At 38.5% G+C, this 144179-nt stretch overlaps 5 protein-coding genes across 8 annotated transcripts in view; 2 read left to right on the top strand and 3 right to left on the bottom strand.

The window, feature by feature from the left end:
* The window catches only part of fam151a (family with sequence similarity 151 member A), a 36022-nt gene extending 34591 nt beyond the window's left edge, over positions 1–1431 (bottom strand). Inside the window, exons 1-2 of the mRNA XM_038304864.1 lie at positions 1210–1431; positions 880–1043 (exon numbers count right to left, since the gene is read on the bottom strand). Coding sequence (XP_038160792.1) covers positions 880–1043; positions 1210–1262 — 217 coding nt within the window. The 5' untranslated portion in view covers positions 1263–1431. The remainder of the gene's footprint in view (positions 1–879; positions 1044–1209) is intronic.
* Positions 1432–12451: 11020 nt separating this feature from the next.
* LOC119796358 (acyl-coenzyme A thioesterase 11-like) lies at positions 12452–39963 on the bottom strand. 2 transcript variants are annotated; one of them, XM_038304865.1, is made up of 17 exons: positions 39814–39963; positions 36187–36371; positions 36001–36070; positions 35868–35928; positions 32902–33006; positions 29129–29264; positions 28496–28587; positions 27539–27600; positions 25994–26113; positions 25776–25914; positions 20246–20301; positions 19600–19666; positions 17133–17216; positions 16904–17037; positions 13366–13518; positions 13162–13288; positions 12452–13075 (listed from the first exon to the last, which is right to left on the bottom strand). In XM_038304865.1, exons 1-17 carry the CDS (start codon positions 39834–39836, stop codon positions 12857–12859), a joined length of 1833 nt encoding a protein of 610 aa, XP_038160793.1. In that variant the 5' UTR covers positions 39837–39963; the 3' UTR covers positions 12452–12856. The 2 variants fall into 2 exon arrangements, with proteins under 2 accessions (XP_038160793.1, XP_038160794.1); XM_038304866.1 differs by lacking the exon at positions 39814–39963 and adding an exon at positions 39515–39538.
* Positions 39964–46878: 6915 nt separating this feature from the next.
* mrpl37 (mitochondrial ribosomal protein L37) lies at positions 46879–58150 on the bottom strand. The gene is made up of 8 exons (XM_038304862.1): positions 57640–58150; positions 55234–55417; positions 53330–53445; positions 52968–53156; positions 50246–50400; positions 50024–50149; positions 49293–49367; positions 46879–47151 (listed from the first exon to the last, which is right to left on the bottom strand). Exons 1-8 carry the CDS (start codon positions 58019–58021, stop codon positions 47074–47076), a joined length of 1305 nt encoding a protein of 434 aa, XP_038160790.1. The 5' UTR covers positions 58022–58150; the 3' UTR covers positions 46879–47073.
* A 24814-nt stretch (positions 58151–82964) lies between these two features.
* Positions 82965–129230, top strand: LOC119796367 (casein kinase I-like). 3 transcript variants are annotated; one of them, XM_038304878.1, is made up of 12 exons: positions 82965–83113; positions 98146–99066; positions 101499–101559; positions 105544–105692; positions 105766–106000; positions 108197–108282; positions 108369–108453; positions 108557–108705; positions 112848–112928; positions 117469–117570; positions 124768–124874; positions 128305–129230. In XM_038304878.1, the coding sequence occupies exons 2-12, from the start codon at positions 98806–98808 to the stop codon at positions 128357–128359; spliced, it is 1371 nt and encodes a 456-aa protein (XP_038160806.1). In that variant the 5' UTR covers positions 82965–83113; positions 98146–98805; the 3' UTR covers positions 128360–129230. The 3 variants fall into 3 exon arrangements, with proteins under 3 accessions (XP_038160806.1, XP_038160805.1, XP_038160804.1); XM_038304877.1 differs by lacking the exons at positions 82965–83113; positions 98146–99066; positions 101499–101559; positions 117469–117570 and having other exon boundaries at positions 105518–105692; positions 108560–108705; XM_038304876.1 differs by lacking the exons at positions 82965–83113; positions 98146–99066; positions 101499–101559; positions 117469–117570 and having other exon boundaries at positions 105518–105692.
* A 6814-nt stretch (positions 129231–136044) lies between these two features.
* Positions 136045–143853, top strand: crsp7 (cofactor required for Sp1 transcriptional activation, subunit 7). Its single transcript, XM_038304870.1, has 3 exons — positions 136045–136368; positions 140525–140599; positions 140692–143853. The coding sequence occupies exons 1-3, from the start codon at positions 136297–136299 to the stop codon at positions 142279–142281; spliced, it is 1737 nt and encodes a 578-aa protein (XP_038160798.1). The 5' UTR covers positions 136045–136296; the 3' UTR covers positions 142282–143853.
* The last annotated feature ends 326 nt before the right edge of the window (positions 143854–144179 follow it).

Below are 144179 nucleotides of genomic sequence, written 5' to 3'. Positions count from 1 at the left end.
CTACAGTATCCTTCACATTTTTTCAAATCCTACAGGTATTTAAATTAAATTACTGTGGTTCTTCTTTAGGTATTAGAAGAGGTTTGTCGTGTTTCCGTCGGGTAAGGGAACAGTCTTGTAGCATAGTTTGCAAATGTTGTCTGCTCCGTGTTGGACTTCTTAAATCCAAAATGTAACCAAATCACAGATGTGCCCCCTCTTTTTGGTAAAGTGTCTTTATCTTGGGTTGCCTGCGTAGCTGTCTCTGTTTGTTGCGACCACAGGTTTAATACTTCAACCTCCTGCGTCTCCAACTCTCAGGAGTTAAGTAACGTAAAGCATGTCGCAAACCCGCGTGTGAGTCAAAAACCCGTAAAGAAGCGTCATGTTGCAAAAACCACAGGACGCCGCTTCTTTGTGGATAAAAAAAAAAATCTTGTTTATCACTTATAAGCTGTGTGTAGGCTACGTGGCTACACTAATACGATTGTCGTAGTCTACCATGGGAAATAATTGCATGAATACGAGATACAATTGTGTTAGAAACGATAGAAACGATAGAATAGAATTAGCACGATAGACACTTTTCTATCGTCCGTACGATATGTATCGTCTTATCGCCCAGCCCTAGTTGGTACTAAATGAAAGATGATGATGATGATGTCACATGTTGCTGGCTGCAGGCAATTAATTATTATTTTAGAATATAGTAGTGCTTAACTAGAAGCTATCTCAGATTTAGATTATTCCCACTTCTGCCGTTGTACTTCTTATCACACCTTTGCAGCGATTGTAATTGTCATGGAATTAGTTACCATTTGATTTAGCATTAATAGGTTCTTGGCAGTACAGATGATTGTCAGTCATTTGGAGTAAAAGTACAGAATCTGAGAGGTGTACCTGGTCTGGTGAGAATCACAGCAGGGACAATGACGATGATGAGGAGGATAACAAGTCCAACACCCACTGATAAGATTATCAGCTGTTTCTTGGTCAGACAGCCCAGATAAATGCTTGGTTCCTGCTTTTGATTTTGGCCCCCACCTCCACGATCAGCCTTGCTCCTGGAGGAAAAGCAGAAAGCTTTACAGAACATTTTGAATTAATTTGCATATATAATAAAACATTTAAGGCTGGTCAGCTTTACCTTTATAGATCACAGCTGTACATCCATCGTCCTAAATATTTCATATGGTTTTTTTTAATAATGTTAACAAATCTGACACCTACCTGCTCTGACTGCTCGCCTCCTCTCTTTCCTGGTTCCCCTCTATGTCTCCCATTTCACAGCGTTTTAGCTTCCTTTATGATTAAAGAGACTAACATGCAGCTTTTGAGAGAACGTAGGAATATGCCTCCTATTTATAAGCAGTTTATCTAAATAACAAAGTCCAGGGTCATTAAGTGGATAGGATCACAGGCTATCTCTGCTCTGCTCATATCTTGAGAGAAAGTGTGAGGCCCCTAGCTGCAATGCAGATACTCTCAGACTCTTAAATTGAAAATTAATTGGTGTTTTTTCTGTGTCCCAAGTTTATAAGAATGATTAAATTATGGATTTAAATGCAATGAAATAATGAACCTTTAAAAATTATTGATTTTGTGCCTCGACTCTCTTTTAGGTGTTAGTGAAGCAACTAACCAGATTAAAGCCAACCCCTACAGTGGGTGACATTTATCACTTTACAACCGTAAGCTGTATCTAATTTGCATTTATGGATAAGTGCAACATGGAGGCAAAAAAAAACAACCTTTTGGTTTTCTCATGGGCTTTATTACAAGATTTCTAATTGCTGGGAACAACTTCGGTTTAAAGTACAGTTCTTCTTTTATGTTTTATATCTTTTTTTGGCTTGGATGAAGGAAATTGCACAACAAAAAAAACTGAGATCTGCAGGTTTTGTGGCTGGAAGATAGACTGATAAAAGCATCATAACATTCAATTAAATTCAGTTTATTTCTATAGCGCCAATTCACATCACATGTCATCTCAAGGCACTTTACAGTTCAACCAGATCATCCAGTCAGATTGATTCAAATTATTTCTAATTAAGAAAAACCAGTTGATTGCATCGACTCATTGACTCAAATACAATCCCTCACACTAAGCATGCTTGTTGCGACAGTGGAGAGGAAAAACTCCCTTTTAACAGGAAGAAACCTCCAGCAGAACCAGGCTCAGTTTGAGCGGCCATCTGCTGAGGCCCACTGGGGTTCAAGGAGACAGAAGCAGCGATACAAAAAGCAGCTGTAAAAGGCGGCCATGTCCAGGAAACACACAGCCAGACAGACGAGCTCCAAGCCAGCTCCCATGTCAGAGGACGAAGAGAGCACATCCAGTTAGTCACAGTCAGAGAAACAGGACTACACTGGAAAAACAGGCCGATGTTGATGGCAGCAGCACAGCTGATATTTCTCTCCAGGATGGAGTTACTGTAACTGAGTACTTTTTATGAGTAATTTGTAATTTTCTGAGTAGTTTTTGAAATATGTAATTTTTACTTTTACTCGAGTAAATTTTAACCTAAGTAGTTTTACTTTGCTACATTTAAAACCCCCTCACGTTACCGAGTGGAAAAAAAAATACTGATGGTGAAAACATTAAATGTGGCCCTGCCTTGCATTTACCCTTTGTATTGTCTCATAATCCAGTGCTGCGCTTCGGAAGATGGCAGTTGCTAATCACAAATTAGGGAGTATGGATGAGGAAAGGCCTGAAGAGGAAACATATTCTGGAGACGAAAGCCAGTAAAACCCTCGGCCATATTTGGACGGATTATTTGTTTTCAAATGCACAAAAGGGAACAATGTGATAATGCAGAGCAACATGTGGCTGCCCAGAAAAACGGAGCTTTCGGCTTTTAAAACATCAACATCCAACTTATGAAAAAATGTGGCGGTAAGTTAGTTATCATGGTGTTGTCTGTTGGACAGTAGGATTGAAAATTGTTTGCACTTTAGGGTTCAGGTTGTGACTGACCTTGTGCTGTGAGGAAGTATGTTCTTTAGCCCAGCTGATCTTTTGCAAATGTGGATGTCACTGAAATACGCCTTGAAATCGATTAAAACACCTTGTGCTCAATTCGATTCATGACTCATCCTTTTTTTGCATTACATAACTCAAAGTAACTAAGTAACTTTTACTCAAATTACATTTTAAATGAAGCAATTTTATACTTTTACTTGAGTAAATTTTGAGATGGGTAATTTTACTTTTACTCTGAGTAGAATTTAGGCAAAGTAAAGATACTTTTACTCAATTACAATTTTTTAGTACTCTTTCCACCTCGCAAACAGGAACAGATGAGGCTGTTCCTGTTTGGCTATTTTTTTAAAATATTTCAAAAACAGAGAGCTGTACAATGTACATGTACAATTATGTAAGAATATTTCCTTTTTTTATTATGATTATTATTACTGACACATCCTGAAATAGTAGGAAAATTTGTCTTCTTGTAGGTGATGTTTCCAGTTCATGCTGGGCTGCTCTATAATGGTTGGCGGTTAGATGGTTGCTCAACCAGACAATGAATTAACAGTTAACATTAAACTTTACAGGGATGAATAAAAAGATATTATGCAATAACTTTAGATTCAGTGCCCACTCAGGGGCTGTCAAATGAAAGTTGTGCATTTAAACGCTGTTTAAATAATCAACCGTTTGTCATGGGTTTTATGTTTTAAAAACCAAAAGTTTATACTAATTAGTTTAAAATAAGGTCAAATGAGCTTTTAACTAATGAAGAGCAATTATAGTCAAAGCAATTTGAAATGCAAATCCAGGGTAAGTAAAACAGTACGTGGTAAAATAATATTTTATTAAACGATTCTCCTGAATCAGAAATTAAGAATTTTGATTATTTATTCTTTACCTTCTGTGATCAATCAAGACCACCTAGCTTCTTTAGATTTATGAAAAAAATGGGCTAAGGAGACAAAGGTGACTCAATTTAAAAGGACTCTTCAGTCATATTTTGGCAATCAACTCAGGGGCGGAGCTAGATGGGGGGCCATTTTTCTCCCTCTAATACAGACGGTGGCAGCAGTAATACTCTCAGGTGGAATATTCATTTACATTTTTCATATATTACAGTTTTTTTATAGATAAATAACTAAATCATAGATAAATACCTATTTTAATAAAAACGTCTTAAATAATGAAAATATCAATTTTCTGCAGAATGATAACTGATAAAAGTAGGTAAGTAATGCAACAGCGTAGGTTTTGATTTAAACTTTGGTAGGGACACTATGGGTCTGATGTCATCGGTCCTGTGCAAAATTATGCATGCTCTGTTTTTTATGCTTGACGTGAAAGTCGGGGTGTATTTTGTTTAAAGAGAAAAGCAGCATTTGTTTTATTTTATAAGCACTACCACACACTAGATGCTTTTTATCAATGTTTGAAGCATCATCGGCTCTGATGAATGAAGAATTATGACTTTTTTCCACTTTAAAAAAGGTTTGCATTTGAAATTACCAGCGACTAAAACAGAAGGTAAATCTGTGCCTGTTTAACCAAATATAGTCTAAATATGTCTGTTATATGTGGATTTATCCTGTTTTGTCTTTTGAAGATATACAATTGTGCAGAGGTAAAACCCACACTTATCTTTTAAATATTCTCTCTGTATCATGAAACAAAGCAAAATAATAGATTCAAGGGACAGCAACTACATTTATTGTATAGTTACTCTATTTAACCCATATCATGTATTTTATCTTGGGCTAAAACAAGTCATTGGAATAATCGATTATTGAAATGTCAACAAAATTAGTAATTAATTAACCGTTAAGTGGCATATAGAGACTCTAAAACATGTCTTTAGCTCACAGAGCGACCCACTCAGAGCAGGAATTATACCAATTCCATTACAATACCATTGTCAAACTACTTGGTAGGGACAAGTAGGTCGGTCCAAAATTTCTGTAGGGACATGTCCCTATGGACCCTATGCAAAACTACGCCCATGAAGTAATGACAATGGAAAAGTTGTTCGCTATAGAACTCACACCTGAAAAAATTGTATCCACTATACCTTTTATCTAGAAAGCACGGATCTTTATATATATGCATCTATTTGTTAGCAAAGGCTGTAGGAAAGTATAGTTAGTCTTATCTTTAGCTTGACCAGAGTTCATACAGAGGGGCAAAAAAGTATTTAGTCAGCCACCAATAGTGCAAGTTCTCCCACTCAAAAAGATGAGAGAGGCCGGTAATTTTCATCATAGATATACCTCAACTATGAGAGACAAAATCAGAAAAAAAAATCCAGAAAATCACATTGTCTGATTTTTAAAGAATTTATTTGCAAAATATGGTGGAAAATAAGTATTTGGTCAATAACAAAAGTTCATCTCAATACTTTGTTATATACCCTTTGTTGGCAATGACAGAGATCAAACGTTTTCTGTAAGTCTTCACAAGGTTTTCACACACCGTTGCTGGTATTTTGGGCCATTCCTCCATGCAGATCTCCTCTAGAGCAGTGATGTTCTGGGGCTGTCGCTGGGCAACACGGACTTTCAACTCCCTCCAAAGATTTTCTATGGGGTTGAGATCTGGAGACTGGCTAGGCCACTCCAGGACCTTGAAATGCTTCTTACGAAGCCACTCCTTCGTTACCCGGCGGTGTGTTTGGGATCATTGTCATGCTGAAAGACCCAGCCACGTTTCATCTTCAATGTCCTTGCTGATGGAAGGAGGTTTTCATTCAAAATTTGACGATACATGGCCCCATTCATTCTTTCAGTCGTCCTGGTCCCTTAGCAGAAAAACAGCCCCAAAGCATGATGTTTCCACTCCCATGCTTCACTGTAGGTATGGTGTTCTTTGGATGCAACTCAGCATTCTCTCTCCTCCAAACACGACGAGTAGAGTTTTTACCAAAAAGTTCTATTTTGGTTTCATCTGACCATATGAAATTCTCCCAGTCATCGTCTGGATCATCCAAATGCTCTCTAGCAAACTTGAGACGGGCCTTGACATGTACTGGCTTAAGCAGGGGGACACGTCTGGCACTGCAGGATTTGAGTCCCTGGCGGCGTAGTGTGTTACTGATGGTAGCCTTTGTTACTTTGGTCCCAGCTCTCTGCAGGTCATTCACTAGGTCCCCCCGTGTGGTTCTGGGATTTTTACTCACCGTTCTTGTGATCATTTTGACCCCACGGGGTGAGATCTTGCGTGGAGCCCCAGATCGAGGAAGATTATATCAGTGGTCTTGTAAGTTTTCAATTTTCTAATAATTGATCCCTCAGTTGATTTCTTCACACCAAGCTGTTTACCTATTGCAGATTCAGACTTCCCAGCCTGGTGCAGGTCTATAATTTTGTTTCGGGTGTCCTTTGACAGCTCTCTAGTTTTGGCCATGGTGGAGTTTAGAGTGTGACTGTTTGAGGTTGTGGACAGGTGTCTTTTATACTGATAACGGGTTCAAACAGGTGCCATTGATGAAGGTAACGAGTGGAGGACAGAGGAGCCTCTTACAGAAGAAGTTACAGGTCTGTGAGAGCCAGAAATCTTGCTTGTTTGTAAATGACCAAATACTTATTTTCCACCATATTTTGCAAATAAATTCTTTAAAAATCAGACAATGTGATTTTCTGGATTTTTTTTCCTCATTTTGTCTCTCATAGTTGAGGTATATGGTCTCTCATCTTTTTGAGTGGGAGAACTTGCACTATTGGTGGCTGACTAAATACTTTTTTGCCCCACTGTAGGTTATTGCCATCCTAAAAATCTTCTGGCTACGCGACTGAATCAACTGTTATTAACAGAAAACATATAAGCATTAATGTTATATTAATGTTTAAAACTCTTTTTGAAATAAACATTTTAAATTTATGCAGTTTAAAACATATCAGCATTATGTAACATGTATTGGCCATTAACTTCTTGTTAGCTTGATTAGCAGCTGTTGCAGCTGTCCAGAGGAACTCCATCTGAAGTTAAGTTATTTTCTCTGTGATATCTCTGTATCTAAGTAACTCTAACTGACTACTTTAAAACATAGCACCTTCTGCTGTACTTTTCTACTGAGCACTTGTCAGTTTCACACGGTTTTATTTCTGATAGCAAGGAGTAGCTAGCCTAGGCTAGCGCTAGCTTAGCATTGCTATGGCTTCTCTCTCTCCCTCCCTTGACTCTTTTCCAACTCTTCCTTCTTCCTCTCCTCTCTCCTGCTCTCTGTGTCAGATGTTCAGTTATTCCTCTGCCTCCTCTAGTGATAATGGGATGTGTAATAAGTGTAGTATTTTTGTAGCTTTGGAGGCGAGGGTGTCAGAGTTAGAATCCAGGCTTCAGGCTGTTGAACATCCAGGAGTTAAAGTAGGCCCCCCACGTAGCTGTCCTCCAAAAGTGCCTGAGCAGCCAGGCGATTGGGTAACTGTACGCAGAAAGCGTAGTCGTGGATCTCTGCCCACTGGTCACCACCAACCCGTTCACGTTTCTAACCGGTTTTCCCCACTCAGTGACACACCCACTGAGAAGCCCACTCTGGTGATTGGCAGCTCCATAGTCAGAAACGTGGCGTTAGAGACACCAGGGACCATAGTCAAATGTTTGCCGGGGGCCAGAACGGGCGACATCAAATCCTACCTGAAACTACTGGCTAAGGATAAGGTTAAATACAGTAAGATTGTTATTCACGCTGGTGGTAATGACACCCGGTTACGCCGATCGGAGGTCACTAAAATTAGTGTTGCTTTGGTGTGTAAGTTTGCCAAAAAAATGTCGTAATTTTCTCTGGTCCCCTCCCTGATCTGACCAGTGATGACATGTTTAGCCGCATGTCGTGATTCAACCGCTGGTTGTCTAGGTGGTGTCCTGAAAACAACCTGGGCTACATTAATAATTGGCAATCCTTTTGGGGAAAGCCTGGTCTGATTCGGAGAGACGGCATCCATCCCACTTTGGATGGTGCAGCTCTTCTTTCTAGGAATCTGGCCACATTTATTAGTCCTCCAAAACCCTGACCACCCAGGGTGCAGACCAGGAAGCAGAGTTGTAGTTTAACACACATCTCTGCAGCTTCTCTACTGTTACCCACTCTTTACTCCATCCAGACAGTGTCTTGTCCACGACCAAAATCTAATAAATTAGCAAAGATTCCCAAAGGAGTAAATCATGATAATCTAATTAAAATCAAAATAACTCCAATTGGGGAAAAAGTTAAAACAATTAAATGCGGTCTGTTTAACATAAGATCGCTTTCCTCTAAAAGTTTACTAGTTAATGACTTGATTTGTGATAATCACATTGACTTGTTTTGCCTTACAGAAACCTGGCTGCAGCAAGAGGATTATGTGAGCATAAATGAGGCAACTCCTTCAAGCTATTTAAATTTTCACATACCCAGAAGTTCTGGGCGAGGAGGAGGAGTAGCAACAATCTTCCAGTCTGACTTACTGATTACTCCCAAAACAATTAATACCTACAACTCTTTTGAACATTTAACCCTTAATTTCCCTGATCCAAATTTCAAGGCAAGAAAACCTCTTCTTTTTGTAACTTTGTATCGTCCTCCAGGTCCTTACTCTGAATTTTTAGATGAGTTTTCAGAGTTCCTTTCTGATTGGGTATTAAATACTGACAGGGTCATCATAGTGGGAGATTTTAACATCCATGCTGACATTGAAGGTGATAGCTTAAGAGCAGCCTTTAATGCTATCTTAGACACTATTGGCTTTGTTCAGAGTGTGAGTGGTCCCACGCATTCTCATTTTCATACTTTGGATCTTGTGCTGACATACGGCATAGAATGTGAAGAAATAACAGTATTTCCTCACAACCCTGTCCTCTCTGACCACTTTCTAATAACCTTTAGGATTACTTTAACAGAGTTCTCCTCCCCCAAAAGAAGGTTCAATTTTAGTAGATCTTTATCAGATAGTGCAGATATAAATTTTAAAGAATCTGCTTCACTTTCTCTCTCCTCTGTGTCGCTGAGCAGTGCTGCAGAGTGCAAAAGCATAGCTTATTCCCCTTCACAGGTTGATGATTTTGTTGATGGGGTTGCTAGTTCTCTGCATATTGCCTTAGACAACGCAGCTCCTTTGAAAATGAAAACCGTTAAAAATAGAAAGCTTGCTCCTTGGTCTAATGCAGAGCTGCGTACTTTGAAGCAAAATGCTAGGAAACTGGAGAGAAAATATCGCTCCACAGGCCTGCGGGAGTCCTTCCTAGTCTGGAAAAATGGTTTAATGCTGTATAAGAGGAGCCTTTGTAAAGCAAGAGCAGCATACTTCTCCTCATTAATAGAGGAGAATAAGAATAATCCTAGATTTCTTTTTAATACAGTTGCCAAACTCACCCAGAGCCATAGCTCTGTTGAACCGTCCATTCCACCTGCTCTTAGCAGCAATGATTTTATGGGATTCTTTATAAATAAGATTGATCTTATTAAAAATAAAATCATAAGCACTCCTCTATCCGCGATTGTACCTGAGGTAGTCATGGAATCTGAACCGGGTTTAGACTGCTTTGATCCAGTTGAACTCTCTGAATTAGCAAAATTATTGTCTTCATCTAAGCCTTCAACTTGTATGTTAGATCCAGTTCCAACCAGGTTATTTAAGGAGGTATTCCCTTTGATCTCCTCCTCCATTTTAGATGTGATTAATCTATCTCTGTTACAGGGATATGTACCTAAAGCTTTTAAGGCTGCTGTAATTAAACCTCTGCTTAAGAAACCGTCTCTTGACCCAGATGACTTGGTCAATTATAGACCTATATCCAATCTTCCTTTCTTATCCAAAATTCTTGAGAAAGTAGTTGCCAAACAAGTTTGCGATCACTTCCACCATAATGAACTTTTTGAAGAGTTTCAGTCTGGCTTTAGAGCTCATCATAGCACTGAAACAGCTCTGGTGAAAGTCACTAATGATATTCTCATGGCCTCAGATAATGGACTTGTATCTGTGCTCGTCCTGTTGGATCTTAGTGCTGCATTTGATACAGTTGACCATAATATTCTTTTAGAAAGACTTGAATATTTTGTTGGAATTAAAGGAACAGCACTAGACTGGTTTAAATCTTATCTATCTGATCGAATTCAGTTTGTTCATGTTAATGATAGATCTTCAACACGCTCAAAGGTTACCTGTGGAGTACCACAGGGATCAGTGCTAGGACCAATTCTCTTTACTTTATACATGCTCCCAATTGGTAGAATTATTAGACAGCATGGGATTAATTTCCACTGTTACGCTGATGATACCCAGCTATATCTGTCTATAAATCCAGATGAAGCTAACCCATTACATAGATTACAGGCTTGTCTTGAAGACATAAAAACCTGGATGACTCTTAACTTTCTGCTCCTGAATGCAGACAAAACAGAAGTTATAGTCTTTGGACCAGAGTCTCTGAAAAAGAAACTGATTAGCCAGTCACTTCATTTGGATGGGATTAAACTGATTTCAGATAATAAAGTAAAAAATCTTGGTGTTATTTTTGATCAGGACCTGTCATTTAAATCCCACATCAAAGAGGTTTCTAGAATTTCCTTCTTTCATCTGAGGAACATTACAAAAATTAGAAATCTCCTGTCCAGGGGTGATGCTGAGAAACTAGTCCATGCATTTGTTACTTCAAGGCTGGACTATTGTAATTCTTTACTATCAGGAAGTCCACAAACTGTAGTTAAAAGCCTTCAGCTGATCCAAAATGCTGCAGCCAGAGTTCTGATGAAAATTAAAAAGAGAGATCATATCTCGCCTATCCTGGCTTCTCTTCATTGACTTCCTGTTAAATCAAGAATAGAATTTAAAATCCTCCTTCTCACATATAAGGCCTTAAATGGCCAAGCTCCATCTGATATCAGAGATCTGATTGTTCCTTATGTTCCTAACAGAGCACTTCGCTCTCAATCTGCAGGTTTACTAGTGGTTCCTAGAATTTCTAAAAGTAGAATGGGAGGCAGGTCTTTTAGTTATCAGGCTCCTCTCCTTTGGAACCAACTACAAGTTTTAGTCCGTGAGGCAGACACCCTGTCTACTTTTAAGGCTAGGCTTAAAACTTTCCTTTTTGATAACGCTTATAGTTAGAGTGGCTCAGGTTATCCTGAGCTATCTCTATAGTTATGCTGCTATAGGCTTAGACTTTTGGAGGACATAGGGACCCCCATTTCATCATTCTGCTTCATTCTCTCTCTGTTCTCCTAACTGCAGAATCTGTTAGTTCAATCTCTAACCTTCTGCTCTCTCTGCTTTTCCTCAGAGTAGCTTTGCCTCGTCTGTTCCTGTTTGGCTGTGACGTCATCCTGGAAAGAAACATCAGCTGTGCTGCTTCCATCAACACCCTTGTTTATAGATGTTGGAGATCGGCCTGTTTTCCAGTGTGGTCCTGTTTCTCTGACCGTGACTGGCTGGATGTGCTCTCTTCGTCCTCTGGCATGGGAGCTGCCTTGGAGCTTGTCTGCCTGGCTGTGTGTTTCCTGGACAGGGCCGCCTTTTACAGTTGCTTTTTGTATCTCTGCTTCTGTCTCCTTGAACCCCAGTCGGCCTCGGCAGATGGCCGCTCACACTGAGCCTGGTTCTGCTGGAGGTTTCTTCCTGTTAAAAGGGAGTTTTTCCTCTCCACTGTCGCTACAAGCATGCTTAGTGTGAGGGATTGTATTTGAGTCGATGCAATTAACTGGTTTTCCTTAGATAGAAAACTTTGTATCAATTTGACTGTATGATCTGGTTGAACTGTAAAGTGCCTTGAGATGATATGTGTTGTGAATTTGGCGCTATATAAATAAACTGAATTGAATTGAATTGAATTGAAAATTTACACAAAGTAAACACACTGGAAAAGATTGAAATCTAGCAGAGTCATTTTATTCTTAAAATAACTGCATCATTTCCTGAATTGAGGGTGTAAATGAGACATTTTGCCAATAGAATAACACAATTTACATTTAAAATAAGAAAACACAATGACATTGTTTTATTTCAACTGCATATTATCTAATTATCTTATTTTAAGAGTAAAAATACTCATTCCATTGGCAAATAATCTGATTTACCTACTCAAATTAAGGCTAAATACACCTAATTTAAGACATTTTTACATATTTCTAGATGTTTTTTCCAGTGCATATGAAAAGATTATTTAGCTAATAATTTTCCTTAACTTTGCGAGACGTCTAATTCTGTTAATCTCCATTTTGGAAAGCTTTCTCTGTACGCATCCAGAGTGCTTTGTCTCGCCGTCCACAGCCCCTCTTCTTTATCTTTGAGTCTAAATAAAACCTATCAGCTGTGCAGAAGGTCTCCCATTGTTTCCTGGTGTTTGCATCGCCTGCAGGTGGAAGGCCTGCCGTGTTACGAAAACCCCACAGAGCAGAGACCGCACAAAGAAAAATCTTACATCACAACTAATCTTTTTGACCATCAAACCAAAATTACCAAAACATTCTTGTGAGAGATAAATATCCAGCCAAGGAAATAATAAAAAGAAGATTAAGAAGATTTCTAGTCAGCATTCTTTTCAGATTTTATTGATATATATTACACCAGAAAATACATTTCATTTTAAAGCGACAGAATATTTATAGTAAAATATCCTCTACCCTTAAAGCTTTAAAGTTATTTATCAGACATATTCTTAATACAAAAAAGTGTAAAAGAACAAAATCAATTTCCCACAAAGTCAAATGGCTCAGAATGTTATAAATACCTTGAAGCATTTTGTGTTAAAAGGCTGGAAGAGCTGATGTGACGGATCATCCTAAGTCCCGCCTTCATGTTTTAGTGATTTTATGCGAAATATTTTAAACTCTTCAGAGTAAATTTAGCTGCTAAGAGAAAAGACCTAAAGCAGCATTGATTGATTCTGTACCAGGTGTTTAGCAGCACAGGTATGAACTGGCCATGAAGGTCTGAGGGTTTCCTACAGCTGCGTGTTGCGCAGTGCCTCTGACAGCGGAGAGGTGGCGCCGTTGGTTTCCGTGGCTTCATATTCGCCTGTCAGCTCCTCGGGCTCCTGTCTGTTTCTGCTCAGGTACCGGCTGCAGGAGCAGAAGGTGTGGTAGAAAGACGAGGACAGACCGGCGATATCTGTGGAGATGTAGGGAAGCACCTCTGGAGATGCCTGGTTATAGTAACTGATCTGATTAAAAACAGCACAAAAAAAAGGGGTTGGAATCATTTCAGATTTTATATAAACCGATTTTGAAAGAGAAAGGATCTTCTTACCAATGACATGTTGTTACTGGTTTCCAGTATAGTAAATCCAGCACACAGAACCTCTCCTCTGTTATATCCTTCTAAGGGCGGATGGGAGACCAGGGACACCGAGCGCAGAGCGATGACATACGGATCTCTGGAGAGGGGGAAACAGCGGCTGTCAGTCCTGCAGGACTAAAGGTGGATTCACCGACCTCAGGAGGAACTACTGACCCATCGCCGCAGGGCTTCCTCTTAGAGGCCAGGAGGATGAAATCCTGCTGAACCGTTTCTCCTGGATTGGAGGAAGTCTGGGATCCGACCGATGGAGTCACCACACGGTAAATAAAGTCATCGTCGTCGACCCGGTGCATCAGCTCACATTTCCTGGTTTAGGAAGGACACTCTGATCAACTGACTCAAACAGTTAAAGCCAATGTTTTGTATGAATGCGTTTGTTGGAGGAGCTCCCAGTTTTAGAAACGATGAACTGATAAATATGGATTTTTAGATACGACTGTGAAGGTCACGCAGCTCCCCTAAGTTCATCCTTTCACCTACTGTGAAAGGATGAACGATGGAAACGCTTCCTTTCTGCATAACAGGATGAATAATCAGACATTCTACCTGCAAAAATAACAACGAAAATGAGCTGTCCAGTAAACCAACTAATTTCTAAGCAAGGAGCAACAGATCTATGGAGGACCAACTCTGCCATATTTAAAAATAAATACAGAATTGGATTTATCACTTTACTTGGATTATCATTTTACTTAGATTTAGTTTTATATATATATATATATATATATATATATATATATATATATATATATATATATATATATATATATATATATATATATATATATATATATATATATATATACAGAAGAGCTATATGTGTATAGATTTTATCTTTTTTATTTTTATCTTTGTTATCTTGTGTAGTTGGATGTGTATATATATACAGGGGTTGACGTTAAGGATTTTTACACCTTCGGGCAAGTGACTTTCACATTTCATTTGCCCAGAAACTATTTTTACTTGCCCAGTATAATGTTTGATAAATATAGTTCCTAATATTAATTTTTGTATAAATATCAATGAAACATGTTTATTTTTTATGTTTTTTTGTAATTCAGTAAGTTTCCAGGTTCCTGGTGTGTATCTGCATGCGTCAGATAATGAACTCAAGCCTACATTACCGTGTTAACAGGCTTTTCAATCCTTCCTGCACATTCTTTTCAAACTAAACTTTGCTTTAAACTGTTTTGTGTTTGGAAAAATATAAATTGTAATGTTAAAAATCTAAAAAAGCTTGACAGGTTAAAAACTTACACTACTACTACTCACCAATTTAACATGTTTAGCTCTGTAACATTTAAATGCACCACTCCAATGTCTAAGAGAAAAAATTTTTATGAACATTTTTTAATGTATGACCTGCATCACTGTACAGAAGACTGCCATATGATAGAAATATTTACACTGTGCGCATACAATTATTATTATTATTTTCCTAATCCCTGACTGATCATTTTTAATCTAGCGTGTTTTATAGTATAGATTAAATTCATCATCCAGCTGCTGCTGTGCAGAATTCTCTCCCCAAGAGCTGAATCACGCCATCTGGCGGAAAATCACGCAGCTTTTTCAAATCACGCGAGAATGTGTACAAAACAACAAAAATGGCGCCGGCAACAATTGTGGGTCGTTTTTTAGCGAATGTCGGTGATTTTAAGTAATTTTGAGTGATAAATAATTTTTTTGTACTCTCCCGACAATAAAAACTACTTGCCCCGGGTGATCGGGCGATGGTTAACATCGAGCCCTAATATATGAAACTGTAACTGGAGCGTGTAACAAAAGTAATTTCTCTCTGGGATTATTAAAGTATTTCTGATTCTGAAATGCTCACTAAATAAATACGCATACAATTAATTGCCACCAAAAATACAATGAACAAATAACGTAAGAAGAAATTAAATTATACAGTGAGACATAAATGTATATAACTCTTTTAATTAGCTCCTTTTTTATTTGCCTTTGTAATATTTACCGTATTTATTTTTTTTGTCCTTTATAATCTTCAACTTTATTTTTTAATTACTTATATTTTTAAGTATTTATTTATTTATGTGCATGTTATAACATTTTTGTCGGTTTTATTCTTCCTTTGTATTTTTTTACCCTAGTTATTTCTTTGCCGCTATTTATTTCTGCCTGCCCTTTTTACATTTCTGCCTCATTATGCAAATGAGGAGGGGGCGTTTCTTAGAGAGTCAACTTCTGCTAGTTACTACCATTTCTGTATTTATTTTTAAATATGGCAGAGTTGGTCCTCCATAAAGCTCATTATTTCAGATTGAAAAATATAAAGAGATTATGTGACATCACACCCTCTCTCTTGTCTGTTGTTTACAAGCCATGTGAAACGCTGCCACTCAGGGCTCTGCCCCTCCATGTTCATTAAGAGCGATCCACAATGTAACGCTGCATAGCAGCACAAAAAACAGAGAGCGCATCCAGGGCTCACAATGTTCACCTGAATACAATCATTTGCCGAAATGAAGTTCTCATGGTAAAACATTACAAAGTTGTATTTATCCTTTGCTAAAATGAGCATAGATGAGGCAATGGAAGAGAAGGGGAGGGTTAGAGCAGCTGGAGGGGAGGTAGAGAGTAGGGGTGTAAATAATAATCGTTTTGTATCGATGCATCGATCCAACAGCCGACGATCCGATGCATCGATACGTCCGCAAGAGAATCGATTCATGTTTTTTTTTTTCCTCCGGTCTATTTTTATCCATTTGCTCCTGGGCGTAATTCTCCTCACGTGCTGCGGTGGCGCTAAACCTATTTTACCCTCCTATCACGCTTCCTGGTTATACTCTTACAGCAGTGTGTTGCAGTGAGCTTGATGCAGACATTTTTAAATTATGCTCAATATTGAAGCGTGGTCTGTGCTACACGCTGTGGGTCTAGATACGGCCGAGGCGGCGAGGAAGTGGGGGCGAGTTTAGTCCGACGACGGAGGGACATGAGGGCCAAAAAGAGCGGAGATCCAGGTGGAAAAAGGGTCCCAGCGTTCTCGCGCACCTCACTCTTCTAGCGGGTCAAACTTCACGAGTTGTTTTCCGCAATTTCGGTCATAAAAACAAAACAAGCCGGCCTCCTGTCTGCGGCGCTGTCTGCGGTCAGCTACAATTTGGGAGAGGAGCAGCGGAGCGTCTGTGGAGGGGGCAGGACGTCTGGAGCCGAGGTATTGCATTGCACTCATTGCACTGATTTTGTGCAGTATTTTTTTATGCAACTTTTCTACTTCTGTTATTTGCTGTTGTTTCTAAAAAAAAAAAAAAAGCATAACGATATTACAGCTTTCATTGATTTATTTCAAACTTGAAACTTTGTTTAGCCTGTAAGGTCTAAAAAAAAAAATTTAATAAAAAAATTAACCGATTAATCGAATCGTGGTGTATTCTTGAGTATCGAAAATAATCGAATCGTTGGGTCGAATCGCCATGATGGATGTGATTTACACCCCTAGTAGAGAGCCGTCGTTTGTCACACATCTTGTTTTGGTCTACAGGCTGTGCTTAATGCCACCTGGTGGTGAGATTTTGCTCGCTGCTCCTTTAAGTTTCACGTCTTATTAAAAATAAAAACATCACAGTTGGAAAATTGTGTTTTTTTTCTCAACATTAGCAATGTTTTGGGCACATTTGTAATGGTAAAGCAGCTAGTCTCTCGGTAAAAGTGTGTGCTGTATTACTTATAATGCGTGTCCCAGCTGGTTCTGTTGCTCAGCTCAGCGAGCAAACAAAAGGCTCTGTTAGCAGGAACATCCACCTCTGCTTCCACCCTGATGCTCAACATGGACTTTTGCTCCAGGGTGTAGAGACGAACCTGTGAACAGAGATCGTAAATCAAACAGTTCCTGGTGTGAAACCGGACAGATGAGTTGATCTAAATTCAAAACGACAACAAAAATACTGCCAGACCTTATCTCTCTCTGTGCTGAGGCGCCAGTTCTTCCTAGCTGCCAGCATCTTCAGTGCGGATACATTGTTATAGCTGAGATACACCTGTTTTCAGAACATCCAGCACATCGATCACAGGATGATAAAGACATATTTGACCAAATTTCAGCCAAGAATTTAACCACAGTGACGGTTAATTAAAGTAAAATGGATTGAAAGAGTTAAGGTTTTGTGCAGTGATACTAAACAATGGGATCGCTGGACCTCCATGAAACCTGAGCCTCTGTTCTCCTTTGCAAAGACCCTTGATTCAGATTAGGTTAGCCTCAAACATGATGTCCACCAAGCAAAGCAAGTCCTTGATAGCAAAACTAAAAGTGAATCAGACCCACAGCTAGAATGAACACCTCCTTGCCCAGTATGTTGGATTTAATGCAAGATTTAGTGGGCAGCGCCCCCTCTTGGCAGCTTTATTGTGGTTCCACCTGCTTTGCAATTAAATTTAATTAATTTTATTGATGCTCCTGGAAAACAATGATTTGGATATTTTTATAAGACCTGACTTGTACTTCTTAACAACTTTGTCCCTGATTTGTTTGGTCTTCAGCTATATGTCAACCCCCCTCCCCACATCAGATGCTGCAGATGCCCCTCCCACACCGTCTTCCTGTTAAAGGGGAGTCCTGCTCCACACTATCAATATACACTCACCGGCCACTTTATTAGGTACACCTGTCCAACTGCTCGTTAACACTTAATTTCTAAGCAGCCAATCACATGGCGGCAACTCAGTGCATTTAGGCATGTAGACATGGTCAAGACAATCTCCTGCAGTTCAAACCGAGCATCAGTATGGGGAAGAAAGGTGATTTGAGTGACTTTGAACGTGGCATGATTGTTGGTGCCAGAAGGGCTGGTCTGAGTATTTCAGAAACTGCTGATCTACTGGGATTTTCACGCACAACCATCTCTAGGGTTTACAGAGAATGGTCCGAAAAAGAAAAAACATCCAGTGAGCGGCAGTTCTGTGGGCAGAAATGCCTTGTTGATGCCAGAGGTCAGAGGAGAATGGCCAGACTGGTTGGAGCTGATAGAAGGGCAACAGTGACTCAAATAACCACCCGTTACAACCAAGGTGGGCAGAAGAGCATCTCTGAACGCACAGTACGTCGAACTTTGAGGCAGATGGGCTACAGCAGCAGAAGACCACACCGGGTGCCACTCCTTTCAGCTAAGAACAGGAAACTGAGGCTACAATTTGCACAAGCTCATGGAAATTGGACAATAGAAGATTGGAAAAACGTTGCCTGGTCTGATGAGTCTCGATTTCTGCTGCGACATTCGGATGGTAGGGTCAGAATTTGGCATCTACAACATGAAAGCATGGATCCATCCTGCTTTGTATCAACGGTTCAGGCTGGTGGTGGTGGTGTCATGGTGTGGGGAATATTTTCTTGGCACTCTTTGGGCCCCTTGGTACCAATTGAGCATCGTTGCAACGCCACAGCCTACCTGAGTATTGTTGCTGACCATGTCCATCCCTTTATGACCACAATGTACCCAACTTCTGATGGCTACTTTCAGCAGGATAATGCGCCATGTCATAAAGCTGGAATCATCTCAGACTGGTTTCTTGAACATGACAATGAGTTCACTGTACTCAAATGGCCTCCACAGTCACCAGATCTCAATCCAATAGAGCATCTTTGGGATGTGGTGGAACGGGAGATTCGCATCATGGATGTGCAGCCGACAAATCTGCGGCAACTGTGTGATGCCATCATGTCAATATGGACCAAACTCCCTGAGGAATGCTTCCAGCACCTTGTTGAATCTATGCCACGAAGAATTGAGGCAGTTCTGAAGGCAAAAGGGGGTCCAACCCGTTACTAGCATGGGGTACCTAATAAAGTGGCCGGTGAGTGTATGCATGAGTATTGGGAGTTTTTCAAAGTATGCAAAGATATGAAGCTGACGATCCATTTATATTACTGTAGAGGACAGGACATCCGCTATTAGCCCCTCCAGCTGGTGAATGCTAACTTAGCATTTCTATGCATTGAGTCATGGCAATAAATCCATGATGTTCTAATGGAAAATGAGCATGGATCTGTCACAAAATCTAAGAATTATAAAAGGTGTTAAAATTAAAGCAAAGAACATTCCTGATGTGAAGATATATACAAATATGTGCTCTAACTAAACGCAAACACATAAGAACACTGGTGTTATTTCATTGAAAGGTTTAAAATATGCAATATGAAAGGTTGTTGTTTGATCTAACTGAAATTTTGCATGTGCAATTACTTATATCTCTATATATTAAGTGGAAAATTACAGCTCTGAACCCTCTAGTTGGTTTCTGTAAACAAAGTTTTGCAAAATATGTCAAAGTTCAGTCTTTATGCGTGACGTAACATGAACTATGTGTCATTATTGCCCTGTGAGAAAAAGCTTGCCTGTTTTTTTGTGTGCGACTAAAACTCACCTGGTTCCTGGGATCCCAGGGGACAGACAGAGGAACCTCATTTTGTTTACGAGAGACGATGTACTTCCTGAAACACAAAAAAAGGAAAACATTGAGGCCATTTTTCCAACATGATATAGTGATAAGAAAATGCTAACAATATGATTTTAGTCGACTGATGGATGTGTTTTAATTATCAAAGAGCTGAAAAGGATAAAAATCTATGGAGGGAATTTTTTCCCATTACTGTTGCAAGCAAATAACTTTTTGTAAAATTCAAAAACATGCAATTATAAAATACAATTTCAAACGTGTTAATAAATACAGGTGTTAAGAGTACCTTTGAAGGTTTCTCAGATTGTATTTTTTAAAACTGTTTACATTTCTCAATTTTTTTTATAACTATTGTTTTTCAAATGTAATAATTTTTTATTAAAATTTACAAAGAAACCCATAACTTCTGCTATCAGAAAATACAGAGGGATACTGGGTGATTTTGGTTACCAGTTGCTTTCAGAGATGCTAAACCCGGAAGTCCACAGATCTAGTGCACCTAGTGGCTAAAAGTTCCCCATCGTTGATTCAAGTTTAAAAAGAAAAACATAATCCAGCTGTTTATGAATAAATGTCACACATGCGGAGCTCCATGTAGAGATCAAACACTCACCTGTCCAGCCTGATTTTCTTCCTGGCTACAGCTTCTTGGTATCTTCTTTCACCTTCCTTTAAATGACGAACAAACAGGAGATTAAAGGAATAGTACACCCAAAACATGATTAGCCTTCATTTTCTACTCACCCCCATGCTGAACAACACTCTGGAGTACTTTTTTGATATCTCAAATGCATCTGGCGATCTGGGAGGCTTCTTGCTGTCTGCTGACATTCAAATAATGGAGGTCTATGGCGCCCGAGACAGAAAGGTCCATAAAAGTCCACAAAAAACGTGTCAATATTCTTCCATACTGCTCGTCCAATGTATTCCAAGTGTCCTGAGTGGGTAGCGTCCAGAATTTACTCGAAACAAAGTCATTTAGAATGGTTTTAGAGCATAAACAGTAGTGTATAGGATCTCCTAAAAGCGCGTTCACGAGTCTACGGAAACCGCGGCAGACCAAACCAGATGAAAGTGCGCATTCAGCGTCTGCTCTGCCGATAATGCAAGCATAGAAGAAGAAATGTGCTGTTTACCTGTGTAAAGAAAGAAACAACGAAGGAAAAATGTCTGAGGACTTCAGTGTTGAGGAAGAGCATGAGTTCTTTGCCGAGCTGAATGCGCACTTTCATCTGGTTTGGTCTGCCGCGGTTTCCGTAGACTCGTGAACTCGCTTTTAGGAAATCCTATACACTACTGTTTATGCTCTAAAAACATTCTAAATGACTTCGTTTCGAGTAAATTATGGACGCTACCCACTCAGGACACTTGGAATACATTGGACGAGCAGTATGGAGGAATATTGACACGTTTTTTGTGGACTTTTATGGACCTTTCTGTCTCGGGCGCCATAGACCTCCATTATTTGAATGTCAGCTGACAGCAAGAAGCCTCCCAGATCTCCAGATGCATTTGAGATATCAAAAAAGTACTCCAGGGTGTTGTTCAGCATGGGGGTGAGTAGAAAATGAAGGCTAATCATGTTTTGGGTGTACTATTCCTTTAATGCCCTGGAACAGACAGAACCGACTTGGCGGGCAGTATTTTAAATCCAATTCAGTTTATTTATTTACTACTAATTCACAACATATTTCTCCTCTGCGACTGCCATGAAGTTTTTAAAGCTTGGCTTGTCCATCATGCATGCATGCGCACGGGCGCGCAGGCATATATGTCACGTAGCGTTGCGTCAGTGACGTCAGTGCTACGTGACAGTTTGACAGCCCCTCTGCCGTTTTTTTTTTTTTTTACCTCTGCTGTGTGCGGGTAAGGCGAGCGGCGATCAGTCAAGTTAGTAAAACAAAAAAACACTTAAAAATAAAATATTGTTCACAAGTCACAAATCACGAGTCTCAATCGAGTCTGAAGTCCTTCAAATGCAAGTCTAAGTCGAGTCTAAAGTCATTAAATATGCGACATGAACGAATCAAACCCTTAATGCTTGTGCAGGACGCCATGGCTGGAAGCTAGCCACTGTTATGCTACGTTCACACCTAAAGCAGCAAGAGCAGCAAAAACGTGTGTGCTGCTTCTTTTTTGATGCTTGTACAAGTTTAGTTCTGATGCACGGCAGAAGCATCTTTGCCAGGGTGACCAGATTCAAATATTATTTTTGTCAGAGCTGCTCAGATCACCGTATACCGGCGGTGCGCAGTCACTAGGAATCCCATTCAACAGCAGCCTCTGGCGGCTGGAAGGCGTTTTTCATATATATAATCCAAACTGCAGGCACCAGGACAATAAAAGCGAACATGTTCTGTCGGCAGATTTTGGCTTTTTAACTAAACTTCAGAGTTAATAAACTGAGGAGGAGGAGTGATCATAGCGCTCTGCATCATAAGCGATGTTCCTGCTACTCTAGACGCGCTGCAGACAGCATGCGCCCATCATGTGTTTTGAAGGCGTGGTTTGGAGGGAGAGGCATGGTTGTGTATGTTCAAAAATATAGCTTGATGAAACCGTTTTTCCAAGATCTCCTGCAGCACCTTTAATAAACAACTTGTTTTAATCTATGGCTTCTTATATTGCTTCAACCATGAGGAAATTAGATATCTGCCTCAATGAGCTGGACCAGTTGGTTCTGGGATAATCAGAGGTGTGGTCATGCGGCCTGTTGCGCTTGTCCTGCTGATAATGCACCCGTCTTTAGTAACTCATAAATCACGTGTATTTTACAGCGACTGAGCAATGCAGGAACGCTACAGAGAGATAAGAGCTAAAGCGACCAAGAGAAATATCTGGACTTCAAGAGGTTTATGACAGGAGATATTTAACCCATCAAAATCGATTAAACTGTTCGGTTTATAGACCTGAGCTTTGTTTAGATAGATATATGAAAGCTCAGACAATGGTGATGAAAATATTCTAATACCAGGAACACAGATGTCAAAGTATTGGAAACTTCATCCATAACTCTCAAAATGAATAAATGGAGAACAGATTCAAATAAGTTTCCTTACTGGAGGTTTTAACATAAATAGTGAACAAAAGGAGAATCATGGTTTCAACTTTATCAGGGCACTTAACATCATACAAAAAGACAGCGCGGATATACCTCTGTTAAAGCAAACGACTCACTGTTGGAGTCACAATGGCCTGAAGCTTGATTTTTAATCAAATATCATCAATATTAATGATTGCCCATCAATCAGGGAGGACTCAGCCTTTAGGTCTCCATAACTCCCTAAAAAAATGGAGGAATGAATGTATTGATTTATAGGGTGGCATGTATAATATCAACACCAAGAGTCAGTGTTAACTAGTTGGTGGTTGAGCTTATATGGATCACAAATCAGTGTGAAAAAAACGGATGATGAGTAAATGATCAGTGATCAGCCAGGGCCGCTGGAAGTAGAGTCCTGCAACGGGTCACCCGCTAAAATGCTCTTTTGCGGGTGAAAAATACATAAATAAAAATAAACGGGTCGGGCGGATATTTTTTTAGTGCGGGCAGGTAGTTGGTGATATTTTTTCTTTATGCGTGTGTGTTGTTATGGACATCAGAAATGTTATATTAATCAGGCACTGGGGTCACCCTTGTTGCCCTGCCGGTGTAGGTACCAGATTGACTCGTGCTGCCAGATTGACTCGGGGGCCTGCGCCTTTTGATGAAGTCATAATATGGCAACTCCGCCCGTCACTATATGGCAACGCCACTCGTAACGATATGGCAACTCCACTCAAACAAACTACATTGCGCCCGCGGTCTCTATTTGTCACAAATCTATTTTATTTAGCCAATAAACGGTAATCGTTTGGAACTGTCCGTTAATTGACCAAATACCTATAATACATTAAAACATTAATTTTTCATAAATTTTTTTACAGATTACAGGAAATGGGTATATATTTTTTTCAGTTCAAACTTTATTCTCATGTAAACACAAACATTTAAACAAAAGAGCTGGTAAAAAATCCCACAGTGTCCTGGTGTTTTCTCCTCTGGAGTAGTTTGTTTGAGTGGCGTTGCCATAATGTGACGTCATCGGGAGGCGCAAGGCCCATGGCGAATTCGGTGACGTCATCGGAAGGCGCGGGGACCATGGAGAATTTCTTCGTAAAATTGTCCGTTTACAAACCGCAATCCCGCTTTCGAATAAAACCTACACCCCGCTATAATTACTTTAGTAAGCTGTCCAGACCAATCAAAATGTTTTGCGCAATTGTGCAAACGTTAAAACAATTATGTATTGTGACATCATCAAAAGGCGCAGGCCCCCCGAGTCAATCTGGCAGCCCGAGTCAATCTGGTACCTACACCGGCAGTTTGGGCTTCCCTCCAAAAAGGCCACAGTCAGTGCATACACGTCTGCTGCAGTGTTAACGGCGCTGTTCTGCAGCGCAGCGTACTATAGCCTATTACTTGATGTGTTAACGGGTCGGGTTGCGGGTTAAATATCAACGGGTCGGGTTCAGATTTGAATTGAAGATATCCGCGGGTGACGGGTCGGGTTCGGTAGTCATCCTAACGGGTTCGGGCGGGTGAGGGTTGGTAAAACTCGACCTGTGCAGGACTCTAGCTGGAAGTACTTTTGAACAGGGGGTGCTGTGAAAGATTTTTTTGGACAAAAAGGTCATATAGGCCTATTTAAAATACAACTAAACAAAAAAAAATCTAGATTGAAATTCACTACTTTATTGTCATATACGCTTTAATGCACGCAACCAGGGTCTGTAATACACAGACGTGAATATACGCGCTATTAATTAAACTTCACAATAAAAAAATCGTCAGTGGCTTTATGCCAATTTGAAAAGGCAGAATTCACAAAGTAGCTGTTTTTCCTAAATTAGTCTCTAGTTATGATTTCTTTTTTTTAAAGCTCTTTGACAAAACACACAATATGATCAGTCTCTTTCATATAATGCAACTACTGCCACCTAGGGGTGACAGTGGCATCAGGTGAAGGAGTTTGCCCTGAAATCAACGGTTTTATGGTTCAACCTCGACTCTGGCTTTCAGTGTCGTTGTGCCCTCTGGCAAGACACTTCACCTACGTTGTCTGCTAATGGTGGTCGGAGGGCCTGGTGGCAAACCAAGCCGGTGCCACAGAACGTAAGAATGTTTAATTACCTTAACTCTGTGCAGGGAATTTTAAACTGGATGTTACCTGGAAGGGCTTGTCTAATCCAATCACGCTAGCTTGGGTTGCGGGTGCTGGGACTGTGGAGCCGTTCACCAAATGAACGTCCAATCAGCGTTGGCTTTGAGGCGGGTTGAGGTGTGAAGCAACGAGAAGCGCGACAGTTCAGTCTAAAGAACATGGCGGCTTCAGCCGATGAAACTAGCGTTAGCGTGGCTATGGAGCAAGGAATTACAGAGTTTTTCTTAACTGAAAAAAGAGCAAAACACTGCTCTGGAGGCTTTTCTCAGAGGAAAAGATGTTTTTGCTCTTCTCCCGACTGGTTTCGGCAAGAGTAGCCTGGCTTGTGGTTGTGTTTTCGTTGTCGCTCTGTTAGTACGTCATATGCTTCGTTGATCTGATTGGTTTATTTGGCCCGTCTATCACCAACATAGGCCAATCAGCTAACCAGTAGTTTCGCCCCTTCCCAAAATTACTTCAACGGAAGGTTTCCAGATGGATATGCGGAGCAAATCCATCTGGCGGAGTCAGGTTAGCTGGGACTGGGCCTGCCGGTGCAACTGCTAAAAGAGGCGGGAGGACAGTCAACTCACTATGGCTGCTCTCCGTTGTCATGGTTGCGGTACTAGTGTTCTTCACTGGTGGTAGTTTTTCAAAAAAAAATCTGAAATGCGTTTCTGTTCCATATTCCCTCCCCGTCTCTGTCATTAGACTACGTAAATGTACTATTCTGCTGCTGCGAGCGGGATACCTCTTGACTCGGTGACCACTAGCTTGCTTGACGTTGCCTTGACAACGCCGCTTCTGTGAACTTGTGTAAATTAGGCTAATTGTGCAGAGTATTTTAAATACATTTTAAAAAATCTCAGTCTCGCCACTAGAGGGTGCTGCAGCACCCCCAGCACCCCAACTTCCCGCGGCCAGGTGATCGGCTGTTATTGTTCTGCATAGTTAACTCACCAGGGGTTCTGGTCGTATCCGTGGAAGAGCACACGGCTTCCCACTGCTGTCAAGAACCTCAAAGATCATGAAGGCAGAGTTGATGTGTCGGCTTAGACCTTCTTCCAAATAGGCTTCTGCACGGACCCCCACCTCCAGGCTGCAAGGAACCATCCGATCTATTGGCATCAAACTTTCTTTAAAGGTCTCGTCCAGTTCAGCATTTTAAGCCTTGGTACCTGTTTTTATAGGCATTGTTGACGATAGCCTTGAGCTGCAGCCGGTCTCCAACCTGAGAGGGTCCTCTGAAGTTGAACATGTCGATGGTCCGAAGAGTTGGATGAGCCTGACAGAAACGACTGCATCGAAAAAGGAAGAATAAACAGAAAGATTACAGCAAGAAGAGAACAAGCCCCTGCTGGACTTGAAAGGAAAAGTCCGCTCATATTCAAGATTCAAACTTCTGAAAGTACTTTAAATATGAAATTATTACATACTGTTCAACAACTGATAAGTGTTTTTAATTAAGAGTAATTTTCATGTGAATGTGCTTTACTGGAGGCATCCATGTTTGTCAAAGAACACTACTGCCACCTACTGGTTTGTGACGTCACGGTGCGGTATCAGCTGTTGCTCAAGTCCCAGTGCTGTATCTGGTGTTTGTCACAACGCGCTATTATCCAAGTCATCTTGAAAACATTCTTCTTCCAAATGTTGGCTACATATTACGTGTTTTTTCTCTGGTCAGAAGTTCGATGGCAAATCCTCCCTCTTCAAGTTGGCGATCCAACGACCAACCCGTCCGTGGAGGATCAGGAATCAGAAAGGTGGAATAACTCTTTTTTTTTCACTTTTACCCGATGTATTCCAACATCCAGCTGCCATGCACGTGGGCATTGTCAGTTTCACTATAGCTCTGGTGAATTTCTGCCTTTTTTTTTTTTTGTGGCTCGTTTGTTTTGGACAGTAGGCTGACAGGAAAGGGGGTATTAGACAGAGGGAGAGACATGCGGCAAATGGCCACAGGCCAGTTTTGTACCCGGGTCAGCTGCATCGAGGACTAAGGCCTCCATACGTGAGTCGTGTGCGCTAACCACTGCGCCACCAAAGCATGTCCAAGTTCTCATAAATTTCAATGGTGAAGTCCTCTGGAAATCTTCAATAATTGTTGTTGATTGCAGATGTGTCTAGTAGTTCCCATTGATTCTGCTTGTAAAGCGGGGAGAATGGCGCTAGGCTTACCGCACCGTGACGTCACTGCTGGAAGATGGCAGGAGGGAGGGGTTACTATACTTGGGCAAAAATGGCCGCTCCCGGACTCATCGCGACAAAACCTATTTTTATTTTATACCGATTAACGCTAAAATCATTAAATCACCGTAAACGTCCATTAATTATATGCTTATTACTTGCTGACTGGACTTTTCCTTTAAAGAAAGAAAAGCATCATTATATTCAGACTATTTTCTTAAAGACGTTACAAAACGTTACGCCGCTAGCTCACTCTGGTTGTATATAAAGGCCTTCTGATTTAATATTGGTTCATTATATATTATTTCTCTTTTACAATTTGCTTTTGCTTTAATTTTTAGAAATCTGAAGATTAGCTCTCAGATGCAATACAAACGTTGTTCACTGAAGCAATAATACTTTGCAAACAATATTTTAATGATGAAATGAAATCAGATGAAGTTTGTATTCTCTCTCTACACAAGCTGTCTCCATCCAGTTAATAACAGTTTGGCCATGTCTGTTAAACACTGAGAAGCATGTAGAAGAGTTACCTGGCAGCAATCGTTGCTACATTCACCATCCAGGCCATGATGTGTCCTCCAAAAGTGTTCATCTGAAAACAGTCGATTAAAACACTTAATGACATCACAAAGCTGTGTGCTGTCGTTTAAACTCAGCTTTCTTTTTAACTCTCTCGTTAATGGGTTCATGGTCACCTGGTGACATCGTACTGCAAACTGTGTCTTGACTGCATAGCTATGGTAACAAATGTTTGTTAAGATCTGAGTTAAAGTGAGCATGTAGACATTAAATATAAAGGTCTCTAAGATGGACCCTTGGGGAGCTCCACATGTAATTTCTATGTTCTCTGACGGACGTTTTCCAATGATGCAAAAAAAAAAACAAAGCTCTTTCCTTCACAGGGATTTAAAGGTATACTATGCAACCGGTGTTGATTTTCCAGCGAGGCTCCCCCCAGAGGGCGAAAGTGAAAGTGCACTGTCGTAAATATGCTCAGCTGTTCTCCTGGTTTCTCCGTCAAGCCAGGTGTGGTTGTTTTGAGCTTAGCAGACAGGCGAACGCAACGAATCACCATGTCTACTGCGGTAAGTGACTATTTTGTTCCAATTTTCGAGTTTGAAAATTTAGCATGTTTTCATACATTATTTGTTATGCATGTGTCTAAATAACAAAGATTGTAGTTAGCCAAGTTCTCGCCGTAAAGCAAGACCGACTCTCGCGATGCACGAGACTTCTGAGCCTGTGGGTGCGGGCCGAGGGGTCCTGCAATTGCAAGTACGGTATTTCCCCTACAGACCACCAGGGCGGCCGAGAAAACCTTTGTTCGACCTGAAATGACTCATTTAATCATCCAAAACGTTATGGAACACATTAATTAACTGAAAAATGTTGCATAGTATGCCTTTTAATCAGCCAAGCACAATGCCATTTGTCACCATTTTAAATCCTTTTCTTTACAGTCAGATATAGAAAAGCACATGGATGACCTGGTGGTTTGCATGTGGAGGTAGAACCAGTTCAACACTCTCCACCCTGGTCTTCTCCGCTGCCACGCCGCTGCTCACGGCAGAGCTGTCAGCTGATAAATAAATAAAAAACAGGCTTAAACAACACTTCTACACTTGCACTGCAAAAAATATAAATCTCAATAAGTTATTTTTTCTTAAAATAAGTGTGTTTTTTCTTGATTTGAGGAGGTAAGTAAGACACTTTGCCAATGGAACAAGACAATTTCCTTTTAAAATAAGAAAAAACTGTTTTATCGTCTTATTTCAAGTAAATATTATCTAACTATCTTATTTTAAGAGTGAAAATACTCATTCCATTGGCAAATCATCTTATTTACCTGCTCAAATTAAGGCTAAATATACTTAATTTAAGCCATTTTTTACTTATTTCTGGATTGTTTTTGCAGTGTGGAGACCAACATCAGGTGGTTAAAAACAACCTGCAGCGGCTGTGTTAGCTGTAATCATGAGTCAGATGTTTTCACACGGGTCTCCCCCATGATGCCACAAGCACAATAAGCTTTCAGCGTTCTAAACTTCTAAACAGAGTTCCGTGTCCAGCTGCTTTCCTTTACTTTAGGGTGGGGCTGTGGCACTCTGCATCGCGCCTACCTCGCTCTACGGACCCACTGGAGAGCAGTTCTTTGATGATGTCGTTGTGAATCATCCGGACTCGTCTTCGCTCAGCTGCCACGCTGTATTCCACATGCTCCTTCTGAGTCTGAGGTACGACGGTTCTCAGAGTGACCTGTGGAAAAAAAGCACCTGTATGTTCAGTCAACGTAGGCGGCTTCATCACGACTCGCACGAGGTGGACCTTAAAACAGAGGTCTTCAACAGGGGGTCCACGACCCCTAGGGGCTCCACGGAGGTACTGCATGGGGGTCGCGAAACATTTTGGTTGATTAGACTTTTTTTATATATTCCCCCCTGCATTTTTTCCCACTAATTAAAATGTCTTTAAATCCACATTAACATGAATTCAACTCACTGTAGTAAACAGATAAATGGAGGCAGAAGATGTCTTTCAGTCATCAATGCTCACATTCAGCGACACACAGGAGCTCTTTCAAGCTGGGCACCGTTTCATTCACAACACCTGTCCCATCAACCAGGAATCAGAAATACTTTAATAATCCCATGGAGGGATTACTTTAGTTACATTACTCCATCTGTAATAGAGTGACTATAGGACCAGTTTGATAGAACACAATTTCATACAATATATATAATTAGGGAGCCCCTGCTTCATCTAACTATCAGTTTAGGGGTCTTTTGCCTGGAAAACGTTGAAGACCCCTGCTTTAAAAGATCAGTCATCTGCCTATATTCACTGTAGACATTGTAGAAATATTTTAAAGAGCTTTTAATCAAATGATTTATGAAAGATTTGCAGCAAATGAAGCAGAGCTTTTATTCAATTCAATTCAGTTTATTTATATAGCGCCAAATTCACAACACATGTCATCTCAAGGCATTTTACAGTTCAACCAGATCATCCAGTCAATTTGATACAAAGTTTTCTATCTAAGGAAAACCAGTTGATTGCATTGACTCATTGACTCAAAGGCAATCCTTCATACTAAGCATGCTTGTAGTGACAGTGGAGAGGAAAAACTCCCTTTTAACAGGAAGAAACCTCCAGCAGAACCAGGCTCAGTGTGAGCGGCCATCTGCTGAGGTCGACTGGGGTTCAAGGAGACAGAAGCAGAGACACAAAAAGCAGCTGTTAAAGGCTTATTCTGGCCTTTAGCTCTGCATCCAATACTGACACCCTCCCCCACCCTAAAAGCTACCCAAAACAAAAACATCAATATAAACCTGCTTATTAGCTCTAACACTCTATCATTTGTTGCTGGTGCTTTGTTGACTTATTTCTCCTTTCTTATTTACTTCTAATATACATCGTAGAATGTCCTTGAGTGTTTTAAAAAGGCTTTTTTTAAATGAAATGCATTATTATCATTCTTTTAGTAATATTAAATTGAATAAGTAATGCCCACCAATGCAAACCAGCTTGTGTGCGATTATTTATATCTCTATAGATAAAGTGGAAAAATGAAAGCTCCGAACTAATTGTGGTTTCTGATTCACAGGTGTTTGAACTGAGTCAAGTCTGAAACGGAGCCTGATTAGTGTGTAGATGTGTTCCTCACACCACTGACGACTTTAATGAAATGAAAGTAGCTCATGGTGAGGATGCCCCATCACATGATGGGGCATAAGTTACTTTCATTTCATCAAAAGTCTCCAGTGGCGTGGGGAACACAAATACATGTTCCTGTATTTGCATTTTTGTATTTTCATTTTTTCTTTTATTTTCTGTAAAGTGACCTTGAGTGTCCAGAAAGGCCCCGGTAAATAAAATGTATTATTATTATTATTATTATTATTATTATTATCTACAAACTAAACAGGCTCTGTTTGGTCGCACCAGAGAAAACTGTAGTTGGATAACTGGTTAAAGATTATTGAAGGGAAGAAAAGGCCTGTTGCCTGTTGCCATGAGTAAAAAAACCCCAATTCCTGCTTTTTTTGTTGTTACCCTTTAACTTAAATTTTGTTTGTCTTAACTGAGTTAACTGCATGCAAATTAAAACGAACGAACAAGTCCGCCCCTTTGTAATGGGGGTCTCGAATGGCGGTTGCCCCTTTGGAACGACCCTCTTTCAGAGACAGACAGGTATGCGTTATTGCAGGCTAATAAAGAAGCCATCAACTCCCCATTCCAAAGGGTGGACCCCTTCGCCCGTTTCAATTAGCATGTTTTCTAATTCAAAACAAGGCTTTGTTGGGCTGCTGGATAAAGACTCAAACTCGACGACATTTCTGACATTTTGAATTGAAAAAAGCTTCCTGGATGGAAGCGAAACGTCTTCAAACTTGGATGTCACATGTAAAATACCAAGTTATGACTGTTGTGAAGGAAATCTCCAATTATGAGTTGAGCTGAGCCTTTAGAAAGTGTCAGGATTCTGTGCTCTGTTGATTCTCTTCTACAGGTGGCTGTTGTTGACAGGTGGGCGTGGCCCCGCAGCTGCAGCTCTGGCTGGGGCTTAAAAGGAGTTTCCAGTCAGATGAAGGATGCCAGAGTGTTGGACCGTTGTGGTACGCCTAGGCCTCTGTCCAGTCGACGGTTCTTCATTCCTGTTAAACCTTTTGGATTCCTAGGTCTTACCTGGTTCTCCTGTCTCTCTTAGTTCGTCTTGCTTTGGATTTCTCGTCCGTCGTGTCCCCATGCGCTGAGGACTGTTTCCTGAATGGCGTTCCCCTTAAAGGTATACTATGCAACCGGTGTAGATTTTCCAGCGAGGCTCCCCCCAGAGGGCGAAAGTAAAAGTGCGCTGTCGTAAATATGCTCAGCTGTTCTCCTGGTTTCTCCGTCAAGCCAGGCGCGGTTGTTTTGAGCTTAGCAGACAGGCGAACGCAACGAATCACCATGTCTATTGCGGTAAGTGACTATTTTGTTCCAATTTTCGAGTGTGAAAATTTAGCATGTTTTCACACATTATTTGTTATGCATGTGTCTAAATAACAAAGATTGTAGTTAGCCAAGTTGGAGTTTCCCATACATTTATCCGACTGTCGGATGACATGGGCTTTCGCTGTTTTCTCGCTGGTTCCGCCATGATAACTGCAAAAATACCGCCACTGCGCTAGCAACGAGCATGCCTTTCACTGGGGGCGCGTAGCAGTTCTCGCCGTAAAGCACGACCGACTCTCGCGATGCACGAGACTTCTGAGCCTGTGGGTGCGGGCCGAGGGCTCCTGCAATGGCAAGTACGGTTTTTCCTCTACAGACCACCAGGGCGGCCGAGAATACCTTTGTTCGACCTGAAATCATCCAAAACGTTATGGAACACATTAATTAACTGAAAAATGTTGCATAGTGTGCCTTTAAGCCCCATCGATGCTACCGAGCCGGACAAGAGACCCCCATTCCTGGATTCACTCTGGTCCCTTCAGCTGCTCCTCGAACCTGTCTCTGCTGTGGTGCTCCTTGGGCTCCCGCTTAAGTTCCATCCGCTAGCTCACCTGTCGCTCAGCCTTCTCCTCACATCGGAAAGCAGTGAGTCGCAGAATCCCTTCTTCCACTCACCCTCCCCGTATAGGTTATCCGTACCTGGCGCTAAGCGAAGCGGCATCAGCGCAGATCCCCCTAACTCTTCTAGTGTTAATCAGTTTCCTCTTTCCTCCCGCAGTGCTCCTACCGTTGACGTTCCGAACCTCGCCTGCCGCTCACATAGTGAGCTATTCATATCTGTGTATAGCCTTAATAAATGTCTTAAACTGCTCCTTGTTCTCCTTCTGTGTCTGCATGTGGGCCAAACACTTTCAAACTATGACAGAAAGTATTTTGCTATTGAACTACTCCGCACTCTTACTTTTTGTCCAGTGTTAGTTCTCTGCGTCACAAAGGTCGCGTAGGCATGGCACACCCTCCAGTGGCGATCGGAGAACAGGTCCTCACAGCTCACATGGATCCCCACCTGGGACAGCAGACATCAGACCTAATCAGGATCTTAAAATATAAACCATGAATCTAAATGGAGACGTGATTCCATATCATCCAGAATGTTAGAAAAATGTTCCTTTAATCGGGTAGTGCAGTAACCGGTGTGTGTTTTTTATATATATATATATATATATATATATATATATATATATATATATATATGGCTGTGCTTTGCAACATGCATACTCTTAGCCCCACTAAGAATATTTAAATACACTGCACCATTTGTTTTTCAGCAAAAAAAAAAAGGGGAAATTTGTTAAATATTCATTGAGTTCAAATTGATAAAAATTTATTCTGTCCCTGCTCAACACATTACACTGAGCGGAGCGGTCGACCGCTCCAAGATGGCGCCACCAAATCATGTCAGCTCCCATAGGCGAAATCGATCGATGCGGGGTCTATTCTTATGTTCAGAGGCGGTTTTAGGAAATTTGGGGCCCTCTGAATCAAAATGACAACACATAAAACAGATCCATTATATAGAAAGACACATTTTAATAGGATAGACATACAGTATCTGTTCTAGGTTTTGTCCCTCTCTTCTTGTCCCGTTTCTTCTTGTTTTCCTCTCTATGTTTTGTACTCAGCTGACTTTTCATGCTGTCTCTAAAGGAATGAAAGATTTTTTCCAAGCACTAAGCTCACTTAGCTGATTGCTCCTTCCTGTGTTTCCAAAAAGGCCAAAGTAAATAACCCAGTCCTTCTTTTCACTGTAGACAAGCCATGATCTGCTTCTCTGTTCTCCATTTTTCATTTGGATGAAATAATAGCTGCATGAATCATGACAGCAGACAAGATAGAGGAGAGCAGGAGGCGGGGTTACCAATCTACTCGCTCTGGAGAGCAGAGTTTGCTGCTTTTAGATGTTGTCTCCAAAGTCTCCAGTAGCAGAAAGAAGTTGCTAGATTTGGCACTAGGCGCTCTTTTAAAATGAAATCGCTAGAAAGGTTTAATTTTGTTTTTACAGTGTCCTGTCTGGCAATGTGGCAATAAGAATAATTGTCTTGATGCCAAAAAGAGCCCAACAGATTTTACTTTCACAAGTGGAGCAGTACGGCTATCGCAAGAGTGTTCAACTTGATTTATGCATATAAATCCCTTTATTATAATTATGCAGGGAGTTTTACAGATTATATGGACACTGCTATGTAAGTAGAGCTAGAAGGGTTTCTAATGGTTTGCTGCTGTCTGTTTGGACCTTTCTGAAAATGTGCAGCAAACTGATCCAATGTGGTGGACACTGAAGGGATGGGGGGGAATGGGGGCTTAGACACGCTTAATATTATAAGCGTTCTGATGGCATTTTAGCGAACTGATTTTTTTCCCCCCAAAAAAAATGAATGTGCACAAAAATTTTATAGTTGTATTAGCTATAAGTGTAAGCAGAGTTTTATGGGGCCACCAGGAACTTGAAGCCCTAGGCCCCAGCCTAGCTATGTCTAATGGTAAATCCCTCCCCCGCTTACATTATGTCAATTTAATTAAATTCAGTTTATTTCTATAGCGCCAATTCACATCATGTCATCTCAAAGCACTTTACAGTTCACCAGATTGAGTTCACCAGTCAGATTGAGTCAAATTTTTAAATCTAAGGAAAACCAGCTGATTGCATCGACTCTTTGACTCAAATGCAATCCCTCGAACTAAGCATGCTTGTAGCGACAGTGGAGAGAAAAAACTCCCTTTTAACAGGAAGAAACCTCCAGCAGAACCAGGCTAAGTCTAAGCAGCCGACTGGGGTTCAAGGAGACAGAATTCTATGTGTGGCCATTTTGAAAGGAAGCAAACGGCGTCTTCTCTTTTAAATGCATTTACAGTAGAGTCCTGCAACTGGTCTGGTACCCGCGGGTCCCCGACGGGTCACCCGCTAAAATGCTAATTTGCGGGTGAAAAATACATAAATAAAAATAAACGGGTCGGGGGTCGGGCGGATATTTTTTTAGTGCGGGCGGGTAGTTGGTGATTTTTTTTTTATGCATGTGTGTTGTTATGGACATCAGAAATGTTCTATTAATCAGGCACTGGGGTCACCCTTGTTGTAGCTTAAAGCCCTGCCGGCAGTGTGGGCTTCCCTCCAAAAAGGCCACAGTCAGTGCATATATGTCTGCTGCAGTGTTAATGGCGCTGTTCTGCAGCGTAGCGTACTATAGCCTATTACTTGATGTGTTAACGGGTCGGGTTGCGGGTTAAATATCAACGGGTCGGATCCGGTTCGGATTTGAATTGAAGATATCCGCGGGTGACGGGTCGGGTTCGTTAGACATCCTAACACCTGGTAGGATGTTGGTAAAACTCAACCCGTGCAGGACTCTAATTTACAGTGGTTATGTTGAGTACTGCCCCCCCGTGTTTTAAGAGAATACTGACACCTATAGTATTGCCTAGTATAACCATCTACTGCTGTCCTATGGGAATCGCTTCCAATTCACACAGAGTGGAGCAACAACCCAACACATGAGTATAACTCAGCCTTTAGTTTAGAGGACGATGCGTGGAGGAGCATGGAAGTTACAATGACGTCATTTGCTGAGTGGACCTGGAGGATAAATCTAGTTCATTCAGGACCAGGTTGCTTTGGATGACTTTCCTTCAACGAATGAATCACAATTTCAAAACTGCAGAGTGTGGTAACTGATCATCTTTGTTTCACAATAAAACAAACAAGAAATACCTTTAAAAGCTAATGTAGCTGTGATAATATGTTACGTAATAATCTGGTGACAGCTGTGGTCATAATAAATAATCGTAACATGTTATTATCAATATGCTGATTTTTATCAGCTGGTTTCGGGGTTCAGCCTTTTCCAAACCCACACCAGCAGCTTCACTCACCTCCATGCTGGAGTTAAAAGCTCTGTTGACCTTCGCCCTGATGTTCACCACTTGACCGACGCTGAGGACACAATGAGGACAGATGAGTGTTTTCTGTCTGGGTCGTCCGATCCTCACATGGCCTTCCTGTTACCTGATGGTGTGCTCAAAGTGGATGTCGTCCATAGAGGCCGTGACGCACAGACTTCCAGCATGTCTCTCAGCTGCTCACATGGAAAAATAAAAATAAAAAAGAGTCATTTCCTGTCTGGATTAGCTTTGCTGACCACATGCATCTACGAGGAACATTTCCAGTAAGCCTTCCAACAGAGCAACACACCTGAGAGGCAGGCGGTGGAGTCCATCCATTTTAGCAGCTGTCCCACACTCAGCTCCTGCCGATGGTTACAGTGGAAGGGCATGACTATCTGACTCATTTTCACCTCCGTAGGGTTAACGCAACGCTCTTCATCCTCCTCTTCCTCCTCCTCCTCTTCCATTCGATCTGACAACCTGGATATCATCCTCAAACATAAATGATTACAATAAGCACCTCTTAGATTATTATGGAGTAAAATTTGTTTCACTATTGTTGAAAACAAAGAACATATTTTGTAAATTGAAATTCGAGGGGAAAATGCTATCAAGAAATGAAACATTGAAAAAGTTAATCTAAAAAAAGGTTTTAAGAGTAATTTTGCATTTATTTTATTTTATCATCTTTATTTTTTTTCTTTTTTATAATTTTTTTTTTCTAACTTTTATTTATTTTTTTTTTTTCAAATAAAGTTTTACAAATTGTATTCTTTTCACATTGCATTTTACAGATCACATTCTCTTAACTTTGAAAAAAAAAATCATCAAATAAATAAATGTAATCTAACAACAACTTCCAACTGTTTTTAATATTCTTTTTTTGTTTCTGCATTTTTTATTTTATTTTATTTATAATTTTTTTTTCTACTTGCTTTGATTCTGTTTTATCTTCCTATATTTTAATCATGTAAAGCACTTTGCATTGTCTTTGTACTGAATTGTGCTATACAAATAAATTTGCCTTGCCTTGCCTTGCCTTAATAGTGAATAACTTGCTCTTGACCAATAAAAATGTTGCCAGCGTCCAGCAGACCAATAGAAATGCTCAGAGGAAAGCCGAACCCCAGAAGTGAAGATCAGGGGTAACAAAAAAAAAAAAAAAAAATCAACAACCAGTAAAGGTCTGAAGACATTATAATATTATAATATGTTACTTTATACAGAATTTAACACTGAAATAAAATGAGGTGTATCTATATTTACATTGAACTTTTAAATAAATAAAATAAATAGATTTTTTTTTACATTTTAAGATAAAAAAAATTTTAAGTGGAGAACAATCGTTCAGTTTGGTTTATAGACAATTTCCTAATTCACATATTTTCTCAAACCCCTGAACTGTTCGTTTGTTATTTTCTTTCTTTTTTCTGTCTTAATGTTGGCAGTGGGCTTTAGGCTGCCCTGCAAGGCTTTAAACCTGGGTTTAACCAGAGACTAAGCCATTCTCAAGCACATATCAAGGTGCTCATTTTGAGCCTGGATCCAGATTTATTGTTGATTCTGTTCATGGTGGAGAATCCTGCTTCACAGCAGCAGGTTGAGCCAAACATCCTCTAAATGTGCAGGGTCATCTTTGAGCACGCCATTTCACTTTTCTTTCACCAGTTCACCGCAGTTCTTCCAGCAGTCCACACTTTCTCTGCTCTCTTTTTCTCATCATCTTCTCCTTCTTTCCCATCGCGCGGCTTGCCACAGGTTTGCCTGCTGTGTCTAAAAGTAGCAGCAGCAGCAACCCAGACTGACAGCTCATTGGATAATCTGGATCACGTGCAGCCTGGAGCCGGACGCTCCCCAGGGCTTTACCGTATTAACAGGAGAAGAGGCGCAAGTGAAGTTAGACACTGTCGTCAGACAACATGCAGTGATTTTAAATGTTTTAAATCAGGTTGGGTCCGGATCCAGACCCCGGGTCACTAATCCGTGACCTCTGGTCTATTCGCATTGGTTGTGGCAATCAGCTTGTCATGTGGCTGGAGACAATTACGTACAACTAAATCTGATTTTTTTTATTTTTTATGTTTTAAATCACATCTTTGTATCTTGCCGTGTAATCTAGCATTTAGTTAAACCCAGGCAACAATTTTCTCTGACGCTCTGGAGGGCTTTACCGTATTAAAAGGAGCAGCGGCGCAAGTGAAGTTAGACACATTTATCGGACAACATGCGGTAATTTATTTACCCAGCAGGTGGGTCCAGATCCGGACCGTAGTCCGCTAATCCGTCACCTCTGGTATAGAGGACGATCTTTTATTTCTGGGTGGATCATCTAAATAAGTGGTCCTCCTAATTGTCAATCATTCTGGTGATATGTTTACGTAAGGCCATCCTACATGCTCACACCGTTAAATTTTCCTGCGCATGCGCATTTTCAGGCGTATATCTGTGGTGAGCTATGGTTTCAGAGTCATAGAGCTCACCTTTCTCACTCTCTGAAAATGGCAGAGGGTCATAAGAGAACATTTGTCTACGAAGTGTATAAAAAGAAAAGAGAGGCCTCAGAAGAGGGGGGATATATATCTTAGAATGCTATGCGCGGAGAACTCTTCTTGCAAAGCATTATGGGATTTGATGTCACAGTGGCCAAATGTCGCCATAGGCTGTCGCTACCTGATTCTAAAGTCCACTATATAGTCCCCGCTCTACCTAGTAATTGAGCGATTTAGGGCAGACGTTCAGACACAGTTAGCTTGTATGAGCTATGCGAAAAGCAAACAAGCAAAAATGGGCCCCTGCACGCAACCACACAAGTGAAGAGGGTGGGTCTTGTGAAAAATTCGCGAAAATCCTCCACAATACCTTTTATTTTCTTATAATTACATCTGGAAAAAAAAAAAAACAGAAATAAAAAATGTATTTGAAGAAATTGTATTTCGAAATATAAAATCTGCAACAACAAAATAAAAAATAAAGTAAAAAAAACGTGAAAATAGAAAGTGAAACACACAAACTAGCAAGACTAGATTGATTGATCATTTTATCTCCTCTTTCTTTCATCTTTTCTCCTTTTTTCCTGTTCTACTTACATTGCAGTGTCCATATAATCTGTAAACTGGAAAAAAAATCAAAATCTGGATAAGTCATTTTTCTTTAAAACAAGTGCATTTGATCTTGAATTGAGAAGGTAAAAGAGACATTTTGCCAATGGAACAGGATAATTTATATTTAAAATAAGAAAATGCAGTTGAACTGTCTTATTTTAAGTGCATTTTATCTAATTATCTTATTTTAAGAGTAAAAATACTCTTTCCATTGGCAAATAATCTCATTTATCTACTCAAAATACGGGTAAATACACTGAATATATGAAATTTTTACTTATTTCTAGATTGTTTTTCCAGTGATATATTCCCTGCATAATTATAATAAAGCAACTTTTATGCATAAATCAAGCAGAACACTATGACAATAGCCCTACTGCTGCACTTGTGAAAGTAAAATCTGTTGGGGTTTTTTTTTTTTTTTTTTTTGGTATCAACTCAATTATTCTTATTGCCTCATTGCCAGACAGGACACGGTTAAAAAATTAACATTTACGTGTTCTTTGCTTTCACTAATAATGGAACAGAATTCACTCCATAGATTTCCCCTCCTCTGGCTTCCCTGATAAAAAACTTCAACAGTTTGTAGGGAACATATTTCCGTCCAGCTTCCAGCTGACTAGACGGAGCTTCTAAACAGAACCTCCACAGACTTTCTGCAGAACAGAGACACGGAAAAAAGAAAAACCCAAAGCTGTAGATGAGCAGAAATGAAAGAAGATCTGAACCCTCCTGCCTGCTTCCTCACTGCTCAGTTTAAAAAGCTCCAAACAGACCGACTGCTTCATTGCAGATCTTAATCACAAAGTTTCAAAATGTTTGGATTTACTTACCTGACAGCGGCTGAAGTGATCATAAAAACAACAATCAAAATCACCCTACGTGGTTTCCTGTGAGTCCTTTCAAAATAAAAGCCCCTTTACCTGTTCATACTGAAGAATGACTCATGGGTTTATTCCACTATTGGTCCCCACAGCTTTATGAGACCTGAATCATTTTATCAGTGAAAATAAATAAATGATTAACACCTGATTTCAGTATAATGTGCAAATCTTAATTAGTTTCATGCAAATGTAGAGAAAAAAAATCTACTTAAAGAAAGAAAATCTCCCTGTTTGGATGTGAATGCAGCTCTTCTCTAGACTTTATTCCTTTAACCTTTCCCCAGAGAGGCCCCTGTGGGGGCCCTGCTGCTGTCAGTGACCGAGCTTCAACAGGAAAAACACTCACTGCAGGCCGTTTCACATCTTGCACAACACAGCTTCCCTTATTGGTTATTAAGCAAGGTGATCTAAACCTTAGAGAAGCCAAAAGATTATACAACAAACAAATCAGCCTTTGCAGTTTAAAGTGGCAGAGAGCAATACTGTATTGAGGCCCTAAGCAGAATTACCCTCTGTTAGTTTCTGCAAAATCCCACGATACCAGTATACATAGTTATCTCATATTTAGTTTAATTTTCTATAAACTGTATTTTATACATTTAAGAACAGCACAGTGGAGTGTACTTATCCTGAAAAGTATAAATATAAGAACAAGTGTAAGATTTGTATTCCAAAAAAGCTAAAAAAAAAAACAAAACAAAAAATACACTGGACTTTGTTTCCAATTTTGAAGACGTTTCGCTTCCCATCCAGGAAGCTTTTTCAATTCAAAATGTCAGAAATAGTTTAAAGCTTAACAGGGTGGACCAAACACAAAGCCTTGTTTTGGCTTAGAAAAATGCAAATATGTGTGCCTCTCCTCTGGATCCAGATGACACTTGGAAACGGTCAGCGGTGCTGGTATAAAACCGCTCATCAGAAGACTGTTCGTTATAAGAACCTCCTCCAACTCCAATAACCATGAAAAGGAGAAAAAAAAAAAAAAAGCAGAGGAAAAAATAATCCGTTCTCCTGTATTTGTAAACTTCTTAATTTAGAAAAACTCACCATCTGCATACAAAAAAACTCAAAAATAACACCATGTACCGCAACCTAAAAGAAGATCTGACAATGTTCATTTATAACTATTTCACTTTATCTAAATACGCAAATTCAGAAAAGCTCATATTAATCTTATTTTTAGAAAAAGGAGTTAATATTGTTACATTTTTTTTGCAAGCCAAAAATCACTAAATTACAATGAAACTTTGATACATGTTTTAATAAAAAGAAAAAAAAAAACAGGTTTAGAGGTTAACTTTGCTCTTTTCTCAGCTTTTATTTATTTATCCTTCAAATTTTACCTTTAAATTCAATTTTTTTTAGATCAGCTTCACAAATTGTTTTTTTTTTTAAGAATAAATTCTAAAACCCTTGATACATAAAGTAACCAATACTAGATTGCTGTCAGAATCCATATAGACCAATAAAAATACATCTTGACTCTTAAGTCCTGAGGTAAGCCCGCCCCCAGAAATGATAAAAATGTGATCTAGAGAACGCAATTTATAAAGAAGACAATTAATTATAGTCAATCTGAAAACGGAAATGAGGAAAAATAAACAATTGAACATTAAAAAAAACTCTAATTATAAATAAAACAATTTTAGTAAAAAAAATAATAATAATTTGAAAATATGTTTGATGTTAGATGAGCTGTACAAGATGAATTCAATAAGGAAGTACGAGCTTTAGTGGAATAGTTCTGGTGCAAAAATCCAAGCAAGACTCCAGGGGAATAATACAGGCATCTAAAACCTGATATTGTTGGATATGAAACACAGCGGAAAATGTAAAAAAAAAAAAAATAAAATTGTGATAAAGTTCTTTGAAAGTATGCAGTTGCAACCAAATTGAAAATATAATTTAGAACCTGACCAGTTGCTGCACCAGATTGAATGCAAAATCAGTGAAGTATAAATATTTTTGAGTCGTCCAGGTCATACTCATTCCAAAAAAAGAAAATTTAAATCCTTCCACTGGACTTAGTTTCCAGGTTTAAAGGTTTTTTTCACTTTCCATTCACCTTTTTGAATTGAAAAAGCTTTTTGGATGGGAAGCGAAACGTCTTCAAATTTGGAAACAAAGTCCAGTGGATTGTTTTTAATTTTCTTTTTTTGTGGAAGGATTTTTAAGGAGATTTAATAAAAAAAAAAAAAAAAAACAGTCTTCTGAATCAGCCATATTGGTACATTCTGGCACCATCTGTAATATTTTAGTATTTTTCTGACTCACTCTCACTTATATGTCAATATAATAATAATAATAATAATAATAATAATAATAATAATAATAATAATAATAAAACATTTAGTTTATACTGCACTCTCCATCAAAACATCTCCAAGTGCTACAGGTAAAAAGAGGGGAAAAAATGCATGAAAAAACATCTAAAGGGTACGGAAGAGGAATAGGGCCACTGAAAAAAAAAAAGTTTAATAATTTTAAAATTTTATTTCAATTTAGTATTGGAAAAAGGTAAGAATTCTGACTTTTTTCTCAGAATTCTGACTTTAATCTCAGAATTTTGGATTTTAATGTAGATGGGCACCATGAAGGAAGAGATGTGGAGCACTCAGCTCCACTGACAAAGATGTGAGTTGTTTGAGGTGGCCAGTTACACATTGGTGGAAAATGACGGAATTAGGCAACTTTTTACGTGTCCGAGGGGTCCCCTCATTAATGGAGGAGCAGAAGGTCATTAAAACAAGAGAGCTAGTCTCTAAAACAGACATGGCTATGGCTTGATGCTAACAAGTGTGTTAGCTGTCAGAGTTCTGAGATTAAAGTCAGAATTCTGACTTTTTTCCAATACTAAATTGAAATAATCCTCTTCCATAGAAGGGGACCAAGAGCTTTGCTAAAAAGAAATGTTTTAAGGCCTTTTTTTAAAACACTCAGTGGATTGATGTGCCCTTAAGGTGTCAGGGAGGACATTCCTCAGATGTTGGGCAGCAGCACTAGATGCCCTATCTCCCATTATCCTAAGTCTGTATATAGGCTGTGTGCTCAGCTACAGGCATTATAATCAGCTTGATAAAATTTCTGTGCATGAAGGCCTGTAGAGGTAGCCTCGTGGGACCATCCTGATCTCGCGAGCTTTCAAGGTTTCACTCGCAGATCAGTCTGGAGACTCTCCGTTAAAGAAAATTTGGAGCAGTTCACCAAACGAACGTCCAATCAGCGTTGGCTTTGAGGCGGGTTGAGGTGTGACGCAACGAGAAGCGCGACAGTTCAGTCTAAAGAACATGGCGGCTTCAGCCGATGAAACTAGCGTTAGCGTGGCTATCGAGCAAGTTTTATCGGAATTACAGAGTATTTCTTCACTGAAAGAAGAGCAAAACACTGCTCTGGAGGCTTTTCTCAGAGGAAAAGATGTTTTTGCTTTTCTCCCGAATGGTTTCGGCAAGAGTAGCCTGGCTTGTGGTTGTGTTTTCGTCGTCGCTCTGTTAGTACGTCATATGCTTCGTTGATGTGATTGGTTTATTTGGCCCGTCTATCACCAACATAGGCCAATCAGCTAACCAGTATTTTCGCCCCTTCCCAAAATTACTTCAACGGAAGGTTTCCAGATGGATATGCGGAGCAAATCCATCTGGCGGAGTCAGGTTATCGCTGTACATCCAGTAGACCTTGACTGCATCCAGTATTTTCCATTTCTTTCTATATACAGTAACAGCCATTCAAAATGGAGGTAGTCACCTCCTCCTTCTCCTGGACGTGCATATTATTTTACTCTGACTCCACCTTTCACTGAATTACAGGGTCTGACCAGGAGATGATGCTTCTCTTTAGATCTTAATGTCCACAAATAATATTTTAGTAGAAAGATTGATGTTTAAAAAAGGAATCTTAGGGGACCAGTTATGGATCCATCAAGTTTTAAATGGCTACTACCGCATTATGATCACACATTTAAAGGAGGAAATACGATGTGCTATAGTGGAGGATTGTGGCTTCATTTACCAAATAAACCTGTTCTAGTTCATTTATAGGCTTGTGAACTTTTTTAAATAGTGAACTATGACCGTGAACTAGTTCATTTTCATCTGTGTGAACTGAACTTTGAGCTCATTCTTTTTAACTATGAACAGGAACAACATTGCTCCTGTTTTTGTGCTGGGCTGTGAAACTGGCATCTCTGCTGATCTCACACATCCTGGACATAAACTGTTAGATTCTTAAGCTCATGGCGCTGCTACGCAGCCTTTTTCTGCTAAAACAGGAGCAGTTTCTATTCCCAGGTACTCTCACTGAGGAGCACAAACAGCGACTCTGCTGATATGTACAGGTGCTGGTCATAAAATTAGAATATCATGAAAAAGTAGATTGATTTCAGTAATTCCATTTAAAAAGTGAAACTTGTATATTATATTCATACATTACATACAAACTCATATATTTCAGATGTTTATTTTGTTTAATTTTGATGATTACAAATGACAACAAATGAAAATCTCAAATTCATCATATCAGAAAATTAGAATATTGTGAAAAGGTTCAAAATTGATGGCCCCTGGTGCCACACTCTAATCAGCTAATTAACTCAAACCACCTGCAAAAGCCTTTAAATGGTCTTTCAGTCTAGTTCTATAGGCTACACAATCATGGGGAAGACTGCTGACTTGACAGTTGTCCAAAAGACGACCATCGACACCTTGCACAAGGAGGGCAAGACACAAAAGGTCATCGCTAAAGAGGCTGGCTGTTCACAGAGCTCAGTGTCCAAGCACATTAATAGAGAGGCGAAGGGAAGGAAAAGATGTGGTCGAAAAAAGTGTACAAGCAAGAGAGATAACCGCACCCTGGAGAGGATTGTGAAACAAAACCCATTCAAAAATGTGGGGGAGATTCACAAAGAGTGGACTGCAGCTGGAGTGAGTGCTTCAAGAACCACCACACACAGACGTATGAAAGACATGGGTTTCTGCTGTCTCATTCCTTGTGTCAAGCCACTCTTGAACCACAGACAGCGTCAGAAGCGTCTTGCCTGGGCTAAAGAGAAACAGGACTGGACTGCTGGTGAGTGGTCCAAAGTCATGTTCTCTGATGAAAGTAAATTTTGCATTTCCTTTGGAAATCAAGGTCCCAGAGTCTGGAGGAAAAGAAGAGAGGCACTTCATCCACGTTGCTTGAAGTCCAGTGTAAAGTTTCCACAGTCAGTGATGGTTTGGGGTGCCATGTCATCTGCTGGTGTTGGTCCATTGTGTTTTCTGAGGTCCAGGGTCAACGCAGCCACATACCAGGAAGTTTTAGAGCACTTCATGCTTCCTGCAGCTGACCAACTTTTTGGAGATGCAGATTTCATTTTCCAACAGGACTTGGCACCTGCACACAGTGCCAAAGCTACCAGTACCTGGTTGAAGGACCATGGTATCCCTGTTCTTAATTGGCCAGCAAACTCTCCTGACCTTAACCCCATAGAAAATCTATGGGGTATTGTGAAGAAGAAGATGCAATACACCAGACCCAACAATTCAGAAGAGCTAAAAGCCACTATTAGAGCAACCTGGGCTATCATAACACCTGAGCAGTGCCACAGACTGATCGACTCCATGCCACGCCGCATTGCTGCAGTAATACAGGCCAAAGGAGGCCCAACTAAATACTGAGTGCTGTACATGCTCATACTTTTCATGTTCATACTTTTCAGTTGGCCAACATTTCTATAAATCCTTTGTTTTTATTGGTCTTCAGTAATATTCTAATTTTCTGATATGATGAATTTGAGATTTTCATTTGTTGTAATTTGTAATCATCAAAATTAAACAAAATAAACATCTGAAATATATGAGTTTGTATGTAATGTATGAATATAATATACAAGTTTCACTTTTTAAATGGAATTACTGAAATCAATCTACTTTTTCATGATATTCTAATTTTATGACCAGCACCTGTATAATACACAGGACACAGATATAGGGTTAAAAACACTACGTCATGTTTTACTGATATTGCAATGATGGAAAAAACCCACAATTAAATATCTCGTTTGTGTGGAGAAGCTGATCAACGCAGTTGAGTCAGAGTTTGTGTAATTTATATAAAGATGTGTTGATTTCGAATGAAAGGAAAAGTTTTAAGTGTTTGTTCCTTTAATGGATCCACCTTATTTTAAGGTGGATCCATGATATCTCAGCCTGACGACTGAGCCTCTTTTATTTTATGATTAATTTGTAAGTTGTTTTTTCATTCATGTATTTATTTTTATCAACTTATTTTCTAAGTTTTATCTTTTGTATTTTATTACATTTGTAATAGGTTCAAAAGAAAATGTTTACCTGGTATTTTTCACACATCCTTTTGATTTGTGATGCTACTTTTAATAAACGAAGTAAATAAAAAAATAAAGTTTTAATTCTGTATTTTTACCGCATTATCTTATGTATATTGTATGTATATGTATAGCCCTACACTGATCAGCTTTAGAGCTCAACTCAAACTACGGATGAAAACAAACCAGTCATGTGACCACTAAACTCTTAACTACGGAAGAGGATTAGGGCCACTGAAAAAAAAAAAAAAGTTAACGGATTTTTTAATTTTATTTCAATTTAATATGGGGAAAAAGTCAGAATTCTGACTTTTTTCCCCATACTAAACTGAAAAAAAAAGTAAAAATCAGTTAACTTTTTTTTTTTTTCCAGTGGCCCTAATCCTCTTCCGTACTTAACATTTCCTTGTGATGCTTATATCGTATATTATATGTTCTTTCTTATGTATTTTCCTGCCTAGGGACTACAGATGAAAATTAGCTTTGTAGCTATAATCCGGCATATTTACATTTTTTTATATACTGATGTTCATTAATGTGCATTGTCCCTATTTAAATAAATATATTTTCATCTGACTAAAGCCAGAATCTGAATCCGTTTCCTTTGATTATCAAAATAATGACTATAAAGGAGAAGTTTTAAAGAGTTTGGAAATGAGATGTTTGCTTTCATCCTCTAAGCAGCACAAGAACCGATATTTCATCAAATATTATTTATTGAATGCATGGATGGAGGCAGAAAATGGGAAGTTTATGTAAGTTCATTAAATTGACCACTCCGCCGCTAACAGAATAACTTTGGACCCAAACTTCCATCCAATATGAGCAGCGACTTGCTGCTAATAACGTGTCCATAAGCAAATATATTCAAATGAAGTGGGTCAGCAGCGGTACTAAACAGCTCCATGCAGGTACAGGGCCAGGAATTTGTTGAATGTTTCAGGTTTATAACCTGCCAGACCAGCTGGGACCTGAAAGGGAACAAACAACCATGTGTTAGCATCAGTGATGTGCAAGTTACTTCCAAACTGTAATACATTATAGATTACTTGTTACTGTTATTTAGAAATAATTATTTACATTACAATATTACTGTCTCAGAATTGTAATGCGTTACGTTACTCCTGTATTACTTTTGAGTTACTTTCACCAAAATAACTACAAGGTAGACCTTTCCATTTCTAAAATGACAAAATGTAAAAATAAATTACATGTACCGTAAGTAACATAGTTAATGTTAACAGAGCATTTTACATCCAGTAGAAGGCAATATGATGTTCCAAAATGACTGTGGGCTATCCAGGCTACTAACAATACAACATATAATTGGCAAATTGAAGTTTCAAGACAAAGAAAGGATGAGAGATAAAATCACAAATTATCTAAGTTTGTTAAAATTATGGTAGAGGTAAAGTGATTATCTGGTAATATCCATGAATAGCTTGGGTATATTAAAGGAATAGTACACCCAAAACATGATTAGCCTTCATTTTCTACTCACCCCCATGCTGAACAACACTCTGGAGTACTTTTTTGATATCTCAAATGCATCTGGAGATCTGGGAGGCTTCTTGCTGTCTGCTGACATTCAAATAATGGAGGTCTATGGCGCCCGAGGCAGAAAGGTCCATAAAAGTCCACAAAAAACGTGTCAATATTCCTCCATACTGCTCGTCCAATGTATTCCAAGTGTCCTGAGTGGGTAGCATCCAGAATTTACTCGAAACGAAGTCATTTAGAATGTTTTTAGAGCATAAACAGTAGTGTATAGGATTTCCTAAAAGCACGTTCACGAGTCTACGGAAACCGCGGTAGACCAAACCAGATGAAAGTGCGCATTCAGCGTCTGCTCTGCCGATAATTCAAGCGTAGAAGAAGAAATGTGCTGTTTACCTGTGCAAAGAAAGAAACAACGAAAGAAAAATGTCTGAGGACTTCAGTGTTGAGGAAGAGCATGAGTTCTTTGCTGAGCTGAATGCGCACTTTTATCTGGTTTGGTCTGCCGCGGTTTCCGTAGACTCGTGAACGCGCTTTCAGGAAATCCTATACACTACTGTTTATGCTCTAAAAACATTCTAAATGACTTCGTTTCGAGTAAATTATGGATGCTACCCACTCAGGACACTTGAAATACATTGGACGAGCAGTATGGAGGAATATTGACACGTTTTTTGTGGACTTTTATGGACCTTTCTGCCTCGGGCGCCATAGACCTCCATTATTTGAATGTCAGCAGACAGCAAGAAGCCTCCCAGATCTCCAGATGCATTTGAGATATCAAAAAAGTACTCCAGAGTGTTGTTCAGCATGGGGGTGAGTAGAAAATGAAGGCTAATCATGTTTTGGGTGTACTATTCCTTTAATATTAGACACAACAGAACTGTATGTAAACTCGGTAATGTCATGACAAGATTTGTTCTTTGTTTTTGTTTTTATTCAAGAGGTTTACAACACAAAACTGTCATGAACAAAGTGCGCATGATGAACAAATCTTATCCTTTTACAGCAACTATAAAGTGCACTTGGAGGACCGACAGTTCTTTCGGTTTTACACAAAGGTTGCATTTGACTATTACGTTCTTCAAACTCGAAGTAATGCGCATACGTCCATCTCACGAATGTACAGTCGTCTTCTGCCATCTTCGTTAGCTTTTCCACTGGGAAGCGCGAGAACTACGCAGAAATCACGTGTCGTGCGACACGCCACTCCTGTAAAACCCGCTCTAATCCTCCTTCATAAATGTCTCGCAGTTTTACTTTTTTTTTTTTTTTTTATAAATAAGTGTTGTAACGCAAGCTTTGCTGAACATGTACCGAGTAAAATATTGCAGAAAATTTATAGGTAATGCCTTACACTACGGCGTTACATCAAGAAGTAATACATTACTGTAATGCATTACTTTTGTAACGCGTTACTCCCAACACTGGTTAGCATTAGGAAGTGTTCCCCACTCTCCTAAAGGTACGATGCAAACAGAAAAAGGTTCCTCAAAGCCAAAGCCAAACAAATCGGCTGCTTTCTTCAACAGATGCTGAGAACAGAGACTAGTGCGACCAGGCAGCTGAAGATAATCTACATTTTTTTAATTTTCTTTTACAAAGGTATCCGTACCTTTACTTCTTTCCTTTTAATGAGGGGTCGCACCTTCGCAAAATCATACAGCTCAACATCTTCCTCCAACCAAACCTGCAGTGGAAAAAAGCACAAAGCAGAAATATTTACCTGAGTTTCAGGAATCAGATGCATTTCCTGTAACCTTTCATAAAATCAAACATCACTTTTATTTATTTTTTTACAGCATTCAGGGTATGAAAAAAAAGATAACATTTTTTTAAGTTTTTACAGAAAAATAACTTTAAAACAGCCATTTAATTTGACCCTTTACGACTGAAACATTGTTTGATGAGCAGGCCGACTCCTGTCTGCAGAGCGTCTGTGGAGGGGGCGGGACGTCTGGAGCTGAGGTATTGCATTGCACTCATTGCACTGATTTTCTGCAGTATTTTTTGATGCAAAGCCTTTCAGAATCTATAACGCAGGGGTATTATTGTGCAACTTTTCTACTTCTGTCATTTGCTGTTGTTTCTAAAAAAAAAAACACAAAACAATGTTACAGCTTTCAAATTTGAAACATTGTCTAGCCTGTAAGGTAAAAAAAAATAAAATAAAATATAAAAGAAAAGAACCAATTAATCAAATCAAATCGATCGGTTCAGGAAATCGATACTGAATCGAATCGCCACGATGGATGTGATTTACACCCCTAATTCCATCTTTCAGCGACAAACGATCATTTTCTCATTCCCACGCTTTAACGAAGCCCAGAGGAAAATTCAGCGGACCTGATTTTTGATGCCGTCATCTTCAGAGAGATCTGTGGTGTTGAGCTGGAATACCAGAAACTGAAAGATTCGGCCGTTGGTCCCCACTGCCTGTACCGTTATGGGATGTTCCAAGACACTCTGAGTCTGACGAGCATCGTGTAAAAGAGACAGAATGTTAAGGTTAATGTAAACACAGATGTTTTACTGGTGATAAATGAGCCTTTTTCTGCATGTTCTTACCCCGTACAGCTTGTGCGCTCGAGCCAAAGCATTTCCAAAGGTGAACATGATCATCTTGGCTCTGAACTGTTCTGGGCGGAGCTTAGAGTTAGAATCAGGCGTCTCCAGGAAGTAAAGTGTGTGGGCATGAGGGTAGGGATAACCCTCCCTAAAACCTGGGGGGGAGAGAGACTATTAAAATTAGACCGTACTAAACCAAAGCAGCAGAGCTGAATCGTTAGGAAGTGAAATTTGCTCCATTATTTTGTAAACAAAGAACACATTTTGTACATTTTGCAGATTTATCAGATTTAGTTTTTCAAAACACAAACAATTAAAGATTGATGTTTTATTGCTTTTAGCAATTGTTTTATGGATTTAGTTTTCATAAATGTTCAAATTGAGTTTTACGTATTACATTCTTCTTAAAATTGCATTTTTCAGATCACAATTTTCACTTCTGGGGCAGCCTTTTCTCTGGAGCGAGGAGCAAAGACGCATCTTAGATCAGATTAGATTAGATGAGCTTTATTGATATCAGAGCGGAGAAATTCACTGCTCATATATTGGCATAGTAATTAAAGAAGGTGCAAACAAAGAGGAAAAGGTGCATTAAGACCAAATAACACTATAAAAAATAGAAAGAAGGAAAAGTAGGAGCCGATGTGACCGGCTGCTGCCTGCGCAGCGCCATCTTGGATCCATCTCTATTAATCCGTAAATGCTAGCTGCGAAACTGAATCTTAATTTGTAGTCTACTGCTTCATCCGGGAACAGGTCGTAGGGCATCAGTCTCAGTGGAGACTCAGACTTCCTCTCTGCAGACGCCTCCTCTGGCTCTGCTGGGAGAAGGCTGAGGATCTCCCAAGCCAACAGAGAGACATAGTCCCTCCAGCATATCCTGGGTCATCCACTGGGCATCCTCCAGGTGGGAGGTCCCAGGAACACCTCAGAAGGGAGGTAATAAAGGGGCATCCCAATAAGATGCTTAAATTTCTCCACGAGGCAGAAATTCTCCGCCAACCCGAAGGCGACAGCACACATTTTTGCAGTCAACAACCATGGCCTTGGACCAGCTGATTCCCATCCTGGCCTCTTCACATTCTAATGTGAACCCCCCCAATGCATAGTGCAGGTCTTGGCAGGAGGGATCCAGCTAAACCATGTCGTCTGCAAAAAGAAGGGTTGAGATCCGCTGATCCCAGATCCAGACCCCTCCAGCCCTTGGCTACGCCTAGAAATCCTGTCCATACAGGTTATGGACTGTCCTCTACCTGAAGAGGTGTGTCAGCTGGATCGAGGAGATCCTCAAAGCATTCCTTCCACTGTCCAACGATATCCTCTTTCTGGGTCAGCAGCTTCCCTCTTCCACTAAAAACAGTGTTAGCAAAGCACAGCTTTTTCCCTCTGGAGCGGCGGACGGTTTACCAGAATCACATTGAGGCCAACCAACTGCCTTTCTTCATGGCCTCTCAAACCTCTTCCCAGGCCTGGGTTTTTGGCTCTACAACCACCCAATTAGCAGCACGCTTGGCCTCACAATACCTGCTTGTTGCCTCACAAGTCCAAACAAACCAACCTGGAATCTAGAAATAAGTAAAAATTTAAATTAAATGTATTTACCCTTAATTTGAGTAGGTAAATGAGATAGTTTGTCAATGGAAGAAGTATTTTACTCCTAAAATTAGATAATTAGATACAATGCACTTGAAATACGACAATGCAGCTGTGTTTTCTTATTTTAAGTGTGAATTGTCTCGTTGCATTGGATAAATGTCTCTTTTACCTCCTAACAATTCCCTTCTTTTAAGAAAAAATGGCTTATCTAGATTTTGATTTTTTCCAGTGCTCGATGGGACTCCTTCGGCCTAACAGCAACCGTTACTCCCGGCGTTCACCAATGAGTTCTGGGTATAATGCCACAACAGGCACCGCAGAATTTACAGCCACAGCTACGGGCGGCTGGATCGGCAATAGAGCCAGAGAACATGGCCCACTCAGACTCCATGTATCCAGCCTCATTGGTCTCCAGTCTGCTTTGGATACTAGAAGAAGTTCTCCTAGAACTTGGAGTTGAACACGTCCCTGAGCGTCACCAGACGTTCCCAGCAGAGACATAACCCAAGGTCAGAAGATACGACTACAACGAAACTAAACTCGTGTACAGAGAACTGGGGTCTTTCTTTTAAACAAATATTTAAAAAAAAAAATGAAATATTAAATCTGTATAAAAATAAAAAAATAAAAACATGAATGAAACGTTGTTACACCCCGGCTTGGTGGGTGCAAGAGGTCCCTGGTTTAAATCCCGGACAAGCCCCCAATATGTTACGCCCCGGTTTGGTGGGTGCAACATAGTGGATGACAACAAAACATTTAGTATATCAAACGTAGGATTTATTATAAAGCTAGGGGTTAAAACATACAAAAAAAAGACAAGGAAGTGGTAGTGAGCAGCAGCTGCTGCTGTTCTGGCTGCCAGGCTGGAGAGAGAGAGAGAGAGAGGGTGGAGCCAAGGCAGACCTTTAAAGACTACAGCTCAATGAGGGTTCAGGGCAGGCTGGAAAACCTGGAACTGGAAGACAGGCTTAGTACAGCTCCATACATAACAAACGTGTATTTGATTTTTTCTTTTTTTTTTTTTTAGAAAAAATATTTCCAATTTAAAACCGTATTTTTTGTTTATAACATTTATGGATCAGAATTCACTCCATACTACACATGGAAAATGGAGATAACCCACCTGAGCAGTTGATTTCCTCGTTGTAAACGTTCACTTGCTGCAGGTCGATGGTGGGGGAGACGGGATAGAAGCTTTCCAGGATCTGATCCGACGTCTCCAACACTTCTGTTTCCCCGCACACCCGTGGCAGAGGATCCATGCTGCAATGCAGCAAACCGTTCTGACCTCTGACCTGGAACAGGTCATCACCTGAAAATAAAATAAAAGACTGTTAGAGAGCGTAAAGGTTTTCATTCAACCCTGTTCGCTTTATTTAAACACCATTTTAGATAACAGTTTTAAAGATCGGATCATCTACAGATATCAAATCTGATTCGACATGTCCAAACTCCCCCCCGCCACCTCCAAGGCTGCGGATCTACCTCTTTTCCAGGTAGCTGCTAATGAATAGTTCTCGGCCAGGATCCTCCTTCCAATGGCTGGGTGAGTGGGCTGCAGGGTCGCGCAGAGATGGAGCAGATTGTGAAGCAGAGTGTTGCTACAAAAAAAGCACACAATGACAGATTGTTTTATGTATGTATGTATGTACACTACTGTTCAAAAGTTTGGGGTCACTTTGAAATGTCCTTATTTTTGAAGGAAAAGCACTGTACTTTTCAATGAAGATAACTTTAAACTAGTCTTAACTAGTACTGCGGGTACTATTTAATGAAGATGCCAGTTGGGGACCTGTGAGTCGCCTGTTTCTCAAACTAGAGACTCTAATGTACTTATCTTCTTGCTCAGTTGTGCAACGCGGCCTCCTACTTCTTTTTCTACTCTGGTCAGAGCCTGTTTGTGCTGTCCTCTGAAGGGAGTAGTACACACCGTTGTAGGAAATCTTCAATTTCTTAGCAATTTCTCACATGGAATAGCCTTCATTTCAAAGAACAAGAATAGACTGTCGAGTTTCAGATGAAAGTTCTCTTTTTCTGGCCATTTTGAGCGTTTAATTGACCCCACAAATGTGATGCTCCAGAAACTCAATCTGCTCAAAGGAAGGTCAGTTTTGTAGCTTCTGTAACGAGCTAAACTGTTGTCAGATGTGTGAACATGATTGCACAAGGGTTTTCTAATCATCAATTAGCCTTCTGAGCCAATGAGCAAACACATTGTACCATTAGAACACTGGACACTGCAAAAAAGGAAAATCTATTTCTATTTCGCTTAATTCTGTGACATTTCTGCTAAAATATTAATAAAAAAAACGTTTTGAAGTTTTTGTCAAGTGTATTTTTCCCATACATTCACTACACCTAAATAATGAAATTAATTCTAGCCAAAAAAAACAGACTAGTTTTAAGCCTTTAAATGAACTGGTATCAAGTACATTTGCCTTGTTTTTAAGCCTGCTGTATGCTTGTTTTGAGTTGGTTAGAGGTTATTTAATTCTAAGCAATAATGACTAATAAATGAGAATAAATTGCTTAAAATAAGAGAAAAAATCTTAACAAGTAAAAGAAGAAATTGATTTTTCTACTTGATTTAAGTTTTTTTGGATGCTTACTACTTGGATATTATTATGTTCTTGTTTTAAGAAATCTTACCAAGTCACATTTGCTTGCTGCACTGGCAGATTATTTTGCTCAAAATAAGCAATTATTCACTTAAAACACTATATTTTTTTCTTGTTTTAGTGATAGTTGCTGGAAATGGGCCTCTATACACCTATGTATATATTGCACCAAAAACCAGACATTTGCAGCTAGAATAGTCATTTACCACATTAGGAATGTATAGAGTGTATTTCTTTAAAGTTAAGACTAGTTTAAAGTTATCTTGATTAAAAAGTACGGTGCTTTTCCTTCAAAAATAAGGACATTTCAATGTGACCCCAAACTCAGTGTTCAAACAGCGGGGAAAAAGTAGCGAATTATAGTCCGGAATTTACGGTAATCAAATTGTCCAGTAATAAGAAGGGAAACACAGAAGCTGGCTGGTGTTCAGGAAGTGGGGAAGTTGAGCATGAAGCCCATTGACATTGTCTAGCTTTCTGTCAGTTCCACTGTACTGCCAGCAGATGGAGCCCTGTCCGTTTATGAAGGTAAAAAGAATTCTACCACTTGGTACTATTTTGAACATTTCTTGACCAATTTCTCTTAGTGGGAGGTTTGTTTTCTTCTATTTAATTATATATTTCTATAGAAATAAAGCCACTCTTATGTTATCAGTTACTCCGCACCACATCCATTTTTATTCTAACTAATCCTCTTCAGTCCTCTTCAGTGCTGCTTTAAATTTACACATAAATAATCAGAATGTGTCCCACTTTAATAAAAGACCCTACCTGTATTTCTCCTTTTTGGGCCGTGGTTCTGTTGTATCCCAGAACCGGGCGTGTTTGATGGCGTTCTGCGCGCGCTCATCCTGATTCAGCAGCTGGTTTTCAGGCACTGCAGCCGGTGAGGTGATGTGAGAAGGCAGGCCGGGGATCAAACTGGATTTGGTCAACCAGAGAGCCTGACGCACACCTGAAACACATTTTAAATTTAAAAACTTTCCTTATTGATAAAGCTTCTAGTTAGAGTGGCTCAGGTTATCCTGAGCTATCTCTATAGTTATGCTGCTATAGGCTTAGACTGCTGGAGGACATAGGGACCCCTTTTTCATCATTCTGCTTCATTCTATCTCTATTCTCCCACTCTGCAGAATCTGTTAGTTCAATCTCTAACATTCTGCTCGCTCTGCTTTTTCTCATAGTAGCTTCATCGGGTCTGTTCCTGTTTGGCTGTGACTCCATCCTGGAGAGAAACATCAGCTGTGCTGCTGCCATCAACACCTTTGTTTATAGATGTTAGAGATTGGCCTGTTTTCCAGTGTAGTCCTGTTTCTCTGGCCGTGAGTGGCTGGATGATCTCTCTTCATCCTCTGACATGGTAGCTGGCTCGGAGGAGCTCATCTGCCTGGCTGTGTGTTTCCTGGATGGAGCTGGCTTACAGTTGCCCTTGGTATCTCTGCTTCAGTCTCCTTGAACCCCAGTCGGTCTCAGCAGATGGCCGCTCACACTGAGCCTGGTTCTGCTGGAGGTTTCTTCCTGTTAAAAGGTTGTTATTCCTCTCCACTGTCACTACAAGCATGCTCAGTGGGAGGGATTGCCTTGGAGTCAATGGGTCGATTCAATCAACTGGTTTTCCTTAGAAAATTTTGAATCAATTTGACTTTATGATATGGGGAACTGTAAAGTGCCTTGAGATGACATGTGTTGTGAATAAATGCTATATAAATAAACTGAACTGAGTTAAATTAAAATTAAAATTATGTGTCTGCAAGTCATCTAGGAGTCTAAATAACTACTTTAATAACTTAAGAATCAATTTAATGTAGATATTAGTACATGTAAATATTAATTTTATGCAGAAACATTTTTGATAAAAGTAGGTAGGTTGGTAATGACAATGTAAAAGAAGTTCGCCCCAGAACTTTTGTCCGCTGTTAGAACAGTGGAGATTGACCCTGAGGTTCTGACGCTGATCCGCTTTCCGCCACCCCTCAGTGTACATACAGGTTTTATACAGGAATAGGTCACTCTAATTTAATGCTTTTTAATGCTCTTTTAATGCTCTTACAAATTATTTTAATGCCTTCAACAGGTACCCATGACTATGGCTGGGTATTTTCACCAAAGTCCTGAATCGATTCGATTTTGATTCATACAGTTCTAAATCGATTAATTTCGATTCGATCTGTTTTTATAATAATGAAAGTGGTTCAACTGGGTTTCAAAATACTCATGTATTTTATTTTTTTCTCATAAATCAGAAAGTTTAAACTTGAGATGTGAAAAAAACTGTCTTATAAGTGCAAACTTGTTTGTGAAAAGTGAAAAAATGAAGCGTCACTCGAGCAAGCAGACGTGACACAGCAGACATGCATGAGCTGCATTATCTTCTCTGCACAAACCATATGTGCAGCGTTGTCTGTAACAACCACCGGGTGTTTGCTGGTCAGCCCCCATTTGTTAATGTCTTCAGTCAACCTATTTGCTATATTTGCAGCTGTCTGGCTCTAAGTGATTTTGAGTGCATCTTTCCTGCACATTTGAATGTTAACGTCGCTCGCATCACTATAAAATGAATCGATCTCATTCCCTAGACATCGATTTTGCAAAAATGTAAAGGGATCGAATCAAAATCGATTTTTTGACCCAGCCCTACCCATGATTGTCATTTATATATATATATATATATATATATATATATATATATATATATACATATACATATATATATAAAACACAGCAAAATCGTTCGTTATCTTTAACGGTGACAGGCTGCAGCCATTACCCGAATTCTTCGTTTTCCAGCCACTTTTGTTGAAATATGCATTTTCCCGGAGAAATTTTTATTTTTTCTCCGCCTCAAGCTTCTTTTTCCGAACATACAGCTTTATGATCAACCAGAAGCAGTTCCGTGCAAACACGCGGAACCAGTTCTATCTGATATAATATATCTGAAGAAATGTATGTATTTTTTAAATAAAGCATTTTAAATGCCACTATAATCACATTTAATTTAATTTAATAATTAAAAATAATAATTTCATGATTCTGACATTGGTTATTGTCTGGCCACCCCTATTACATTTTCTGGCTACGCCTCTGGTGTGAGGGATTGCCTTACAGACATGTGTTCTGAAACTGAAATGAAAACAATAAATAAAGCAAATCAGCAGTTCATTTTTAACCCCATCCTACCTTCCAGCATGCTGGTCCGCTGGTTGAACACATAGCACGGCTTGTCTTTATACAGCGGCATCTCCTGAGCGGGCGGAGACTTGTAGTACCTCGGGTCCTTGTAGCTCCTCTCCCATGGAGGATAAACGGGCTTAGCCAGGCCCGGAACATAATGCATCCTATCCCCGTAGCTAACCGTCTCAAGCCCGGGGATTTCCACCTTCTCCCTGGGTATCTTCGGAGGGGCTACTTTAGCGGCGGAACAGCCGCTGACCCTCAGGTTTCTCCGGATCTGGAGACTGCTCGCTCCCCCATGTGTGTACGGCTGTGAAGTTTTCAGAAAAACCTTTGTGGATAACCGATGAACCGCCGCCTTTAAACACCGTGTCGTTTCTGGAAACATGTTTAAGCCGTGGTAAAACTTCTGAGCACGTCCGCTGGGTTTATTATGAAATTATTTACATGTAACCCTGGCCTTCACTGACAGAACAAACCGCAGCAGGACGCCGCCATATTGGCGTTTATTCTGGCCGTAGTTACAGAAGCAGTTAGCGCCCCCTACAGGATTGGAGTTTGAAACATAACCCGAGTACGGAAAACGTTAGATTAATACTGGCTATTAATCTAATCAAATCATAATATTTGGTACATTTCTTATTCATACATGTACATTTTCATCATCCTCAACCTTTGTTTAATGATTGAATAAAATGTATATTTATCCACTATTTACATAAGTACAAACTATAAATATAAAGATATAGAGAACCTTAAATCACCCAATTTAATTTATCATAAAGTATATATTTTTTTAAATATTTTGTCTGTACTCATTGTCTTTGCAATTAATCTAATCATAATATTTGGTAAATTTCTTATTCATACATGTAAATTCTCATCAGCCCCAAACTTTTTTTAATGATTAACTAAAATGAATATCTATCCATTATTTACAAAAGTAAAATTCAGATTAAATTCATTGACAAATACTCTGTGATCTTACAAAACTCCATCCATGTCGATTTGGTTAGTTATAAACAAAATAACTTCCTTGTAACATTACTTTTTATCACTGCTGCACTTTAAAAAATGGATATGTCTTTAGAGCTGCAATGAATAAAATTTCGTATTGTATACACCCTGTGTGTACAAAATGACAATTAGGTTTGTCTAAGTCTTAGTCTAGTACAGGGGTCTTCAATGTTGTCCAGGCGAAGGACCCCCAAACTGATGGTTAGATGGAGCGGGGACCCCCTAATTATATATATATAGTATGAAATAGTGTTATATCAAACTGGTCCTATAGTACTCTATTACAGATGGAGTAATGTAACTAAAGTAATTTCTCCCTGGGATTATTAAAGTATTTCTGAATCTGATTCCTGGTTGATGGGACGGGTGTTGTGAATGAAACGGTGCCCAGCTTGAAAGAGCTCCTGTGTGTCGCTGAATGTTTGCATTGATGACTGAAAGACATCTTCTGCCTCCATTTATCTGTTTACTACAGTCTGTTGAATTCATGTTAATGTGGATTTAAAGACATTTCAATTAGTAGAAAAAACTGCAGGGGGGGAATATTAAAAAAGAAATGGAATCCATGCCTATTGACTATGGGTATGCTAGTCTGATGAGGTATAATCATCCGACAAAACATCAGGCATTGATGATGCTGGAGAGTTTAGCCAAAAACGCCATTGGTGTTGTCCTCGTTGCTGGAGGGATTGCTTTTCTTGGTGGCAGGAGAAACCATTGGAGAATCGGGCAGAGAGAGAAGAGAGGGATAAATCCCCAGTGTCCAGCTTTAGTAGTAGCAGGTAAGCCAGCTTAGCAAGTCAAGATTGTCCCTATTAACTTTTGAAAACCTAAAATCTTTCCTCTGGTTTTCTGTTTTTGACATGTTCAGAGTCCGAATAATTTATCCTAATTGTGAATTTAACAAGAGTATGGCTTAAAAGCTGCGTGTCTAGCGGAGCTTGATGGCAGAAGTTGTGCCGAGTCGCCATCTTGCACGCCCCACCATAGAGACTCCGATCTCTGCTCTTAGCGCCCTACTCAACAATGACGATGACGTAGTTCAGACTTCAGGAAGGATCAAGCAGGTGTTTTTTTTTTTTTTGTCCCTCCAACAAAAAAATCTAACCGCCATTGGTCAATTTTCCCATTACTTTCCAAACCAAAACACATTCACTTGCATCCATTACAGATTCATGAAGTCGTGACGGGTCATAGTGATCATAAAGATAGACAATTTCAATTGGATAACACCCTGAAAGTTGACATAACCTTATAAAGCAGATGAGATAAAATATATTGAATGTATCACTAAGTTATTACATTAAATAATACATTTAATAGATTAATTAAATTGTAGTAAGAGATTTTTCCTCCTACTATGAAGGCATAGAGGGCCCTTACGGTTCCCCTCTGATATGTATAGACCAGGGGTGCTCAAGTCCAGTCCTTAAGAGCTACTTTTCTGCAGCTTTTTAATGAACCACCTTTTTTTTTTGTAATTCAAGTTTTTATTGAATTTTTCAATTTTTAAACATAAACAAAACAAAAAACATTACAATAAAAATAACAAAGAACAAAACAGTGAGGTTTAGTGCGAATCCTTGTTTTGCTGCCTTAAAGTCCAAATCGATTTGTAGACATATACACTCAACGGCCACTTTATTAGGTACACCTGTCCAACTGCTCGTTAACACTTAATTTCTAAGCAGCCAATCACATGGCGGCAACTCAGTGCATTTAGGCATGTAGACATGGTCAAGACAATCTCCTGCAGTTCAAACCGAGCATCAGTATGGGGAAGAAAGCTGATTTGAGTGACTTTGAACCTGGAAATAATGATCTACTGGGATTTTCACGCATAACCATCTCTAGGGTTTACAGAGAATGGTCCGAAAAAGAAAAAACATCCAGTGAGCGGCAATTCTGTGGGCGGAAATGCCTTGTTGATGCCAGAGGTCAGAGGAGAATGGCCAGACTGGTTCAAGCTGATAGAAGGGCAACAGTGACTCAAATAACCACCCGTTACAACCAAGGTGGGCAGAAGAGCATCTCTGAATGCACAGTACGTGGAACTTTGAGGCAGATGGGCTACAGCAGCAGAAGACCACACCGGGTGCCACTCCTTTCAGCTAAGAACAGGAAACTGAGGCTACAATTTGCACAAGCTCATGGAAATTGGACAATAGAAGATTGGAAAAACATTGCCTGGTCTGATGAGTCTCGATTTCTGCTGCGACATTCGGATGGTAGGGTCAGAATTTGGCGTCTACAACATGAAAGCATGGATCCATCCTGCCTTGTATCAACGGTTCAGGCTGGTGGTGGTGGTGTCATGGTGTGGGGAATATTTTCTTGGCACTCTTTGGGCCCCTTGGTACCGATTGAGCATCGTTGCAACGCCACAGCCTACCTGAGTATTGTTGCTGACCATGTCCATCCCTTTATGACCACAATGTACCCAACTTCTGATGGCTACTTTCAGCAGGATAATGTGCCATGTCATAAAGCTGGAATCATCTCAGGCTGGTTTCTTGAACATGACAATGAGTTCACTGTACTCAAATGGCCTCCACAGTCACCAGATCTCAATCCAAAAGAGCAACTTTGGGATGTGGTGGAACGGGAGATTCGCATCATGGATGTGCAGCCGACAAATCTGCGGCAACTGTGTGATGCCATCATGTCAATATGGACCAAACTCCCTGAGGAATGCTTCCAGCACCTTGTTGAATCTATGCCACGAAGAATTGAGGCAGTTCTGAAGGCAAAAGGGGGTCCAACCCATTACTAGCACCTAATAAAGTGGCCGGTGAGTGTATGTGCAAAAATTGTCCCATTGTTGCATGGCTGCTTCATTATTAGAATATATTCTTCCCAACATTTTTTCACAAGCAACATTTTCAGTCATTTTCTCGGTCCACATTCTAATTGTTGGGGTATGGGGGTCCTTCCATAACTTTAAAATAAGTAGGGCACATGTGACCAGTGCAGTGCTCAACACTCTAAAAGCATGTCTGTTTAACAGTGGTACCTCACTTTTATCTCTAAGTAAACACAGTCTGGGTGAATTTGGCAAATAACAAGGCAACCAACCCTGCATATAGCGATGGATGAACCCCATTTTTAACACATCTGAGTCAAATGAGTGGCTCGTTACCATGCCTCTGCTGGGCTAAATGAGAGGATTGAGCCTTTCAATTCAGGTGTGTTAGAGAAAAGATGCATCTAAAAGTTACAGGAAGGAAGCTCTTGAGTACTGGACTCAAGAGCTACTGAGTGACGACTAGATTGTAGACACAGATTGGGTAACATCCCAACCTTGCAACAATGTTTAAGACGGAAAACGTTAGCCTTTAAATGCAAAACCCCATCATGCACTGCTACATATTTTTGCAAAATATTCTAACATAAATTCGCCAAATATAAGAGGACCATCTTAGTTTGGTTTAAAGAAAGCATTTTAGTTCTATTATTATTTAATTTGTTGCATTTTACAGTTTGAAGAAACAAGGATGTGCATGACAAGGAAGGGTTATATATACTGCATGCATCATTTAGGTAGTTAACATTGGATTACTACTTTAGCTCCTTGAGTTACTTACTGTCACAGGTAGGAGCTTCGGCCGGGCAGTAAGTGTTGGGACCGCTATGATTTAAGGAGGGCCGGCCCTCCCACGCTGAAATTAGGACCGCCCACCGGGCAAATGCTCGGTATCACAGATTAACAGACCAAGCCTGGATGTATTTTTAGCAGTAAGATCGCAAAAACAGGTCCCACGCTGTACACTTGAACCCTTACATGCACCTTGGCCAAGAAAACACTTAATGGAGGGATGTAGGTTGTTGTGTGGGTGTTGGGACTGGGTGAGTCGTTATTGTTTGACTCAGATCGATTGAACCGGAAACTGTCAGGGCTCCTGTCTGTGTGCTTGTTTTGTGTTTGTCTCCCTTCCACCAACAGGAGGCGCCTGGTTCCGGTCCGCCTCCTCACACACCTGCTGACGGTTACCTCATTAACGGAGTGCTCTTAAGCTGCTGATTGCCACTACCTCGACGCAAGAGTGTTTGCCAGTTTTTGGTACTCTAGCCAAACTGAGTCTTCCTGAGTCAAATTTAGTTTTTTTTTACCTGAGTCTTAAATTTGTTGTGTTTTTGTCTTTGCCTCTCGGCAGGAAGTCATCCTGCAAACTGGATTTTTTGGACCTTCTCCCCCTGGAAGGATTGTCTGAGTGTCAAACTGAGATGAGGATTCACACAGGTGGTTTGGATCAACTTTTTCCCAAGGATTGTTTGGGCTTCACACTGAGCAAGGGGTTCATCTCCACAAGAAACCGTTCAAGTACCATAGGAAATCTAAGTGGCAGTCAGCTCCTCCGTTCCTCAAGAAAACTGAGTTTTCTCTGAGTAAGACTGAGTTCTTGTCTCCCTGAGTTTTAACTTTGTTTTTTGTCTTTGCCTCTCGGCAGGAAGTCATCCTGCAAACTGGACCTTTTCTGACCTTCTCTCCCTGGAAGGATCAACTGAGTCTTAAACTGAGCCGGGGATTCAAACAGGAGGTCTGGATCCAGTCTCCTTTTTGAGGACGTTGAAATTACTCTCTGAGCAAGGGAATCATCTTCACTACGACCCATTCAAGTACAGCAGGAAATCTGAGTGGCAATCAGCGTCTCCGTTCCCCTACACCGTCCGAGTTCTGGGTAAACCCTGTTCTGCCCTCCGCCCAAATCAGACATACACTGGAAAACCAACACACAGATTGGAGTGAAGGATCCTTCACTTCTCTGGAAACGTGAGTCAACAATCAGATCCTCTCCTTCAAGATCAACGAATCAAATTTCCCACTGAGCCTAAACTAACAGTCTGTCTTCCCCTTGCCTTCCAGTTCTGGCTGAGCAGAGTTCAGGGAGACTCTGCACCGAGCTTAACATCTTCAATAAAACCAGTCAGACTTTTCATCCGTGTCTCTCTGTTTGGTTTCACTGCATGTGGGTCCAAGCTTTGGATAGAATCATGACAGAAACACATCTAGAAGCTGCAGGACACCAGAACTCAAGACTGGAATTGAAGCTTTTTGTACAATATAATAAAATTACATCTTTTTCTTCTTCTTCTACTTTTTAATATATCATTATTTATTGTTTTACAAAAGATATTTCACATTTCACTTTAAGGATGCACACCTGGGGAAATTCAAACAGTGACAAAGATAAACAAGGCCTGAGATACAAATGATAGATTTGAGTAATGTGGATTCCTTAATATTTCTAAAATGATTACAATTCTTCATTGACATAAATTAAACAAAAACCTTAAAAAAAATGAGGCTGTAGATTGGTTGTGGGTTCTTATCCTCTCTTGTATTTTATTCCCAGGAAAACCATGCTGAAGAGGAGGAGAGAAACTTTTCCCATAAGCATCCAGTACCACATCTGACCCTGCAGACCTGCAAACATTAGATGGAAGCACTTGAGGGCTTTTTCTCAGGTTAGTACAAAAAAGGTACAAAAACATTCATATTCAAATAATGTATATGGCTTTAAAAAACTAACACATATTCAAGAAGGTTTAAAGACACAGAATGGCAGAGCTGCTTCGGGGGGGGGGGGGGGGGGGGGGGGCTTTGCTTGTGGAATACCAGTTCCCAAAATGGAATAAAACCTTCAAATATGCCGGTGTTTTACAGGTATGTGACTTTTATCTCCTGGCACGGTCCACTGTTCACAGTTTGTAATCTGGTCTGCAGAGAAGGTGATTAGCTGAAATCTTCCATCTCTCCAGGATCTGTACGCCTCCAGGACTCTGAGGCATGGCATGCAGGGAAGATTGTGGCTGATCCCTCACATGCCAGCCACAAATTATTCCAGACATTTCCCTCTGGCAGGAGGCTGCAGTCCATCAGGACCGAAACCTCATGCTAAAAAGATCAGTTTCTTCCCATCCGCTACCAGCCTTATCAACAGGGCCCATAGACCCCCGTGACGCGGAAACTGCCTCTCTCCGACAGCCATTCAGGACCTAGAAGATACACCAACGTAGCATCTCTAGACCTCCTGCGTTACATTAACGCACAGGCTACTGTGTATATAGTATATGGCTATATACTATATATTTTATGAAGTATATTGTAAGTTTTATATTGTATATAGCTATAAATTCTGTATATATATATATATACCACCAATTTATAACATAATTGTAAATACATTTAACTTTATTGATCTCACCTTGGAGAAATTTACCTCTGCATTTAACCCGTCCCCTTTGGGCGCAGTGGGCTGCCATCGTGGGGCGCCAAGGGAGCATTGTCTTGCTCCGAGAGCCAGAAGGTCAGACTGTGGGAGTGAGTTTCGAACTCACAATTTCATGATTCAAAGCTCTTTACCCTAACCGCTAGGCCGCCACTCCCCCCAACACAAATTCAAATTCCTTGTAGGTGCAAAGCTACTTGGAAATAAATCTGATTCTGAATCGATGGCAGTAAGCATCTGTTTTTTAAAGCTAAAGAAGAAGAAGAAGCAGAGCTCTGCATTGGATTTGTGTGGCTACGTCCTCCGAAGGACTCAGCCTACCTGTACGTGATCCTTCAAAGGCTGTGAAATGAGGAGGCCAGAGGAGCATTCACTGTATCCATCCCTCATTTACCATAAGCTTTGTTGCCTGAGAGTTTACATACAAATATATACTGTGATGCCAAACTTGCAGTTGCTTAGGGGCCCCCAACCTCTTAGGGGCCCTGTAACTGACACCTGGTCGGCCCCCTACGCAATGGTGGACTAGGACGTCTCTTTGCAGATGTAATGGTGCGAAAAATTCCTGTCAAACCCAACTGAAACTATGTTGAGTGACCGCCAGTGTTTGGCACGTTACTTTGAAAAAGTAATCAGTTATACTTACTAGTTACTTCTCCCAAAAAGTAACTGAGTTACTAACCGAGTTACTCCACAATAAAAGTAACTAGTTACTAGTAAAAGTAACTATTGCGTTACTTTTGCGTTTCTCGCTTCTCATTACTGTTCTGTTTGCTAATTACATTGTTTTAAGTCAGTGGTTCCCAAAGTGTGGGGGGCGCAATGCCATTGCAGGGGGGGCGCGGGAAGCTGTATGGATGAATGAAGAAAAAAAAAAAAAAAAAAACAGCGCTTGCTTGACTGAGCATAATGGACAGTTGTGACACTGCAACCCAGATTTGAGAAGATCTACAGCAAAAAGCAGGCTCACTACAGCCACTGAAAAGATGGGAGGATTAAAGTACAAAGAAAAAACTCTCAGGGAGCTGTTAAATGTTTTCACTCTATTTTGCACAGAGGCTTTTGGGGGGGCGCGGAAATTTTATTGTAATCCAAAGGGGGGCCCAGAAGAAAATCTTTGGGAACCACTGGTTTTAAGTTATACATGGAAGTTTTAATGTTTAAACCAGCAAACATTAAACATATCAAACAAAATGGTGTCAAATCTTTTAAAAAACACATACAAGCATATTTGATGGATTTTAGTGAACCGACTGACATGTAAAACGCTAATGACACTAATGTAGTCCGATTAAAAGAAGATGGGGGGGCTGGAAGCTTTCAATTTTATCTTCAAAATAATGCAAACCAAACACGGTTGCAGTAAAAACGTACCACCATTTTTGCTTGATATGGGTAATGTGCAGAGATGGCAAAAGTACTCACTTTCCGTACTTGAGTAAAAGTACTGATACTTGTGTTAAAAAATACTCTGGTAAAAGTGGAAGTACTGATTAAACTTCTTTACTCAAGTAAAAGTAACAAAGTACTGGCTTGTAAATTTACTTAAAGTATAAAAGTAAAAGTAGAAACCACTTTTTTCATGCGGTTGCCTACATTTTAAATGGATGTCTGCCAATAGGACTAGATCTCCGTTGTGTTCATTTTCAATCATGTCGTCGTCCATGCTACTATGCTAACGCCACCGCCACCAAGCTGCAATGATTTGCCGCCAATGAATACCGCCGAATCTGTCGATTCATCTTGTAGTGGTGCGTCAAATGCAACGTAGATTCCCTTCCAATTAGATTGAATTTGGTATTGATGACGTGAAAAATAATAACGGTAACTCCATTGAAATGATTCAAAACTAAAGTAACGAGACAATTTTTTAAAATGTAAGGAGTAGAAAGTACAGATATTTGTGTAAAAATGTAAGGAGTAGAAGTAAAAAGTCGCCATAAAAATAAGTTGTAAAGTAAAGTAAAAATATCAGAAAAATCTACTTGAGTACAGTAACGAAGTATTTGTACTTCGTTACTTCCCATCTCTGGTAATGTGTGTGAGGGAGATGTGAATGACCTTTTGCCTTTCTTTAGATCAGGGGTTTTCAAAGTGGGTACCGTGAGGTCACTACAGGGGTGCCGCAGAATTTTTTCATAGATTGATGAGAGTTCTATATTGAATGTACATTTTTACATTTTAAGAATTTTGTAAATTTATTGTGATGTAAGCAAATATATTCTAAGACGAGGGGCTTCATTTTATGTTTTCTTTACTACTTTGAAAAAATGACAGAAAAAGTAATTATTATCAAATAATGTCAAGTAATCATTATCAGTTTAGGGGTATCCTGAGCCAAAAAAGTTTGGGAACCACTGCTTTAGATGTTGAAGGCACCACATATGTCCCACAATAAACAAGATAATTATTTATTATACTTTAGGAAAGTGGGGTCCAAAGTCAGTCCATAAGAGCAAGAGTCCTACTCGATGTTTTCTCATTTGAAACAAACTGTTCATCAGCAGACCTGTGGATGACAGGCTGAGAAGGTAATTCAGTCACTTGATTAGAATTATGGTAAGACTTCTAAAAATGGCAGGATGTCGGCCCCTGTGGACTGAGTTAGGACCAGAAAGTAACATGAGAAGCAACAAAATTAATCAGAAAGTTCTGAGTCATCACCTGCTTCACAGCTCTGCTGATCCCTGCCGGTAACTTTCAGGGAGCTTAGTTTGGTCACGGCAGGAAGCGTTGACAGGATGCCTGAAGCAAAATAATTTTTTTTTTAACCATCAATGGACTTAATGCAGAACTCCACTACTTCCTGAACTTAAGGCAGCACTTTTGTCTCATATCCTATCATTACTGAATTAACCGATTAATCCAGGTGTGTCTGGTTATGGTTACTGAGGCAGGCACACCTGGATTAATCGGTTCATCCAGCAGAAAAAGACAGGAAACAAAAGAGCTGCCTTAACTTTAGGAGTTCAGGTTCATAGATCCCATTAAAAATGAGGAGAAACTTTATATAAACCATTGCTGAGTTCGAATTCAGGGGCTGCGTCCTTCGAAGACCAGATTTGTAGACCGATTACGTCATAGTGCAGACGGTGAAAGCCATGGAAGGCTGGACTTGTTTGAATTCCCAACCAAAACTCTTCTGGTCTCCTTATTTTCACAGACCTCAAAGGATCCAGTCCAGATAGACCGGATCCTTGGAGGATGCAGCCTCTGAAATCCAACACAGCCCATGTCCAACAGAGAAAAATAGAAACAGAAATGTGTATATATAATAATTTCCTATGGCAGCTGAAGTCACATTTGGTGAAAGTGGTGACAAGATAGTAAATTAATAGATGTGGTTGAAATGTTTCTGAAAAAGACTCAATACTTTCATAATAAAATCTAAAAGAAAAACACAAACTGTTAAAATAAACATTTCCTTAAGTGAAGATAACACTTATTCTCTTAATAACATTTGTGTTCTAGAGTGTGGATGAGCAGGAGGTTTGTGGAGAGGACTTTGTTCCATTATTTCAAGAAAAGAAAATGTTTTGTAAATAAATAAAAAAAATCCACTTCAGTAAAATGCAAAAACATAGAATTCGGGAAATGAAACTTCTAAAAAGAATTGTCGTCAAAAATGGTTGTGAGAATATCTTTGCTGTTTTCAAAAAATGTCATAATAATTTTCAATGTATTTCTGTATTCTATTTAAAAAATCGCATTGTTTCTATCAAATTTTATTTTTTTAAATATTTTATTTGATCTATTCAGTTAAATTTCCCCCTTTTAGACAGATTTATAAAAAAAAAAACTAATTTCTTTTCAATTTCATTCTTTTTATAAATCACTTTGTCTTCACATTCTGGGGTGGGCTTTCCTCTGGGGTGTGGAATCGTTTTAAAGATTAAATGTTTTATTTTATCCTTTCTAAATTTATGTTTTACAGATTGAGTTGTACGAATTGCATCATTTTTAAATTGGGTTTCACGGATCACATACTCTTCACTTCAAGCCGAACACAATGGCGCACTTTGACTGATACAATATTGTTACTTCACATTCTATTCACCCAGAAGGGAATACATTGATACATTGAGATCTATAACGCACAATTTAAAAAAAATTCCCAAACTCAATTTGAAAAAAAAAAAAAAAAAAAAAAATATATATATATATATATATATATATATATATATATATATATATATATATATATATATATATATATATATATATATATATATATATATATATATATATATATATATATATATATATATATATATATATATATATATAATACATGAAAACAGAAATAAAAATTGTAAAAAGTAGAACATGAAAAAATAAATGTGAAAAGTGTTAGGAACCCAGTTTTGCGTTTTTGTTTGTTTCCCCTCCACCACCAGGTGGCGCCTGGTTCTCGTTGGCCTTCTCACACACCTGCGGATGGTTGCCTCATTACCGGAGGACTCTTAAGCTGCTGACTGCCACTACCTCGACGCCAGAGTGTTTGCCAGTTATCGGTATTCTAGCCAAGCTGAGTATTGCTGAGTGAAAATGTGTTTTTTGTCACCTGAGTCTTAACCTTGTTGTTTTTTTGTCTTTGCCTCTCGGCAGGAAGTCATCCTGCAAACTGGATTTTTTTGGACCTTCTCCCCCTGGAAGGATTGTCTGAGCGTCAAACTGAGATGAGGATTCACACAGGTGGTTTAGATCAACTTTTCCCCAAGGATTGTTTGGGCTTCCCACTGAGCAGGGGGTTCATCTCCACAAGAAACTGTTCAAGTACTATTGGAAATCTAAGTGGCAGTCAGCTCCTCCGTTCCTCAAGGAAACACTTCAACCTGGGTAAACCCTGTCCGCCCTCCAACGAGCAAATCTATTACTGGAACAACCCACACCGACTGGATTCAAAAAAAGACACCTTCTCTGGAAACCTTAGTCCTGTGGCCTTTATTCCCTTTTACAATCGAAACACAAATTTCCCTCTGAGCCTGACCTAACCGCAGGATCTTTCCCTTCACTTTTCAGTCCCTGTCGCCAGTGTTCAGAGCAGCACTGGACCCTTCTCTACCAGTTCATAATAAACCTGTTAAACCTTCCCCTGGTCTCTCTGTTTTGGTTTTCTGCATGTTTGGATAAAATCATGACAAAAAGAAATGAAAAGAAATCTAAGAAAACAGCATTTTACTCTCAAAACCATTTCTTTTTATTGAAACCTTTTCCGAAGTTATATTTCTAGGTTGCATTTTCCATTAAAATTTTCAGAATGTGTTTTTCCAAATTTCCATTTACAAAAATGATATTTGCAACAATAATGGAACAAAATTAACGCCCTATAGAGGTTTAGGGTTTGTTATGGTGATTTGCTTTTTTTTGAGGATTTGGTGAAAGGTTTTATTGAACTGTCTTGTGTTAATGGTAAAACTTATAATACATGTTCCAGAGGTTTGCTAGAGTGATCAGATTTAGGTCTTGATATTGCTCTGCCAACAAGATTCCAATGAAATTTTCTACCTGTTGACTTCTCTTGAACAAATGCTGTCTCTTGTCCACTGACTGTTGCGACAGGCTCTGGATGTTTCAGGGACCCTAAATGAGGCAAAACGGACACAGAAAGCTCATCTAAAATAAATATATACATACACTACTCAAAAAAATTAAAGAAACACTTTGTAATCACAGTATAGCATCAAGTTAATTAATCTTCTGGGATATTGATTTGGTCAGGTAAGTAGCAGAGGGGGGTGTTAATCAGTTTCAGCTGCTTTGGTGTTAATGAAATTAGCAACAGGTGAACTAGAGGGGCAACAACGAGACGACCATCAAAACAGGAATGGTTTTACAGGTGGAGGCCACCGACATTTTTCTCCCTCATCATCTTTTCTGTTTTTCGCCAGTTTTGCATTTGGCTAGGGTCACTGTCACTACTGTTAGCATGAGGCGCTACCTGGACCCAACAGAGGTTGCACAGGCAGTCCAACTCCTCCAGGATGGCACATCAATACGTGCCATTGCCAGAAGGTTTGCTGTGTCTTCCAGCACAATCTCAAGAGCATGGAGGAGATTCCAGGCGACAGGCAGTGACTCCAGGAGAGCTGGACAGGGCCGTAGATGGTCTACAACCCATCAGCAGGACCGCTATCTGCTCCTTTGAGCAAGGAGGAGCACTGCCAGAGCCCTACAAAATGACCTCCAGCAGGCCACTGGTGTGAATGTCTCTGACCAAACAATCAGACACAGACTCCACGAGGGTGGCCTGAGGGCCCCACGTCCTCTAGTGGGCCCTGTGCTCACTGCCCGGCACCATGGAGCTCCATTGGCATTTGCCACAGAACACCGGAATTGGCAAGTCGGCCACTGGCGCCCTGTGCTTTTCACAGATGAGAGCAGGTTCACCCTGAGCACATGTGACAGACGTGAAAGGGTCTGTAGAAGCCGTGGAGAACGTTATGCTGCCTGTAACATCGTTCAGCATGACCGGTTTGGTGGTGGGTCAGTGATGGTCTGGGGAGGCATATCCACTGAGGGACGCAAAGACCTATACAGGCTAGACAACGGCACCCTGACTGCCATTAGGTATCGGGATGAATTCCTTGCACCCATTGTCAGACCCTATGCTGGTGCAGTGGGTCCTGGGTTCCTCCTGGTGCATGACAATGCCTGGCCTCATGTGGCGAGAGAATGCAGGCAGTTCCTGGAGGATGAAGGAATTGATACCAGTGATTGGCCCCCACACTCGCCTGACCTAAATCCAATAGAACACCTCTGGGACATTATGTTTCCATCCATCCGACGCTGCCAGGTTGCACCTCAGACTGTCCAGGAGCTCAGAGATGCCCTGGTCCAGATCTGGGAGGAGATACCCCAGGACGCCATTAGGAGCATGCCCCCACCTTGTCAGGCATGTGGGGGCCATTCAAACGACTGAATACCATTTTGAGTAGCTGCAATGAAATTTCAGCAAAATGGACTAGCCTGTTGCATCAGTTTTTCACTGGTATTTTAAGGGTGTCCTTGAATTCAGCCCTCTGTAGGTTGGTGATTTTCATTTCCATTCAATGATGTGGCATCCTTTTTTTCCTAACACATCACCCAGTCCATATCAGTAGAAATAAACAGCATTATTTTTCCCCCATTGAGGTCTGATATGTTTAAAAGTGTTCTTTTATAATTTTTTTAGCAGTATATATATATATATATATATATATTTATATACTTTTTTTTCTTTTTTTTCCTTATCTTTCCACAGAAAGAGAATGTAGGCACCAGTTAAGTTTATGAAGTAAGATAATTGTAGGTAAAAACGTATACATAAGTGCCTGAAGTTACATTTAGCATTTGCATCTGTACCTTGTTGTCAATTCATACATTTATATGACATTAGGTGGTTCATCTGTGAGAATAAAAGATTAGACATTTTGAATGCAAGTTATTTGCAATAATGCAACAATAAAAATTAAAAATGTACAAAGCAGGCTTCCCTCTCGGAGGAGGGGGAGGGGGCAAAGATGCATTTCTATCGAACTGCACGGATGTTAGCAACATTTGTATTGGGCTCGAGGTGTAAAGAACGTGATCTGTAAAACATAATTTAAAGAGAACACAATTGGGAAAACTCATTCTGAAAAGGAGAAATTAGAAAAATACACATTTTCCCCTCTCAAAGTTTTTTTTTTATTATTTTAACCTACAAAATGTAAAATTTACTCCATATATTTGTAGCTTTTCAAAGTTTGTAAATCTTTAGGTTGTATTCAAAACTTGTAGTGTCACAGACGAAACATCTGATGTCACGTGTGTATTAGTTAAAAACAATGAGCAAATATAAATCTTAAATTCCCGTTTATTGGTTTACATGAAAAGTTGCAACCATCTTACCCGTCACCTTAATGTTGACTAGAGGACTAAGCGTCTCCTTTGGATCAGTTCCACAGCTGTATCTTCCAGTGTCTGCTGTTGTTGCAGAGTTGATGTTTAAGGTAACAGTTACATTAGGCCCAGTAGAAGTTAACTTGATAAGGGTCTCTTTATTCTGAAAGAAAAAATGATCCAATCACACATGTATTGATCTGACTACTGCAGAGAGGGGTAAAGCAAATTTAAAATTAAAAGTAGGTATAAAGGGGCACATCTGATCTGTAAATGGGGATAGTTCACCATGCTGGTAAAGATTATCAGTCATCCAGGTCATAGTCATTCCGAAAAAGTTAAAAAATAAAGCACTGGGTGTGCCTTGGTGCCACAGTGGTTAGCGCACACAACCCATGTATGGAGGCATTAGTCCAGGAAGTGGACGACCTGTGGTCCTCGACCGCATTTCTCGCCTGTCTCTCAATCTCAATGTCAGCCTACTGACCCAAAAAAAACCCCCAGATAAAATGGAATTTGTTGCCAAGATTCAAGGTGTTTCGCTTCCCGTCCAGGAAACTTTTTCAATTCTTAGACCAATGACGATTACTTTGAAATCAATTTGACCGATCTCTCAAATATGCTGTGTTTCTTTGGGGAGGGGGCCTGATTGTTTAGGCCAACATCCCTTTTATCTTCCTCTGTTAACATTATAAAACTTGCACAATGACAACAAACATTACAAAAAAGAAGCAGTAGCTGAAGGGGCGTCAGCTGACCCAATACTATACAGGGGCACAATAGGGCAAACATTTTTGGGGCAATTATTTATTTTTAAAAAGCATGGGCACAGATAATTAATGCACGCACGCGAGCAAATATTTTAATAACACTTATTTATTATTATAAAGCGTCGTAAAATAATTGTACAATCGGATTGTTATTTTCTGCATCATTAAATATCTACCTGAACCAAACTGAATTGAATTGGCCCACTTGTGAACTTAACTATATAACTCTAATCCACTACTGATGAACGCCCAATTTATCTTTATTAAATATCTGTCAGCAAACAGGAACTTGAAAACTGAAAAATTGAAATGTGCAACTGTAAAACATCTATGATGGTGTGATGGAGATGATCCTATGATGGTGTGATGAAGATGATCCTATGATGGTGTGATGGTGATGATCCTATGATGGTGTGATGGTGATGATCCTATGATGGTGTGATGGTGATGATCCTATGATGGTGTGATGGTGATGATCCTATGATGGTGTGATGAAGATGATCCTATGATGGTGTGATGGTGATGATCCTATGATGGTGTGATGGTGATGATCCTATGATGGAGATGATCCTATGATGGTGTGATGCTATGATGGTGTGATGGAGATGATCCTATGATGGTGTGATGAAGATGATCCTATGATGGTGTGATGGTGATGATCCTATGATGGTGTGATGGTGATGATCCTATGATGGTGTGATGGTGATGATCCTATGATGGTGTGATGGTGATGATCCTATGATGGTGTGATGAAGATGATCCTATGATGGTGTGATGGTGATGATCCTATGATGGTGTGATGGTGATGATCCTATGATGGAGATGATCCTATGATGGTGTGATGCTATGATGGTGTGATGGAGATGATCCTATGATGGTGTGATGGAGATGATCCTATGATGGTGTGATGGTGATGATCCTATGATGGTGTGATGGAGATGATCCTATGATGGTGTGATGGTGATGATCCTATGATGGTGTGATCCTATGATGGTGTGATGGAGATGATCCTATGATGGTGTGATGGAGATGATCCTATGATGGTGTGATGGTGATGATCCTATGATGGTGTGATGGAGATGATCCTATGATGGTGTGATGGTGATGATCCTATGATGGTGTGATGGAGATGATCCTATGATGGTGTGATGGTGATGATCCTATGATGGTGTGATCCTATGATGGTGTGATGGAGATGATCCTATGATGGTGTGATGGAGATGATCCTATGATGGTGTGATGGTGATGATCCTATGATGGTGTGATGGAGATTATCCTATGATGGTGTGATGGTGATGATCCTATGATGGTGTGATGGTGATGATCCTATGATGGTGTGATCCTATGATGGTGTGATGGAGATGATGATCCTATGATGGTGTGATAGTGATGATACTATGATGGTGTGATGGAGATGATCCTATGATGGTGTGATGGTGATTATCCTATGATGGTGTGATGGAGATGATCCTATGATGGTGTGATGGTGATGATCCTATGATGGTTTGATGGTGATGATCCTGTGATGGTGGGATGGTGATGATTCTATGATGGTGGGATGGAGATGATGATCCTATGATGGTGTGATGGTGATGATTCTATGATGGTGGGATGGAGATGATCCTATGATGGTGTGATGGAGATGATCCTATGATGGTGTGATGGAGATGATGATTCTATGATGGTGTAATGGTGATGATCCTATGATGGTGTGATAGTGATGATCCTATGATGGTGTGATGGTGATGATCCTATGATGGTGTGATGGAGATGATGATCCTATGATGGTGTGATGGTGATGATTCTATGATGGTGGGATGGAGATGATCCTATGATGGTGTAATGGTGATGATCCTATGATGGTGTGATGGTGATGATCCTATGATGGTGTGATGGAGATGATCCTATGATGGTGGGATGGAGATGATCCTATGATGGTGGGATGGTGATGATTCTATGATGGTGGGATGGAGATGATCCTATGATGGTGTGATGGTGATGATCCTATGATGGTGTGATGGTGATGATCCTATGATGGTGTGATGGTGATGATCCTGTGATGGTGTGATGATCCTATGATGGTGTGATGCTAAGATGGTGTGATGGAGATGATCCTATGATGGTGTGATGGTGATGATCCCGTGATGGTGTGATGATCCTATGATGGTGTGATGGAGATGATCCTATGATGGTGTGATGGAGATGATGATCCTATGATGGTGTGATGGAGATGATCCCGTGATGGTGTGATGATCCTATGATGGTGTGATGCTATGATGGTGATGATCCTATGATGGTGTGATGGTGATGATCCTATGATTGTGTGATGCTATGATGGTGTAATGGTGATGATTCTATGATGGTGTGATGGTGATGATCCTATGATGGTGTGATGGCGATGATCCTATGATGGTGTGATGCTATGATGGTGTAATGGTGATGATCCTATGATGGTGTGATGGTGATGATCCTATTATGGTGTGATTGTGATGATCCTGTGATTGTGTGATGGTGATGATCCTATGATGGTGTGATGGAGATGATGATCCTATGATGGTGTGATGGAGATGATCCCGTGATGGTGTGATGATTCTATGATGGTGTGATGCTATGATGGTGATGATCCTATGATGGTGTGATGGTGATGATCCTATGATTGTGTGATGCTATGATGGTGTAATGGTGATGATTCTATGATGGTGTGATGGTGATGATCCTATGATGGTGTGATGGTGATGATCCTATGATGGTGTGATGGTGATGATCCTATTATGGTGTAATGGTGATGATCCTATGATGGTGTGATGGTGATGATCCTATTATGGTGTGATTGTGATGATCCTGTGATTGTGTGATGGTGATGATCCTATGATAGTGTGATGGTGATGATCCTATTATGGTGTGATTGTGATGATCCTGTGATTGTGTGATTGTGATGATCCTATGATGGTGTGATGGGGATGATCCTATGATGGTGTGATGGTGATGATCCTGTGATGGTGTGATGATCCTATGATGGTGTGATGCTATGATGGTGATGATCCTATGATGGTTTGATGGTGATGATCCTATGATGGTGTGATGCTATGATGGTGTAATGGTGATGATACTATGATGGTGTGATGGTGATGATCCTATGATGGTGTGATGGTGATGATCCTATGATGGTGATGATCCTATGATGGTGTGATGGTGATGATCCTATGATGGTTTGATGGTGATGATCCTATGAGGTGTGGTTATCATGGCCAGAAAGATGGGAGCTGTATGTTCTTTTTTTTTTAACAGTAAACGGTAGTGGTACAATGTGTTTGCTCATTGGCTCAGAAGGCTAATAGATCATTAGAAAACCCTTGTGCAATTATGTTCACACATCTGAAAACTGTTTAGCTCGTTACAGAAGCTACAAAACAGACCTTCTTTTGAGCAGATTGAGTTTCTGGAGAATCAAATTTGTGGGGTCAATTAAACGCTCAAAATGGCCAGAAAAAGAGAACTTTCATCTGAAACTCGACAGTCTATTCTTATTCTTTGAAATGAAGGCTATTCCATGTGAGAAATTGCTAAGAAAATTAACATTTCCTACAACGGTGTGTACTACTCTCTTCAGAGGACAGCACAAACAGGCTCTAACCAGAGTAGAAAAAGAAGTGGGAGGCCGCGTTGCACAACTGAGCAAGAAGATAAGTACATTAGAGTCTCTAGTTTGAGAAACAGATGCCTCGCAGGTCCCCAACTGGCATCTTCATTAAATAGTACCTGCAAAACACCAGTGTCAACATCTACAGTAAAGAGCCGGCTGCAGGATTCTGGGCTTCAGGGCAGAGTGGCAAAGAAAAAGCCATATCTGAGACTGGCCAATAAAAGAAAAAGATTAAGATGGGCAAAAGAACACAGACATTAGACAGAGGAAGACTGGTAAAAAGTGTTGTGGACGGATTAATCCAAGTTTGAGGTGTTTGGATCACAAAGAAGAAGGTTTGTGAGACGCAGAACAAATGAAAAGATGCTGGAAGAATGCATGACGCAATCTGTTAAGCATGGTGGAGGTAATGTGATGGTCTGGGCTTGCTTTGGTGCTGGTAAGGTGGGAGATTTGTACAGGTTAAAAGGGATTCTGAATAAGGAAGGCTATCACTCCATTTTGCAACGCCATGCCATACCCAGTGGACAGCGCTTGATTGGAGCCAATTTCATCCTACAACAGGACAATGACCCTAAACACACCTCCAAATTGTTCAAGAACTATTTAGAGCAGAAGCAGGCAGCTGGTATTCTATCGGTAATGGAGTGGCCAGCGCAGTCACCAGATCTGAACCCCATTGAGCTGTTGTGGGAGCACCTTGACCGTATGGTACGCAAGAAGTGCCCATCCAACCAATCCAACTTGTAGGAGCTGCTTCTGGAAGCGTGGGGTGCAATTTCTCCAGATTACTTCAACAAATTAACAGCTAGAATGCCAAAGGTCTGCAATGCTGGAATTGCTGAAAATGGAGGATTATTTGACGAAAGCAAAGTTTGATGTAAAAAAAATCTTATTTCAAATACAAATCATTATTTCTAACCTTGTCAATGTCGACTCTATTCTCTATTCATTTCACAACGTATGGTGGTGAATAAGTGTGACTGTTCAGGAAAACAAAATATTGTTTGGGTGACCCCAAACTTTTGAACGGTAGTGTAAAAAGAATGCTTCTTGATAAAAAGATGTGAAGTATTTTTGACCTACCTTATCCTCACCTCTCCACATCAGTGCTGAATAGTTAGAGGGTAAAAATGTGAATGTACAACTCAGGTTAAAACGGGCTCCAATCGGATAACTCAAGTGCGCTAGAGGAAATATGTACACCTCGAGTTCAGAAGACTGTCCTATAGAAGGAAAAATACAACAACTTAGTTTATATATATATATATATATATATATATATATATATGTGTGTGTGTGTGTGTCCCAATTCAATCATAGATTAAATACAGTGCAGATAAATCCATTAAAAAAACATTAAAAAAAACACCTGATAATAGTATATTCTGCTGATAGCATTAAATCTCATAGACAAAGTTGGAAAATATTTTTCTAAGTACTTCTGATGAATCTATATTTTATGACCATTCAGACTCTTGTAAAATAAATACCATTTTACAAATGAGTGAATTTAGCAGAAATCAGTGCTTCAAATATCCTTTTCTCTTTTTAAATGCATTATTGATGAAAAAATAAAAATTCTCACCATCATTTGGAATCAAGAAGATCACACTTATCGCCAGCACCAACATGTCTGTACTTCTGTGTTTTAGTTGCTTCCTCTTGCTTTGAGCTTCTCAGAGTTTCTGATTCCCAGCAGTGTGCATAGACTTATAGGGCCTACACCAAAAGAAAAACTTACCTACCTAAGCTGTTGATAACCCGACAGGATGTGCATTTGCACATTTTCAGATGATGAAAGTTGTGATTAAGCAACAGCAGGAAAGGCTAAAGCTGATAAAGCCGATCAAAACACTGCCGGTGTTTTCAACCTGCAGACATTACATTACAACTTTAAGTAAACAAAACTGCACTTATCAAATTTGAAAAGATAAAAAAGCTCTAAAACTACAGCTGTAAATGTGTGGGGTAAATGTTCCATTATTGTTTTAAACAAAAAAAAAGGTATTCTGAATGGAAATGTGAAAAACAACATTATTAAAATTAGGGGGAAAAAATGCAATTCAGAAACAAAATATTGAAAAAACGCTTTATTTAAAGAGATTTAAAAGAAACTTTTTCCCTTTTTTTTTCAAATGTAATTTTCAAATTTTACCTTTAGCATTTTTTTTTTTTTTTTTTTACAGATTTTATATTTTTACATTTTTACCTTAAATTTCTGTTTTTCAATTTGGGTTTTTTCAAATGAATTTTGTTTTTCAAATTGCCGTTGACAGATCCCATTCGCTTTCCTTCAGGCCCAAAGCAAACATTTACACTTGCCAAATAAAAATTTTGTTACTAATGTCCATAGCATCTTCACTCCTCACTAAAGGAAAGTGTGTCCCAGAAGTGAAGAGAATGTGATCTGTACAATGCAAATTATAAAAATAATTGAATACTACAAAGTTTATCTCAAATAAAAATCAAAGAGTTTAATTTCTGGATCACATTTATTTTTTAGTTTTAAGTTACCAAAAAATGTGTTCCTTGCTTGCAAAAACAATTAAACAAAAATTAACTTCATATGAATACAACATTTTGTATAGATTTAGTTAATGAGCTTGTTTAAAACGTTGCCAGATATTCTCATCTACTTAAAAGAAAAACCTTCATAACCCTGTTTTTATCAAATTAAAGTCGTGGGAAAGTCATATTTAAATTTCCAATCACTCTGGCTTAAACATGTATATAATGCACTGTATATCAGACCATATTTTCCCAAAAGTTGGAAAATAATTTTAAAAAATCCTGTCTTAAAATCTGTGTTGTTTTTTCTCATTATCTTCTGCAGGCCAGTTAGTTCTACGTCAGCCTGAACACCTAAATTCGGCCAATCATATATCAATGGTCATCTGTCATCAAATTTTTTCGGACACAGCATCTTGATTCATATGTCGCAGCTCATATACGCAACGGTTGAAATCAGAATCTTTTCCTTTCCCATTGAGTTGCGTCCCAGTGTTCACGGGGATGGACGTCTGTGTCTTCAGCAGGCGTAGAGCTAACAGAACTGGCAGCGTTGCGAGGCAAGGGCTCAAACATGGACGGCTGGAAGCCTTCTACACCAAACCAAGCTTCTGCCGCCCTGGCGTCCTCTTCCACAACATCTTCGTTCCCGCTTTCCTCCTCTAAATAAAAAATGGATGACGGAGGAGACTCATCCACGACCTCCGACACTAAACTCTCCTCCTCTTGCATGTTTCCGCTGTTCATAGCGTTCCTTGACAGTGTCGTTTCTAAGTCACCAATTTAGTGCTACTTGGTCTCAATGGAATTTCCCTTTGGGAACTTAGTGCTAGTAGGTTGAAAAAATGAGCCACTGGTATAAACTCAAAAAAAAAAGAAGAAATCGTACTTCGGGTACTGGAGTTTCCCTCTGTCTTGGTTGTTTTTGGGCTATCTGACAGCTTGCTCACAACTCTGTTGTGCTTCTGATGATTAGAGAGTGTAGATACACCTGTCTCTCTTCTAATCACCCTCATCCCCACCCACCTTTTATTTTCCCCATTTAAACCTTCCTCTTACAGTCAGTCTCTGCCAAATTGTCTCTTTGCCTACACGAGCTTCCTTCCCAGTTTTTGTTCCCACCACTTAACCCTGTGTTCCTGTGCTCATCCTGCCCTTACTGGCTGGTTACTTCCTGAACTACCTCTCAGACTACCACCAGCCCCAAACCCCAAACAATTAGTAAAACATTGTAAAATTAGTCTATTATTTACAATTCCGAGATTTGTAGTCTACAAAATGTCTTATTCTAAATAAAACTGCAACATTTTTGCTATATTTGATTCCATTTAACTAATCTCTTGTTTCAGAGATAAGTTAAATGAAATCAAGATGGATTAAATCTATCATCCAATTTAAGACCAAGACATTTATTTTCAAAATCAACATCTTCAATAGTTATTTTCAGTTCATTGTTTTCATATTTATTGTATTTTCCAAATATCATCTATTTTGTTTTAGATAACTTAAGTGATCTTTTATTTTTTCCAAACTATAATTGTATTTTTCCACATTTTATCGGGGCCACTTCTAAAAGTTGTTGAAAGTTTTTTTCCTGTACAATAGATTTATTAATTTCATTGTTTTATTTTGTGGTATCTGTGTATGTGCCCTTTTCAGAGAGCACAAAGATACAGTTTATTTAATAATTGTGTTTTACAAACAGTAAAAATTCTAAGAATAATACGCCCACTGAGTCAAAAACAAAACAAAGCAAAAGTTGATTAGTTCCGAGTCTCCTTTCAGTTGATAGTTCCAGTGTCTTTTTTTAAAGATCTCTTTCTATCCTCAAAAACAGAACTGAACATTTTCATGACATAAATAATATAATTCTAGGATCACATATTTACAGAAGAGGATTAGGGCCACTGGAGAAAAAAAAAAGTTAAACTGATTTTTACATTTCATTTCAGTATAATACGAGAAAAAAAGTTAGAATTCTGACTTTAATCTAAGAATTCCGACTTTTTTCTCTCCCAATTCTGACTTTAATCTCAGAATTCTGACTTTTTTTCTCAGAATTCGGACTTTAATCTCAGAATTCTGACTTTTTTTCTCAGAATTCGGACTTTAATCTCAGAATTCAGACTTTTTCTCAGAATTCTGACTTTAATCTCAGAATTCCGACTGAATTCTGACAGGCTGACAAACATGTTAGCATTAAGCCATAGTCATGCCTGTTTAAGAGACTAAACTGAAACTCTTGTTTTAATCACCTTCTGCTCTTCCATTAATGAAATAGCATCACCGGTGACCCTTCGGACACCTAAAAAGTAGCCTAATTCTGTCATTTTCCACCAATGTGTTACAATGTGCTGCCAAATCTCTTCCTTCATGGTGCCCATTAAGATCCATAATTCTGAGATTAAAGTCAGAATTGTGAGATTAAAGTCAGAATTCTGAGAAAAAAAATCTGAATTTTGAGATTAAAGTCAGAATTCTGAGAAACAAAAAACTTTTCCGACATGGTTCTGACGTTTTCCTACGGAAGAGGATTAGGGCCACTGGAAAAAAAAAAAAAGTTAACTGATTTTTTAAATTTTATTTCAGTATAGTATGGGAAAAAAGTCAGAATTCTGACTTTAATGTCAGAATTCTGAGAAAAAAGTCAGAATTCTGACTTTAATCTCAGAATTCTGACAATAAAAAAAGTCAGAATTCTGAGATTAAAGTCAGAATTCTGAGAAAAAAGTCAGAATTCTGAGAAAAAAAGTCAGAATTCTGAGATTAAAGTCAGAATTCTGAGAAAAAAGTCAGAATTCTGACATTAAAGTCACAATTCTGACTTTTTTTCCCATACTATACTGAAATAAAATTAAAAAAATCAGTTAACTTTTTTTTTTTTTCCAGTGGCCCTAATCCTCTTCCGTATTTTCCCCATTTTAAACTGAAATAATATTTTAAAAAATCAGTTCTTTCTTAATTTCTTCTGTGGCCCTAATCCTCTCCCGTACATATCATAACTACTTATATTAATTATTAATCTAAAATTATATTTATTTTTTACTATTTTATTTTATTTTTTACATATTATATTTTTACATCTAAACAACGAGCCAATGCCTCCAATATAAAAAAAAAATCCCCAGGAAATGTGCGTAACTGGGAAATAAGTTTTTCACTAACCCAACAGAATGCCCTACACGTCTACATGGGTACGCAAATACTCAATCTGTAGTTGCTCTGTTCAAGTTTTCTTCAAGTAGGTTTACGTTCTTTTTTTCCCAGGGCTACCGCTTTCAAACGCATTTACGCAAACTGCGTAAGGCTATTGGCGGAGCTTTGTAGTTGGTTAGCCAAAAAAAAAAAAAAATGCACAGTTAAAGAGATGATCAGGAAAACGAGACGAAGAAAACCATCAGAGTTTAATTCAAGCTGGGAGCACAAGGACCCGCACAGTCAGTTTTGTAAGACCTGATTTTAACTTTGGCTCAGTGTGTTTTGTAGGAAGGAGTTAACTGCGGTTCTGAAGGATGAGGCAGATATGCAGAAATTCAGCGGTAGCTAGTTAGCTAGCTGGCTAGCATGTTAGCCTTTGCTAGCTTCTGTCAAGCTACGTTTCTCTGCTACATTTGTAGTTGATAACCTAATTTCCCGCTCAGCTGTTTCCAGCCATCTCTTCATACGGTTCATATCTTCTATTGCGATAACCGCGAGTCCTTTTAGCTGATGCATAAAGGTATATTTTAGACTTTGACTTGAAATTTGTTTCAATGAACCAAACATCTTCAGGCCAAGCACAAAAACTGCTGTGGCCTAAAAACCTAACTTCCTGTGCCATTCGGTTTCTGAGTAGCTTGGCTTAAACCAACGACATAAAAATATGTTTTTGCAGAATAAACAAGTTGTTTATGTCCGGTGTTAACAGCAGGCCTTTATAGTAGCCACACTGAGCTTTAATGTTATGGTGTTAAGCTAACAGAAGCTATTTGACCAAACTTGTCTTCTGGAAGCAAAAAAACAATAATCGCCGGGTTGATTTTTGAATTTAACAAATGTTGCAGTTTTAAATTGACTTTGACGCTTTCGTGTTTTTGTTTATGTAATAAGTTTCATTATGAGTAAGTAGGACGTCATAAAGGCCAGTGCATTGGAGTGTGAGTGGTAAACCAAGGCCATGTTGATGTGCACTATCTTCCCATAGTTCCTCTTAAAAGCCAATATAATGACAGATAAAAATGAATGCAAAGTGAGTTAATACAGGTTATTTTTCCCATCACCCCTCTTTCGCCTGCTGTAACTTTTCAATCTGCTGTTGCAGTGTGGCTCAGCGATTTGGGTCAGACTCTGAGCTTGTAGCAGGTTGTGGAGAGAAGACTTTGAGGTTTTGTGCAGGAAAGTAGGCGTAAGATAAACCAAATGTGAGAAACACATCAAACTGTCACTGCTTTAGTTTGATGGTGTCTGTTCAGTGGAGGCCATGATGTTAAAGACTAGATAAAAGCCAGGTAACCTAACCTATAGATACTGTCAGCAACAGACACTCATTATTACCATGTTTTATTAGAGTTAGCTGTGTTTTTACGCAACATTCAATCCATTTTGTTTGCTTTTTTTTAGTTGTAATCCTTATAGACCTAATAGTCGTTTCACAAAGCAAATTTACTGAAAGTTAGTAGATTGTGAAGGTTCACAACCCTTTTAAAGGGTGTAAAAAAACAGCAGATATTCAATTTTGTTAAATTTATTTGATATTTTATTGGATAATTGGCTTTGTTACTCTCATCTTATAGGAGTTTTCGTTTGCAGAAAGTGTTGTGATTACTTGAGAGCTTTAGATTCTGTTAAATGTTCAATATGCAGGATGCACAATCGTCGTCATATTTGATTTTTAGGTTCAACGTTTTGTTTCCTGAGGTTACAGTGTGTGGGAGTGAACGTGTCTAACCCATCCTCACTACCAGCTGTAGAGCACCATTGATTATTTGTTTTTCTGTGAGTTGCTCAATCTGACAGAGGCCACAGTGGGAGGGAGGAAAAAAAGGTAGGAAAAAAAGTCTGATTTGCTTTCAAGGGTATCTTCAACGACTAATATCTAACTAAGCTAAGCAGTTGTTTTTGTTTTTTTATTTAGATTCTGAAATTTGATTTTAGACTTTCTGCTAAGAAGGGAATTTTGTTCCATTTATCTTTTTGTGAATATCTGAAAAAAAGGAATTGCCATAGTTTTTTAATAAAAAAAAATGCTATTCAGAATGGAAACTCTTAAAAAATTAAAGTTTTAATAAATAAAAAAAACATTTTTAAAGGAAGTTTGCTGTTTTCATAGATTTTGTTATGTTTAATGCCTGTTTTTTTTTTTTTTGTCCAAATTTGCTTTTTTAAAGCAACCGAAACTTCCTTTACAGAATGTGAAGCCAGGTGAATCACACACTGGCTTTTGAAGTGTATTTGAAGTACAAGTGCCTAGTCATGTTATTTGACATTTTTTATTTCTTTTAAGCTAGTAACTTACTCTGGTTAAGCCAGGCATACACGCGATGTTTTCATTTGTTGCACGCAGCTACAGCTCAAACTAAACAATGAAACCGCAGGGTTTAAAAGTTCACAGCTCACGATTTTTGTTCTCACACTGTGCGACCTGACGCTCTGATGCGACCTACCTGCTCACTAGGGGTGTTAATAATAATAATTTTGTATCGATGCATCGAACCAACAGCCGACGGTCCGATGCATCGACACGTCTGCAAAAGTATCGATTCATGTTTTGTTTTTTTCTCCTGTCTATTTTTATCCTCTTGCTCCTGGTTGTAGTTCTGACTCCCATGCTGTGGTGGCGCTAAACCTATTTTGCCCTCCTACCTGGCTTCCTTTAGCCACTACTAGGGTTGTCACGATACTAAACTTTTTACCTCAATACCAATACTAAGGAAAATATTCAATACTCGATACCATTTTCGATACCACAAGGATAAAAACAAAGACTCCAAAATTCAACAGAAATTTTCATTATTAATAAAAATAAATAAATACAATAAACAATAAGAACAATATTTTGAGGTTGTATGCTGTGCACAATTTTATGAAATTGTGCACAGCATATCAAGCTTGTTAAAAATAATTTAAAGTAATAGTACACCCAAAACATGATTAGTCTTCATTTTCTACTCACCCCCCTGCTGAACAACACTCTGGAGTACTTTTTTGATATCTCAAATGCATCTGGAGATCTGGGAGGCTTGTTGCTGTCTGCTGACATTCAAATAATGGAGGTCTATGGCGTCCGAGGCAGAAAGGTCCATAAAAGTCCACAAAAAACGTGTCAATATTCCTCCATACTGCTCGTCCAATGTATTCCAAGTGTCCTGAGTGGGTAGCATCCAGAATTTACTCGAAACGAAGTCATTTAGAATGTTTTTAGAGCATAAACAGTAGTGTATAGGATTTCCTAAAAGCGCGCGCCTGCGCGTTCACGACGCTACGGAAGCCGGCAGACCAAACCAGATGAAAGTGCGCATTCAGCGTCTGCTCTGCCGATAATGCAAGCGTAGAAGAAGAAATGTGCTGTTTACCTGTGCAAAAAAAGAAACAACGAAATAAAAATGTCTGAGGACTTCAGTGTTGAGGAAGAGCATGAGTTCTTTGCCGAGCTGAATGCGCACTTTCATCTGGTTTGGTCTGCCGCGGTTTCCGTAGACTCGTGAACTCGCAGGCGCGCGCTTTCAGGAAATCCTATACACTACTGTTTATGCTCTAAAAACATTCTAAATGACTTCGTTTCGAGTAAATTCTGGATGCTACCCACTCAGGACACTTGGAATACATTGGACGAGCAGTATGGAGGAATATTGACACGTTTTTTGTGGACTTTTATGGACCTTTCTGCCTCGGGCGCCATAGACCTCCATTATTTGAATGTCAGCAGACAGCAAGAAGCCTCCCAGATCTCCAGATGCATTTGAGATATCAAAAAAGTACTCCAGAGTGTTGTTCAGCATGGGGGTGAGTAGAAAATGAAGGCTAATCATGTTTTGGGTGTACTATTCCTTTAAGCAAGCTTGATAAAAAACTTACAAAATTAAAATTAAGTTTTCCTTACTTAGCTATGCTTTGCACACATAGCAATGACACTAGCCAAACCAGTTAAGAAACAAAAGTAATTCTCAGCAGCTTCACCTGTTACAAAGAAAGTCTGAAACTGAAAAGAGCACAGAATTATTCAATCACACAGTGTTCAGAAAGTGCATTTTCCACTATTCTGCACTTTAGATGAATGACTGTTTAAGTGCCACTGGTGGTAGCACTGTATCGATACTTTTGAAAATGAGTATTGTATCCGGATACGTGTCAGTATTGATACTTTTTTGAGTATCGATACTTTTGACAACCCTAGCCACTACCCTCTTTCCGCATGGACACACACAGTCGCGTAAACAGTAGGCAAGACAGACATGGCGGCGATAGCCGAGGTGAAAGAAGAGGTGGACAAGACAGATGTGGCGGAGGAAAACGAAGTCGATGTATTCTTGAGTATTGAAAATAATCAAATCGTTTGGGTCAGGAAATCAATACTGAATTGAATCGCCATGATGGACTTGATTTACACCCCTACTGCTCGCAGTGTACATCCTAAAACCACACGTCAGACTCGGCGCCGAGAGAAGGCAGTGGTCGGACTCGTCATTCGGAAGAAGAATTCCCTTGTTTGCACATGCGCAATGCTCGAGGATCTGGTAAATCGGCTCGTAGCTCAGCTTCAACAGCAGGATTTATCCACGAAAACCTCACGACAGCCGACTGAATTTCCAACATCTTTGATTTTCTCCCGACCTTAAAATTCCTGATCGGGAGAGACTAATTGCCCCTCGTTACCCCCTGTGTACTACACGACACACAATGTATGATGAGGATGAAACTCGGCCCGATAGAAAAAATTCTCGCACGACTGTAGAATCGTACCGAAAAGGGCAAAAAAAAATCGTACAACGTATGCCCAGCTTTACATACAAAGTTCTTTCTGAAAGATTACCTAATCCTGCTGGCATATTATTTATTTTCTTGTTTTTTTTTTGCTTTATGTTTCCTGATTTATGTTAGTAAACAAAGCCCCACTTGTATATCTATAATTTAAAATAACAAAGCTTTGGTACAGAGTCTGTTTTAGTTATTTTGATTCCTCAAGTAGTTGAAAATTATTGAAATAATCGATTAAACTGATAAAGTTGGTTCATGTTACAAAGTGCCCTAAAACAGTGGTCTTTCGGACATTTTCCTGCATGTTTTCGACATGTCTAAACTAGGGCTGCAACAACGAATCGATAAAAATCGACTTTTAAAAGCGTTGGCAATGAATTTCATCATCGATTAGTTGTGTCGCGCGATTATTGCGTCATCCGCCGCGCCGTCATCACTGCCTCTTGACTGAAAGAGGAAGACAAAAAAATATGGCAGAGCGAGTCAGCGCCGCAGTTGCAGTGTTGCCAACTCAGCGACTTTTCAGACCCCTCCAGCGACTATTTTTCAAAAAGCGACTAGCGACAAATCTGGCGACTTTTTTCGGTGTCACTGGCGGCTTTTGGAGACTCTTACGTGAAAGCATGTATCGTTCCTACTCTGCCGTGGGGCGCCTCCCCCACCCCAACCACGTTTTCCCGCAGGAGTCCCTCTCAGCGCTGCAGTCAGACCCTCAGCGTCCAGACTGCAAATGAAGCGCGCATGCACCGGGATTGACGGCGCAAATTGATCACAATAATTAAAATAGCCTGCGCTTTGTAAAGCGAAAAAAGTGATAACATGCAACTTTTTTCAAAAGAAATTAACATGGCACGGAACCACCATGTTTGTTTGGTTTTAAAGTGGGGAAACGTAACCTTAGTTTCTCAGGTAGCTCATCTGATGCTTTCCTTACCGTGTTAGTAGGTTACAGACAGTGATAAGGTTGGCTACTTATTTTACTTTTAATTTCATTTGAATTAGCTTAAGCAGCGTTTACATTTACTTTATAAATAAATTAACTTGCAAATTATGAGGGCAAGGCTTTTAAAGTTTAAATCTTCTGGCAAAGATAAAGTAAAGAAGATCCTGCAATTTATGGAAGTAAAGCAGAATAAAATCCAGCAAGATCAGTAATATGTCAATTAATTATATGCCACATTCCCATGTAAATATCTGTCTTTGGAGGATGTGTTTTTTAGCACCCCTAGTTCTCTCATTTTTATTCCAAATACAATTTATAATTTGAATCACAGGGCTATTTTTTATCTCTATGGTTCAGTATTTTCTCAAGTAGCAACTTTAACTGCTATACTTTCCTGTCTTAAAAGGCAGAACTCTTCTAGTCTAAAAAAACTCATTTGTTGAAATGGGGGGGCCTATTGTTTGAACCCCTTAGGGGCTTTTAAAAACAAAAATGTCTTTTTTTGCGCTTTATGAAACAAAGTACCCTATATTTTGTGGATGTACAGCAACATTTCTCATGTAAGTTTGCGTAGTTTTAACACAAACATTTATTTTTCATATTGCACCAGTACAGTTAATGAGCAACCTGTACTTGTGTGCTTGTTTGTTCTGTCTAAAATGTTTATTTTGGAATAAAGAGGTTAATATAAAAAATATTTTTTGTCCGATTCAGGGATTAATCGATTTTTAAAATAATCGTTAGTTGCAGCCCTAGTCTAAACCTCTAATCCATCCAGGACGCTTGGTTCTAAGCCAGTGAAACCCCTGCCCTAAAGATCAAACTTGTTTTTTTTGTTTTTCTTGGCTCATAAGAATAATTTCTACTGCTGACCATTTGACCAACATGTCACTGTGTCCTGCTGGCTCAGGGTTGTTTTTTCTCTTTATTATTCCTGTTAATGGCACCAGCATAGATGCATTGACATACTCAGCTGCTGCTTCAGACATTTCCTCTTCCTCTGCAGACTTTTGTTTCCTCTTTGTCCCTCATTAGGTTAGGTTGATTACCCAGCACCTCCTTTTCCGTTTGAATTCATTTGTCCTCCTGTACAGTGGTAAAAGCTTATTTGTTTTAGATTAGAAGTAAAATTTACTGTATTTGCTTCACCCAAGTTGCAGGATTAATAAGCAATTTACAGTAACCGGAATGGCTTGATCAGAAAAACTCAAATTCTAATCCTTAGAGCAGCTTTCTGCACAATGATTGCTGTATTTTAAAGATATCAATAAAAGTAGAAATGAAGAATCAGAATTTCAAGGCTGATTTTCAGTATTGCCTAAATCTGAAACAATAATTTTTATCGAATAATTCATTAATCATCAAATAATTTGGTAAAAAATTATTAAATACAGAGGCCCGTTTCACAAAGTAGGTTTACTGAGAGCACAATTTTTTCTAAACCCAAATTCAGGGAGCGTTTAATCAACCTCTGTTTCCATAGTAACTTTCTTCTCCCCAAAGCTAGCCTGGTCTGTCGATCTCCACCATCCTTAAACCTAATCACGTTGTTTTGTTTCCTGATTTAATCAGGAGAGTTCTGTTATATAAAATAAAATATAAATACATTACTAGGTCTGTTAGACACATTAGTAGTTAAACGCAAACATGGCCTGTCTTTTTAATGAGGATGCAATTAGAGAAGGACCGAGATTAATTAAGAGAGAATTAAATATTCATAAGGAGGGTTCTCAGACCGCATATAGATGTCCTTTACATTCAGAAAGTCATCTTTATCACATAGATCCAGAGCCTCATCTGTCCTCACATCGGCAGCATTACACAGACTTCTACTAACAGCATTAACAGCATTAACTATAACAGCATTATAGAAAACAACTGCACAGTCAATTTTAAGAATTTAAGTCCAAGTTTGTTGTTGGGTGGTCTACTGACCTAAAGTAACATAAAATTACAGGGTTTCTGCTACATGTGATTGATGGTGGGACACCATCACAGTTAAGTTAAAGTACCCACTCCTTCAAAGTGAACAAGAAGTTTGCTAAAACAATCTAAAGTATATGGTATAATAACTACATATTTGCAGATTTATATTTAACATAATTACAATTTGAAATTAATTAAAATGTTGTGAAACCTTACAATTGATCTTATTTAACTTACACCCTAAGGGGGTATAAATAAATTTCTGCCTGACAGAAACACCCAAAAGTAAATCACTTATAGCCTCACAGCTATTAGATTTAAGAAGAAACTTTTGGTACGTCTGTAAAGGTAAGATGTCATAGAATGGTTTTCTGGTGTCAGCACCATTGTAGCTTTGACCCTGCCTGAAATATTAGGGACAAAATACAAAATATTTAGCATTTTTTGAACCTCGCCAAAATTTTCTTTGAAATAAACATTGCAAAACGCTACCAAAATATTATTTATAGCACAAAAAAGTAGTACAGACTTTTAAATCTAAATGTTGTGTAAAAATATACCAAATTTGGACTCAATCAGATGAATCATATTTATTTTAGAATGGTATTAGTGAGAAATTTCTTAGGCGGAGAGGCCATGTTGGCACATTTATACAAAAATGTCACCAAATTGTGCCAAATATGTTTTTTACATCAATACTGGGGGTTTGTTAAAATTACGAGGTCACGTAGCAGCTGGACCCACCGGTGGGTCCGTAGGGTTCTAGGGGTTAAAACCAACATTAATGGCTCTTCTAGGTCTTCCTGTGAAGCTGTTAGATTTTAAGCTAATTAATAAAAAATTAGGGATGCACGATATAATCGGCCCCCTATCGGTATCGGCCTTAAAGCTGAATATCGGACATCGGCCACCCCGCCGATATTTAACCTGATATTTGATCAGCTTCTGAGTTTCTAAACTCTAAAAAAAAAAAAATATATACTACTTCTTCTTCTTCCTCAAAAACTTCTTTTTTACAGACTTAAAAACTTCTAAAGATTAAAATATTAAAATATCCCAATATCTTCATATGCTGATATATTGCCATTTAAAAACACCATATAAATCTCTTTTACTAATGAAATATTGCTATATGTCATCGTTATGCTACGAAATCCCCCGTAAATTCACAAAATTTTGCCATATTTTTATGTTGATATATTGACGCGGTATCGATCTATTTTACTAACAAAATCTCACAAGAATTTGCAAAATATCACGAGAGTTTGTAACAGAACGATGAAATTTCACGAGATTTTGAAAGTAAAATAGATCGATACCGCGTTTTTAAAAATCTATTTGATATCAGCATATGAAAATATATTTGAGTATATTATTTTTCAAAGTGTCAGAAATGGATAACAAAACTGCTATTTTCAATGACTACTTATTTTTGTCCAGCTTTAACATCGGTATCGATATCGGTTATCGGCTACATGAGTTGTAAAATATCGGCATATCGGATATCGGCCAAAATCCCAATATCGTGCATCCCTATTAAAAATTGCACAAATTGGCCGCAGGAGGCTGATGTTTCTTTCCTGGATTACAAAGCAGGATATAAATATGATGTAAATATAGTTTTTGATCTAATCTTTTTTTAGTTTTCCCCTGAAACTGTTGCACTAAAATAATTACCTGATTACCAAACAGCTGGAATGTGTGTGACTCTGATTACTGTCTTTTGTGTAAAATTAGATGTTTGCAGTTTGGATTCAGGCCATGCATAAAAATTCTTACATTATTTCATAAAATAATAGCTTATGTTGGATTTTTAATGACGTGACCTAGTTAGGTAATATAGTTTTGTTTCAGGTCACCCTTTACGGGGTCAGGTGACTCTTTACACAAATTCAAATTGTGTGAATCAATCTCAGAGTTGAAAAGTTCACAGCTTGCGATGTGTGTCCTCATACAGTAAAAACCGACACTCTGATGCAATCTAACCACTCGCACTTTACGTCCTCAAACACAGGTTGGAGTCTTGAAATATCCCAACATACAACATAATAAATAGATGAACTGTGTTGGGATGTCCCGATCAGCATTTTAGGCCTCTGATCTGATGTTTTAACCTCGAATCCAATCCGATTTCGAGTCCCAGTCTGATATTTTGCCTTTAGTAATGAAATTTCTGAGAGTCAAATACCTTTTGAGCAAGTAACTCAACTTTTTATAAGACTAATAATTTCATCAATAAGCATTACTATTATTATTGTAAATCCCATGAACTCTAAAGCTTACAGATAATTAAAGGGCAGTGCCAGTTTAATATTTAAGGCTAAATTCAAAAGCATAAAACTTACTTGGTACAGTATTGCTTTTCTGAGATGTTCTGCTGTATGGGCTCTGTGGAACTAGCCTCGTGAGACCATCCTGATCTCGCGAGCTTTCAAGGTTTCACTCGCAGATCAGTCTGGAGACTCTCCGTTAAAGAAAATTTGGAGCCATTCACCAAACGAACGTCCAATCAGCGTTGGCTTTGAGGCGGGTTGAGGTGTGACGCAACGAGAAGCGCGACAGTTCAGTCTAAAGAACATGGCGGCTTCAGCCGGTGAAACTAGCGTTAGCGTGGCTATCGAGCAAGTTTTATCGGAATTATAGAGTATTTCTTCACTGAAAGAAGAGCAAAACACTGCTCTGGAGGCTTTTCTCAGAGGAAAAGATGTTTTTGCTCTTCTCCCGACTGGTTTCGGCAAGAATTTGATCTATCAATTGGCTCCTCTTCGTCGTCGCTGTGTTAGTACGTCATATGCTTCGTTGATCTGATTGGTTTATTTGGCCCGTCTATCAGCAACATAGGCCAATCAGCTAACCAGTATTTTCGCCCCTTCCCAAAATTACTTCAACGGAAGGTTTCAAGATGGATATGCGGAGCAAATCCATCTGGCGGAGTCAGGTTACTGTGGAACTGAGCAGCATGCAGTACGGCACGCTTTAAATCATATGTTTTGGGATCAACCCAGTGTGCCATGAGGCTCAGTAGGGACATCAGGCAAACGTCTGCATTTCCAATATCAGTAGTGAAACTAGCAACAGCATTCAAGACTCTGTTACTTTACCTTTGCTCTACAGCTGTGGTATGGCTGCGTCGGTCGGTAATGTAGTGTCTCAAGGGCAGAGCGAAGTGTGGGTTCAAAACTTCCAGCTGCATATTTCTTTACTTTTTGAAATTTGAAGTTTATTTAAAGTACATTGGGTTTTTTTTTCTCCCAAACTTTTGTTCATCTAACCCTGTAATGCCAAATGTATCATATTTGATACATACGTTTTCTGAAATGTTTTGCGTCTGACACCTTTTCCATAATTTAATGGTAAAAACTTTGCTCAAAATCCTATTGTACACAATCAGATATACCTGATAACAGAGGGCAGAAGACTACACAAAAGATTATCTTGACTTATCGCATAGTAATAAATTATTAATATCAAAAATGTATTTCTGTTTTTTCTTTTTACATATTTTGTTGAAAGGCCAAATAAGGACTTCAAACCAAAAAAAGTAATTTTCTGTTTTGTTCTTGGATCGGGCTTTAAAGGGTTAAAATTGTTAATTTACAATGATTATCACTTTTTAGATTAAGTGACTAATTAAAAAAAAAAAAGATTATCTCATTCGATGTCTGAAATAACCAAAAGCTGCTTCCCTATTTATACGTTTTGGCAAGTACTGATTGTAGCTGCTTTGTATTTTATTCATTCCAATAAGTTAAATTCAGAAATAATTTAAAATCCAACATTTCTTGTCTTCTTTGTATATATATTATACTGCATTTTGTATATTGAATTATAGAAATATCTGTAAAGATTTGAAGAAATTATCTGAAGAATGTCTAGAAAACTTTTCTAGGCTTCCTACTGTAAAACGGTGGCAAGTAAATAATGTTTGGAGCAAAAACAATGTCACGCCTCGGTTATGAGACAACAGCGGCTTTGATTCTAAATCTGTTTTTTTTTTTGTCTCAAAATGAAGTGTGTCTAAAAAGCCATCAGTCTCCTTGAGTGCTGGCTGAAACATTATCAAACCCCACATTTCGTAACAGCTTCTTAGCTTGAGAAGCACGGTTGCTGAATAGGTTCAGCCTCCCTGTTATCTGCTAAAGTACACAACCTCTCACATTTTGATTGAGCATCAGAAAGATCCCAGGGAGGGGAAAAAAAGTTTCCTTTTAAGTATCTTCTTGCGTCACTGTGCTGCCTGACTTCTTATTTATCACAAAAAACTACTTTGGGGCTTTTCTCTGAAGAAGAGCTTCTACACATAAAAGGTTTGATAGGTATGGTGAATGGAAGGATCAAAATAATGATAAGATTTTTGATTTTCGACTCGGCGGTCTCCGGTCATGACCAAATCCATCTGAACTTTGGTGTTTTCTGGTTACTGGCTGGTACCAAAATTAGAAGAAAAGGCGAAACTTTAGGAAGCACCACTTTCTGTTCAATTTTATCTTGTCTGCTTTTTGAACCTAATTTGAATTTTGTTTCTTAAGCCGGGCTTACGCTGTGCAATATTAATTTTTTATTTTTTGCCCTTTATCTCTGTAGTTTGGTGTGTGTGTGTATTAGGGATGGGACGATTTATGAAAACTGTCCGAACCGTTCGGTTCGACTGTCTCGGTTCGATTCGCGTGTGTTTCGTTCGTTTCATGCGCTGCTCCATTTTCTCATAGGCGAAGTGTTTACACTCCAGAGCAGAAGGTGGCGGTACTGCGACCAAAGCCAACCACCAGTAGTAAACAAGAAGAAGAAGAAGCGAAGCAGCGTAGCCGGGTGAAGCAGAAAAAAAATCAGTTGTTGTGGAGAATTGTGTGGGTATGGCGAGTGGGAAAGAACAGGAGTTGGAAGACGCGCCAGCAGCACTTTATAGGTCTGCTGTATGGGACCACTTTGCATTTAGAGTGACCTACGATGACGGCGGAAAGAAAGTTGTGGATAAAAGTGCAACAGTGTGCAAGCATTGTGCAACACGTTTTGTTTATGCTAACAGCAACATGTCATGCTAACCTCGAAATCCCTCATACTCCGTCAGCAACCCCCGCTGCGCTCCAGACCGGCTGCTCAAAGCAAAGCCTACAGCCTCCACTGTGGCTTCGTCTGCTCCCCTCTGAGTTCCTTGGAGATGGTAGAGAGCATGTAACCTGACAACAGCCAGATGCATGAGACATGAGCGAGACATGCATCTGGCTGTTGTCAGGTTAGAGAGCATGCGCCAGATGATTAAATCCAAAGCAGCAAAACATACGGAAATGATCCAGGGTTTCCGCGGATCTTTTAAAATAATTACAATCCATTATTTTTGGGGGGATTTTTTTCATTAATTTCATAAATTTTTATGGGATTTCGGTGTAACAATCAACATGTATCGAACCGAACCGAAAACCGTGACCACGAAACCGGTATATCGAACCGAACCGTGGATTTTGTGAACCGTTCCACCCCTAATATATACACTATATTGCCAAAAGTATTTGCTCACCCATCCAAATTATTGGAATCAGGTGTTCCAATCACTTCCATGGCCACAGGTGTATAAATTCAAGCACCTAGGCATGCAGACTGTTTTTACAAACATTTGTGAAAGAATGGGTCGCTCTCAGGAGCTCAGTGAATTCCAGCGTGGAACTGTGATAGGATGCCACCTGTGCAACAAATCCAGTCGTGAAATTTCCTCGCTCCTAAATATTCCACAGTCAACTGTCAGCTGTATTATAAGAAAATGGAAGTGTTTGGGAACGACAGCAACTCAGCCACGAAGTGGTAGGCCACGTAAACTGACGGAGCGGGGTCAGCGGATGCTGAAGCGCATAGTGCGAAGAGGTCGCCAACTTTCTGCAGAGTCAATCACTACAGACCTCCAAACTTCATGTGGCCTTCAGATTAGCTCAAGAACAGTGCGCAGAGAGCTTCATGGAATGGGTTTCCATGGTCGAGCAGCTGCATCCAAGCCATACATCACCAAGTGCAATGCAAAGCGTCGGATGCGGTGGTGTAAAGCACGCCGCCACTGGACTCTAGAGCAGTGGAGACGCGTTCTCTGGAGTGACGAATCGCGCTTCTCCATCTGGCAATCTGATGGACGGGTCTGGGTTTGGCGGTTGCCAGGAGAACGGTACTTGTCTGACTGCATTGTGCCAAGTGTAAAGTTTGGTGGAGGGGGGATTATGGTGTGGGGTTGTTTTTCAGGAGCTGGGCTTGGCCCCTTAGTTCCAGTGAAAGGAACTCTGAATGCTTCAGCATACCAAGACATTTTGGACAATTCCATGCTCCCAACTTTGTGGGAACAGTTTGGAGCTGGCCCCTTCCTCTTCCAACATGACTGTGCACCAGTGCACAAAGCAAGGTCCATAAAGACATGGATGACAGAGTCTGGTGTGGATGAACTTGACTGGCCTGCACAGAGTCCTGACCTCAACCCGATAGAACACCTTTGGGATGAATTAGAGCGGAGACTGAGAGCCAGGCCTTCTCGTCCAACATCAGTGTGCGACCTCACAAATGCGCTTCTGGAAGAATGGTCAAAAATTCCCATAAACACACTCCTAAACCTTGTGGACAGCCTTCCCAGAAGAGTTGAAGCTGTTCTAGCTGCAAAGGGTGGACCGACGTCATATTGAACCCTATGGATTAGGAACGGGATGTCACTTAAGCTCATATGTGAGTCAAGGCAGGTGAGCAAATACTTTTGGCAATATAGTGTATATATATATATATATATATATATAAGGGGTGTAAATCGATTCAGTATCAATTTCCTGACCCAACAATTCGATTATTTTCGATACTCAAGAATACACCACGATACGATTCAATTTGATAAAAAACATTTTTCCTTACAGGTTAGACAATGTTTCAAATTTTATATACATCTATAAATGTTGTAATATTGTTATGCTTTTTATTTGAGAAATAACAATTGTAGCAAAGTTGTTTGAGGAGCAAAAGGAAAAAAAAAACATGAATCGATACTTTTGCAGACGTGTTGATACATCAGATCGTCGGCTGTTGGAATATATATATATAAATGTTTGTATATCTGAAGTGTGCAGCAAAAGTAATTTCCCTGTGGGATTATTAAAGTATTTCGGATTCTCCAGTCGTGCAAGACTTTTTTCGATCGGGCTGACTTTCATCCTGATTGTGCATCGTGTAGTTAGTGTTCAGGGGGTAACGAGAAGACCACCTCCCGATCAGGAATTGTGACCGTCGTGGGCAAATCACTTAGTGCGCAAAAAAAGGATTCTTCTTCGTCTTCTTCTTCCTCTCAGAGGAAAATTCAGAAGCATGGCGGGGGTGCGAGTCAAATGGAGTTCCTTCTGTAAAACTGACAGACCGTAGTAGCCACGTTTGCTCAGCCATGTCTTGCTCTAAATACGTCGTCGCCTTTTCTTTTTAGGGCTTTAAGCGCAAAATTGCTCAAATTGCCAAGGCAGCGCGTTTCACTCTAGTATTGCTCTTCTACTCGTTTGGCTTCCGGATAGACGAGTCCGAGTAGCGCCATCTCACTGCGGAGCCGAGTCCCACGTGGTTTTAACCAGAACCCAGTATGTGTTATATTAGCTTTGAAAGACTCTGGGTTGATTCAAGAATTAAATCCTTTGCTTTTTTGTCCTTTCTCAGGTTCAGTCCGTCTTTTTGGGATCCCGGACAGGAGTCTTACGCCACGTTCTAGAAGACCAAGCAGCTGCAGGACAGAACACTGGAGGAAGAAGTCCTGTTTCTTTCCTGAGACATATGGCAGGACATCAGAGTGTAGATCTAGATTTTGTTCTAGCAAAGGGTCAGAGGTAAACCTCTGAATGTTTTTTTTTTTTTTATCTGAGGGTTTTTATTCTCTTGTAATGCTGGATCGCCCTGTCTAAGCCTTAAAGGTGCTTTTTCTGGTCCACATGTCATCCTTTGGCTAGCTACTTTTGGTTTCACATCAGTCGACCATCTTCCTTTTCCACCTCTGGCCCCTACAAGGGGGACAGAAACTCCCTAATTGTATGTCCTCCCCTTTTCCTGCTCAGTTATATTGAAAATTCATGTCTCTTTTTTTAACCTCATTGTTTCTTTACATCTTTATTAGCATTTAGGACATGGGCTTGAACTCTAATCTGTTTAATTTCTGTTGAAATACCTCCCATCTATCCCATCATAGCAACAGCCAGCTCTCCTCGCCCTCTTTTAGAGCCTAAAGTGATTCCCCTCTGAACATCAAGCCGCTAGGCCGTTGTTTTGGTTGTTTTGGTGCATGGAATCAGCCTAATCGTGGAGAGGCCAGGCTACCACAAACTGATGGACTTTGACAAGCGGGGAGGGGGTGGCGGAGGAGGAGGAGGAGCAGGTGGAGGCAAGGGGGAGGCGGAGGATGGGAAAAGGATGTCTGGGAAGGCAGGAGGAAGATCAGGACATAGCGGCCGGAGTGCCGGCTCCGGCTCAGGAGTTCTGATGGTTGGACCAAACTTCCGGGTCGGGAAGAAGATCGGCTGCGGGAACTTTGGAGAACTACGACTCGGAAAGAACTTGTACACCAATGAATACGTGGCCATCAAACTGGTAAGAGTCCTCTTATTATCTGTGGGTATAATGATGATTGTACAGCCCAGACACAGTTATTTTATGATGTAGACATGAAATAAATTCTATACTAAATACTTCATCTGACCTCCACGGCTCGTTATACGACTAAGTCAGGCCGAGTGATTTGATAGTAACTATAAACAAAAGATTTACCGGTAATGTTCTGATTCTTGGTAGGGCCAAGATATTCATCCTGTCTCCTAGCTTTTCCCTTTATTAAAAATAACAAAAAACTTTTTTGAATGCATGTTTGCTCACTTGTTAATCAGCCTTGATCAGTCCGATTGGGCTCTTTTGAGGAGTCTGTATTTATTAGTTTTAATTTTTCCAGGAAAAAAAGTTTTTAAAGTATCCCAACAAACCTTCCTTTTAAAGGAAAAGTCTGGTCAGCAAGAAATAATCGATGGATCATTATTTATACCTAAAACTAATATGTTCTGGGTGATTTAATGAACTTCGAGTTAATCAGTAAGCGCCATTCTCCCCGCTTTACAAGCAAAATCAATGGGAACTACTAGACACATCTGCAATCAACAACAATTATTGAAGATTTCCAGAGGACTTCACCATTGAAATTCACCAGAGCTATAGTGAAACTGACAATGCCCACGTGCATGGCAGCTGGATGCTGGAATACATCGGGTAAAAGTGAAAAGACGGGTTTGTCGTTGGATCGCCAACTTGAAGAGGGAGGATTTGCCATCGAACTTCTGGCCGGAGAAAAAACACGTAATTTCTAGCCTATTCAATTTCAATTCAGTTTATTTATATAGCGCGAATTCACAACACGTCATCTTTAGGCACTTTACAGTTCATAATTTCATATTTAAAGTACTTTCAGAAGTTTAAATTCTGAATATAACCAAATTTTTCGTTTAATTTAGTGTCAGCTTTCACTGCAAAAACTAACCCAAAAATAAATCTCTTAACATTATGGTTGGAAATGTTCAAAACTACCATTTTGGTTCCCAAACTATTAGCTTTGAAATTTCTTTTGAAAATCTTTTATTATTATTATTTTTTTTTTTTGCATCATTATTATTGACAAACCGTTTTGTTTAATTTAAAAGAGAAATCACCTGGAGACAATTTCTTCCTGAAATATAATTTGATTTTAACATGCATTTTATAGTTAAGTTTATAGTTTTACCTTAAAGTTTTCAAAGTTTCTTTAGTACAAGGAGCCTCCTGTTGCATTCAGATGTAGAAGTCACACAGGCTTCCTGTGTTTTTGTTATTTTAACTCATTTTCTCACCATCTGTGAGCGCTCTAGGCTAACTTTGTACTCTGCTTTGGTGCATCTTTTTTGCATTTTTGGCATAATACTTTTTTTCCCCCTCACAATTGTTCAATATCCACAATATTGTAAAAGATTTTAAAGATCTGGTCAAGAAATTTCTACAAGAATGTTATGAAAAAATGTTGCTGCATGAGGTGATTTACAGAGTTTAAATTTAAACCAAAAACATTTCCAGATAAATATAGAACAGCTTATTTTAAAAAGTGCAGACTGAACAGTGTCTTAAAGACCGTCCTCCACGGCAGCCATAGCCAAACCACAGCTAAAGCAGCTAGCAACACTCTCTATAACACATGGTCCGTCTGCAACGGTTCTGATCAGATCTGTTCCCCCTGAGCCTGACTAAAGGGACACATGTTGCTTCTGATTTGAGCCTCTCCTCCTTCACAGACTTTATCTGAGACACTCCCATTTCAAAGTCTAGCACGCCCATTTTCTCTGATGAATTCCTCTTAATATATTTATCTTGATATAGTTTTCTCTTTAACTGTAACTGTTGGTCATAAACACAAGATCCTGGTTGAAGAACAACAAACTTGCATTAAAAAAGTATGAATATAAATGTATAGCATCTCACAGTAAACAAAAGAGAATTATCTGATATGTCTTATCAATAATTTGATATTTATATTCTTGACATATTGCCTAAATCTAATGGAAGTTAGTTATTCTTTTGACTTGCATACATTTTTTTTTTTTAGCTATTTGTTTTTTGTTTGTGTTCTTTTGTAGCCCCAGCTTTAAGAAGTGAGCTCACACTATCCCAGTAATGCCACCCCTGGTACTGGAACCACTTTAGTGAAAAAGTCTTTTGTAGAAAGGACAAAAATCTAAGAAAAACTGTTCTAATCAATTTGGTTTGCTGTTGGATTTTCCACAGAATTCTCAATAGATTTTAAAATTAGATTTGAACTTGTATAAAAGTGATCGAGGTGAAGACTGCAGTACTTCATGCTAACATGTTTTCTAAAAGGATTCCTCAGAAAAGATTTTGTAAAATGTTTTAAGCCCGATGTCTGATACGGGAAAACCCTTTGGGTTTAACCGTGCATCTTTTTAAATTTTTTTTTTTTAAATGTTCTGATTCTGATAATCAATCTCTTGCAGGAACCAATCAAGTCTCGGGCGCCACAGTTGCATTTAGAATATCGCTTTTTAAAAATAGGAAGTTCAGTAAGGGCATGTTACTTAAAATTTTATGAAAGGACTTATTTTTGTATATATATATAATTTAATATATATTAATTTTATAAATTATTGTATGTGTGTCTGTGTATGTATTATTCAGGGTTTCGCGGGTTTTTAAAAATTTAATTAAATTATTATTTTTTAAAATTAAAGGGCCCTTTAAATTGGGAATTAAATTATTAAATGGTTATTGTGGCACTAAAAGCTTTTTTAAAAGATGTTTATTATTAACCGAATATTTGCGGGAAATGCTTCCGGTTGCTCGAAAAAGCAAAATTTTTCAGAAAAAAAAAAATTTTTTTGTTGTTTTTTTTTTTTTTTTTGTTTTTTTTTTTTGTTTTTTTTTTTTTTTTTTTTTTTTTTTTTTTTTTTTTTTTTTTTTTTTTTTTTTTTTTTTTTTTTTTTTTTTTTTTTTTTTTTTTTTTTTTTTTTTTTTTTTTTTTTTTTTTTTTTTTTTTTTTTTTTTTTTTTTTTTTTTTTTTTTTTTTTTTTTTTTTTTTTTTTTTTTTTTTTTTTTTTTTTTTTTTTTTTTTTTTTTTTTTTTTTTTTTTTTTTTTTTTTTTTTTTTTTTTTTTTTTTTTTTTTTTTTTTTTTTTTTTTTTTTTTTTTTTTTTTTTTTTTTTTTTTTTTTTTTTTTTTTTTTTTTTTTTTTTTTTTTTTTTTTTTTTTTTTTTTTTTTTTTTTTTTTTTTTTTTTTTTTTTTTTTTTTTTTTTTTTTTTTTTTTTTTTTTTTTTTTTTTTTTTTTTTTTTTTTTTTTTTTTTTTTTTTTTTTTTTTTTTTTTTTTTTTTTTTTTTTTTTTTTTTTTTTTTTTTTTTTTTTTTTTTTTTTTTTTTTTTTTTTTTTTTTTTTTTTTTTTTTTTTTTTTTTTTTTTTTTTTTTGTTTTTTTTTTTTTTTTTTTTTTTTTTTTTTTTTTTTTTTTTTTTTTTTTTTTTTGTTTTTTTTTTTTTTTTTTTTTTTTTTTTTTTTTTTTTTTTTTTTTTTTTTTTTTTTTTTTTTTTTTTTTTTTTTTTTTTTTTTTTTTTTTTTTTTTTTTTTTTTTTTTTTTTTTTTTTTTTTTTTTTTTTTTTTTTTTTTTTTTTTTTTTTTTTTTTTTTTGTTTTTTTTTTTTTTTTTTTTTTTTTTTTTTTTTTTTTTTTTTTTTTTTTTTTTTTTTTTTTTTTTTTTTTTTGTTTTTTTTGGGGGGGTTTTTTTTTTGTGATATATTTTTTTTTATTTTTTTTAAAATTTTTGGGTTTTTTTTTTAGTGTTTTTATTTTTGTTTTTTTTTTAAAATTTTATATTTTGTTTTTTATATATATATAGGGAAAATTTTTAATATTTTGTTTAAAATATTTATTTGTTTTATAAAATTTTTTGGGGTTTTAAAATTTTAAATAGTGTATATATATATATATTTTTTATATAATTTTAATGGTTTTTTATATTATTTTATTTTTTTTTATTTTGGTTATATTTTTTTTTTTATAGTTTTAAAAATTTTTTTTTTTTTGTAAAATTTTTTTTTTTTTAAAAAAAATTTTTTTTTTTTAAAATTTTTTTTTTAATATTAAAAAAAAAATTAAAAAAAAAAAAAAAAAAGGGAAATTTAAAAAAATTTTAAAGGGAAAATTTAAAAAAAAAAAAAAATTTAAAAAATTTTTTTTTAAAATTTTTTAAAAAAAAATAAAAAATTTTTTTATAAAAAAAATTTTTTTAAAAAAAAAAAAAAAAAAAATTTTAAAATAAAAATATTTAAATTTTTTATATAATTAATTTTTTTAAAATTTTAAAAAAAAAAAATTTTTTTTTTTTTTTTAAATTTTTAATATTAAAAAAAAATTTTCCCCCCCCAAAAAAAAAAAAAAAAAAAAATTTTTAAAAAAAAAAAAATTTTATTACCAAAAAAAAAAAAAAATTTTAAAAAAAAAAACAAAAATTTTTTTTTTAAAAAAAAAAAAAAAATATATATTTTAAAAAAAATTTTTTTAAAAAATAATTAAAAAATTTTTAAAAAAAAAAAATTTTTATTTTAAAAAAAAAAAAATATATATAAAATTTAAAAAAAATTAAAAAATTTTAAAAATAAAAAAAAAACCGTTATTAAAAAACCCAAAAACAAACCCAAACCCCCTTACATTTTCCCCCCTCTAAAAACCCCCCAAAAAATCCCCCCCAAAAAAAAAAAAAAAATTTCCCCCCCCTAAAAACCCCCCCAACCCCCCCCCCCAAAAAAAAACCCAAAAAAAAAAAAAAAAAAAAAACCCCAAAAAACCCCAAAAATTAAATAAATTTTTTTTCCCCCAAAAATAAAAACAACTTAAAAAATAAAAAACACAAAATCTAAATTTAAAAAACCACCCAAAAAAAAAAACCCAAAAACCCCCCAAAAAAACAAAACCATACAAAAAAAAAATTTGGTTTTAAAAATAAAAAATTTTTTATTAATTAGTAATTGTTTTCAGCGTTAAAATTTTTTAACCGGTTAACGATCAATGTGGGTTTGGGGTTAAAAATTTTTCGCCATTTTTGTTTTTCTTTAAAACTCCGTTTAAAAAAAAAAATTTACAGGTTTGGTTGCCCAAAAGGGGGGCTTTTATTTAATAAAAAATCCCAAAAAATATTTTAAAAAATAACAAATATGTAGCCAAAAAAAGGCCCTGAAAACAGGCTGATGTAAAAGACAGTCTTTACAGTTAATACAGTCTTTTGAACAAAGACAAGCATTTTACCCTACTGCTATAAAATGTAGTAGAGTTAACATTAGATGTTAATTAACCAAGATAATAATGAACAATTTTCAATCAATACATCAAAATCAATAGACCGACATCACTAGATGGAGGTAGTCTATGCTCTAGAAAGTTACTTTTCAGCCTCTTAACAAAAATGAGAACACACACACAAGCACCCACCCACCCACACACACACACACACACACACACACAGACACACGCGATACCGACCTGTGGCGTACACAGACAGCAAGAGTGCCGTAGCAGATTCCATTTCACCTCAGTAATCTGTTTTCTCAGCGTATTTCAGGTTGCTACTAGTTACCAGACACTCAACTTGTTTGTTGGTGGTGGGGCTTAAAGAAAAGACACTAGCGCCACCCAGTGTATGAGCGTCTTTTTCCCTTGAGGAGCTCCGCTCTTGAAGCCTATAAGAAATGCATACACTGGGGGAAAATAGCCCCGCCTTCCCGCAGGCTGCAGCGGGATGTACTTGGAAAATTGTACCATAAAACCACATAGCGTTAATCTCACGTTAAAAAAATTATCGCCGTTAAAATGGCCTTGCGTTAACGCGTTAATAACGCTATAATTTTGACAGCACTAGTATATATATATATATATATATATATATATATATATATATTAGGGCTGCAACAACGAATCGATAAAATCGATAAAAATCGACTTTTAAAAGCGTTGGCAACGAATTTCATCATCGATTAGTTGTGTCGCGCGATTATTGCGCCATCCGCCGCACCGTCATCACTGCCTCTTGACTGAAAGAGGAAGGAAAAAAAATATGGCAGAGCGAGTCAGCGCCGCTGGTGCAGTGTTGCCAACTCAGCGACTTTTCAGACCCCTCCAGCGACTATTTTTCAAAAAAACGACTAGCGACAAATCTGGCGACTTACTTTGGATTTGCTTAGTTGTTAGGATTTTTATTCATGTATAAATTTACTGGGTATGTTTATTGTTGAGTTGGGTTTTGTTTAAAAACTGTTTATTTCCTGCTTTTTTCTGTCACCAATTCAGGATAAACTGGTTATTAATGGTTCCTCTCATTGGGAGAAAGTATAGAAAAATAAGGCTACTTCTAAAAAACTTTATTTTTTTGTTACTTATTTTTTATTTGTCTTTTATCCCCATTACATTTTTAGCAGTTTAAAGCTGCCAGTCTTCTAATAAAATTGATTTTAAACCCCTGATTCATTGATTTGTTGTCCTTTCTTCCTCTCCTGATCCTCCAGATGGTGTACCTCAGGTGTTTTATTTTGGACCATGTGGTAAATATAACGCCATGGTTCTGGAGCTGCTTGGACCCAGCTTAGAAGACCTGTTTGACCTCTGCGACAGGACTTTCTCTCTAAAAACTGTACTCATGATAGCCATACAGCTGGTAAGACATTTTAAAGCTAATAAAACCAAAACTTTCTCGCTTTAAATTCTTCTAATGCCATCTTGTGCTTCAGATAACCCGCATGGAGTTCGTCCACACCCGAAGCCTCATCTATCGCGACGTAAAGCCTGAGAACTTCCTTGTGGGCCGACCTGGCTCTAAACGGCAACACACCATCCACATCATAGACTTCGGCCTCGCAAAGGAGTACATAGACCCTGAGACGAAGAAGCATATCCCATACAGAGAACACAAGAGTCTGACTGGAACTGCCAGATACATGAGCATCAATACACATTTGGGGAAAGGTGAGTGATTTTTAAAGGATCATGATGGTATTTGGTTTTCTTAAAAAGGAAATTCTGCCTCTCACTGCGTCGCAAAATCAAACCGGATTAAGCCGGCAGGTTGGGCTTCGGTTCAGAATTTGATGCCAGATGGGTAGAGGAATGGATCTCTTTCAGTAGGTAGTAGTTTGGTTGTTATTTATTTATTTTATTATTTTATTTTCACAACAAAAACATAAAAACAGAATGTTTCAACTGCCGAAAAACCCTCAAGGGGCTTAATGAGTGGCAGTCTCCATAAAAACAAATATATTTCACCATTTCAGACATCTATATGATATAGTGTAAAAAAACAAAAATAAAATAAATTATTTCTTTGTATAGAACAATTTAAAATATCATTTAGACCACAAATCCATATGGAAAATTCAGACTACTTAGTAGCAGCAATTTTACTCTCCGTTTAAATTGTTCTTTAGAAGATCTGTCAGTGATGTGGGAAGACTGTAGCCTCGTGAGACCATCCTGATCTCGCGAGCTTTCAAGGTTTCACTCGCAGATCAGTCTGGAGACTCTCCGTTAAAGAAAATTTGGAGCCGTTCACCAAACGAACGTCCAATCAGCGTTGGCTTTGAGGCGGGTTAAGGTGTGACGCAACGAGAAGCGCGACAGTTCAGTCTAAAGAACATGGCGGCTTCAGCCGATGAAACTAGCGTTAGCAAGTTTTATGGGAATTACAAAGTATTTCTTCACTGAAAGAAGAGCAAAACACTGCTCTGGAGGCTTTTCTCAGAGGAAAAGATGTTTTTGCTCTTCTCCCGACTGGTTTCGGCAAGAGTAGACTGGCTTGTGGTTGTGTTTTCGTCGTCGCTCTGTTAGTACGTCATATGCTTTGTTGATCTGATTGGTTTATTTGGCCCGTCTATCACCAACATAGGCCAATCAGCTAACCAGTATTTTCGCCCCTTCCCAAAATTACTTCAATTGAAGGTTTCCAGATGGATATGCGGAGCAAATCCATCTGGCGGAGTCAGGTTAGGAAGACTGTTCCATATCCTTGATCCTCTGTATAAAACAATAAACTGTGTTTGAGTTGTACGAGAGTAAGGAGACCTGATAAGACAACTACTACTAGTTGGATACTGGTGAAATTAATTATTAAAAGTAAAAATATTACAAAAGTGCTGGGGAAGTAACTTTTTTAATAGAGCTATAAACGAATAAAGCTATTTGAAGTTGATTCACTTGATAAACACTAAGAATATTTGCCTGAGCAAACAGTGGTTGGGAGGGGTGTCTACGATTTACACAAAATATTAGTCTTAAAGCTCGCTTCTGAAGTCGAAAAACAGATTCAAATTTATTAGGGTAAGCAACATTACAGTAATTATTCTGTTGGCGGTGCAAAGCTGGAGGCAGAAAGGTTCCCTTCTGCACTTTAATAAGTTTCTAGCAAGTTTGGATTTTTTTGTTTTGTTTTTTAACAGCTATAGATTTTTGTTTTCTTTTCTAATTGAAAGATTATTCAATTTCCAGCCGTGGGATAGTAATTTAAATATGGAAAAAAGTTTTTTGTTTTGTTACATTATTGTTGCAAGAAAAGAACATGTTTTTATAAATGGAAAATAAAAAAAAATTATTATGCAGTAAACAGAATGTTTTTTTTTTCTTTACTTTAGTTTTTAATAAAAAATAAAAAATTTATAGGATTTTATATTTCTGTTTTATTTCTCGGTCAGGTGGAATTATTATTATTATTTTTTTTTACAAATAGTTATATTCTATTTAAGCCTCATAAGAAATGTTGCTAACATTCAACAGACCAAAAGAAATTCGTCTTCACTCCAGAGAAAGCTCTAGAAGTAAAGGATAAAATTAAAAGGCATTTTGAAAAGAAAGCAGTTCATAAAACTGAAAACATGTCATCTGAATAAAAAAAAAAAAATAGATAAATAAAATGATACAAAAAATGCAGTTACTCTCAAAATCGCATTGCATTTCCATTTTTACAAAACAGGTTCTCTGCTTGCAACAATAATGGATCAAGATTGACTGTTTTGTAGCTGCCCTACATCTGAAATTTTAAGTTGTGTATTATTAAGTCCAATGTTTGAAAATAAGCCCTGACTGGACTGCTTGGAGCAAACTAAACCGGTTTAAACCGGCTATGATCTGTTCGATCTTCTCCTGGGTTTATTTCTGGATCATTTCTTGCAGAGCAAAGCAGAAGGGATGACCTGGAAGCTTTAGGCCACATGTTTATGTACTTTCTGCGGGGCAGCCTGCCTTGGCAGGGACTGAAGGTAAGAAAACTACCAGTCAGTCATTTCCCGTCAAACCAAGTGGATCCTTCCTCTGAGTGATTTTGGCTCCTCCTCTCTCCCCTCAGGCCGACACTCTCAAGGAACGATATCAGAAAATAGGAGACACAAAGCGAGACACGCCAATAGAAGTGCTCTGTGAGAACTTCCCAGGTTTGTGTTTCTAACACAAAAAACAACATGCTTACGGTGATCAAGTCTCATGATCCACTGCTTAACTCTGTTTGTGAAATGCCCTTGCTTGTGTGTGTAACAGAAGAGATGGCCACCTACCTGCGATATGTGCGACGGCTGGACTTTTTTGAGAAGCCAGACTACGACTATCTGAGGAAACTCTTCACAGACCTCTTTGACAGGAACGGATACATCTTTGATTATCAGTACGACTGGACTGGAAAGCCACTGGTTAGTGATACGTTTGTTTGGTGTCCTTTTTACACAGAAGGTTTTCCTGCTGTGGTTTTATTCCAGATTTCCTGTATTCTGCTCCGAGTTCAGAGCATCTGGGATGCGGTGTTCTGGTTCTCTGATGGCCACCCATTGAAACTAATAAGAGAGCAAGACCTTTGCACTTGCAGCCGCTGTGGAAGTCTTTACATTTGTTTTTTTAGGTTTAATAGATATATATTGGCATTTTTATCTGTTGTCGATTCAACAATGGATAAAAACTTTCACATAACACTTGGTCCCTTCATCTAACCAATAAAAACATGCCATATTTTCCAGACCATGAGCCGCTAATCTTTTTCCACCCTTTGAACCAGATTATAAAAAGGTGCAGCTTTTCTGTTGATTTTTTTCCTAACCGCCAGAGGAGGAAGTCAAAGTTGGAAATGAAAGAATAAGGGGCTAATTTTCATTTAGCATAAGAAGATGCTTAGTAGCGGGCACGGCAAAGAACAAATGTCCTGAATTTGCACATTCAGGACAACCGAGCCGGGTTTTCCCCCGGCTCGGTTCTCTGATAACAAGAGCGCATGAGCAGAACGCATCATCTCCATCTGGCTGCACATCGCGATTCACACTCCATTCCAGTAGTTGGCGCTAATGCCCCTCCAGAAGTTGGTAGCCAACCAACGCAAAACAGAAGAAGAAGAACAACAATAAACAACAATCAAGTAAATCCACGAAAGGTTGCCTTCTTCACCTGACCCTCCGCAAACACTGAATTACAGCAATAATAATCAAGCATAACTTTCTGAATGTGACGGGCGCCGCCATTTTGATTTGCTTGATTCCCTCCTTATACGTCTTCTTCTTCTTGTGTTTTATGGCGGTTGGCAAACAACTTTTGGTGCATTACCGCCACCAACTGCTTGATTTCCTCCTTCAGTACTGGCAGTAATAGCGCAGATCGTCACTCGGAGGCGAGGAGTCGAGGAACAGAGATAGCCTGGCTAACTGATCCGAGCTTGGACCGGCCTCGGCATGGATCGGTTTTTCAAGGGTAGTGTAAATGGGGTATATATATGTGAATTTAGTGGGCAAGGATTATAGTGATGTGTGCTCTATAGTCTGAAAAATAATGTTATAACCTTTTTTAAAGGTTTGACGGGTTAAAAAGCTAACTGTCAAAGCATGTGTCGAATCTTAGCTAACTACGGTTGTGTTCAGAACCCTACCTTTTAGCAGACTGATTTAATCAATTACGTTTTTCTTTAAATCCATTTTTACCTATCCCCTCCATAGGTATGGGTGCTCTGTGCTGGAAAAAAATACAATTTGGGAACAAAAATGGCAACCTGTAAAAATATAGTTTGAACTTTTACATACACTTAATAAATGACTCTCAAAACATTTTCCTTTTTTTTGAAGTTCCACTTTTAACATTTTTTCTTTTTTTCAAATTTCCATTTTTGACTTGTTTTTTTTATTTATTTTAGTTTGCTTTGGGGTTTTTTTTTCCAGATAATTTTTTTTTAAATGTATTTACGCTTTTATGGGAAGTTTTACAAATTGCATTCTTTTCTAATTATAATTGACAGATTTCACCCTTTTCGCCTCTGGGTGGAATTCAGAAAAATTAAAGCCATTAAAAAGTTGTGCAAAAACGGAAAACAAAAATCTGGGGGGGAAAAGAATCCGTGTATCATTCGTTCTTTCTATTTTCAATTGCCAATCAAAAAACAAAAAATAAAAAATTGACTGGTTATTTTGTTTTTTATGGTTAAACCAAAAACGAAAAAAGGATTTGTTTTTCATATATCAATTTTAAGCTCAGATCAAGAATACGAAATGGAAAAACGGACAGCAACGCATAATTTGATTTTAATATTTAATCGGTACAGTTTACGTGACCCGGAAGTTTGGTGGAGCGTTAGCTAAAAAAACAATTGGCTTACCCCCACCACGTTCGATCAAGCTGCACCAGATAAGGCAGTCGGACCTATCAGCCATGGACAGTTACGTGTTATTTCGAGGATCCAAGCGTGTGACTCTTAAGGAGGAGGATATGACAATGGAGAAAATCAGCAGGATTTTCCAGGTATAACTTTTGTCTTGAAACTTTTCTGTGCACTGTACTTTTAACTAGCAACAACAAACAAATAGCTCTTTGCGCAGCAGTTGGGGTAATGAAGTGGCTACCATGGCGACGCTAGAACCACACACTATGTTGATCGAGAAGCTGTTTGTTGTTGCTAGTTAAAAGTACAGTGCACAGAAAAGTTTCAAGACAAAAGTTATACCTGGAAAATCCTGCTGATTTTCTCCGTTGTCATATCCTCCTCCTTAAGAGTCACACGCTTGGATCCTCGAAATAACACGTAACTGTCCATGGCTGATAGGTCCGACTGCCTTATCTGGTGCAGCTTGATCGAACGTGGTGGGGGTAAGCCAATTGTTTTTTTAGCTAACGCTCCACCAAACTTCCGGGTCACGTAAACTGTACCGATTAAATATTAAAATCAAATTATGCGTTGCTGTCCGTTTTTCCATTTCGTATTCTTGATCTGAGCTTAAAATTGATATATGAAAAACAAATCCTTTTTTCGTTTTTGGTTTAACCATAAAGAACAAAAAACAAAATAACCAGTCAATTTTTTATTTTTGTTTTTTGATTGACAATTGAAAATAGAAAGAACGAATGATACACGGATTGAAAAGATTTAAAAAATAAAATCTGTGGGGGAAAAAAAATACATTTTTGAAAACCTAAAAGAAAAACTAAAATTGCCCCCTGTGAAAATAGTAGAAACATCTATATTTTGCTACACATTATAAATGAATCTCCAAGCATTTTATTTTCACTTTTGTAACACTTTTTTTTCTTTTCATTAACTTCTTTGAATCATGTTGTTTGCTTTTATTGATATTAGAACAATGCTGTAGGTCCCAAGTTGTAATAAATATCGATTGAAAGTGACATCGAATTCGCATTGGTTTCCACTTTAGTCACATTTTAAAGGAGCAGATACGAGTGGGATTATGGACCAAGTATGAGATTGAGACTCAAATCGAACTTGAAAAGATGAAATTTGGAACCAATCTGTGTTGTTTCTTAAATGTCTGATCTGCTCACCTGACTCCAAACGATTTACATCTGGTTCACATCTGCATGGAGTGGAAATGGGGCCTCGTGTTCCTCTCAGTCTGTCCATTCCTCCAGGTGTGAAGATGTTTTTTTAGGCTAAAAAATAAGTAAACTAGTGTTTTCTATTTTTCCACATCACAAAGTAAGTATTAAAAGTATTGCATAATAAAGGCTGTAATCGTATTGATTCAATGTTGCAATATCAGCATCGTCTTGGAAATGATAAAGTTGTATCAGGACACCTCTGCTTTGTGTTTTTTTTTTTTTACAGGTGTAGAACGCGTCTTCTCTTTAACCCTTTAAAGCCTGAACCTTGAAATACTTGTCAGAACATTCTAGTTTTCCAAAATTAGAATTGTCATTGAACTTTCTGACAAATTAAATAAAAATATAAATTTTGTATACATTAAATTAAAGCATTTTTGCATCACTTTTGATACATTATAAATTTCTATATAATCTTTCATATGTTTTCTGTTCACTACATGTGTCTGATTATGTAAAGCAGGGTTTTAAGAACACAAACATCACACTGATGATGCAGAGGTTTCAAAAACTCAGGTATCAAATATGATACACCTGGCTTTAAAGGGTTAATTGACCTTTAGTTCTAAGCCCCTACTGCAGGGCTTGTTATAATTTAAGATTTAATGATTTAAGTCAGGATAAATAACATTCTCCATTACTTATTTTGTTCCTAAATAAGAGGAAACACTTGTGAAAAGACACTATTTATACAAAAATCATGTGATGGATTTGTTCCAACCTCTTCAGCTGTTTTAGATGAGTTCTGACTTGGAAGAAGATGGAGGCCTGAGATAAACTTCATGTTTTATTTTAAGCAGCTTTGATTCCAGTATTAAAACCTTCCTTAAATTAAGCCGATAAAAAAACAAAAACAGCATCAAAGTGTCTTTGTTTTAGTTTTTTGTTACCAGAAAAGTATGAATATTAACGAGCTTTGATTTGTTTGTTTTCTTCCTCCTGCCTTCCCTGCATCGCTCTGTGTGTTTAGCCGACTCCCATTGGGCCCGTGGCGACTGAAACCCAGCTGCCGGCGAGCAACCGAGAGAAAGCGCCTCAAACCAAAAACCAGGTACAGATTCATGCAAACTAATGTGATACAGGGTTGGCCTGTAAGGTCTCAGCTATTCACAAACTTTTGTTGTTTTTTCTTTTTTGGTTGTATTAACATAAGCAACCTTTTTATGTACACTTTGCTTAAAATGCTTGGCAACATTTTTTCATCCTTTCTCTTAGCTTCTGTTAATTATCTGGGTTTTTTTGGGGGGGGGGCTTGCTTTTAATTTAATTTCACCAATAAGATTTTTGGATGATGTCAAGTTTTACAGAACCAAGTATTTAATCATTTCCGTAATATGACTCTGTTCTAAGATATTAGTGAGTTAACGCCTTGCTAGTCACAACGTTCACTAAAAAAGGAGTTTTAGTTTCCAAAGTCTCATGTTCTTTTCTTTAGCATCTTAGCGAAAATGAAAACCTTCCTGGAGAAGTGTAGGTGGTTAAGTGCTGCAGCTCAGTCACTGGTTCGTAAAGCTTACATTTTTTTTATTTTATTATTGCAGTTTCCATTTAATAAACTTATTTTCTTAATTATATTCCAGAAACAGTAAAAAAAAAAAAAAACACTAGACTTTGTTTCCAAGTTTGAAGATGTTTTGCCCCCCCTTTCAGAGATATATACAGGTATGGGGTAGGGGTGTAAATAATAATCGTTTTGTATCGATGCATCGATCCAAAAGCCGACGATCCGATGCATCGATACGTCCGCAAGATAATCGATTAATGTTTTTTTTTTCCCTCCGGTCTATTTTTATCCATTTGCTCCTGGGCGTAATTCTTCCTCCCATGCTGCGGTGCCGCTAAACCTATTTTCCCCTCCTACCTCGCTTCCTGGTTATACTCTTACAGCAGTTTGTTGCAGCAAGCTTCACACAGACATTTTTAAATTATGCTCAGTATTGAAGCGTGGTCTGCGCTACACGCTGTGGGTCTAGATACGGCCGAGGCGATGAGGAAGTGGGGGCGAGTTTAGTCCGACGACGGAGGGACAATGGGGCAAAAAGAGCGGAGATTCAGCTGGAAAAAGGCTCCCAGCGTTCTCGCGCTTCTAGCGGGTCAAACTTCACGAGTTGTTTTCCGCAATTTCGGTCATAAAAACAAAACTAGCCGGCCTCCTGTCTGCTGCACTGTTTGCGGTCAGCTACAATCTGGAAGAGGAGCAGCGGAGCGTCTCTCAAGGGGCGGTGACGTCAACACTCTGGAGCCTTCTTCTTCTTCTTTTTTTTAATGGCGGTTGGCAAACAACTTATAGGTGCATTACCGCCACCTTCCAGAATGGAGTATGGACCAGACAAACTATTATATTCTCCCTAAAATACCCGTTCTTCTTAGAAAATTAAAAATACTCCCATAAACTACATCCCCAGATGACCTTTGAAACAATTCCCTTATATCTAGTTTATTTTTATTCCTGTCTAACTCTCTACACAACATCTCTCTTTCCTGAGTATATTTATTACATTCTAAAAAAATATGTTGGACAGTTTCTCTGGAGCCGAGGTATTGCATTGAACTCATTACACTGATATTGTGCAGTATTTTTGCAGTATTTTTTGATGCAACTTTTCTACTTCTGTTATTTGCTGTTGTTTCTAAAGAAAATGCATAATGATATTACAGCTTTCATTGATTTATTTCAAACTTGAAACTTTGTTTAGCCTGTAAGGTCTAAAAAAAAAAAAAATAATAATAATAATAATAAAAAAAAATTAACAGATTAATCGATTAATCGAATCGAATCGAATCGAGGTGTATTCTTAAGTATCGAAAATAATCGAATCGTTGGGTCAGGAAATCGATACTGAATCGAATCGCCATGATGGATGTGATTTACACCCCTAGTATGGGGCATTGTAGGCTGACAAAGAACCCAAACGACCCCTATTCCAAATTGCACAAAAAAAAACTTTGTTTTTGGTCTATAAAGCTTCAACGGTATTTCTGGCATTTTGAATTGAAAAAGCTTCCTGGATGGGAAGCGAAACGTCTTTAAACTTGGAAACAAAGTCCAGTGGATTGTTGTTTTTTTTTACTGTTTTGGAATAACTAGGACCTGGATGACTGAGAATCTTCACCATTCTTAATTACAATTTTCCCAGTTTGATACTGAATGGAAAGGCAGCTATTTACAAACAGGCTACCGACATTTTTATCAAGCAAACAGACGACCTTAATTACCTGTTTGAAAGACATTATTTCAGCCTGGAATTGACCTTTAGGGGTCCGGCTTGCTCAGTTAAAGCTGTTTTCATTGCACTACTGCCATCTGCAGGTGATATTAGGTACAGCAATTCAATGCTTGTCACTAACTGGGTTAAGTGTAAAACAGAGCTAACTTTGTAATTTACTGGGACTATTTTCCATGAGTGAAAGGCGATATTCCTGGTTATACTCTGATTTTAGTTACGATAAAATACGGGGACTTAAAGTAATAGGGAAGCCATATTTAAATTTCAAATCATTCTAGCTTAAACGTGTAAATAAATGTACTCTTTATTAGACCATATTGTCCCAAAAGTTAGAAAAATTCTATTAAAAAAAAAAAAAAAATCCCGTCTTAAAATATGTGTTGTTTTTTCCGTTATCTTGTGCAGGCCAGTTAGTTCTACGTCAGCCTGAACACCTAAATTCGGCCAATCATACATCAACAGTCATCTGTCAATCAAATATTTTCGGTCATAGCATCTTGATTCATATGTCGCAGCTAATATACGCAACGGTCAAACATGTACAGCTTTAAACCATGCTTCTGGCGTCCTCTTCCACAACATCTTCGTCCCCGCTTTCCTCCTCTAAATAAAAAATGGATGACGGAGGAGACTCATCCACGACCTCCGACACTAAACTCTCCTCCTCTTGCATGTTTCCGCTGTCCATAGCGTTCCTTGACAGCGTCGTTTTATTATTATTATACCTTTATTTTTAGAGCAAAGTCATTAAGAATACGTTATTTTCAATGGCGGCCTGAAAAGTTGAGTAACCACTCAGGAAAAGGGAAGCAGGGCTAAAATAATACATTAGTAATGCATACATAACATACAATTTAAAACACAACGGCCCAAAAATGACTATGTAGAGAAGCAGCTGCAAGTTATTGTAAACAAAGATGAAATGATTGTCTTGAAGGATGAAATTGGAATTAGTACATCCAGTTTTAGAACATTTTGCAGAGCGTTCCAGTTACAAGCAGCAGGAGATTGAAAAGAAGCAAGGCCAAAGGCAGTGTTGGTTTTGGGAATAAGGAATTGCAAATGAAGTGAGGACCGGGTGTGACAGGCTTTGGCTGCAGCAGGGAACATAAATAAGATGTTGAGCGGCGGGAAAGGTTCTTATAAATGAATATGAACCTGTGATTTTTGCGTCGATTGTGAAGGGAGGGCCAGTTGACAGATGAAAACAGGGCGCAGGGGTGTGTATTGAAAGGAGCATTTACAGCAAACTTGAGTGGTGAACTTTCAAGTTTTGATAGAGTGGACTTGCAAACAACCCTATATATAGTATCTCCATAGTCTAATATGGGTAGAATGGTCATTCGGGTAAGAAAACGGGGGATTGGGAATGATTCCATTTGTTAAGGGTGCACAAGTTACCAAAAACGGCCACTTTCCCTATGAAGTTTTTGCAGCTGAAGTTTTGCAGCTGAAGTTTTGCAGCTGAAGTTTTGCAGCTGAAGTTTTGCAGCTGAATTATTTGCAGCTGAATTATTTGCAGCTGAATTATTTGCAGCTGAATTATTTGCAGCTGAATTATTTGCAGCTGAATTATTTGCAGCTGAATTATTTGCAGCTGAATTATTTTCAGCTGAACTTTTGTGCAGCTGAATTATTTGCAGCTGAATTATTTGCAGCTGAATTATTTGCAGCTGAATTATTTGCAGCTCAATTATTTGCAGCTGAATTATTTTCAGCTGAACTTTTGTGCAGCTGAATTATTTGCAGCTGAATTATTTGCAGCTGATTTTTTACCAGATAAAAATTGAGTGTAAGGAATTCAATGTCTAAAAAAAATCCAGTGTTTAAAATTCGTTGTTAAAAAAATCCAGTGTTTAAAATTCGGTGTTAAAAAAAAAGGCAGATTCCAATGAGACTGTTTTTCTTCCATAGAGTAAGTGTACCAGAGCTGGAGCCTTCAGTCATTCCATCCCTGTTTTACTTTCCTTTGACATAATTCCTGAATGAGAAACCTCACGGCATAGGCTGGAAGTTCCCTGAACTCCAGAACCTGCCCTCGTTCTGCATGGAGCTTCCTAAATGAGCAGTTTTCAGTGCAGACATACAGCCCTGAACTCCTCCTGTTTCTCTACCACTAAATACTGACTCACTGTTTCTTTTTTCACTTTTTTTCTCTTTTCTCTCCTCGATGCTCCCTTTGTCTCGCCACGTTGTGCTTTCACCTCCTCCGTTTCCCTTTTTTTTAAAACGTTTCCTCGTCATCCATTATCTTTTTTTTTTTTTTTTTTTACTTTGTTTTGCTAACTCATCTACATTCTCCTCCTCTTGCTTCTTCTGTTACCTATATGTACCTTTCCTTTTTCCTGGGATCGTCTCCTCTAGTCTCCAGAGGGGAAAGGCAGTGAGTCTCAACCCACTCCAATCACCAACCAAGAGCTGCTGGGCTCCCACCTCAATGCAGATAGGCTGGGCGGGTCTGTCCAGGTACTGAGAGGAAGGATTAGCTTTGCTGGCTTCCTGTCTGTCCGCCTGCATGAGCCTCTTTTGTCTCTGAGGACAGGCTAACTGTGAGACCATGTCCTTGAAAAATACATTATTCCTACATATTGGAATGTTTGAACAGAAACCCAGAAATATAAATTACACATCTATGATCCATCCAACATTTATCTGCAGGACTTTACTTTTAGATCGAGAGGTAACTTTCATTAAGTATTGAAATGCATGATATCAATTAATGACTTAATCTAAAGTTGGATATTTTCTTAAAAACCGAAGTTTTCTGTTTTACCAACAGAATCTTTTTTCCAATATGCTAGATTTAAAGGAAAAGTCCGATCATATTGAGATTTCCAACTTCTGAAAGTACTTTACATATGAAATTATAACATACTGTTTAATGAATGATGTGTTTTTAATTCAGAGTAATTTTCATGTGAATGTGCTTTACTGGAGGCATCCATGTTTGTCAAAGAACACTACTGCCACCTACTGGTTTGTGATGTCATGGTGCTGTTGGATCAAGTCCCAGTGCTGTTTCTGGTGTTTGTCACAACGCGTTATTATTATTTCTCTGGCCAGAAGTGCAAGAAGTTGGCAATCCAACAACGAACCCATTTTTCCCCGATGTATTCCAGCATCCAGCTGCCATGCACGTGGGCATTGTCAGTTTAACTACATGTGCTGGTCATAAAATTAGAATATCATGAAAAAGTAGATTGATTTCAGTAATTCCATTTAAAAAGTGAAACTTGTATATTATATTCATACATTACATACAAACTCATATATTTCAGATGTTTATTTTGTTTAATTTTGATGATTACAAATGACAACAAATGAAAATCTCAAATTCATCATATCAGAAAATTAGAATATTGTGAAAAGGTTCAAAATTGATGGCCCCTGGTGCCACACTCTAATCAGCTAATTAACTCAAACCACCTGCAAAAGCCTTTAAATGGTCTTTCAGTCTAGTTCTATAGGCTACACAATCATGGGGAAGACTGCTGACTTGACAGTTGTCCAAAAGACGACCATCGACACCTTGCACAAGGAGGGCAAGACACAAAAGGTCATCGCTAAAGAGGCTGGCTGTTCACAGAGCTCAGTGTCCAAGCACATTAATAGAGAGGCGAAGGGAAGGAAAAGATGTGGTCGAAAAAAGTGTACAAGCAAGAGAGATAACCGCACCCTGGAGAGGATTGTGAAACAAAACCCATTCAAAAATGTGGGGGAGATTCAGAAAGAGTGGACTGCAGCTGGAGTGAGTGCTTCAAGAACCACCACACACAGACGTATGAAAGACATGGGTTTCTGCTGTCGCATTCCTTGTGTCAAGCCACTCTTGAACCACAGACAGCGTCAGAAGCGTCTTGCCTGGGCTAAAGAGAAACAGGACTGGACTGCTGGTGAGTGGTCCAAAGTCATGTTCTCTGGTGAAAGTAAATTTTGCATTTCCTTTGGAAATCAAGGTCCCAGAGTCTGGAGGAAAAGAAGAGAGGCACTTCATCCACGTTGCTTGAAGTCCAGTGTAAAGTTTCCACAGTCAGTGATGGTTTGGGGTGCCATGTCATCTGCTGGTGTTGGTCCATTGTGTTTTCTGAGGTCCAGGGTCAACGCAGCCACATACCAGGAAGTTTTAGAGCACTTCATGCTTCCTGCAGCTGACCAACTTTTTGGAGATGCAGATTTCATTTTCCAACAGGACTTGGCACCTGCACACAGTGCCAAAGCTACCAGTACCTGGTTGAAGGACCATGGTATCCCTGTTCTTAATTGGCCAGCAAACTCTCCTGACCTTAACCCCATAGAAAATCTATGGGGTATTGTGAAGAAGAAGATGCAATACACCAGACCCAACAATTCAGAAGAGCTAAAAGCCACTATTAGAGCAACCTGGGCTATCATAACACCTGAGCAGTGCCACAGACTGATCGACTCCATGCCACGCCGCATTGCTGCAGTAATACAGGCCAAAGGAGGCCCAACTAAATACTGAGTGCTGTACATGCTCATACTTTTCATGTTCATACTTTTCAGTTGGCCAACATTTCTATAAATCCTTTGTTTTTATTGGTCTTCAGTAATATTCTAATTTTCTGATATGATGAATTTGAGATTTTCATTTGTTGTCATTTGTAATCATCAAAATTAAACAAAATAAACATCTGAAATATATGAGTTTGTATGTAATGTATGAATATAATATACAAGTTTCACTTTTTAAATGGAATTACTGAAATCAATCTACTTTTTCATGATATTCTAATTTTATGACCAGCACCTGTATAACTCTGGTGAATTTCAATGGTGAAGTCCTCTGGAAATCTTAAGGTTGTAGTAGGGAAGTCATTTAAATGTCAAATCATTCCGGCTTAAACATGTATATAAATGTACTCTTTATCAGACAAATGAAAATGTCTATTTCTAAAAAAAAATCCTGTCTTAAAACATGTAAGTTTTTTCTTTTTCGTTATTTAATGCAGGCCAGTTAGTTCTACGTCAGCCTGTTCACCTAAATTCAGCCAATCATATATTAACGGTCATCTGTCAATCAAATATTTTCGGTCACAGCATCTTGATTCATGTGTCGCAGCTAATATACGCAGCGGTTGAAATCAGAATAATTTCCTTTCCCCTCGAGTTGCGTCCCAGTGTTCACGGGGATGGACGTCTGTGTCTTCGGCAGGCGTAGAGCTAACAGAACTGGCAGCGTTGCGAGGCAAGGGCTCAAACATGTACGGCTGGAAGCCTTCTACACCAAACCAAGCTTCTGCCGCCCTGGCGTCCTCTTCCACAACATCTTCGTCCCCGCTTTCCTCCTCTAAATAAAAAATGGATGACGGAGGAGACTCATCCACGACCTCCGACACTAAACTCTGCTCCTCTTGCATGTTTCCGCTGTCCATAGCGTTCCTTGACAGCGTCGTTTCTAAGTCACCAATTTAGTGCTACTTGGTCCCAATGGAGTTTCTCATTGGGAACCTGTTAGCACTAAGTTGCTAACTGGTTAGCAAGATGCTTCCGAGAAAACGGCCTCAACCAAAATGCTTGCAAACCTTCCGCGACGATAATCCCGCCCCCTTGATAATCGACCAATCACATTCACTTTATTCACTGGTGTAAAGTCGGGCACCACTCAGGAGAATTCGGAAATGCAACGGTTGGAACAGCCGTTTCCCTACGACTTCAAATAATTGTTGTTGATTGCAGATGTGTCTAATAGTTCCCATTGATTTTGCTTGTAAAGCAGGGAGAATGGCGCTAGGCTTAACCGCACCGTGACGTCACTGCCAGAGGATAGCAGGAGGGTGGTGTTACTATAATAGGCCAAAAATGGCCGCTCCCAGACTCGGTGATCGCGATGAAAATTATTTTTATTTTTTCACTGATTAACGCTGAATTCATTAAATCACCGCAAACTTATTCGTTTTAGGTTTAAATAATGATCAATTGATCATTGCTTGCTGACCGGACTTTTCCTCTAAAAAAAAAAGTACATCATAAATATAATAAATATAAATAATAAAGTTATTTCTAATGTATAAAAAAACAGGAAGATATCAGGTTAATGAATAAATGCGTTAAAAATGGGAAGCAGATAAAGAAGATATAAAAATCACTAACGCAGGGTTTGTCGCTCTGAATGCTGTCTGACTATTGTTACGTTTCTATAGCTACTTACCGATCTGATCTAAACCTTGGTCGATCAAAAGTTCAAAAACTTTGTTCACACTGACACTAAATGCAATCGATCCAATCATAATTAAATATTTACCAAATGCACACAGCATTTAGTCAGAATAAATCATTTTAGCATTTGTGTAACTGTCTAATTTTCCAGCAGCGCTTTAGTAGTAGAAGAAGAAGCTGCCTGTTTTGTAAACAAACCCGTCTTGTTCGTTCATCCTCCACTTTAGCTACTGTTTGGGCCTCACCCGCACATTTCTTTTTCTTCAGTTCTTTATTCCTGTCTGTTGATTTAGCTTCTTTTTTTTTCCATTATGAACCTTTGTCATGTCATACTTATGCTTTTGTTGGTTATTTTTATTTTAGTTAAAGGCTCAGCTGTGCTTTATGCTAATGCTTCTTTGCTATGGGGTAGAGGACAGGATGACATGTTTATTCACACATTACAGTTAGAACCACCTTCTCAGGGAAGTCAGGGAAGTAAACAATGCAGAGCAACATTGAAAGAAGCCAAGGCGTAGTCAGTATACTTTATTATTTCACTCTTTTATCTGTCTGAATCCCTTCCACCAGAGCTGCTCCATGTTTATCGAATGTAAACATGGGAGCTGGTTCGGAGCTCGTCTGCCTGGCTGTGTGTTTCCTGGATGGGGCCGCCTTTTACAGCTCCCTTTTCTATCTCTGCTTCTGTCTCCTTGAACCCCAGTGGGCCTCAGCAGATGGCCGCTCACACTGAGCCTGGTTCTGCTGCAAGTTTCTTCCTGTTAAAAGGGAGTTTTTCCTCTCCACTGTCGCTACAAGCATGCTTAGTGTGAGGGAATTGTATTTGAGTCAATGAGTCGATGCAATCAACTGGTTTCCCTTAGATAGAAAACTTTGAATCAATCTGACTGGATGATCTGGTTGAACTGGAAAGTGCCTTGAGATGACGTGTTGTGAATTGGCTCTAAATAAATAAACTGAATTGAATTGAAATAAAAAAAAAAAAAGGTTTTCCAGCTTGTTAGATCAAAGCGGCTGGCGCGGTGTGTTGACGTCCGTATGTTGCTTTCAATGGGGTCGCATAATTTATCGGGTCAACCCGGCTCTGGTTTTCCCAAAGCATGTTGATCAGAGCTGAGGGGATTTTTAACGCGGGTCGCTTGTCGTGTCCTTTGACCCGGGTCGACACTCGTCAGCGAACTGTTCCCACAGGTTATCCATGTTCTCTAAACTATGGAGGCAATTTTGTTCCATTAATGTTGCAAGCAAACAGCCAGTTTTATACATATACATTTCAAGCAAAGAAAACTTACATTTTAGGATAGGAATAAAAAAAAAAAATACAATTGAGAAATAAAACCTTGAGAAATAAAAAGGTTTTTAAGATTATTTTTTTCTTTATTTTTGATAAAGAAGGAAAAAAAAATCAGATTTAATTTAAATGTTTCTTTTTTCTCTCCAGATTTTACATTTGCAAAACATCGTCCTTAGTTGTAACAATAAGGGAACATATTTCTCTTCACAGTGAAGATGATTAAAAAGGTTTAGTGTTGTTGGAAAAAGACTTTTCAATTTATTTTCCTCCAACATATATATTTTTTTCATTTATGTTTCTCATACTAAATGCTATTTTGTCTGTAGAATAAGTTTAAAATAATTCAAATTTGGCTTTTTAACAGTTTTGCACACATCAACAAAAACCTCAATTGTTTTGGCCTGTTTTGTTGATTCGACGTAATAACTTTATCCTCTTGGAGTATTTTTAAGAAGGAAATGTACTAAACAATTAACTAATAATGGTGGGATATTTCTGATTGAACAAAACACTCATCAAGCCAAATGTTGGTAAAGTCAAAATGTTTTGTAGATCCAATTACCCAGAAATTCAGAATGAATGTGTTTTAAAATTGTTTGTTCAGTATTACAGTACGCCTGCTATTCTTCCTTAAAATCAGTCACAAGTTGGTAGGCCTGTCACGATAATCAATAAATCAATTAATCGCACGATAAATAAAAACTATCAACGTCATTTAATTTATTGGCTATATCGTCTCTGCTTGTGTTTTTCTCTTTTTATTGATGACACATCTTATGTTAGGGTGGAAAAGCTCGAAATGGAACTGGTTTCAACTAGGGATGCACGATATAATTGGCCTCCTATCGGTATCGGCCTTAAAACTGAATATCGGACATCGGACACCCCACTGATATTTAACCCGATATTTGATCAGCTTCTGAGTTTCTAAAGCCTAAAAAAATAAATATTACTTCTTCCTCAAAAACTTATTTTTTTACAGACTTAAAAACTTCTAAAGACAAGGGAAAAAATATTGATACATTAAAATATCCCAATATCTTCATATGCTGATATACCATATAACAGAACGATTAAATTTCACGAGATTTTGAAAGTAAAATAGATCGATACCGCGTTTTTAAAAATCGATTTGATATCAGCATATGAAAATATATTTGAGTTTATTATTTTTCAAAGTGTCAGAAATGGATAACAAAACTGCTATTTTCAATGACTACTTATTTTTGTCCAGCTTTAACATCAGTATCGATATCGGTTATCGGCTACATGAGTTTTAAAATATCGGCATATCGGATATCGGCCAAAATCCCAATATCGTGCATCCCTAGTTTCAACAGCCGCAGTGTGGGAATATTTCGGATTCAAACCAAATGACCGAGGCGAACCGCTGAACCTATGCGAGCCAGTATGTCGTATTTGTCATAAAACAGTAGCAACTAAGAGCAGCAATACAACCAACCTACACATGCACCTAAAGCACAACAACCCAATGAAGTTTCTCCAGCTGGGGACAAAAAGTACAAGCGGTGGCCCGCCTGCATCTTCCAGTTCGCGACAGTCCACCATCACTGAAGCAATTAATTCACAGGCAGCATACAAAAAGGACTGTGCAAAGTGGCGCACGCTCACAGACAACGTAGTTCATTTAATTGCTAAAGAGATGCTTTCATTTAATATTGTTGAAAAGCCACAACAGACTTCATTATCTGTACTCTTTTGGTTGAATGTAGTTTTTATTTCCACTGTGGTTTTCTCTTGTGTTTAGTTTTTAAAGTGTATCTTTAGTTAACAGAGACTGAGAGTCCGTTTGATTGTTATTTCTCGTTTTATTTTGTTAACCAGTTGCAGCGTTCTGATGAAAATAAAGTGTGTTTATCTTTGGCAGGAAATCACATGCATTATTACTTCATTTCCATTAAATCAGAGTAAAGAGGTCTTCAAACAATATTATCGTTTATCGCAATAATTTTTGAGACAATTAATCGTTCAGCAAAATTTGTTATCGTGACAGGCCTACATGTTGCTCACCTCCTTATTTTTGATTTTGTTTGGTTGCTGCTGTTTGCCTGCTGCCAGATATGAAGGTTGTGTTGTGATGCCTCTTTATTTCCTTTTTTACTGTTAATGATGGACAGAGTTGTTTTTTTTTCTGAATGTGATCAGAAATGAGACACGATTTTGTCGTGCAGGTGATGAGCTCGACCAACGGAGAGCTGAACACGGACGACCCTACGGCCGGACATTCGAACGCACCAATCACAGCCAATGCAGAGGTCGAGGTCCCCGACGATATAAAGTAAGAACTAACACAAATAACCGAATGTTTTGTTTCTTTGAATGTAAGCAAACATTTATATATATTGATGAATCCATCCTACTATCAATGGATTTTAATCATTCCAATTTATAGTAAATAAAGCTCCACAAAAATTAGCCTTCTGGGACGCTAACGTGTTGCTTTAAAGAATATTACAAAACGTTTTTAAAAAAAAACAATCCACTGGACTTTGTTTCCACGTTTGAAGATGTTTAGCTTCCCATCCAGGAAGCTTTTTCAATTCAAAATGTCAGAAATAACGTTGAGTTCAAGGTTTTATAAAGTGGACCAAAAATAAAGCCTTGCTTTGGCTTAGAAAAAAAGCAAATTGAACCAGATGACGGTGTCTACCCCTTTGGAATGGGGGTCGTTTGGCTTCTCTTGTTTGCCTGCAATAACCGACACCTGTCTATGTTTCTGAAAGGGATTTCCTGGCCTGGCTGAACAGGCGAGATGTTCTGTTCCCCTGTAAGGGGGAGGGGATTGCAATGGTAGCAGGAAGGAATCAACTCAATCGCTGAATTAAACGTATATTAATAATTTAAAGAACACAATCAAATAAAATGATTCATGTATAATTACAATCTTTGTGAAGCTTGTCTTCCGTATAACATAGAAACTGGAAGCATTTAAGTAAATAAAAGTTCTTTAATCTGAGTCAAACTAGGCCATACATCACATTGCTTTGTTTACATTTAGCGGTCTTAATGAACCTCGGAGGAAAGACAAAACAGCTTTCTAGCAACATATGAAAAAACAAACTGTTCTGAAATTTAAAATCCATCTTCATTTTTTATCTTTTTTTTAACAAAATTATCCACATAATGGTTTAAATGTGAGGGAGTCTTCCATCAAAATGCCCAGATTTGTACTTGAGTGAACCAGCAGAATTTTCTTTGCTCCACAAAAGAACAGTGAGGGCGTCCTGGATGGGAAAAATATATTACCGTATTTTCTGGATTATAAGTCGCTCTGCAGAATAAGTAGCTCCAGCCATAAAATACATAATAAAGAAAGAAAAGACATATACACTCACCGGCCACTTTATTAGGTACCCCATGCTAGTAACGGGTTGGACCCCCTTTTGCCTTCAGAACTGCCTCAATTCTTGGTGGCATAGATTCAACAAGGTGCTGGAAGCATTCCTCAGGGAGTTTGGTCCATATTGACATGATGGCATCACACAGTTGCCGCAGATTTGTCGGCTGCACATCCATGATGGGAATCTCCCGTTCCACCACATCCCAAAGATGCTCTATTGGATTGAGATCTGGTGACTGTGGAGGCCATTTGAGGACAGTGAACTCATTGTCATGTTCAAGAAACCAGTCTGAGATGATTCCAGCTTTATGACATGGCGCATTTTCCTGCTGAAAGTAGCCATCAGAAGTTGGGTACATTGTGGTCATAAAGGGATGGACATGGTCAGCAACAATACTCAGGTAGGCTGTGGCGTTGCAACGATGCTCAATTGGTACCAAGGGGCCCAAAGAGTGCCAAGAAAATATTCCCCACACCATGACACCACCACCACCAGCCTGAACCGTTGATACAAGGCAGGATGGATCCATGCTTTCATGTTGTAGACGCCAAATTCTGACCCTACCATCCAAATGTCGCAGCAGAAATCGAGACTCATCAGACCAGGCAACGTTTTTCCAATCTTCTATTGTCCGATTTCGATGAGCTTGTGCAAATTGTAGCCTCAGTTTCCTGTTCTTAGCTGAAAGGAGTGGCACCCGGTGTGGTCTTCTGCTGCTGTAGCCCATCTGCCTCAAAGTTCGACGTACTGTGCGTTCAGAGATGCTCTTCTGCCCACCTTGGTTGTAACGGGTGGTTATTTGAGTCACTGTTGCTCTTCTATCAGCTCGAACCAGTCTGGCCATTCTCCTCTGACCTCTGGCATCAACAAGGCATTTCCGCCCACAGAACTGCCGCTCACTGGATGTTTTTTCTTTTTCGGACCATTCTCTGTAAACCCTAGAGATGGTTGTGCGTGAAAATCCCAGTAGATCAGCAGTTTCTGAAATACTCAGACCAGCCCTTCTGGCACCAACAATCATGCCACATTCAAAGTCACTCAAATCACCTTTCTTCCACATACTGATGCTCGGTTTGAACTGCAGGAGATTGTCTTGACCATGTCTACATGCCTAAAAGCACTGAGTTGACGCCATGTGATTGGCTGCTTAGAAATTAAGTGTTAACGAGCAGTCGGACAGGTGTACCTAATAAAGTGGCCGGTGAGTGTATGTCACATTGAAGTATAAGTTGCATTTTGGGGGGAAATTTATTTGATAAAATCCAACACCAAGAACACGTTATCTGCGTGTCATTTTTAAACAACTCCGCTAACTCCAACCTTTCTTTCTGCTGCTCGATTTTCCGCTGCATATTTTTCTCCTTGCAGAATATGATTTTCTTTTGGGTGCCATTTTTCTTAAGCCCTTCTCAGTTGTTTTTATAAGGTAATGCCAATGTTGAAATTATCCACACAGGCGGTTTAGTGTGAAACTAACATGTAAAATTATATAATAATGCGTTAATAATTTCACACATAAGTCGCACCCCTGGCCAAACTATGAAAAAAAAACTGACTTATAGTCCGGAAAATAAGGAAGTTTATTTTTATCAGCAATAAGAACAAGTTTCAAATGCTTTCAGATAGAATTCAATGGCCTCAGTAGAAAAGCTGTCATTTGCTTAAAAATGCAGATTTTATTTGTCCAAATTCATGCTATAAACTATAAATAGCAAGTTATATTGACCCCTTTGGCGCCCCCCTTGTGGACAGCCACAGCTCCAGAACAAATACCATCATTATGGAAGCAAATCGTTACCATATTTAAAATGAAAACGCATTTTCAGAAATGCTTTTTCATTGTAAGAATGTGGCTGAGGAAGAGCGGCTGCTGACGTCACTCTGCTGCGCCCGCCACTCAGAATGCTTTTTCGTTTTCGAGTTATGGACAGTTATGGTCAGGCAGACCATGAAAAAGAAAAAGCAATGTCTGCTGTGTTTTCTCTTTGATTATGGCATAAATTGTGCAGTGTTAAAGAAGAAAATGTAAATAGGATGATTGATTACTAATTTAATTTATTAGTCAAATAATGCAGCCACATTCTTAAAATTAAAAAGCATTTCTGAAAATGCTTTTTCATTTTCAAATTTTACATTTCAAATTGAATTTTGGTATGTATTTGCTGGGGTACATTTTGAAAAATAAATCATTTCTTAAAATCTTTTTCATTTTAAATATGGTAACGATTTGCTTCCATACATCATAGCTAATACATCGTTTTATTTCCTTCTACCCTTCGCTTTAAACTAAACCCATAAAAGTTTTATTGCTTGCTTTGAATAAATCAGCAGCTGTCATGAAATCCCTGTTTTTTTTTTCTTTTATAGATGCTGCTGTTTCTTCAAAAGGAGGAAGAGGAAAGCTCTCCAGAAACACAAGTGAAGAGACCAGAGAAAAACCTTTTGCGCTCTTCTTTATTTTTTTCTCTTTATTTCTCTGAAGCCATTTTCCTTGAACTCTTTCTCCTTTTCTTTATCTGCTAGTTTCTGCGCCGGTTTGTATATTTAAACCGTGAAATTGTTATTTTTTTTGTTTTGTTTTTCATTTCACCGCAGAATTTCAAATGTGCCGCCTGCTCCAGCGGTGCTCTCGGTATTTATGGCTGCAGATACAACAGTGGAGTAGTTAACAGACTGGATTCAGCTATTTACCAGAAGACTGACTGATTATTTTTTGTGCTCTTCCTTACTGACTGGATCAGAAGACGAAGTGTATTTCAGGAGATGCAAGCGAAGCAGACTTCCTACAGCATGGAAGCGGAGCCTGTCGGACCATGCGTGCAAACGACATGCACAAAGAATTCACGCTGCACATTTTGTTGAGCTCACAAAGAGACTCGATGGACAGAGATGCAGTTCTTGCACATAGTTTTTATTCCTTGGTGTCAAAGGAGTTGCTCGGTACCGGACCCGGGCCCAGATCGTATAATGGACCGGGATTGGTGTATTTCTCATTAACCATCTGAGAGAAACACTCCCACCCACCAGAAAACTCAAAACTTAAAGATGTTTATGTAAAATTTATGCTTTACTCTGAATTTGAGTTGTAACTAAAATAAGACTGTTCTCTTTTCAGTTTTTTGTTTTTTTCTCTCTTCTGAGTTGTTAAAGTTTGTTTTGTAGCTTCTTAGTGTGATCCTCAGAATGTATTTTTTTTAAATAACCTTTGAAATTTTTTGTTTCGGTTTTCCCTCTTTCTTTTTAGGTTGAAGGGTGGAAAGTTGGATAATGCCATTAAAAACAATGAAACAAAACACAAAGATATCTTTTATTGAAGTGACATGTCAGTAGCTGAAATAACTGCCCACTCAGAGCGGTAATTATGCAAAAAAAAAAAATATAGAGAGAGATATTTTATCCCTGAATATGTACTCTTCTATCCATAACTCATCAGCCGTAGTTCTACCTTCACTTGGTTCAAATTCTGTATAAACTTTAAGGTACTTTTTGCTATTTGATTAATAAGCAAATGATTAATTGACAGATCAATCCATTTAACAAAAATAATCTATAGTTACAGCCCAGATGGCAGCTTTCAGAGATATCTCAGATTCCATTCAATTTCTATATCTAGATGTAGGAATGATCAATTAAAGTAGATGTCTTCAATGTTTTCCAGGCAAAGGACCCCCAAACTGATGGTTAGATGGAGCGGGGACCCCCTAATTATATGTGTTGTATTAAATTATATTAAACTGGTCCTACAGTCACACTATTACAAATGGAGTAATGTAACTAAAGTAATTTCTCCCTGGGATTATTAAAGTATTTCTGATTCCTGGTTGATGGGACAGGTGTTGTGAATGAAACGGTGCCCAGCTTGAAAGAGCTCCTGTGTGTCGCTGAATGTGTGCATTGATGACTGAAAGACATCTTCTGCCTCCATTTATCTGTTTACTACAGTCTGTTGAATTCATCTTAATGTTTATTTAAAGACATTTCAATTAGCGGAAGAAATTGCAGGGAGGGAATATAAAAAAAAATAAATCAACCAAAACTTTGGCGTCCCTTATGCAGTACCTCTGTGGATCCTCTAGGGGTCGCAGACCCCCTGTTGAAGACCTCTGAATTAAAGCATAAAATATATATTTTTTTAACTTTCTGGATTAATTGAAAAAAGTAAAACACTGTTCTGATCAATGGAAAATGCGTCAGAATGTTCTTGGTTATAAATTTACTGAACTACGATCCTGAACCGCACAGCATTCTGGGGGATGTAGGCAGAGGAAAGAATTGTGCTTCTTGCAGCTAAACTAAACTAAAAAAAAAAAGTTAACTGATTTTTACATTTTATTTCAGTTTAGTATGGGAAAAAAGTCAGAATTCTGACTTTAACCTCAGAAAATTTGACTTTTTTCTCAGAATTCTGACTTTTTCTCAGAATTCGAACTGAATTCTGGCAATAAAAAAGTCAGAATTCTGAGATTAAAGTCAGACTTTGACTTTTTTCTCAGAATTCTGACTTTAACCTCAGAAAATTTGACTTTTTTCTCAGAATTCTGACTTTAACCTCAGAAAATTTGACTTTTTTCTCAGAATTCTGACTTTAACCTCAGAAAATTTGACTTTTTTCTCAGAATTCTGACTTTAACCTCAGAAAATTTGACTTTTTTCTCAGAATTCTGACTTTTTTTATTGTTAGAATTCAGTTCGAATTCTGAGAAAAAAAGTCAGAATTCTGAGAAAAAAGTCAAATTTTCTGAGGTTAAAGTCAGAATTCTGAGAAAAAAGTCAAAGTCTGACTTTAATCTCAGAATTCAATCCCATTATTTAAATCTGGCAATTTTCCAGTTTAGTTCTGACATGCGGCTGAAGCATCTTTGCTGCTCTGGCTGATCGGTTTAAAAGTGGGTCTGATGTACGTTGGGCGGAGCTACCCTATCCTTTCTTTGCCTGTAAAATTTGCAGCTATATATGCTGTGATCAGTGGGTAAAAAGTAGTTTTAATGTTTTTAAGTGAGAAAGTCCACCTGTTCATCCAGATTGCTCTGTTGGAGAAATTTCTCAAGAATTTTAGATAAGAAAGGAAGATTGGATATAGGTCTATAATTGACCAAGTCATCTGGGTCAAGAAACGGTTTCTTAAGTAAAGGTTTAATTACACCAACCTTAAAAGCCTTTTGTTACTGTTAGGTTTATGCTTTATACATCATGTGCATTGTTACTTTGTTAGCCGGATTAGAGAGAGTAGAAGGCCTTCCTTCACATTGTGGATGTCACTGTGTGTACGGAGATCATCTAATCAGGACAGCCTTTGTGTCTTTAAAAATACACAGGATATGGGAACATCTTGGAGCCGGTCTGATAGAGGAGAGCTATCTGTAACCCTGAGGCATGGATGGCGTGTCAGTTTCTGATACGGACAACTAAGCATCCACCTGGTGCAACACATAGACTCATGAGCTATAAGAATAAATAAAAGTATTTTATATAAATACATAGTAAAGTCAATATATTCATTTGAATATCTGTATTTTTAAATGAAATTAGATTTTTCAATTAAGAATTTTTTTATGTATTTTTAATTATTTAATGGGTTATTACCATTTATGTATATATTAATATATATATTAAATAAGAGTTTCCCCAGGAGGAGACACCAAGTGAAGGGTCACAACATGTTGTTTTGTTTTTTATTTTACAGTAATGTGAGATATATGGAAGGCTAAAACATATTGTGATTTACATAAATATACCATGAAATAGGTAAGGCAAGGCAAGGCAAATTTATTTGTATAGCACAATTCAGTACAAAGACAATGCAAAGTGCTTTACATGATTAAAATACAGGAAGATAAAACAGAATCAAAGCAAGTAGGAAAAAAATAAATAAATAAATATATAGGTAGATGTTACATTTACTATCTAATAAATGACTTCAAGATTAAATGAACAATTAGATAATTGTAAATCCGTTTCAAATTATGAATTAACCAATTAAGAAAATAGATTTATTAAAAAATGAATACTTCACTTTATTTTTATATTAGTAATTCTATGTATTTTTAGGGGTTTTCAGTCAGCTGCATTTTTATTTTTGGGGTCATAGGCTGAAACGTTTGGGAACCTCCGTATGAGATAAAGAATTATGGTGACATCTGCTCATTTCATGGTACATTTATGTATTTGGCTCTTTTTTTTGTTATATCACGATGGTTTTGATATTACAAATACAAAAAAATCTGAGAAAACAGAAAAGTTTCAAAATCGTGTCAATCTTTTTTTTTTATGTTTTTCATCAACCTTTTTTGATTGAAAAGTTTTTCAAAGTTTTATTCTAGGATTGGATTTTTTTATTAATTTTTTATTTTTTTTTTGGTAGCTGGAATGCTTTGTAGCATAGCATGGAAACAATCTTCTGATCCTGAATATGAACAAAACAAGGAGATGATTGTAAATTTCAGAAGAAATGGGAACAAGATGAATAATTTTAACATGACGGGAGAAGAAGTGGAGGGGGCCGAGGAGTATAAATACCTTGGTGTTCACCTGGACTTTGAACTGCACTGGAATTTCCATTTGGGTTTACATTGAATAAAATGCATTGAATAAAAATTTAACCATCAGCTGTTTTTAAAAAAAACGTCTGTCTGGTTTTTAGGTCTATTTTTCATGTTCATCAGGATAGAACCATCAGTAACAGTTATGGTGTCTGTTTGGCAGGAAACGGATGGTACATAATCAAACAGCTTTTATTATTTTATTTTATTTCTTTTATCTCTATGTATTTCTTTTTAATGCTTTTTTAAATGCTTTTTTGTAGCACTTTGAGGCCTTTTTGGTGAAAAGTGCATTATAAATTAAATGAATTATTATTATTATTATAAACAATAACTATTTAGCTGGCAAATGGAAATAAACCAGTTTTTCATGTGAGATGATTTTATTGTCAGAATTCTGAGATTAAAGTCAGAATTCTGAGAAAAAAGTCAGAATTCTGACTTTAATCTCAGAATTCTGAGAAAAAAGTCAGAATTCTGAGATTAAAGTCAGAATTCTGACTTCTTTCCCATGTTAAACTGAAATAAAATTTAAAAATCACTTTTTTTTTTTTTCAGTGGCCCTAATCCTCTTCCGTATCAGGGTATTGGTACCACATTGCTAAAAAACCTCTGTAAGGTCCCAGATATTAGAAAATATGTTAATATTGTTTTATGTATTCAATAATTAAATGTCTCCATTTTACCCAATGTTGATATGGATTTAACTAAGAAAATCTGGCCTCTATGTGATTGCTATTATTGTATTAAATATATAAGTTTCTTTTTTTGTTTAAAGCTAGTGTGTAACTTTTAGCGACATCTAACGTCCAGACTGCAGACCGCAGCAACATGAACATCTCCCCCCCACTGCTTCTCCCCCCCAACAGTACGGCGAGCGTTACGGGACAAAATGTCTTCCACGACGTCCGCATCACCTACCTTCTCAAGTGATGAGGTTTGTTTACATAGATAATTTTACAGATAGTATTTCATTAGTCTGTGTAGGGTATAGATTTCATGTAGACTTAAGATAATAAATATACCCGTTATTTTTTCTACATCGTTGTGACATTTTGGCGATCTCGCAATCGCTAGTTTGTTGGCTCTGCGCTGCCGTAGCACAAAGATGTCTGCCTCCATGGCTGCGAGACCCGCTCCTATGTAATTATAAATAACGAATTCTAAGGTAACGCAAATATTAAGGTTAAGAGGCTGAGCTCGTAGATGATGATAAATAACATAGTTATGTATAATATATTACATTTCTGACTGTATATCCCTGTAATTATTACACACTGTAGCTTTAAAAATAAATGAAGAAAACATTTAGCCTTGTCACAGTCTATTAAAAAAAGATAATTAAATATTAACATTCTTAGTTTTAATCAGATCGTTTTAAATTCAGGTTATTTTACTTCAATCCCACAACTCTTTGCAAATACCATGTGTATTTCGTTGAAATGGACAGTTGTTTTTGTTTTTTAAACAAGGACTTCATCACTATATATATATATATATATATATATATATATATATATATATATATATATATATAATTTTTTTTTCTAATAAACTTTATTAGAAAATGCTTTATAATACAGAAAGAAGTACAAATTCAAGGGAACAATCGCCAGGGGTTTGAACAAAAAGTAATAAATAAATAAAAAGTAAAAATAGCCAAAGTAAATAGATGCATGTAAAGGGGTAAAATTTAGAGCATAAAGATAAAGTTTTAACAGCCTTTTCGGTTTTTTAAGAGGACAATGTAGAAAATTAAGTTGTTGCTTCCTTTAAAAAAAGAGGTACATGAGGGTTTAATCATAATATTGTTACATTTATGGATATAAAACTTGGCCAACAGTCACAAAAGATTACATAAGAACAAATTTATATTTTGTGATTCCAAACAAAACATCTTTAAAATAAAGTTCAAATTTGTAATAAATATTGTCCAGAATGAAGCGACAGATACCTTGCCAAAAACGCCTGGTGTGTTCACAGGACCAAAACAGGTGAGAGATAGACTCTGAGTAAATGTTGCAGAAAGTACAAGTGGTATCAATGTCCTTTTTATATTTAACCAAAAATGACTTTACTGGATAACAGCGGTGAATGATCTTAAAGGAATCCATCCATCCATCCATCTTCCTCCGCTTATCCGGGGTCGGGTCGCGGGGGCAGCAGCTTAAGAAGCAGAGGAAACCTCTTTAACCTTGTTTACTAGTAAATATTTATTGGGTAAAGACCTTGTTTTGTTCCGACATACCTCTGAGATCAGACCATACCGAAATTATGTAAGGAACTGAGATGCAGTTTGCTTGGAATAAAGTACGAATATGTTTGTTGTTTTTATGAGATTTGGGTTGAAAACACAATTTACCTACATGGGTGTCAGTTAGTTCACTTGGAGGTTCTGGGCCTTTGGAGAACAGAGAAGTCTGACTTTTGAATAACATTATAACATCTGGTGGAATAGCATCAAAAACAAAAGCAAACAGTTTGGGGCTTATAGGAATCTTAAAGTGGCACAAAAATTCTTGATTATTAAAGAGAATTTTTTTTTTTTTTTTTTTTCCTTTGGATATGGAGATAAAAAACTTTATTTAACCAATGTACATTACACCAGGTACCAGTACAAAACTGCATTAATTGCATTCACAGAAAGTGCAAAAAGAATATGTTATTGATTTTAATGATTGTCTTTTTACTCTGTTTTTAATGTTATGGTCTTTTAACCTTGTTTTTATTTTCCCTTTTTTTAAATGTAGCACTTTGAGATTTGAATTCAAATGTAAAGTGCGTTACAAATAAAATTCCTTATTATTATTATTATTATCTTAATACAGAAGAAAAACAAATATAAGCAGACAGGGAACAATAATAATGGTAAAAATAATAAAGGGGCAACATTATATTATACTATTCAAGAACAGGGCGTTAAACCAGCAGATTAAATTTGCTCATGAAAGAGTATATATAATATATATATATATATATATATATATATATATATATATATATATATATATATATATATATATATATATATATATATATATATATATATATATATATATATATACTTTAAACTTTATTAGAAAAAGTTTTATAATACAGAAAGAAGTACAATTTTCAGTGAACAATCACCAGGGGTTTGAGCAAAAGAAAAAAAAAAAAGTAAAATAAAAAGTAATTAAATAAAAGTAAAAATAGCAATAGTAAATAGAAACATATTAAGGGATTACATAAATACTTTAAATTTAGAGCATAAAGTTATAGTTTTAGCAGCCTTTTTATTATTGGAGGAGGACAATGTAGAAAAATAAGTAGTTGCTTCCTTTAAAAAAGAAATACATGGGGGTTTAGTCACAATAATTTTACATTTGAGGATATAAAACTTGGCCAACAGTAACAAAAGATTACATAAGAAGAAATGTTCAGAAAGTTATTTTTTATATTTTGTGATTCCAAATAAAATATCTTTAAAATAAGGGTCAGATTTATCATATTTTCTGTTAGTTCTTTATGGATGTTTACATGACTACGTAATGACGTCACGGCGTAGACTTGGTATCCCAGCATGCAGCAGGAGGCCGTTCAGAGATCCCGCAGCTGGTAGTTGGAAGAGCGCCGAAGCGAGCAGGAGCGAACGGCCAGTAGAACTCAGACATTTCTTCCTCCATGTGAGATAAACTGAGCCGTCCACCTCGCAGGCAACAGAAAATATGCTGTTCGGGCGCCCGATGTGTTCCGCGAGCGAATTTTGAGTCTTCACCGTGAGCCTGCTCTCATTTTGGAGGATTCCTCCCTCCATCCTCCGGATCGCAGCAAACAGGCAATGACAACGGTCTCAGCAACCCCGCAGCAGATGAAGGACCGGCTGCTGCAGGCCATTGACAGTCAGAGCAATGTGAGGAATGCTAATGCTAGCTTTAGCTTGTTTATCTAGACTGTGGCTAACGCGAGATGGCAGTTCGCCGAGTGGCTTTTATAGGATTGACTTATCTTTTTTTAAAGAGAAAATGTTCAACACTGTACCCCAAACCGACTGCTCTATTGTTTCAGACAAAACGACACGAGCGTCTGAGTTGACAGCTAGCTTTCGAGCTAATTTAGCTGCAGCGCTGCCTTGATTAGACATCTCCCGTTACATACCGCTAGCATGCTAGCTGCTAGCATAGCCTTGATACCACGGCAACTTTGGAACATACAGCGACGAGGAGCGTCACAATCCGCTCATTTTACTTACATCTAAGTTGGAAGTCCTGCAACAGATCCGGGATATCGTGTGAGCTGCAGATTCTGGACTTCGGCAGGTCTAAACTGGAAATTAGCTTAAATGCTAAAGCCAGGTTTTAGGAAATAGTCGGGTCCTTCCTCCTTAACTAAGTTGAGTGCTAGCCGTAGCCTGTTCGCCTAACACAGGTATGTCTACCAGCTCATGGAAACATACAAAGTCCATTCAAAGCTTATAATCTTGTTCCTCTCGTATAGAGTCACGTGCTAAACACTTTTATACAGGTTTATTTTCAAAAAGGGCAGGATTTTGGAGCTGTCACTTCTGTGTCACCACCTTTGCTATGCAGCTTCGCTCTGCCTGTGAGGCATAAAGCTGAGATAAATATGATCCTTTCTTACTTTTGCAACTACACACAACCTGGAAGGATAAAGGATGGTCCAAATATTTATTGTTTTCTGTTGCTGAAAGGTTTACAGTAATGGGTTTTGTTATTGCTGGGATTAGTAACACTAACTATGTGTTCTCCAATCAACCTTTCTTAGAGGTTAGTGACTAAATATAAGTTGATTTCTTTGTAAGATTTTAGTTTGCTTAAGATTTCTCCCATTAGTTGTAAAGCAGAGTTAAATGCAGCGCTACTTTTAGATGTCAGGTGACAGCACAAAAAATAATTTTAATTTTAATAATTTATCACAGAAACAACCCCTGGGTAATGGAATTTATATTTTCATTGACTTTCTCATCTTAAGGGCTGTGGATGCTCCCACAGAAGTGTGTCGCAGTTAGCTTGTCACAGGTATGATGCAGATATTTTTGATTTATGCCAAATATTGAAGCATGGTCTGCGATATGTTATTCAACGCTATAATGCAAGAGGGACAATCACCAACTAGCTAGGATTCTGGGTGTTCGTGTGTCGGTTTGACAAGCTTCCTCATCCAATGCCGGACGACACACAGTTCACCTGTGAGTGTTCCCCAAAGACTGGCCGTGGCGCTGCGTTTTGGCTTCGGTTGCAAACCAACAGTCCGTCTCACAAACCTATAAGCTAGCATTCGGTCGGTGTCTGTAATGGTGTGTGAGGTGTGCCAGGCGTTGTGGACGGCACTGCAGCCAGAGTTTCTGCCATTAGGTACCAAACAGGAAATGTGCATAGTGTAGAGCACATGTAGAATTGACCAATCAGAGGCCTCCTTTCTCTATTCCCTGCAACGCTATTTGCTGCACTGTCTGTGGTCACCTACAACTTTTGGGAGGTGCACCAGAGTGTCTGGATAAGGGGAGGGGGGCCAAATCTGCGTTAACTACGTCACACGCAGAAGACCTGGTTTCTGAGCATCAAACCAGGCTTTACATTGTCAAGATCGAAAAGGTTAGCTTTAATAACTGTAAAGGATCAGCGACAGTTGAGGTTGTAATTAGTGAATTACACAAATTATCAGTGTGTGATCAGTTGTTGATTAATGGTTTATTAAATTAAAAGTTTTTGCACTGTATTAACTGATTAAATGTGCCTATGATATTGATTCCTTCCTGTAATGTTACCGCTGTCCATTAGAAGGCTGGTCCAGATTATTTTCTCTGTTTAATGAATCAAGAAGAATGAGCTTTGGGGTTCTGTTTCTAAATATAAAAACTGGATAAACTCCTGAAGTTATCACATGAATAGTGTCCCTTTGGTAGTGCTGCATGGCGGAGCAGCGTAACTTGAGGGTGTGATGATGGAAAAGTGCAGTGTATTATTCGAAACATTTGTAACCAGATAGAAAAAGACATACTAGCAGCTAGTACTATAGTTGGAAAGGGCTTTTATAAAGTGTCTTCAGGGAGCCGAGTTTTTAACATTCCTGTAAGAGCAACCAGAACCAGATGTTTAAGTCTTTCCCACCACTGATTATTGTATTACACCAAGAAACAGAGCTAGCTCACAGTTAGCATCCACTTCGTTCATCCAAAGTGGCAAATAGTTGAACGATATGTCGGAGCGAGAAACCCTGTCTGATAGAGATAGTGTTTTACTTATTTTATTACTTTTTTTATTTAGGAACCTAATATGTTTCTGTTTTGATATCTCTTCTAAGTGTGTCTAGTTTAATTAAGGAATTTTTTTCTTTATTTATTCAGTCGGTACAATACAGCTGGAGCAATAAGTAGTAAAAATGTGATGACGTACTGTATTTGGTTTCAGCCTACTGTAAAAAACTAGGGATGCACGATATTGGGATTTTGGCCGATATGCCGATATTTTAAAACTCATGTAGCCGATAACCGATATCGATACCGATTTTAAAGCTGGACAAAAATAAGTAGTCATTGAAAATAGCAGTTTTGTCATCCATTTCTGACACTTTGAAAAATAATATACTCTAATATATTTTCGTATGCTGATATCAAATTGATTTTTAAAAACGCGGTATCGATCTATTTTACTTTCAAAATCTCGTAAAATTTCATCGTTCTGTTACAAACTCTCGTGATATTTTGCAAATTCTTGTGAGATTTTGTTAGTAAAATAGATCGATACCCCGTCAATATATCAACATATAAAAATATGGCAACATTTGGTGAATTTTCGGGGGATTTCGTAGCATAACGATGACATATAGCAATATTTCATTAGTAAAAGAGATGGATATGGTGTTTTTAAATGGCAATATATCAGCATATGAAGATATTGGGATATTTTAATGTATCAATATTTTTTCCCTCGTCTTTAGAAGTTTTTAAGTCTGTAAAAAAGAAGTTTTTGAGGAAGAAGAAGAAGTAGTATTTTTTTATATTTTTTTTAGACTTTAGAAATTCAAAAGCTGATGAAATATCGGTTAAATATCGGTGCGGTGGCCGATGTCCGATATTCAGTTTTAAGGCCGATACCGATAGGGGGCCGATTATATCGTGCATCCCTATAAAAAATATACGTATATGTGTTTGTATGTATATGTATGTGTGTGTGTGTATGTTTATCCCTCCACATTATGGAAAGATCTCCCTTGATGGTAGAAAAGACTTGGGTTCCTATGAAAATGGCACTACTAAAATCAATCAATAGGTTGTCGATACTTTGAGATTAACTCATTTATCAATAATTTGTATTTTTGATTGGAACCTCAAAGGCAGGTCTTTAACAGGGGGTCCGTGACCTCTAGGGGGTCCTCAGAGGTACTGCATGGGGGTCTTAAAAGTTTTGGTTGATTAGACTTTTTTTTTTTTATATATATATATTCCTGTCTTTCAGTCATCAATGCACACATTCAGTGACACACAGGAGCTCTTTTCAAGCTGGGCACCATTTCATTCACAACACCTGTCCCATCAACCAGGAATCAGAATCAGAAATGCTTTAATAATCCCAGGGTGAAAATAGTTTAGTTACTTTACTCCGTCTGTAATAGAGTGACTATAGGAGCAGTTTGATAGAACACAATTTCATTCAATATATATAATTAGGGGGTCCCCGCTCCATCTCGCCATCAGTTTGGGGGTCCTTGGCCTGGAAAACGTTGAAGACCCCTGCTCAAAGGAAAAAAACAGAGCAGCCATTGCCTTTAGTTCAGAGACTTCCAGATGATTCAGCTACTTGGACTAACACTTCCAACGTCTTAAAGAAATTATGCCTTGTCCCTTTAAGCACCCAGAAATGTTATATTAAAAATGGGGTTAAAAACATGATTTGTCTCTGCAGAGAATCCATTTGAATTTTTAAAATCCTTGTTTCTGACTGTAATTCTAAACTGCTTCAACATTCAGATCACGAATGTTTTAAAAGTTGTAGTGCTTAGTTTTGAAATTTTAACCTACATCCACTCTTTCCCTGTCCTCCACACAGATATGCGATATGGCGGTTGTGTTGGAAGTAATTACCTGTCTTGAGAAGTACCCAATTACCAAAGAAGCACTCGAGGTAAGAAGTTAGATTCTGTGAAGAAACTATCTTTAGATGATCAATGTAGATGTTCAAATCGTTTTGGCTTGATTTGTTTTTTTTCTCTCCAGGAAACTCGACTTGGGAAATTGATTAACGATGTGAGGAAAAAGGCCAGGGATGAAGACCTTGCTAAGCGAGCCAAGAAACTGTTACGCAATTGGCAAAAACTGATTGAACCCGGGCCGGCGGGAGCTACGAGCCTCCCCGGATCGACCAACGGCAGCTCCCATCCCTGCAGGACTGATTCCTCCCCGGCGGACCTTTCCGTGTCGGGGAAAGGCGTCCCTGAAGTTAAAACTAGAAACGATGTCCACAACACGTACTCGCCCAAGGCCGAGAAATCAAGCAGCCGCAAACGGCGGGCAGAGCAGAGAGACAGTGGGGTGTTCTTACCCGAAAAGATCTCCAGGATGGCGTCGTATGAAAACTCTGTTTCCCCGCCCACCAATGGGATCGCAGCCAGCCCAGACGCCCTGCCTGACCAGGAGGTTGTCCCGTCTCCCGATAGATCCCGATTGGACCACCTTGAAAACGACAAAGTCAACAAGATTCCAATAAACGCCGTCAAGCCTCGCCCCAGCTCTCCTGGAGCGGCCAAACCGCTCAGCTCTTCCTCTCTGATCAAAGTCGCTGTGATGCAGCAGGCTAGATTGGACGAAGGGGGCGGTGGTTACCAAGCCAGAAGTCCTCGCAGCGTGGCGTCCAGTCCGAGGAGCGGAAAGCAGGACTCTGTATCCAAGCGCTCATCGGCATTTGCAGCTAAAGGAACACCCATCCCAAGCCCGTCTTCTAGAGACTCTCCCTTGCCTTTCTCTCAGTCGGTGTCCTCCCCGGGCCAAACATCGTACGCTTCTCATTGCCCGTCCCAGGACATTTCCGAATCCCTATCGGTTCCCCCTTCCCCGCTCATTCCTCAGCAAAACTCCGAACTACACAGATCAATGTTTGAGGCTGCGCCCGACAACACGGACGGGACGGCGGTGCTGAACTCTGAGCATAAAAGGAAAAAGTATAGGCCTAGAGACTTTTCTGTGAACTTGGACGGCCAAAAAGTAGAGGACACAACTAAACCCGTGAGGTTAAAAGAGCGCAGAATAACGTTCGACCCGGTCACAGGCCAGATCAAACCCTTGGTGCATAAAGAACCCTCTCAAGCAGAGGACATCCCCACTCCAGACCCCGCCGAGTCCAGGCAAAGAGCCGAGAGCGTCGTCCCGCAGCCCACTGCCACAACCTCCACCCCGACGACCGGCCCCGGCCCAAACCCTTTCCACCAGACGAACTGGAAGGAGCTGTCCAGGAACGAAATCATCCAGTCCTACTTGAACCTTCAGAGCAACGTGCTCACCTCCTCGGGGGTCCAGGCCCCTAGCGCACACTTTTTCATGTCGGAGTACCTGAAAAGGGAAGAACAGGAGACCAAGGAGTCGAGGAAAAAGCACGTTTTGCAGACGGACAGCTTGACGGGGGATTTGCCGGGGTTGAGTCGGGACGTGACGACCGAAGACTTGGACAGGATACACACACAGAACTGGCCCGGGGTCAACGGTTGTTACGACACCAAAGGCGCCTGGTATGATTGGACAGAGTGCATATCACTGGACCCTCACGGGGACGAAAGCAAATTGAACATCCTGCCATACGTTTGCCTCGACTGAGAGGTTTGGGAAGGCTGCTGTTTCTTTTTCCTCTCCTTTCTTTGTCTCAACAAAGAGACCTGATAGTTTGATTTTTTTTTTCTTTATTCTTATTATTATTTTGGTTTTGTTTGTCCACTGTGAGTTTGGCGAGAACCAGGCCGACTAAACTTCCCCCCCCTCCCTCCCTAATGGCTCTTTCTGTGAAAATCTCTTGAGACTTTGGTATTAAAAGCATAATGGTTGAAAGAAGAGTTCGGTTTGATATCAAGGGCAGTTTTGTTTTAAACCGAAAGAGTTTTTCACACCAAGAGAGGGCAGGATCATTTCTCCCCCAACCTGAAGGGTGACGGTCAGGCTGGTACTGAGATAATGATGCTGTTTTCATTTTCTCCTTGTTTCCTGAAGATACGATGCAGGATCCGGGGGGGGGGGGGTGTGTTAAATGAAGAGGGAAGGTTTGGCTCTGGCTCTTCTGTCCAGATGAACCCGCTGATAGAGTTGACTTAGCACAGTCCGAGCTGAACGTGTCCAGATGATCCGATACTGGAACATATTTAGCAGTTACAAGAGGCTTTATGTGAAATATTAAAAAAGTAAATTATAAGATTTCTTATGTATACATCTATTTATTTTTGAACATTTATGGGATGTCCTAAAAAAAACAAAAACATTTTTTTTTGTTTAAATTACAGCATCTTCATCACAGATCGCAGACATTTGTGTGTTTTTTTGTTTTGAGATTGGCTGAATATTTCCGGTTTATTAACATTCCAAGTACCGTTCACCGACTTTAACTCCATACCATCCATTGTTAAATGGTTCCAAAAGTGCAAATTTCTCATTGATAGTAAGGTCAGTCCATTAGCATGCTACCAGGTAGGATGTCGGATACCAGAGTCAAAAGGGAAGGCTTTATTTAAATGTTAAAACGCATTTATTGCTTTGGAAGATATTGTTTGCCTTCCTGTCTCAATATTTTTCCTGAGTGAGAAGAACCTAAGTGAATGATTCTGAATCATGTGACCAAAGGTCATTTAGATATCTGGATGTAGGGTTTTCTTTCTTTTCTTCTTCCCTAGTGAGTTCAAACACCCATCAGGATTGGAGAGTCCAGTTTTTCCCATCCGACAAGCAACAGTGTTTTATTTGAGTTTAAACGCACCAAATGATTTCAATCAGGATAGGCCTCTGTTCAACCCCTGTTCATTCATCCTTTTGGTTTTGGTTTTTTTCCCCACCTACCGATGTGCCTTGGTAAACGGTAAATCTGGAGTTCCTTCCGCGTTAAACATGCCTGTCTGTAGGTCAATGTGCGGGAAAGTCCCCCAAAAACCCACTAAGGATACGACCCTGGTTTATATATGCACCGATTTCTGTTACGTTTGTACACAGCGATCCGGGGGGGGGGGGGGGGGGGGGGCTGAAGCGGCATGCGACGGTAAACTGCACAACAAACGCAGCTGGCAATAAAGGACAAATGCTACCACAGCTTAAGGAATCTGTTTCTCTGGAGTTTTGACTGGGGCGTCTTTAGTTGTTCAGTGTTTAACATCTCTAAATTGTTTGAAAAATAAATGATCTAAATCTTTTCTTTTTCTCACCTGATGTGTGTGCTTGTGGGGGGGGGGGTATTATAGGGTATTCTGCCTATATGATGGTTTTAATGGCTTCTTTTTGATGTACAGTGAGAACTTTTGGATGCTGTGAGATCTCATCAGATGTTTCTATGGTAACTGAATTGTTTACAAGTTTACAATAGGATTTAGATATGGGGAGTTTCAAAACTTTGGACACAAAATGTTAACACTTTGATCCCTAAACCAGTCACAGGAAAAGGAAATTCAGTTTCACAACACTGATTTGTTTCAGGTGTTGATTTAATATAATTTACAGCTAATTAGCATTTTGTTCTAATA

This window comes from Cyprinodon tularosa, unplaced genomic scaffold (assembly GCF_016077235.1).
Source record: "Cyprinodon tularosa strain WSP-4 unplaced genomic scaffold, ASM1607723v1 ctg545, whole genome shotgun sequence".
In the NCBI taxonomy this organism is placed as follows: Eukaryota; Metazoa; Chordata; class Actinopteri; order Cyprinodontiformes; family Cyprinodontidae; genus Cyprinodon; species Cyprinodon tularosa.
This window is presented reverse-complemented; position numbering and strand designations above follow the sequence as displayed.

Coding starts and splice junctions, on each gene's coding strand:
- LOC119796358 (XM_038304865.1), bottom strand. CDS start 39,836: ATGATCACTTCAGCCGCTGTCAG. Junction 29,265..32,901: donor GAACTAACACTGGACAAAAA/GTAAGAGTGCGG, acceptor TTTTTTCCACAG/GTCACTCTGAGAACCGTCGT. Junction 27,601..28,495: donor CTCCACATGCAAACCACCAG/GTCATCCATGTG, acceptor GACTGTTTTCAG/ATGAACACTTTTGGAGGACA.
- mrpl37 (XM_038304862.1), bottom strand. CDS start 58,021: ATGTTTCCAGAAACGACACGGTGTTTAAAGGCGGCGGTTCATCGGTTA. Junction 55,418..57,639: donor GCGGACCAGCATGCTGGAAG/GTAGGATGGGGT, acceptor AATGTGTTTCAG/GTGTGCGTCAGGCTCTCTGG. Junction 50,150..50,245: donor GAGCGCACAAGCTGTACGGG/GTAAGAACATGC, acceptor GATGCTCGTCAG/ACTCAGAGTGTCTTGGAACA.
- LOC119796367 (XM_038304878.1), top strand. CDS start 98,806: ATGGACTTTGACAAGCGGGGAGGGGGTGGCGGAGGAGGAGGAGGAGCA. Junction 99,067..101,498: donor AATACGTGGCCATCAAACTG/GTAAGAGTCCTC, acceptor AATCTCTTGCAG/GAACCAATCAAGTCTCGGGC. Junction 117,571..124,767: donor GGCTGGGCGGGTCTGTCCAG/GTACTGAGAGGA, acceptor TTTGTCGTGCAG/GTGATGAGCTCGACCAACGG.
- crsp7 (XM_038304870.1), top strand. CDS start 136,297: ATGACAACGGTCTCAGCAACCCCGCAGCAGATGAAGGACCGGCTGCTG. Junction 136,369..140,524: donor CCATTGACAGTCAGAGCAAT/GTGAGGAATGCT, acceptor TCCTCCACACAG/ATATGCGATATGGCGGTTGT. Junction 140,600..140,691: donor TTACCAAAGAAGCACTCGAG/GTAAGAAGTTAG, acceptor TTTTCTCTCCAG/GAAACTCGACTTGGGAAATT.